Source organism: Ochotona princeps, chromosome 29 (genome assembly GCF_030435755.1).
Source record: "Ochotona princeps isolate mOchPri1 chromosome 29, mOchPri1.hap1, whole genome shotgun sequence".
NCBI lineage: Eukaryota > Metazoa > Chordata > Mammalia > Lagomorpha > Ochotonidae > Ochotona > Ochotona princeps.
In genome coordinates this window covers 16,088,345-16,232,523 of record NC_080860.1, presented here as the reverse complement: position 1 = coordinate 16,232,523, position 144,179 = coordinate 16,088,345, and the positions used below count along the sequence as shown (strand labels likewise).

General features: G+C 45.9%; 1 protein-coding gene and 1 non-coding gene across 7 annotated transcripts; one reads left to right on the top strand and one right to left on the bottom strand.

Annotated features, from left to right (window-relative positions):
• Positions 1-38,255: 38,255 nt before the first annotated feature.
• Positions 38,256-141,930, bottom strand: MTMR3 (myotubularin related protein 3). 6 transcript variants are annotated; one of them, XM_058656841.1, is made up of 21 exons: positions 141,683-141,930; positions 91,732-91,780; positions 86,014-86,095; positions 80,926-81,015; positions 80,135-80,251; positions 73,943-74,025; positions 70,542-70,708; positions 62,228-62,324; positions 59,223-59,336; positions 55,080-55,282; positions 54,108-54,236; positions 53,128-53,239; positions 49,651-49,846; positions 48,842-49,027; positions 46,732-46,902; positions 45,196-45,341; positions 42,897-44,268; positions 41,901-42,011; positions 41,399-41,487; positions 40,776-40,802; positions 38,256-38,904 (listed from the first exon to the last, which is right to left on the bottom strand). In XM_058656841.1, the coding sequence occupies exons 3-21, from the start codon at positions 86,014-86,016 to the stop codon at positions 38,733-38,735; spliced, it is 3,585 nt and encodes a 1,194-aa protein (XP_058512824.1). In that variant the 5' UTR covers positions 86,017-86,095; positions 91,732-91,780; positions 141,683-141,930; the 3' UTR covers positions 38,256-38,732. The 6 variants fall into 6 exon arrangements, with proteins under 6 accessions (XP_058512824.1, XP_058512825.1, XP_058512828.1 ...); XM_058656842.1 differs by lacking the exon at positions 141,683-141,930 and adding an exon at positions 124,800-124,823; XM_058656845.1 differs by lacking the exon at positions 41,901-42,011.
• LOC118759873 (U6 spliceosomal RNA) lies at positions 104,559-104,665 on the top strand. The gene has a single exon (XR_004996439.1). It is a non-coding gene; the product is annotated as a U6 spliceosomal RNA (small nuclear RNA).
• Positions 141,931-144,179: the final 2,249 nt, after the last annotated feature.

Sequence of the window (144,179 nt, the reverse complement as noted above, 5' to 3'; positions counted from 1 at the left end):
GTGCAAGGTGAAAGGGAAGCTATCAGGCCGCAGAGTTGCAAGATATGATTAAGCCCCATGACAATAAGGGTTTATTTCCAGACAGTCCCATTCAACATCAGCACTCCAGGCAGACGGGAACCTTTCAGATTGAGGGGAAATACATCCTGTGGTGCTTAATCATACACATCTTGAGGCTTGCAGATAAACTGCATTATCAAAAGAAGGCTTGAGTCCCGAACAAGTATTGAGTGACTCACTTATTCCTTTCTCTGTACCACTGAATTGGTTTTTCGGTGCAGGGGATAATTCTGTGACACTTCCTATTGTCCTTGTGTGGACTTCTCCCTGAGGAGCGCATGAGGATGCAAAGCATGCTTCCCAGTTTCCACAGGGAGGCAGTTTATGTCGTTCTGTCTTTTATGGGAAGTACCATGTAAAGAAGAATCTGAAGTAGGAAGTCAGGCATTTGGGGAAGGGACGTATGGAAGAGGTAAAATTTGAATGAAACCTTAAAAAAGATCAGAAATATATATTTTTTGGCAAATGTGGATGATAAGAAAGAGCCAGCCATTTTTTATACTGCATCCTGAAGCACAGCTCTGAAATGACAGGGATGAGAAATGTCAGTGCCCACTTGGCTGTGTGAGATAATGGTGCCTAGCACTCAGCAGGTGAGAAAACAGGTCCAGAGGAAGGTCATATTGTCCCCAAAGCCGGCAGTCAATGGCAGGCCAGTGCAGCACCCGGCGCTGATCTTGAGCACCCAGGAACCATTCTCAGCTTAACTCAGTCAGACATTAAGGTGCCAGCGGATGTGTGTTCACTTCTGAAAGCTCTAAGAAAAGTTCCTTTCTGTTGCCTTTTCAAACCTGTAGCATTCACCTGTGCTCCTGGACTTGTCATCCTTCCTCCATTGTCAAAACCACCACTGACCAGTTGAGCCACTTGCATACACAGCACTCTTTGGTCCGTTTCCCCCACAAAATACCCAGGATTATCTCCCATCTCACCATCCTCCCCTTAGTCACAACTGCAAAGTTCCTCTTGCACTATAATATTATATAGCCACCAAATTGTGGAGATTGTGATGTGAACATCTTTGAGGGGCGTTACTCCACCTACCCAGGCACAGTCTGGCTGGTGTCGCCTAGGATTGCAGTGGGGCTTCTTCTGGGACATTGGAACCATGTGTGATCTTCATGGTAAGGAGCTACGCTGAGGGGAGCGTCAAGCCACCCCTTGGCACGTGCTGTCATGAAGCCATTTGGCTAAGGAGAACTGTGGTTTTCTTTCGGTCCCAGTGTCACAAAGTGGCATGTGGAAGGGCAGGTGTGAGGCAGAGAGAAAACTGACAAGCTTATTGAAGATGATGTCTCAGAATAACAAAATTCAAGGAAGTGACAGCTTTCAATAACATATTTGATAAGAGGTTCCTAACTCTAATAAGCACTTAAATAGGTTCATGAAGAAATTATGCAAAACACAGTTGAAATCTATGCATAGTTTTCTTGCATAATAAGCAATTCCAAGGATTTCTAAGACCCCCTTTTCTGCGTGTATTTCAAAATGTTTTTGCAACAAAATAAACTTTGAATTCCATTTCCTATGAGCTTTTTGAAGTACTCTCACGTTTGATGATTTTTCAAAACTAGGGTGAAAAAAGAAAACTCACTGAAATGGGCAAGGATTGGAATTAAAATTTTATAATGATAATAAACATGAGAATGTCCTGACTCTCATTCTCAAGCAGGGAGATGTCTTAGCACCTAGACCCAGAAGAATAAGCCAGTTCTTTTTGTTGGGAAGATATTCCTCAATTTGGTGCATTAAAACACTAGTTGGCACATGAAGAATGAAATCAAGCAGTGATGAGCACCCTCTGGGTATGTGTTAGGATTATCACACAGGCCATGCCAGAGGAGGAGCCTTCTTGGGCCGTGTCTAGGCAGAAAATGAAACTGAGCAGTTCATGAACCCTCTGCTCATTGTAGAACTCTCAATTCAGAAACATTAGCCACTTAATTTTTAAGAGATTTATTTTATGAAAATTACAAAGGAGAGGAGTGACACAGACCTTTTCATCCAAAGATTCACTCTCTTGATAACTGCAGTGGCCAGCACTGGGCTAATCCAGAGCCAGGAGCTTCATCTAGGTCTACCCTTAGTCACAACTTAGTCACTACTTGGGTGACAGAAGCCCAAACACTTGAGCTATCCTCCACTATTTTTCCCACACCATTAGCAGAGAGCTTCATAGAAAGTATAGCAGCCAGGACATGAACTGGTACCTGTATGGGATGATGGCATCACAGGAGGCAGTTTTACCCTCTACAGCACAATACTAGACCCACAGCAGCCACTTCAGAGATTTAGATTGGCCCATTCTTGAAAAACCCAAACCAGTTCTATATACAAATCCAGCTGTAAGAAGAGGAAGTGAGGGCTGGTGTGATGGCTCAGTGAGCTAATCCTCCACCTCCAACTGCTACATCCCATATGGGCAGCAGTTTATGCCTTGTCTGCTCCACTTCCCTTCCAGCTCCCTGCTTGTGGCCTGGGAAAGCAGCGGAGGATGGCCCAAAGCCTTGGGACCCTGAACACACATGGGAGACCCAGAAGAAGCTCCTGGCTCCCGTCTTTGGATCAGTTCAGCTCTGGCCATTGTGGCAACTTGGGGAGTGAGCCAGTGGATGGTAGTCCTTCTGCCTTTTTTTCTGTCTGTAAATCTGCCTTTCCAATAAAAATATTAAATCTCTAAAAAAAAGAGGAAGTGAGTCTGGGATACAGGTGTGGTATTCCAGAGTAAAACTCAGAGAAGCAAGCTACAGAGTCCGTAAGCAATGATGGCTCACACAGATCAGATCATAGATCAGCACTGAACAAGGTCAAGCTACCAGAGAGGTTAGGATGCTTCTAGTACCTAGTTCTGAAGAGAAGGTTTCTTTTTCTGTATTAGTTTCAAACTAGCCTGTCTTTTAACTGCTGACTGTTACAGAATTATTTACTATGGCGGTGAGTGGGTTGACTGTTCTTTTCTAGATAATGGACATAAAATTGAACGTGCTTGAAAAGAAACCTAGATTTTTTAAAAAATGAATACTGAAGAAATTGTTCTTTCATGTCAAAATCCTTTTTTGTTCAGTTGAAAGCTCATTATCCAACATACTTTACAATATAGGTTCAGAGCCCTGCTGCATCTGGAAGGAGCTGTCCGTCACTAGAAAGGAAATAGTCTACCCAGAGCCAATCTCCAACACTTCGAATCTGTGTTGTGCTAAAAATGTTTGATTTTCCCACTCAGTCACTTGTTCACTTGTCTCAAGTCACCCTCAGAAGGTACAAAGGATACGCATGTCTCTCCTTGGCTGTCTTCCCTCCCCCCCCACTATCTGCATCTGCTCCACTGCCCACCTGGTTCCACCCTGGACTTCAGAGCAGTCGTAGCCTCCAGATAGTCCTGCTGTGCACCAGGCCGATGTGAAAGTACATCCCCGCACATATCTCCAGGTCTTGAGTAAGGGACTGTCAGGGAGAAAAGAAAGGGGAAAAAAAAAGTTTGCTATGAAATAGAAAACATTCTTCTTCCACAAAGTTAAACCAGATACTGACCTTTACTGCTGATACAGGTGTATCTGCATAATCTTGGGGCCACCATCAGGTTTACTTGCCTGCTTCAGTGCTGCTGTGTTCCTACACTGATGGATGATAATGCATGTTGGGTTTCAGAAGAGATTGTCATCATGTAAGGAACTACATTTATTTGCTAACAGAACTAGGAAGTTTTACACTGTGCTCAAGGGAGTATTAAAAGAGACAACACAGATGCTTATGAGGATATTTATGTAATTGGATATGTATATGTGCATGGCTAGTATACAGACACACATTTCTTAGGTCTGCCAGGAGTACTAAAGTGACAGTGCTGCAGCGGGAATGAGCAAACCCAGACGGGGTTTCTAATGCTTTCTCAGAAAGAGTAAGAGGTCCTTGGAGAAATTGCAGAACTTGGGGCTGAGACAGGAAATAGCATTGTCATATAATGCTTAGCAACAGAGTAATGTTATGAGGAGTGTCATTTGAAGAATTTGTTGTTGTGTGAATGTGTACTAATATAATTGCAATTCAAGAGATGCCATTCAACAGAAAGTGCCTTGAGACTACTGCTGGCATATCATATTTTACCATAGATTTTGTTTCATAATTAAAAGGAATAAACTCAAATGATGGTGGAGGCTGGCATTGTGCCACCATGGATTAAGCTGCTGCTTAGGATGCCCATGTTTCTTATTGGAATGTCTAGTTCAAAGCTAGGCTATTCCCTCCCTCCCTCCCTTTCTTCCTTACTTTTTTCCTCCCTTCCTCCCTCCCTCGTTCCTTCCCTTCCTTCCTTCCTTCCTTCCTTACTTCCTTCCTTTAAAGATTTCAAAGATTTATTCAGTTATTTATTTGAAAGGCGGAGTTACAGAGAAGGAGAGACAAAGATCTTCCATCTGTTGGTTCACTCCCCCAGGTGACCACAGTGGCCAGACCTGGGCCAGTCCAGAGCCAGTAGTTTCTTCCAGATCTCCTAAGTGGACCACTTGAGCTGTCCTGCACTGCCTGCCCATATCATTAGCAGGGAGCTGGGTGGGAAGTGGAGCAGCCAGGACTCAAACCTGGGTATGTAATTGAATATGTATGTGACTAAATGGGATGTGTATGCACCCTAGCAGAGGCTTTACCTGCACCACAGTGCCAGTCCCAGATACTCTTTCTAATCCAGCTTCCTGCTGATGCCCCTGGGAGGCAGCAGTGATGGCCTGAGCAGTTGAGCTCTTGCCACCCAGATGGAAAGCCCAAATGGAGTTACACCAAGTTGTGCAAAGTATAAAGTAAATATTCATGGGTCTCTACTGATAGTAAAGAGTGATTGTGTTAAAGAGAATAAGGAAATTATGCAGAATAATTCCAATTAATGGGCACATAGTTTACTCTTGGTGAAGTGACACATACTCCCTATTCCTGAAGTGTGGGTTGCACATAATGGCTTCCTTCCGAAGAATACAGTATGGAAAAGGGATTAACTACAGTAGAGAGACTGACACTCCCTTAGCCAGGTAATCAAGGTCAACATCAACAATGCTGTTATGTCAGTATTGTGTGCCTTTGTTAGACCGTGAGAGATGGGCTCTTATCTCTGGAATTGCTCTTAAATATTCATCACTGCCAGCTGATTATTAGGAAAACATGGATCCTACTAGAAGGGAATTTTTTTTTTTTTAGATTGATTTATTTTGGGCCCAGCACGGTAGCCTAATAGTTAAAGTCCTTGCCTTGCGAGCACCGGGATCCCATATGAGTGTTGGTTTGTATCCCAACTGTTCCACTTCCCATCCAGCTCCTTGCTTGTGGCCTAGGAAAGCAGTAGAGGATGGCCTAAAGCCTTGGGACCCTGCAGCCACTTGGGAGACTGGAAAGAATCTCCTGGCTGCTGGCTTTGGATTGGTTCAGCCTAGCCTTTGCAGCCACTTGAAGAGTTACCAGCGGACAGATGGTCTTTCTGTCTCTTTTGTATATCCGACTTTCCAATAAAGATAAATAAACCTTTTTAAAAAGAGAGAATTGAAATGTATGATGTGTGGTTGGTAGAGGAAATTAAAAAAAAAAAAAACATTTTGCCTGTGGGTGCAGCGAGCCAAGCACTTGGCCCATCTTTCGCAGGTACATTGACAGGGAGCTGTGTGGGAAAGCGAGCAGCCAGCACAAGGCTCAGTGCCCTTAGAGAATGCCAGAATCTCAGGCAGTGGTAACCTGCTACACCGTAGTGCCTGTCCCCATTTCAGTCTTTTTCTTTTTAAGATTTATTTATTTTTATTGGAAAGACGGATCACATTTACAAGGAGATACAGAGAGAAAGATCCTCCATTTGTTGGTTTATTCTCCAAGTGGCCATAATGGCTGGAGCTGAGCCAGTCTGAAACCAGGAGCCAGACGCTTCTTCCAGGTCTCACATGCATGCAGGGTCCTAGGACTTGGGCCATCCTTTATTGCTTTCCCAAGCCGTAAATTTGGGACCAGGATGGGAAGTGAGGCAGCTGAGACATGAACCAGTGCCCGTATGGGATCCCTGGACTTGCAAGTTCAGCCTTTGAGCTATCACTGCAGGGCTGCTCATTTCAGACTTGATTCAAGTGATTTAATCTACTGCATCAATACCAAGAAAGTCTATGCACAGTTACTGCATCTCAACAGTATGATGTCAGCAGTATGGTCATGCTTAAGTTTTTCAAAAGCAGAGGGTTTAACAGATGCCAGTTGAAGGAGTTAATGATGTTGACTCTGAGTGTGGTGGTCTTGTTTATCACTGTGTGGTGTGATGGTGGTCTTGGGAATATCCTTATGAGCTTCATGGCTGTCAGAGAACTTCATGACAGCAAGGGGCTGTGTGAGCTAGCAGTGTTGGTGGACATTACCAAGTGTCTATCAGAACATCAGCCTGAAGGGACTCAACCAGCTTCTCAATTCCCTGCCTTCGAATGTGAAATAAAATGAGACTAAATTAAGGCAGTGGAGAGTGCAAGTCATAACGCATCTCCTCACTGTGGAAGGACAAAAACCTTCTGTGACACTTGAGTGCACTGGTGGATATGCAACAGTAAACGGGCATTTAGTAGGAATTCAAGGATGTGAAAAGTAAATAGAATTGAACATCTTCGCTACACCATTCATCATGAAACCAACGGATATGCCTTATAACATACAAAATGAAACCGTTAAGCCGCAAAGCAGCAGTGAGCTAGGTACAGCAATCTCCCACTGCTTGAGTTCCATAAACATTACATAAACCGTAATGAATTCCCCACTTTGAGGAGCCATATATTGTAATACATGTCTGTGAGCAGTTTATTTCTCAAGCAGTCTGTACTCTAAACTGACCAGTGCAGACCTGTAAAAATGGTTGTGAGTAGCAACATCAGTACCAGCTAACATCACACACCTCACCAGAGAAGTAGCTCCGGCCATAATATTAGGAGTGAGATAATTAAATATTTGACCAAATATAGCAAGCTAATTTTTAAATTAACAGCTTGTGTGGTCCATGAATGTCATTATTAGTACGAAATTGGCCCTTGGCAGAATATAAGGTTTCCCACACCTGCTGTAACTGCTGAGAGCAGCCCCGGGCTGACAGCTCTCAAGGAGAGCAAGCATGTCAGTCCCACAGGTAAGGAACTGAATTGTGCCAACCACCTGAAAGGGCCTGGAAGAGGAGTCCAGTCCTCAGGGGGGCAGGCGGCACTGCATAACACCTTAGGTTCAGCTAAGGAGACCCCAAACAGAAAACCCAGTCATCCAGTGCCAGCCTGCCAAGTACCAGGGACTGCGCAGTGACCATTGATGTCATGCAAACTCCCAACTTTGTGGTGATTTGTCCCCAGCCGTAGGTGATTTACACAGATTTATTTAGGTTGGAAGATACTGTACAGCCTTTAAAACTGGTAGGTACATCTGTGTGTGTCCCTCTAGACAGAAAGCCAAGATTTTATTGCCAGTTAGATAAGGGAAGTTGCAACATTTATATAGCATGATTTTGTTTTCACAGAACTGAAGATGTTTATGAGTGGTAATAAACGTGGATAACCCTAGATTGCTGAATGAGAGTGGCAATTGACAGAGGAATCTTTTACTTGTTAATATGTTGGCTTCCTTGGTTTTGATGTGACCTGGAGTTAGGGAAAGGAGCACTGTCCTCTTTTACTATAAGAAGCATACATTTTGGGCCTGGCACAACAGCTTAGTGGCTAAAGTCCTTGTCTTGCATGCACCAGGATCCCATATGGCTGCTGGTTTGTGTCCCAGCTGCTCCACTTCCCATCCAGTTCCCTGCCTGTGGCCTGGGAAAGCAGTCAAGGACGGCCCAAGGTGTTGGGACCCTGCATCCATGTGGGAGATCCGGAAGAGGCTCCGGGCTCCTGGCTTTGGATCAGCTCAACTCTAGCCATTGCGGTCTCTTGCAGAGTGAATCATTGGATGGAAGATCTTCCTTTCTGTCTCACTCTCCTCTCTATATCTGGCTTTTCAACTAAAAAAATAAATAAATCTTAAAAAAAGAAATGGGACAGCCAAGACTTGAAAATAAAAAAACAGTGCATTTTATTCTTGATTTAAAAGACAAACCAAACTGAATAAGCAATTCTCCAGTGGCCTCCACACTTGCTGTATCACCTCTGTTCAACCTGCCTTTCTCCAGAGTTGGTCCTTCTTGACACTTCTTCCCTGTTCTTTAGACACCACATTCTCATGGTTTTCCTTGTCTGTCCTCCTTTGCCAGTTTCTTCCTGCTGGCTTTAGCTTAGTCTTTGGCCTCCTGTTCTCACTTCTGCCTTGCGGGGCAAGCTGCTTTCTTTCTACTGTCTGCCTTGGCTCTCATGAAACCTCCTTTAGTCCTGACCTCTCAATGAAAATCAGCTTTGGAAAGCCTTCTTAAAAATAAGTGCTTCCCGGGCCCGGTGGCGTGGCCTAGCAGCTAAAGTCCTCGCCTTGGAAGCCCCAGGATCCCATATTGGCACCGGTTCTAATCCCGGCAGCTCCACTTCCCATCCAGCTCCCTGCTTGTGGCCTGGGAAAGCAGTTGAGGACGGCCCAATGCATTGGGACCCTGCACCCGCGTGGGAGACCTGGAGGAGGTTCCAGGTTCCCGGCATCGGATCGGCGCACTGGCCCGTTGCGGCTCACTTGGGGAGTGAATCATCGGATGGAAGATCTTCCTCTCTGTCTCTCCTCCTCTGTGTATATCTGGCTGTAATAAAATGAATAAATCTTAAAAAAAAAAAAAATAAGTGCTTCCCACCCCAAGCATCTATTTCTAGGACCCTTTTGCCCTCTGGACTTTGGCCTGTTTGGACTTTCATGTCTTCCTCCAAATGGCCTTGGTTTCTGGCCCCATCCTTGTTGGCCTGTCCAGAAATTTTCCCTTCCCCATTCTGGTTACCGCTTCTGTTTCCTGCTACAAATACTGCAGTCTGCGGTAAAACCTTTGCTGGTGATACCCACACTAGACCTGACCCCTGTTGTGGGCTTTCAAACTCCCTGCTTTCCTCTCCTGCTGGCCCTTGGTGTCCTTCCTATGAGAGGTTGACATTGTTGCTGGGTTTCCTGAAGGCTCCTATGGGTAGAGCTTGGCCTTGTTATCCTCCTTTGCTGTTGCCTTGCCTAAGGAGGATAGGCTCTTAAAGCACGATGTTGTGACATTTGTGAGAGAGGAAACAGGAAAAAGAATAAAGGGAGCGGATCTAGGGGTGAAGAGTTACCCAGGGAGACAGCTGGGAAAGACCAGCTGGTGTCAAAATGGGAAGCCAATACCAGCAAATACCTGACTACAGCATCCAGGTTGTATCTAGTGGATCAAAGAAAATCAGCCAAGTTTTCTGAGCTGGACAACAGATACAAGAACAGCTCAGTGCAGAAGTGAGAGAGATGACCTGGCACGTTCTAAGTAACCTTTGACAGTCAGTTTGTATTGAGATTGACTCTGTCTCTGGAAACCAGGAATATGGAGTGCCTATTTGTCTTTTTTGGGACTGGACCCATTTAGTTGCCAAAGAAAAGAGTTCATTCTTTTTTAAGGCTGAATAGCATTCCATGTTATAATCACTTCTTGGTCTTTTGGCTAAGATCAGGTATAGTGTTCCATAGTGTATATGTGCCAGGTTTTCATTAATTAGTTGTCAGTTAATGAGCATCTGGGTTGATTCCTTATCTTACCTATTGTGAATTGTGCTGCTAGAAACAAGCGTTACAGAGACCTCTAATATGCAGATTTCGTTTAGTTTGGATATACTCCCAGAATGACTGGGTCATATGGTAGATCTGGCTTCAGATATCTGAGGACTCGCCATACTGTTTTAATAATGGCTCCTAGTTTACATTCCCACCAAGAGAGGATGAGGGTACCCTTTTCCCCATATCCTCACCATCATTTGTTATTTTCTAATTTCTGCATCATAGCTATTCTCACAGGGGTGAGGTGGAACCTCATTGTAGTTTTATTTGCATTTCCTGATAGCTAGAGAACCTGAACATTTTTTTTAATCAATTAGCCATTTGAATTTCATCCTCTGAAAAATGAGTGTTCCTGGATTTTGCCCATTTCTTGATTGATTACTTTTGCTGTTGAGTTTCTGGAGTTCTTTATAAATCCTGGATATTAATTCTCTGTCATTTGCATGTTTGCAAATATTTTCTGCTGTTAAGTTGGCTTCCTCTTCGCTTTATTGATGGTTTCCTTTGCAGTACCGAAGCTTCTTAGCTTGATATGATCCCATTTGTTTATTTTTTTTTTTGCTTTAATTGCCTTGCTTTTGGGATCCTTTCCAAGAAATTTTTGTCTGCACCTGTGTCTTACAAAGTGTTCCTGATGCTTTCCTCTGGTAATTTGATGGCATCAGGTTGTGGATTTAGACCCTTGGTTCATTTAGAGTTAAAATTTACATAAACTATGAAGTGGGGAGTCTTATTTCTTAGTCTTGCAGAAGTAGATCCAGTATTCCCAGCATCATTTATTGAAGATTGTCCTTGCTCCCTGCATTGATTTTGGTTTGCTTGCCAAAAATAAGTTGGATATAGATCTGTGAGTTCATTTCTGGGATTTCTATGCTGTTTGATTGATCTTTATACCAGATTGTTTTTTATTACAGCTGCCCTGTGGTACATTTTTGAAGTCTGGGATTGTTCCAGCTTTGTTTTTGTTATTTTATATTGCTTTGGCTATTTGGAGTTACTTGTGTTTCCATGTGAATTTTAACATTTTTGTTGTTTAAAGATCTAAGAGTGTGTCCTGGGTATTTTGATTAGGATCTCAATGAATCTGTAAATTACTTCTGGTAATATGCACATTTTAATTCTGCCATTCCACAAATATGGCAGATGTTTTTCGTATTTTGGTGCTTTCTTGTATTTCTTTTTTAAAGATTTAGTTATTTTTACTGGAAAGGCAGATATACAGAGAGGAGGAGAGACAGAGAGGATGGGAAGTGGGGCTGCTGGGATTAGAACCAGCGCCCATATGGGATCCCAGTGCATTCAAGGCAAGGACTTTAGCTGCTAGGCCATGCCGCCAGGCCCAGGAATCCTAATTCTGTCAATCTCTTATTTAAGTGTACCTCGACATTGTTGGTACAGACAATGTCAGTCCAGCATCCCATTGTCTAAACATGTCCGACAATTTCATTGGGAATCCATCTTTCGTCTGGAAGCAGGGATGCATGTTCCATTATGCCCCAAGTCCGTGTATGATAGAACCCAGTACTCCATCACTATATATTTCCATAAGTGGGAAGCCATGAAACAGGGTCAACAACTGGTATGAGTTAAAACAGCCACAACAACTACCACCACCAATTACAGCACTATGAAAAAAATGCACTCCTGAGTAACCAACACATGGATGACAAAAAGGAGACACAAAAATCTCTTGGGAAAAATGATGCTATCGTATAATCCATGAGTCCGTGATGAATTTGACAAGAGAAGAGAAATTATTTGGAATAAACCAAACTGAAATAACAAAATCAAAACACATGGGACACCAAACTCTTATGAATTCCAATATCACCTGCAGGCAGGAGTAGTTTAACTTCCTCCTCTCAAATCTGTACCATTTTGGTTTCTTTTTCTTTCCTAACGGCTAAAGCTTCTAGGACTGTATTGAATAGCAGTGATAAGAGTAAGCATCCCCATGTGGTTCTGGATCTTAGTGGAAATGCTTCTGACTTTTTCCCATTCTATATGAAGCAGGTATTGGGTTGTTCATATATTTCCTTGATTATGTTAAGGAATGGTCCCGCTACCCAGTTCTGTGGCATGAACAGGGTTGGAGGGAGGGCAATGTCCAATTCACAAAATAAGAAAAGAGCCGACTACAAAAGTGGTCAGCCAGAGGGAAGCCTCCTGCTCTGAGGAAGGAGGTCAACATGGAAGGCTCACTGCCTCAATCTTTTATTGAAATGCTTGGGGAATCAAGTTGGCAGGAATTAGTGTGGCACAAGCATTGATAGCTACCTCCCATATTGATGTTAACCAGCCAGTGACTGATGATCAGGAAGCAACAGTGTGACCCAAGTGCAGAAGTCAGTATGTGACTGTCTCAAGGATTCCTCAAAGCACCACAGTCTTGTGGCCTTGGACCATTGCTCAGCCGTGGACCCTCTCCCACAGGCCTTGACCTTGCCGATTCGCAGATTGTTGCTCACAGAGTTTGACCTCAGTCTCCGGCACCAGCGCACAACCTGTCCTCTTCTTATCAAGTCACATTATTGTTATTATTTTTTTTTTGCAAAGTACCTGTGGCATCCAGTTTACATTTATTGATATATGTATGTTGAACCATCCTTGCATACCAGGGATATATCCCACCTGGTCCAGGTGAATGATCCTTCTGTATTATTTGATTTGATTAGCTAGTACTTTGTTGAGGATTTTTGCATCTGTATTCATCAGAGATATTGGTCTGTGGCTCTCTCATCTTTCTCTGGTTTCAGAATTAAAGTAATGATGGTCTCATGGAAGTAGTTTGGGAGGAATCCCTCCCTTAGAGTTGTTGGAATAGGTTATTTCTTCTGGAAAGGTTTGGTAGAAATTGAGCAGTGAAGTCCTGGGTTTTCTTAGTTGGGAGAGCCTCTGTTACTGATTCCATCTCTGTGTTGTTACTGGTCTGTTTAGGTTTTCAGTGTCCTCATGACTCAGTTTCTGTGGAAAGTGTGTCCAGGAATGTTTGTGTTTCTTGCAGAGTTTCCACTTTACTGGCAGAGAGCTGTTTGTAGTAATTCCTGATGATACTTTGATACAGTCTGTGGTATTTGTTGTTACATTTCACTTTTCAGCTCTGATTTTACTGATTTGTGTTCTCTCCCTCTCCCATCTTTTTTTTTTTTTTTTTTTTTTTTTTTTTTTTTGGTTGGGCCAGTGGTGTATTGATTTTGTTAATTTGTTAAAAAAATGAAAAGCTCTTCAAGTTGCTGATATTATGTATTTTTGTTTAAATTTTGCTGTTCTCTCATTTTAATTGTTTTTGCTAATTTGGGGGTTGGCTTGCTGTTTTGGTAGATCTTTAAGATGTGTTGATACATTGTTTATTTGATGCCTTTCTTATTTCTTGAACTTTTGGTATGAACTTTCTTGTTAGCACTGCTTTTTGCTATAGCCCATAAATTTGACATGTGTGTTGTCATCTTCATTCATTTCCAGGAATTTTTTAACCTCCTTTTGGACTTTCTGTGACTACTATGTATATGGCATATTGTTCAGTGTCCATGTATCCTCATGGTTTCTGAGTTTTCTTGAGTTATTGATTTCCAGCTTTATTCTCTGGTGATCTGAAAAGATACTTTCTACTTTGCTGAGTTTTTATGGCTATCGTGTGGCACATCCTAGAGAAGGTTCCATGAACCGATGGAAAGAATGTGTGTTCGACATCTGTGGGATACAGTGTTCTGTAGATACCAGTTAGGTCCATTTGGCCCATGGTATAGATTCCCTGTGTTGTTACTTTGTTGAGTTTCTTTCCATTGATTATAAGTAGATATTGTGGTGGTGGTCTGTGTCTCCTTTTAGACCCATTACAAGTTGCTTGAAAGAACCAGTGCCCTGACATTGGGTGCATGTACATCTATTATAGTCACTTCTTGCTGAATTGATCCCTTAATCGTGTGATGCCTCTATCTCTTTTTCTGTTTTGGGGTTAAAATCTTTTGTCTGATATTAGAATGGCTACATATGCTGGTTTTTTCTTTCCCTTGGCAAGGAATATCTTTCTCCATCCTGTCACTTTCAGCCTTGTGTATCTTTGTTGGTCAGGTGTGTTTCTTGTAGGCAGCAAATGGGTCATTTTTTAAATCCAGTTCACCAATCTATCTTAATTGGAGAGTTTACACCATTTTCATTCAGGGTTATTATTAAAAGGTAACAATTGAATCCTACACAAATTTTAATTATTCTCATTGCTTGCTTTGGATTTCTTTTTGTAGCTTTATTAGGAAATTGTCTACCAGTGCCTTCTTTGATTATGGTGATTATCATTTCTGTGTGTAGCACTTCATTAAGCATCATTTGTTGGACTGGGCAGGTGGTAACAAATTCTTTCAATTTCACTTTGCTTTGAATGGTCTTTGTTTCACCTTCATGTGTTAAAAAAAGAAAAAAAAGAGCCTTGGCTGTATATAGCATTCTGGGTTGGCAAATTTCTGTTAGGAGTTGGGCTATGTCTCTTCATTCTCTCCTGGCCTCTGTAGGGTTTCTGATGTGAACTCAACTGTCAGCCTGATTGGAGGGCATCTGAAAACAATCTGTCTTTTCTCTCCTGCACACTTTCAGATCTTGTCTTCGTGTTTTACTGCAGAATGCTTGACTATGATGTGTCATGTTGTAGATCTTTTCTGGTGTTTTTGTGTTCCTTTTTGGGGAGTCCTATTGTCTTCTTTGTTCCTGGTGCTCATGGATCTCCTTTTACTCTTCAATGCAGATTTGTGGGTTTTCTCCTCTGATAGTTTTTGTCCTTGAACTATGTGTCAGTGGCAGAATGGAGTGTTTTCTCAGTGGAAATCCGAGGGTGTATGCTGGGAGTGGGCAGTACACTCAGGTGTGGGGTGAGAGTACCGCTGACACGCAGGCTGGGCGGGTGGGTGTCCTCCTTTCTGCCCCGGGAGGCCGGGAACACGACTGTCAGTGTCAGCACACCCTCCCCTCCACTCTGAAGGGCGGTGATGCCCAAGGTCATGCCATGATAACTGCAGCCCAGACCCACAGCAGCACAGGAACCACACAGGAGATCTATGCAGTTCTCTGTGTGCCCTGAGACCCAGCTACCCACTGCACCTGATCGTGCAGTCAGAGAACTCCCACCGTCACAGGGTGACAAGGCTGCGCTGAGCTCCACAAGTCTGCTTCACGCCAGCTGCCTGTGAGTGCTCTGCTCTGGCTGCTCACTCCCAGGTCTGTAAGCAGGTTTCTCAGTCCCTGATGGGTCTTTGTCTTTGAGTCAGTGGGGAGCATAGACGTATTTTCCTGATGGAAGCAGCAAGGTGCATTTGCTGTATAGGTTTAATTGGATGCTTGTGAAGAGGTAGGCACACGAGCACAAACCCAGGTGCCCAGGGTTCACTGCCATTTCTGTGTGTCGATGATACTAGTGTGGATGGCTCTGTCAGTGAATTCTGTCCGTGACCAAGATGTTGCCTTCTGCCCTCTAGTCTGGCAGAAGGGTGGGGCTGTGACCTTGGCTGTGATCCACAGGAGCCTCACTCCTCCATCTGGGCTCCCATCAGAACCCAGGATCAGTTTGGTTCCATGGGTTTCTATACCAGGCAGTGTCACCCAGTGAGGCCACTGCTGTCTGCCCCATCTATTTGCCAGAATACTCCAGTCACTGTCAGTGAACCTACCCTGCTTCCCAGCCATGTCATCCGCACCATGCCTAGCTATCTCCGTGTTTTCTGCAGTATCTACACTGCTGGTTTTGGTGTAACTCACCTGGAAACACACTTTCACCTCGTTTGTCCCTCCCTTGCTAACCTCCCCAACCAAAATCAATGTGTTTTTACCTTTTTTAGCCATCTTGGAACCTTCCTTCAAAAAGATTTCTTTGGATTTATTTATTTTAATTTGATAGAGTTACAGAGACACACACCTAGAGAGGGGAAGGGAAATCTTCCATTATTGGTTCACTCCCCAAATGACCCCGATGACCAGACCAAAGCCAAGAGTCAGGGACTCCATCTGTATCACTTGTGTGGCAGGGACCAAGCACTTGAACCATCTTCCACTGCTTTTCCAGGAATGTTATCAGGGATCTAGATCAGAAATGGAGTAGCAGGCCAGCATGGTGACTCAACAGGTTACTCCTTTGCCTACACTACCAACATACCATATGGACACCAGTTTGTTTCCAGGCTGTTCCATTTCCCTTCCAGCTCCTTGCTTATGGCCTGGGAGGAGAAGTGGAGGATGATCCAAGTCCTTGGGACACTGCACCCACATGGGAAACCTGGAAGAAGCTCCTGGCTCCTGGCTTCAGATCAGCTCAGCTCCGGCCAGTGTGGCCATTTGGGAAGTGAACCAACAAATGGAATATCTCTCTGTGTCCCTTCTTCTCCTTATAAATATGCTTTTGAAATAAAAAATCTTAAAACATTTTTAATATGGCATAGCAGGACTCACTTGGCATGCCAACATTGCAGGTGGCAGCCTAAGCCCTCACACCACAACATTAACTCCTTCAATTTTATGTCTTTGTGACTTGGACAAGGATTTATAGTGATTTGGATCCTAAATGGCAAAGAGCCACAATTTCTTAGATACACATTCAAGTTACACCCCCAAAGTGGGCCAGGAATGTAACTTGGGTTACATCCACATCTTTGGAATGATCTGAGGAGCCTTTCATGGCCCACGCTTGTGAGAGAAGACACTCTAAACCAGAGGTGAGGACTGGTGGAAGCTGGCCTAACTAACTTGCTCCATCTCTTATCTCTCTAGGGGTCCGGGGTTATATTTAAGCAGAGCTACTAACTTGAAGCTGTGAGCACCAGAGCAGCTCCATGCACCAGCATGCTAAGCCATAAAGAAACAATTAGCCACAGTTAACAGCCTTTAATTTGTTATTTCTGTATTTTATTCCCAAGGGTTCTCTCCTAAGTTATTACTCAGGAGGAGACATAAAACTGCACATAAAACTGTGTATTTCATTGAAAGAAAGGGAGTAAGCTCTTCCTGGCTTTATTTCCTCATGATGCAAAGCTGTGGATCTCCCTAGCTGGAGAGGTGGTTCCCTCCCTGGTGGGAGAGACTGCCAGTCACCAGCCTTCTTCAGTATGATGTTGACATATCACAGAATCTGCTGTTAATCATTGTTAAATCTATTAGGAATTTTAAGCTTGTTAGAGCTTGACTATGAGGAATAGAAGCACCAGGGAGTTGGCTCACCTCTAAAGGACACAGACCTACCAACAGGCTGCTGCCTTTACAGAAGCCCCAGAGAAGGAGACATGGAAAAGTTGGGAGAAAGCACAGGTACCCAGAGAGTTCCTTCCACACTTGTTCAAGGAGTGTCCTTGGGATGGTCCTCCCAGTTGTGACTCTGGGGATGAGTATTAGAGAGCCACTTGTTTGAGGACCCTAGGAGGAAGGGATCAGGAAGGGTGGGAGGGAATGCAGATTGAAGGGATGGGTCATGGGGGGCAAGAACTCTAGAAAGGAAATTAACCCCATTTGGCCTGCCTTTAGTCAACCAAAGAAACTATTTTTATGGAATTAGAATTGTCAATTTTGGTTGTGATTATTTTTTTCCCTCTAAACCTGTGCCTCACTTTTCTCTGTCTTTGTAAATGTGGGTTACTATCCCCTTGGCTGATCCAGACAAAAGCTGGGAGTCATGTTTAACTTATCCTTCCCAGCTCCCCTGAATTCTCCTGTCAGTGTCTGTCTCAAGATCCCACATTCACTTCCTTCCCTCTCCACGGACTCCACCGTCATTCCCAGACATGACCATGACAGCAGCCTCCTTACTCACGTGGTTTTGAATCAAGTACACTGGAATTCAAGTTCTCAGTCTGTGACCCTGAGCTGGGCTCTTCACCTCTCTGAGCCTCAATTTCCTCAACTGTAAAATGGGAATATACCCATCCTAAGGGTGGTTGTCAGAGCTAAATTAAATGGCACATGTGGCTTAGCATTTTCCTTCCCTTTCCCTCTTCAACCCTTCAACCCTTAGTTTCTTCCTTAGGGATCCATTTCCTGAACTGCGCAGTGAAGGCTCCTCTAGGCCCCCAGCTTGCTCTGAGGCATTTATTACACATCTGAGTCTTCTCACAATGGCCCTGTCCAGTAGAACAAGGGTCCTGGTTTCTGTGCCCACTGGATGCCTGATGGAGAGCAGGAGCTCACAGTGTGGTGTGACTGGTAGTGTCACGTGTAACCAAAGGCTATGAGAGAGCAGAGGCCCTGATTATAAGAATGACAAATAGCAAGAATATTCTGCTAGATGCTAAGTGAGTCAGACAGCGCTTTTGTGGTTTATCAGTGCAGGTACTTTCTGTAAGACACAGACCTAGGTCAGGTAAGGCCAAGGTCAGCCAGGAAACCAGGTGTTCCCGTTCAACACAGCCAAACACCCAGAGCATGCAGTTGGGCTGGGGCAAGAATGTGATGACACTGAAGGCAGGTGGACACCCCGGGAGAAGGGCAAGGTGGCCCTGAATGGTTGGACCAGCCACTCAGGACCTGGCAGCTCCCACCTGGAATTGGCCACTGATATCACTTCAGTGAGGTCATAGGGGGCCAGTGCCCAAGACCAAGGAAGCCTGGGCTCAGGGGCAACACTTTTCCCTTCTCTTTGAAGTTGTTAAAGGAATGCATGTGTAGTGTTTTGTGCCCCAGCTGCTGCCTTTTGCACCAGGGTGTCCGAGGTGACGAGTTTGTGGGGGCCTGGAAATGCAGGCTTAAGGGGGTGTCTAGGGGATAGCACCAGCGAGGGTGTGCTGGGGTGCTCACATCTAGGTAGACAGAGCGAACCTGGGAATTTTCCCTGTGCTGGGTCCCAGGTGGGGTTGGGGAAGGGAAAGCCCTAGGATAAGGTGCTGGCCTACTGTGCTGGTGGACTGGGCTTGGGGAACTTTGAAAGGGCCTGAAGCTTGGGTTTGTGGAGGAGTGGAGTCCCAGGTCAGCATATGTGCCAGGAGCTTGGGACTCTAGTGGGTGGGCAGAGCTCCAGGCCAGCACACCTCCCCACCAGATGACTGGGCCTTGGGAAGCTGGGAAACCCATGCGCTCCTGGGCACAGGCACTGTGGATTGATCAGGGAAAGGGGTATGGGAATGTGTGGGAGGGAGGACTGCTGAGGAAGTATGTTGCAGGTAAGGAATGACTTCTGGGGGACTTCCACCAACAAGGCCACTGTACTTGCAGGTAAGTGAGGGGGCTGAGACTGAGCAGTTTGGAGGGGGAAAGCTGGAGGACCTTAGTGGGTCAGACACATACACCAATCCACATGGGAGACCAGAGCTGGACTAGTTAGTATCAACTACCACTGACCACCAGTTAATATCGACCACAACTGACTACCACCCACTGAAGCACACTAAAGCTAGGGCTGGAGGCCTCCTGGCAGGGCTAGATCACAATACCCATCAGAGAAAGTTGGAAATGGGAACAGGCAATGCTAGGCTTGGCCATGACACTAACCAGCACATAAAAGAACCAGGTCTGGGGGCAGATTCTGTGGGGTTGTATAGGCTCATCCCTGTGAAACTGTGACTTCTGCTGATTTGCTCAAGGTCTGGGGGTGGTGATGGGCTGAGCTAGGCATGACCATGGAACCTTCTGACACTCATGGGTACTGGGGTTGGGAATAGGCTGGCCTGGTCCAGGCTGCAGCACTCACAGGTACACCAAAGAATGGGATGTGGGGCAGGCTGGGCTGCAACGCGACATCCGCTAGATCATACAAAGGCCGGGACAGAGGTGACAGACTATGCCAGGTAAGGGCCTAGCACCCACCAGCACATGTGAAATCTGAGTTTGGGAATGGGCCTGGTGGACTGTAGCACCCATTGGTGAGCGTGTGATTCAGATTTTGGTGTTGATCAGGCTGGACAAGGTAACTCCACCCATTAGCAAGTACGTGGGTTGGTTCTAGAGGAGGGGTGGACCAGCAGGACCAGACCAAACCCTAGCACACTGGCAGATACAGGAGCCAGGCTGGAATGAAGGTCATGCCTAGCTGGGCTATCACATCTACCAGGTTTTATGAGCCAGCAATGGGAGTAGACTGGACAGGGCTAGACTGCAGCACCCACCAGTGAAAGTTGAGACTGGAAGTGGGCTAGGACATGATAAGCTGCAGCATCCGGTGGCAAAGGCCAAGACAGGGAATGAGCTATGCTGGGCTGGGTCAGAGCAACCACTTGTATGCACAAGATCTATGGCTGGGAACAGGCCTGGTTGGGGAGCTAACGGGCTGGTGCAGCTGGATTGTGGTTACCCCTGGTAAGTGAGAGCCAGAAAGGGAGTGGCAATCTCAGCTTGACATGGTTGCAGTGTCCCTCAGAATAATGGGTATGGACAGGGTTTGGGGTGTATCAAGCTGGGCTAGACTCCAGCACCCTCAGGTGCTTGTAAAAGCCAGGGTGGGTGTAGGATGGGCTGGCCTAGGTCTCATGTGCTGAACCACATGAGAGCTGTGTTCTGATGTTTCTGATGTGGGCGAGGTGTGGCTGGGCTATAACACCCAACAGTGAGAACTGGAATGGGGATGGAACAGTTGGGCAAGGCCACTGTTCTTGCCAGGACAGGAAGTGGATCACATCATTCTGGTCCAAGGACCCACCAGTGTGTGTGAGATCTGCCACTGGGAGGTTAGTTTGGGGAACTCCATTGTCAGTATACGGGTGAGTACAGGAACCAAGACTTGGAGCAGTCCAGACCAGGCCAGGCTATAGTGCATACATGTGGGTCAGGTCTAGGTGCAGGCCAGGCTGGGCCAGTTCATTACAGCCTGGTGAATGTGACAATCGGGACAAGATGCAGAACAGGCTGGGTTGAGCCACACCAACCAGTTCACGTGAGTGCCAGGACTGGTGGCTGGCTAGACTGGACTAGGCTGCAGCACCCACCAGCATGAGCCAGAATAAGTACAGGCTGGTTGGGCTTTGCCACAACATCAGCTGGCAAATGCTGGGACTAGGGACAAATCCTATCAGGCTGAACTGTAAAACCAACTAGAGAGTACAAGATCTGCGATTGGGAGTGATCCCAGTAGGGAAAATGTGGACACCTCTCTGATGGGCTTCAGCTCGCACTGGTGAGCATGGGAACCAGTGCTAGGGGTGGGCCTGTAGACAGGTAGTGGCACCCGCCAGCATGAGTGTGGGCTGGATAGTGGGATCAGTTGGATTGAGCTTCAATGCCCATTGATGTGTAGGAGAGCTGAGTGGGATGTAGGACAGTCCGGCAAGCACAAGAACCAGGGCTGGAGGCGGGCCTAGTATGGGTTATTTGGGGTTACTCTGACTAGGCTGCAGTTCCCACTGGTATACATGAGGGCTGAGTGTGTGGTGGGCAGGGTTGGGCTAGGCTGTGGAATCCATTGGTTTGCATGAGATGGGACTGGAGACAGAACTGACCCAAGAATTGCAGCTACCAGTGTGTGCATAGGCCGATGTTGGTAATGGACTGAGCCAGACCCGGTACTAGCAAGTACACGCAAGAGTCAGGTCTAGGATCACCTCAGATGAGGTTTCTTTGGGGATCCCCCCAACTGAACCACTGGACTTAGAGCTTCAACTATGTTGACAATTGCAGAATCTGTGGTCTGACCATGTAGTGCATGTGTCAGAACTAGGCCTCTTCAGGGGTTTAACAGAGCAGTGGGCAGCATGCCCAGATGCACGTGGAGGATGTTGCAGTCCATTGGGGCCTGCAGAGGACATCGGGTACCACAGCAGAGGAAGGAAGGCAGAACAAATTGGTCAGCTACGCTGAAACTGCTTGAGCAGAACCCTCAATGTGCTCCACATCGGGGACCTTGGAATGACAATGGGTGGCTGTTCCCCATCCCCGGGTCCTGAGGGAGTTGGGAGGCTGGGTGCAGCTTCTCCCCTTCTCTCTCCCACTCCCCCAGATACAGAAAGAAGTAAAAGAAAATTTGGGAACAGTGACATCACCCACTCTCCCCTAATCCTTGATCTTTCTCACCCTAATCAACTATGTAAACATCATCAAAAATAAAAGTAAAAAATATAGGAACTAAAAAAAAAAAATAAGAAAATGCACAAAATGAATGTGGAGGGCTTGGAAAGTTGATGAGCAGCAGTGGCACTTCAGGAGCTGCCCCAGCTCACAGGCTGTTCCCAGCTGCTCGCCCTTCCCCTTCCCAGAGGTAACCCTGACTCCCGTTTTTGCGGTTACCGTGTTTTTCCACCTGCCTTCATTCTGCACCTGAGCCTGTTGGTGTTCTGCTTGGTACTCTGTGAGCTGCATCCACGGGCTTGTAGCAACCAGTACAGTGATCTGCCGGCTAGCTGTCTGTGGAGGAGTGTTCCACAAGTTTCATCATGTGTGTGCTGTGGCAGGACAGCTGTGCTGTCTCTGGTTTGTATGTGTTCAGTGCTTTAGCATAAAGCTGCTCTTCTGGGTGGTTTGCAGAGGCAGGAAGAGTTTGAAGGGAAGAGAAAGCAAAGGAAGAAGTAGAACTAGCTCTGGGCCTGAGGGACAATGTAGGAGGGAGGTCACACAAGGAAAGAACCCTGTTGGGCTCCTTTGAAATTTGCTCCTGAGACTGGAGGGGTGCACTTCCTTCCACCCTTTGGACCTGCTGTCTGACCCCACTTGTCTGTTTCTTGCGGGGTACAAGCCAGCTCTGTGCATAGAGGTTATGCAAGGCGGTTTATTGGAAAATACTGCCTCTGAGGGACACAGAAGATGCAATAATGAACCATGGAGTCACCTTCCAGTCCTTTCTCAGGGTAAGCTAGCTTCTAGAGGTTGTATATGGGAAGTTCAGAAGTCAGCCCGTGTGCTTGCAGACCCCAATTCACCTGGAGGTAAGGCGGCCAAAGACCTGAAGGAAAGGATTCCGCCCTCCTGACCACTTTCCCAGGCCCCTCCTGTGCTGGCCGTGAGGCCGCCCTCATAGCCCATCTGTGGAAGACTCTGAGCAGAACTCCCTACGCTTGTCAGAAAATCTAACTCAGACACTCAGCCTGAGCAGTTCACACTGGGGTTTGCTTTGGCTGCAGGTGGCCAGGAATCTTTCCTAACTCCTAGAAGATCTCCTGTATTTCTGCTCTCTGGTTTGGCAGAGTCAGGCACTTGGAGGACACTGTTGCCTTGGAGCTGGGGCACTGCCTACCCTGGGCACCACACTGGAAAGCTGGTACAGTGTGGGGAATGAGTCATGAGATGTTCGAGGGGGAGCTTTGGCAGGATGCCACCCCTTGTGCTGAAGAACAGCCAGAATTTGCAAAAATCATCTCTTTCCTCGCTGGATCCCCAACATCTCCACTGGTTGGATTGGCAGAGTATCCCCACAGATGGGAGAGGAAAGCAGAGTGAAGTGGCTGAAGCCCTCCTGATAAACAGTGGAGAGGCACACAGGCACCTGCCACGGCCAGCACTGAGCTGTGGCTCAACCCTGATGGAACTGGTGTCTTCCAAAAATTGATCTTAAATGCAAATCTGTCCCTGCTTAGTGTACTGAGGGAAATTCTCCTGAGAGAAAAGGTGAAGTTCGGTAAGTAGCTCATTTCTTCTTGCTGTGCTGGCAGCTTCATGTGTAATTGCACACAGGTCTGAGGTGGCGGAAGAAATGATGCTGTGTAGAGCCAGATTCCGTATTCGGTTGGGATTGCTCTTGTACCCTTCTCCAGCCTGCTTTATCATGCTTATGGCCTCCTGCTCTTCCCAGTCCGTCTTCCTTCATCCTGCAGAAGCTTCCAGGACTTAGGAACGACTACAGGGTAGTGCAGTGGTTGGGAGTGTCAGTGCCAGAGGCCGAGAGCTGCCGTGCACACCACGGCTCTGCTGCTTCATCACTGGGTGACTTTTGCCCTGGACATCACAGGCCTACTGGCTCATGGCGCAGCTTGGCACAGCTGTCTTAATTGCTTATCTATTGAAGTCACCACTGTCCCTCAGAGCAGACCTCCTAGTCAGACTAGTCTGTGAACTCTCTCCTTTCTCTGAGCTGTAACTAACTGTATATGTTCAAGTTGCAGTAGCCACTAGGTTTAGAGGAAGTTATCAGACATAAAATGTACAGTCAGGCATCACTTAGGAATGGGAGTGTGTTCTGAGAAGTGCATTGTTGAGCCTCTCCCTTCTGTGTCATCACCATGCAGTGTGCTTACACAGGTTAACCTTGTCCAATGAGCAGATGCTGCAATCTTTTTAAGATTTTTTTTTTTTTATTGGAAAGGCAGATTTACAGAGAGAAGGAGAGACGGAGAGAAAGCTTTCTGTTGCTATGTCGCTCCCCAAGTGGTCACAACAGCCAGAACTAGGCTGATCTAAAGCCAGGAGCTTCTTCTGGGTCTCCCACGTGGGTACAGGGTGCCAAGGCCCCGGGTGGTCCTCTACTGCTTTCCCAGGCCACAAGCATGGAGCTGGATGGGAAGTAGAGCAGCCGGGATACAAACCAATGTGCACATGGGATCCTGCTCAGGAAGGTGAGGATTTAGCCACTAGATTATGGCGCCAGACGCAAGGTGCTACAATTTTACGGAACCACTGGGGCATATGTGACCATTTATAGAAATGTCATTACTCGACAGTGTGTTCTCCAGGGTCTCTCCCTGCATAACACTCTCCATCCACTGTCGCCCAGCTCTCCTATCCATAGTGTGATGTCAGATTTTATTTTTCTGAAAATACTTTTTCATCACAAAACATCAGCCTTTTAATGTTCATTACAGAGGTGAGGCGATGGGGCTGCAGACGCCTGTGGGCCTCTGGTAGGAATAGAGAAGGTCCGGGAGGGAAGGAGGAGTGAGGGAAATGTGTCTGCAGCAGAGGAGGGGGAGGAGGGTACAAGCTTCTTGCTGTCAGACTCCATCAGGCGCAGGGGTGGGGGAAAGTCCTAGGAGTGTTACTCGAGTGGTCATTGTATACAGGATGCTCACAGGGACTCTGCCTTGTTCTCTGTATTAAGTTCTAAGGCTTCTGCCTGTCCATGCCTACCTCAGTGTCCACGGGCCTAGGTGCTTTCCATAGAGCTTGGCCTGAAGTGTTGAGCCACTTGTTTTTCTTTCCGTCATTTGAAGAAGTGCTTGAGGTCTTGTACTGGTTGTTTTGTCTTTCATGTGCTTTCTCTAGTCAGCAATAGGAGTGGCCCAGGTCACTCTACCTGGCCTGACTCCAGGTCCGGTTCCCATGCTCTTCAGCAGGTACTGCAGCCCAATGTCCCATGTGGGGGTGGGGACCAGAGCCAGGTTGTGGTCTGTGAAGGTTTAGGCATATCCCTGGATGGGCTGATGCACCTGCCAGAGCACACATCTGCCAGATTGAGAATGGGCCGGGCCGTGGCACCCACTGGTGTGCTCCACAGCCATGACTGGGGGCCAGCCTGATGGGAGTCCTGGAGGGTCACCTCATCCAGGCCAGGGTACCTGCTGGCAGGTGCAAGAGTCCCCTCTAGGAGCAGGCTGCGTTGCACCATTTCACCATCTGGGGTGCTGAGGACTGGGTCTGAGGAATGGCCTAGTAAGGGGTTGTGAGGTTGCCCCAACTGGGCCACTGTGCCCATTACACCCAGCCAGGGCGTACCTATCCCTGCAATCTACCCTGAACCCCACCCAAACCAGCCAGGTCCATCTCCAGACCAATCCCCACCAAGCTGGTCCCCTGATTTGGTATTTGCCCTCACCAGTGGAAACTACATCCTGGTCCAGCCCACCCCCACTTCCCAACCCCACATGCATTGGCAGGTACAATAGCCCAACCCAAGAAGTTTCCCCCAAGCACCCTCACCCAGCCCAACCCAGGCCTAGCTACTATGTGCCACCATCTAGCTGTGCACCCATACACAAACACACACCCCACCCCACCCCACCCCATCCTACCCCATGCTGCAGCATTCATTCATTCACTCATTTGAGAAGGTGAGACAGAAAAGAGAGATGTTCCATCTGCTGGTTTGCTCCTCAAATGCTTGCAACAGCCAAGGCCTAAGCTGTGCCACAGCTTCCATGATTTTAGTTTCTGATGCTGAAATACAGCAGAATAGGCACCACAGCACAATTTCAATTTTATGTACAGAATTTTATGAAGTCAGCAAGAGCAGTGCTGGGAAACTGCGTGAAGTGGGTGCAGCCACTGGCAAATGGGGATCTGAAAGAGTTCCTTGAACCCCATTAACACGTGAAGAGGAACTGGCCCAGTAACCAGTGAGGAGCTTTGTTGAGGCATAATTTAAATATCAAAGGGTGAAGGATTAACCTCAGGAAACCCTCAGGACTGCCTTTGTAGAAATGACCCTGTGGACACTTTGAAAAATTAAATATAGTCTGATGTTCTGTTGGACAGTCATATGATTGGAGAAGGAAATGCACCTAAAATCATCTTGTTGTAAGAATTAGCCCATAGCTCAGTGATATCTTGTTACTTATTTTAATACTGGGGAGATGGTGGTCAAAGGATATAAAAGTTTAGTTAAGAGTAAGTTTAAGTAAAAAAAAAAAACAAGTTCATTGGTTCCTTAATATCTCTAGAATAGGGCCCGGCGGCGTGGCCTAGCGGCTAAAGTCCTCACCTTGAACAGCCCGGGATCCCATATGGGCGCCGGTTCTAATCCCGGAAGCTCCACTTCCCATCTAGCTCCCTGCTTGTGGCCTGGGAAAGCAGTTGAGGACGGCTCAATGCATTGGGACACTGCACCCACGTGGGAGACCCAGAAGAGGTTCCAGGTTCCCGGCTTTGGATCGGCGCAGCACCAGCCATTGCGGCAACTTGGGGAGTGAATCATCAGACAGAAGATCTTCCTCTCTGTCTCTCCTCCTCTCTCTGTATATCGGACTTTGTAATAAAAATAAATAAATCTTTAAAAAAATATATCTCTAGAATAAAACCCAATTATCAGTCTCAAAAAAAAAAAGTAAGTTTAAGTGAACCATTGTATAAAATGACTGTAGCAAATAACAATGCATTATATTCCTGAAAGTCATTTAGACTTTATGTGCTGTAAGGCATGTTAACTAGCTCAGTGTAGCCTTTCCATACTGCCCATAGTATCTGAGAACATCATCATTTTTTTTTTTTTAAGATTTATTTATTTTTATTGGAAAGTCAGATAGAGAGGAGGAGAGACAGAGAGGAAGATCATCATCCGTCCGATGATTCACTCCCTAAGTGAGTGCTGCGCCGATCCGAAGCCAGGAACCAGGAACCTCTTCCCAGTCTCCCACATGGGTGCAGGGTCGCAAGGCTTTGGGCTGTCCTCGACTGCTTTCCCAGGCCACAAACAGGAAGCTGGATGGGAAGTGGAACTTCCGGGATTAGAACCGGCGCCCCTATGGGATCCCAGCGCGTTCAAGGCAAGGACCTTAACCATTATGCCATTGCGCTGGGCTCAGTGTGATGGCTCAGTCACTAAATCCTACCCTTGCAGGTGCCCCAGCATCCCGTATGGGCACTGGTTCATGTTGCAGCTGCTCCACTTCCCTTCCAGCGCCCTGCTTGTAGCCTGGGAAAGCAGTAGAGGCACTGGGACCCTATGCCCATGTGGGAGATTCAGAAAAAGCTCCTGGCTTCTGATCAGCTCAATAATAAATAGATAAATTAAAAAAATAGATTTTACCATTTTCATGATGCAGGTTTAGAGGGATGGGGGTTCCTCTCTCGCTGCTTCTTCCTCCTGCCCTATCTTCCCCCTTTTATTTTTCCCCTAAATTATTATAATGGACCTTTCAGTCACTTCACAATCAAAAGCATAGCATTTCAAAATGTTAAAATTTTCTTACATAACAAGTAGAGAAGAAAATTTTAAAAAACAATGGAGATCCTGTTACCTAAGGGTATGGACACAGGCTGCTGACAGCAGTTAAATCCCAGTATGTTAATCTCATTTATAGAGATTACATTTTATCATCACAGATCAGAGAAAACATATATTTGTCTTCTAAGGACTGACTGGCTTGTTTCATAAAGCGGAATAGTGTCCAGCTGGATCAGTTTTATTGCAGAAATGTATTTGTTTTATGGCTGAGTAGTGTAGCGGTATACTGCTTTCTTGATCCTGTCATCAGTTAATGGGCGTCTGGACTAGGCTCGTTTCTTAGCTGTGGTGGATTGTGCTGCTGTGAACGTGTGGGGACAGAGACCGCTCATGTGCAGATTTCGTTTAGTTTAGAACTATTCCCGGGAGTGGGCTGGCTGGGTCCGAGGGTAGGTCTGGTTTCAGGTATCTGAGGAATCTTCAGACTGCCTTCCGTATCAGCTGTCTGGTTTACATTCCTCCCACAGTGGATTTTAGGGTGCCTTTCCCCCCACATGCTCGCCACTGTTCACTGTTCTGCTTTCTATATGACAGCTGTTCTAGCTGTTGTAGTTTGGTTTGCACTTCGAAGGTGGCTAGAGAACCTCAGCACTTTCCATATGTCTATTAGTCATCTGAATTTCATCCTGCGTTCATATCCTTTGCCCATTTCTTGATTGTTTAGCTGGAGTTTTATAAATCCTGCACATGAATCCTCTCTCACTTGCATAGTTTTCAGATATTTTCTCCCATTCTGTTGCCTACCTCTTCACCTTATTTATTCTTTTTTTTTTTTTTTTTATTACAAGGTCAGATATACTGAGAGGAGGAGAGAGAGAGAGGAAGTGGAGCTGCCGGGATTAGAACCAGCGGCCATATGGGATCAAGGCGAGGACCTTAGCCACTAGGCCACGCTGCCAAGCCCCACCTTATTTATTCTTAAAGGTTTATTTATTTTTGTTGGAAAGTCTGATTTAAGAAAATCTGGAAAAAATTTTTTAATTGATAAGGCAGAGTGGAGAGACAGATTTTCCATCTGTTGGTTCACTCCCCAAGCGGCCAGAATGGCCAGAGCTGAGCTGGTCCAAAACCAGGAGCCAGGAGCCTCCTCTGGGTCTCCTACATGGGTACATGGTCCCAAAGACCTGGACCATCCTCCACTGCTTTCCCAGGCCACAAGCAGGGAGCTGGATGGGACATGGAGCTGCCAGGATACGAACCAGTGCCCATATGGGATCCCAGCACTTGCAGGTGGAGGACTAACCTATCAAGCCATAGCGGCTCCCTTGCCTTGTCATTTTAATGATCGCTTTCTTTGTGATGCAGAAGCTTCTTAGCTTGGTGTAATCCCATAGTTTATTTTTGCTTTCATTGCCTTTGCTTCTTGTCAGGAGCCATGCACTATAGCCACACTGAAGCCATTTTGAATATAGACCTATGGGACAGTGGAAACCCCCGGTTGGCTAGGTGCTTGGGAAAGAAGTTATGAAACTAATCACACGCTTAGCTTCAATTGTTCCTAGCAACTGTTTCAGAATGTGATTGATGCTGTACTTACCAACATCTTGTTACTGATTACCTATGCTATTGTCGATATGTTGGTTACTATTGTTGATATGGTGGCTGCTCAAGAACAATCGGTCTTGAGACCATGGCTTGCGTCCCAGTTTCTCTTTCCCTGAGCCTTAGTTACTGAAGAATATAAAAACCCTCAGTTGAAATCAATAAACTGACAGCTTGATCAGACCTACTGTCTTGCTGTCCATTCTTTGTGTCTCTTGTCCCTTCATTCTCTCCTAGGTGGCTGCAACCCCGTTGACTGTCCTGCTGGACAGGACAGCTTCTGGGATCTCTCCCAAGAAGTCTGTCTAGACCTGTATCTTGATCTACTATACCGCAACAATTGTACCAGTGTAACTTATTTCTAAATGTAAAATACTGTTAAAAAAAAATTCTGTAGTAGAACTTTTAATGTAGTGAAACGGCCTCCAAAAAGCCCCCCAAAAGCATTTTCCCCAGTTTTTCCTCTTAGAATTTGATGCTCTCAGGTCATAGGTGTAGGTTCTTGGTCCTTTGTGAGTTGGTTTTCCTACAAGGTGTAAGGCAGAGGTCTTTCATACCTCTGTACACACAGATACTATTTTCCCAGCACTGTGTATTGAGAAGACTGTCCTTATTCCCTGGATTGATTATGATTTGCTACGTTACATGGGTTCTCTGATTTCTGTTCAGTTTCGTTGATCTTTCCTATATCAATCTGGATGACAGCTGTCCTGTAGTGTTTTGGTTTGTTTTTTAAGATTTATTTACTTTTTTATTACAAAGTCAGATATACAGAGAGGAGGAGAGACAGAGAGGAAGATCTTCCACCCAATGGTTCACTCCCCAGGTGAGCGCAACGGCCAGTGCTGTGCTGTCCGAAGCCGGGAACCAGGAACCCCTTCCGGGTCTCCCACACGGATACAGGGTCCCAGTGGTCTGGGCCGTCCTCAACTGCTTTCCCAGGCCACAAGCAGGGAGCTGGATGGGAAGCGGGGCTGCCGGGATTAGAACCAGTGCCCATATGGGATCCCGGGGCGTTCAAGGCAAGGACTTTAGCTGCTAGGCCATGCTGCTGGGCCCTGTCCTGTAGTCTTAAAGTGTGGTACTGTGACACCTCCAGCTTTGTTTTTGTTATTTAAGATTGCCTTAACTATGTGGAGTTACTTGTGTTTCCATATGACTTTTAGCACTATTTTTTCTAGATCTGAGGAGGATGCCATAGCTTTTTTGATTGAAATTTCATTGAATTTTTACGTTTCAGTAATATGGACACTTTGATGATATTTATTCTGCCCAATCACAAACATGGCAAATTTTTTCATATTCTCTTCAATGTTTTGATTTCCATCCTTGGAGTTCCCTCAATTAAATTTATTCCAAAGTATTTAAGTTTTATGGGCTGCCATGAATGGGTTTTATCTTACAAGTTTTTTTCTTTAACCGTAGAATTGTTTGTATATATAAACACCACTGATTTTTTTGTGTGTGTTGATTTTATATCCTGCAACCTAGTCAAACTCTTAGAAGTTTCAGTAGTTTCATAGTAGAATACTTGGCTTCCCATATATAGAGATCATGTCATCTGCTACAGGATAGCTTCTTTGTTTCCAGTTTGTATCCATTTTATTCCTTTTTTTTGCCATATAGTTCATGCTAAAATTTCCAGGATCTTGGTGCATAGGAGTGGTCAGAGTAGACAGCCAGACCTTGGAATTTTCCTCATTCAATCTGATGCTAGCATTGGGCTTCTCATATATTACCTTGATTATGTTGAGGAATGCTCCTGCTTGTACCCACTTTACTTCAGATTTTATCATGAAAGGTTGTTGTATCCTTTCAAATGTTATCCCTGCATCTATTGAGAAAAGTATACAATTTTTATTATTCAGCCTGTTAATGTGGTGTATCACATTTATTGATTTGCACATATTGAGCCATCCCTGAATACCGGGGATAAACCCATCTAGTCCTGGTCTGAGTTTTCTGATGTTGTTTGGTTCAATCAGGTGGTGCTTTGTTGAGGATTTTTGCATCTGTATTCATCAGAGATATTGGTCTGTGGCTCTCTCATCTTTCTCTGGTTTCAGAATTAAAGTAATGATGGTCTCATGGAAGTAGTTTGGGAGGAATCCCTCCCTTAGAGTTGTTGGAATAGGTTATTTCTTCTGGAAAGGTTTGGTAGAAATTGAGCAGTGAAGTCCTGGGTTTTCTTAGTTGGGAGAGCCTCTGTTACTGATTCCATCTCTGTGTTGTTACTGGTCTGTTTAGGTTTTCAGTGTCCTCATGACTCAGTTTCTGTGGAAAGTGTGTCCAGGAATGTTTGTATTTCTTGCAGAGTTTCCACTTTACTGGCAGAGAGCTGTTTGTAGTAATTCCTGATGATACTTTGATACAGTCTGTGGTATTTGTTGTTACATTTCACTTTTCAGCTCTGATTTTACTGATTTGTGTTCTCTCCCCCTCCCATTTTTTTTATCAGTTGAGCCAATAGTGTATTAATTTTGTTAATTTTTTTTTTTAAAAAACCCTGCTCTTTGGGCCTGAAACAGTAGTCTAGTGGCTAAAGTCTTCGCCTTGCACGCCCAGGATCCCATGTTGGCACCAGTTCTAATCCCAGTGCTACGCTTTCCATCCAGCTCCCTGCTTGTGGCCTGGGAAGGCAGTCGAGGACGGCCCAGAGCCTTGGGACCCTGTTCCCACATGGGAGACCTGGAGGAAGCTCCTGGCTTCGGATCGGTGCAGCACTGGCTGTCACTGCCACTTGGGGAGTGAATCTGTAGACGAAAGATCTTCCACTGTCTCTCCTCCTCCTCCCTGTATATCTGACTTTCCAATAAAAATATATAAATCTTTAAAAAAAATTACAATTGAAGTCAATGATCTTTAAGTATTTTTTTGTTTAAATTTTTCTATACTCTTTCTGCTAATTTGGGATTTGGTTTGTTGTTCTTTACAGGCATTGGTAAATCACTTACTTGATGCCTTTCTTATTTCTTGAGCTTTTGCTATAAACTTTGTTCTTACAACTGCTTTTATAGGCCTGGTACAATGGCTCAACAGGTAAATACTCACTTTCCAAGTGCCGGGACCCCATGTGTGTGCTGGTTCACATCCTGACTGCTCCAGTTCCCATCTAGGTCCCGGCTGGTGGCATTGCCCAAAGCCTTTGGACCCTGCACCCACCTGGAAGACCCAGAAAAAGCTTCTGGCTCCTGGCTTCTGGCTCCTCGGTTCTGACCATTGCGGCCCTTTGGAGGTGATCCAGTAGATGGAAGATCTTTCTGTATCTCCTCCTCTCCTCATAAATCTGCCTTTCCAATAAAAATAAATAGATCTTCTTAAAAAAAAACCCACCAACTTGTTTTTACTGTATCCTGTAAGTTTTTCTGTGTTCTGCTGTCATCATTATTTCCAGGAATTTTTTTCAGTTTCCCTTTTGGCTTCTTCTGTGACCCACTGTTCATTCAGTAGCATATTGTTCAGTCTTCATGTATTTGTATATTAATTTTTTACCTAAAAGATTTACGTTTCATTTGAAAGGAAGATAGAGAGGAGAGACAGGGAGACATCTTCCATCTACTGGTTCACTCTCCAAATGATCACAATGACCAGAGCTGGACAGCTGTGGCTCAGTGAAGCCAGGAGCTCCATCCCAGTCTCCCACGTGGAGCCAGTCTGACACTTGGGCCATCCTCTGCTGCTTCTCCAGGTGCGAGTTGGTAGAGCAGCCAGGACTCCAGTCGGAGCTGACAGGGAATACTGGTGCTGCAGGTGACAGCTAACCTGTGCCACAGCACCAGCCCCTCCAGGGTTCCTAGCTGGATGCTCAGGCTGGACCTCTGCACATGGTCCCACCTCCTCTGCTTCTCTGCCTGGGCAGTCTAAATTCAGTCGGGAATTTAAAACTGCTCAGTTCTTCCACGTTAGTGTCTCCAGGATTGCCTTCATGTGGGACTCGTTTCTTAGATGCTGCCTCAGCTTTGACCAGCAGGTCACCAGCCCCCTTCCATGGCCTTCCCAGGGTGACAGCATCCGCACACATGCCTCACTGCATCTGTTAAAATCTTTTTTTTTTTTTTAAGATTTATTTATGTTTATTGCAAAGTCAGATATACAGAAAGGAGGAGAGACAGAGAGGAAGATCTCTGATCCATTGATTCATCCCCCAAGTGGCCGTGACGGCCACAGCTAAGCAAATCTGAAGCCAGGGGCCTCCTCCAGGTCTCCCATGTGGGTGCAGGGTCCCAAGGCTCTGGGCTGTCCTCAACTGCTTTCCCAGGCCACAAGCGGGGAGCTGGATGGGAAGTGGGGCTGCCGGATTAGAACCAGTGCCCATATGAGATCCTGGGTGTGCAAGGCAAGGACTTTAGCTACAGGCCACCACGCTGGGCCCTAAAAACTATTTTTTAGGAACTTGTTTATTTTACTTGAGCCAAAAGGAGGGACATAAGTCTCTCCTCTCTGAGAGCCAGGAGCTTCTTCAGGATTTACCATATGGGGCATTCTGTGCTGCTTTCCCAGACCATTAGCAGGAAGGTGGATCAAAAGTGGAGCAGCCGGGACAAAAACCAGTGCCCACAGGGGATGCCAGCACCACAGTCAGAGGACTAGTGTGCCGCATCCCTGCACTGGCCCCTAAATACCACCCATGATGGGTTGGCACTGTGACATAGTAGAGTAAGCTTCTGCCTGCAGTTCCAGCATTCCCAAATGGGTACCTGTTCAGGCCCTGGCTGCTCTACTTCCCATCCAGCTCCCTGCTTATGCCCTGGGAAAACAGTCGAGGACAGCCCACGTCCTTCAGCTCCTGCACCCGCGTGGGAGACCCAAAGAGGCTCCTGGCATCAGCTTATCTCTGGCTATCTGGGGAGTGAACCACTGGTTGGAGGACCTCTCTGTATTTATCTGCTTTTCAAATAAAAATAAATCTTAAAAATAATGGCCACCCAGGGCCTGCCATAATAGCCTAGTGGCTGAATCTTTGCCTTGCAACCAGTGGGTTCCCATATGTGTGCTGGTTCATGTCTCATTGCTGCACTTCCTATCCAGCTCCCTGCTTGTGGCCTGGGAAAGCAGTCGAGGATGGCCCAAAGACTTGGGACCCAGTACCCTGCAAGGGAGACCTGCCAAGAAGTTCCTGGCTCTTGGCTTCAGGTCAGCTCAGCTCTGGCCTTTGTGGCTGCTTGGGGAAGAGCTTTCTGTCTCTCCTCTCTCTGTAAACCTGTCCTTCAATAAAAATAAATCTTAAAAACAACAAAAAAACATGCCCCTCCCCATCAGGCAAAGCCGCTGAGCCCTCTCGGGTCTCTTCCTGCCTGTGTGGGTCCACAGGGGTCGGTGCCCTGGAGGATGCTGGCCTGGTTGCTGTGCTCACCGAGCCCAGCCACCAGTGAAGTGCCGGTTGGCTCTAACCTCTGAATTGTTCTCAGTGATAGAAGGACTGCAAGCAAGTGTTGGAAATTCTTTTTTTTTTTTTCCCAAGCATCTACTTCAATTTTGCCAACAAGCAGAGCCTGAAAGTAAGCTGTGACCATTTGCAACCACTTAGCTATGTAAAATGAGGAAATCATGTAATCAAAATTCAGAAAACTGTGGGTGCTAAGATGGTCCACAGTGAACTCATTTGTAGTAGTAAGGAATGTTAGTTCTCTCACAGACGTTTGGAATTGAATTTTTTTTTAGTTGGAAAATCTGAGCTCTGGTTGACACACCAGTGGGTATTCACAATGCTTTCCGCCTGGAATCCTCAGGCCGGAGGACCCGTGCTGGCCCCTTCCTCCTCTCCCATCACTGAGGGCCACGCCAGTCCTCCCTCACAGCCGATGCCCTGCCCTGCCCAGCTCTGACACACACTGGGGCAGGGCACCTCCTGCTGGGTGAAAGAACACATTCAGCATCACTGAGGCAGTGGTGGAGTAGGTGGCCACGCACAGCATCTCAGCCTCATGGGGTACGTATCCATTTTTCGTCAGATCTTACAAAGCAACGTGCTATGCATCTGAATCATGTATCACTGCTATGATGGCCACTGTAAAAGTTGACTAAGAACTTGGATGTTATAGAAAAGACCTTAAAATGACAAATACAATAGCAGCATTAAAAACCTCCTAATCCCCACTTCAGAAGATGCACGCCCCTGCCAGAGCAGGATGGCCCCCGCACCGCCAAGCGAAGCAGGCTCCCTCACGGTTGTGCTGGGGGCACTCACGTTCAAGTGTCCGAGGTATAGAAGTGTCACCTACTCCAGCCTGGAATTCTCACACATCCCAGCTCTGCCCTGGAGAAAGCTGTCAGTAACCTCAGTCTGCCCACCCGGAATGTGGGACTGGAAGCTCAAGAACTGGGACTCGGCCCTCAGCGCCCGTTACCACGCGGAGAGTGCGGAGTCCTTGGGCTCCAGCCCCAGGTCTGACTCAGCTGCCTCGGCTGGTGCTGACCTGCGGCTCTCTAACAGGGACCACTCGGAAACCTGCCACAGCACCCCGCGGTCAGCCCTTCTGGGGTCAGCCTGTGGCCACGCTCATTCTAGGGAACACCCCAACTCCCGCTTGCCTATTCTAGTAGCTGAGCATTGATTTACAGCTCCTCTGGCGCCGTTCTGGTCATGCTTTAAACCTGCCAAGTACTGTTTCTTTGGCTAATGTGGAGAGTAACAGAGGAATGTTCTGCTTGCCTTACCAGGAGATCCCAATAACTGAAGGCAACTATGTCTCTTCCTCAGACCAGGGGAGGTCCTCAGGGCAAGTTCAGAGATGCGGAGGACGTCCTGCCAGCTCAAGGTCACGGGTGAGTGCACTGCTTTACTCAGAATTCCTCCATGTAACCAGGGGAAGAAAGCTGGCCTTGCCATAGCAAACCACACTTGTCCATGGAGACTTATCTCCCCAGGGGCACTCCAGGTCATTCATGGGTGGCATGCAAGTCCCCTTTGGCATCCTGACATGCCACTCCATAGCCCAGCCGGCACTGTGGCTGTGCCCGCCCTGAGGCCAGGCTACAAGGCCTCAGGAAAGTGACCGAGTGCAAACACATGGCTGGGACACACTGGTTTCTCCCAGCTGTCTGGGCCCCTCCCCGGCAGACTGCAGGTGGTGGCGGTGGCACTTTCTCCCCCAAGAATACACTCCCTGGACAGCGCTTAGATGGCTGGCCCCTACCCGAGAGCTTGAGCAATTTGTGTATGTTTGGCATAGGTACCTCCAGAAACTGGCTGTGAAGGGGCTGTGCCCAGCCGTGAAGGCAGGTTTGGAATGGGGCTGCCCAGAGCCTGACTCACCCCAGATGGCCGGCTGGCAGTACCAGAACTGGGGCCACTCACATCTGTCACCCATAGCCCTGTGGGATCGGAAGGGACGTAGAGCAAAATCCATCTCTGACAGCAACAACTGATCCAGTAGCGACAAGATGCCTCAGCCCTGAGGACCAGGGGAGTTCACAGTATGTAGGGGCAAGCGGGTGTGAGACCTCTTGTGGACATCTGACCAGTCCAGCTCCCTTTCTGCCTTCAAGTCCATTCTCATCTTAGCAGTCTGGAACCCCAAAGACCAGCAACCCTACCTTCCCAGCCCCCCACCATCTCCCAGGACCCGCCCTCTGCCCCGGTGCAGGCGCGTGCTGCCCTGGAGCCAGGAGGGAGTTGTCAGCCACTGCTGAGCAGCAACGTTCAGCTCCAGGAAGGGGTGACGAGAATGCCTGCCGGCTTTGCCCCCTTGTTTAGCTTGTGAGGTGGCTGGGGTGAAACTCCAGAGCTGGAATCGTGGTGCGGATGCTTGCCAAGGTCCAGAGCTGAAAGTCACCTGTAATTTTCTTTTGCCAGAAGTTCCTAACATCCCCTAAAACCATCGCTTGTCTGGGAGGAAAAAGGGATGCAGAGAGGATAAAATCACAAAGAACAGGTGACCAGTGGCTACCATGCGAAACACTCAACTTTATTCGCTTTATTTATATATTTAACAATTCTAAAGTATTTACTTCTTGCTTTGACCAAAAAAAAAAAAAAAAATGAAAAATATAGGAGCACTGACTCCTCTTTAGGAGAAAAGGGTTATATGTACAACCACGGAGAGTTACAGTTCCTCCGTTACATACAAAGGAAAATATTAAAAAAGTGCTTCATTGATCAAAAAAGGGCTAAGAGCTGCAAGCATTTATTCACACTGTACATCAGACCCAAGAAACCCGTATCATAACCTCTTGGCACCTGTCACTAGGAACTGCACAACCTACAGTTAGACCTGCTTTTCACCTGCGTCACCAGGCCACACGAGCGTGGAGCAAAGCTGCCCCGCTGCGCTCCACTCCGGCACTCAGCTGTCTGTTGCAGTGAGCAGTCACCTGCTCGGGGGCGCTGACAGGCCACACCTTCACCAACCTCAGGCACACAGTGCCCCTCCCTCCGACTTGGCTTTGCCCCTGGCCAGGTAACTACTTCCAAAGGGGAAGTGGAGTCCAGGGCAGGCCGGAGTCGAAGGACTCCCTGTCCTCACTCCCAGCCGCTTGCCACTGTCTACCCTGTCACCTTTTAGCAGCTTACATGGTGCTGTGCCCTCGGGAAGGCAGGCATAGAAACATGCCAACATAAACATGAATCCACTCCTCCTGCCTCTCCCCCACACCCACCTTACCACAAATACTCTTGATTTAAGGCTCTTTTTGGACCATATCAAAGCTCAGTGAGGAAAGGTGCCCTCAAGTTTCCTCCAGGACCACACCACTTCCTGCAGGAACTCTGCCAAGGTGCCAGACACAGGCTCACTGAGGCAGCCAGTGGCAGGACGAGGAGGGCTGATTGTATGGGACCTGCTACTTTCCCCAGAGGCTTCTAACCCCAAAGGTCGATGCTGCCCTTGGAGGGGGAGATCCATGATTGGCTTGGTTGGGAAAGGGGAATTTCTGGAACCCTGAGTCTGGATTTCCCAGTGCTGGCCAAGGAGGAAAGATTGTTTGGGAGACTGCACTCTGGAAGGGGCTGCCAGCTCAGGGGAGGCTTTGGCCTTGATCGTGGCAGCAAGATACTGCCTCTCGGCCAGCCTGCACTCCCGTGCTCGATTAAGGAGGCGCCACACCGCCCAGCCCAGGGGAGCAGCCCTGGGAAGTACAGGGAGCTGGAGATAAGCCAGATTAAAAAGCAGAATCCCACAGGGCACAACACGCAGGTGACCCAGCCTCTCACTTGCCTTCCTTGCACAGAGAGGGTTCCATTTGCTGTGTGCCTCTTCCCCCAAACCAGCAGTCCCTCAGGAGGGAGACGGCAGAGATCCTGGGACAGGTGCTGTGGTGTCACCAGCAGGGATGCGAGGCATTGTTACCAGCATTAGCAATGGCCAGCTGCCCTGCTCCCCATCTCAAGGACTCCACTCCAGGCCCTGGTCAGCTTCCTCCCACCCAGAAAGAACCAAGCCAGACCTCCGCAGCCCTGAAGCAGTGGCTCAGCAATTAGAAAGGGCCTGGGAATTCTGATCTATAGACCACCCCCATAAAGATTAAGACAACCAGAGGACATTTTTCTTGTGTGAAGTCAGAGGATGGCAAAAGGGGTTGGGGGGTGAAGAGGAAAGAATCTACAATCCAGTGGTAACATCCCAGATTTCCGTCTCTCCGTACAGGTGGATGCATGCCCTCATTCCAGAGTGCACGAGCCTCGCAGCTGCCCAGGCTGGGTGGGTCTCCGAGGACAGCAGCTTGGCCTGTGCCCACTCGGAGTTACTGAGCTTCAGTTTGAAGTGGCAGCAATGGGCTTATCCAGTTCAATATCAATGCTGGCACTCGTGGGGTGTAGACTGCTATAGCAAGACTTGCATACTCGACTGGGTTCAAATAACTGCTGGCTGGGGACTGGAACCTTCTGGTTACAACAACTGGAGCAGAATACGTTCCCACAATTCCTTGAGGTGAGAAAAATAAAACAGCATTAGTTTCAGCGGGCAGGTGTGGGAGCAGGAAAAACCAAGTTGAGACAGAACTTTGCTGTGTCGTTTGGATGTGCTAGAGATACTTCTGGAATCATACACTGATTTCTCTAGCCCAGGAACAAGCTGGCAGAGTCAGGTGCCTCTTACTCTACAGCCAGGCACTTGAGACTTGTAAGGCTCAGGGTACCTTAGTGAGGCATGGAGGGTGCACTGGAGGCTACTGCTCAAGACAGATGGGTGAGAACCAACAGGCCCAGTACAAAAGCAGCTGCTAGCTCACCAACAAAGCTGGGACCCAGGCAATGGACTCTAACTTGGGATCAGAGGCCAGAGGAGCTGCCTCTGGGCCCCTCAGGGACCCAGGAAGTGGGGAGCTCTGCCCGGGGCCACTCCCCAGAGGCTGTGGGCAGCACCGAGGACAGACTGCTGCCAGCCTAGGCTACTCTGGGCAGACGTAGCTCGTGACACATGCTGACACGAACATGGCACACACTTAGCCACCAGTCCCTTTGGGCACACTCCCTGCCCCATGCATCTCTGCAGAAACAGGAGCCCTCCGGGAAGGCCTCAGCCCTCTCTCCTCCAGAAGCCTGGCACTGGCAGGGCTGCACAGTACATGTCCAGCCACCAAGACCCTCAGGGCGAATGGCAGAGGGTAAGTTCTGGCTCACCTTACAGGTCTACTTTGGCTGGACTCCAAAGTACCAATCATTCCCTGTGGGACTAAGAATAGAGAACTCCGAAGAGCCTGACAAAAACTAGCGAAAGGGGGGCCCAGCGCGGTAGCCTAGTGGCTAAAGTCTTCACCTTAAACATGCCGGGATCCCATATGGGCACCGGTTCAAGTCCCGGCATCCCCGCTTCCCATCCAGCTCCCTGCTTGTATCCTGGGAAAGCAGTCGAGGACGGCCCAAGGCCTTGGGACCTTGCACCCATGTAGGAGACCCAGGGAAGCTCCTGGCTCCACATCGGCACAGGTCTGGCTGTTGCGGCCACATGGGGAGTGAATCAGCAGATAGATCTTCCTCTGTCTCTTCCTTTTTGTATATCTGACTTTCCAGTAAAAATAAATCTTAAAAAACCTAGGGGAAGGCAACTCCAGGAGATGCCTCCTTTGTAGCTGGTGGCATGGATGCTCCTTAGAATGCTAAGGCCTCCAGGATATACGAGGAGAGAAAGCTAAAGACCACTGATGAACAAAATTACACCCCAAAAAGCAAGGTGAGACCCAGGGCAAGGAAGGGCAGGGCCAAACCACGCCTTCTACCTCCAATTAGGAAGTACTTCAGAATTGTTTCCTAAAAGCACGCGTAAGACACTGGTTACACAGGAACACTTCCTTCATGCCACTTAACACTCCTGGGGGAACTCGTTCCTTAAGCTTGACCTGAATGAGGTGCAGGTAAGCTTTTCTGACTGCCTTCAGGGGACCCCCAAGCCCCAAAGTGGAGCCTGCCTTTCCGATGGTCAGCAGTTCTCTGGAAGAGCTGTAGCTGGTCCTGGTCTGCTGAAATGCACAAGGAGGCCACTTGCCTTGGAAGTTGCTAGCTTCATTCCAGCATTTCCATGAATGCCCAAGAAAGGCTGGCGCACTCAGCTGGCTCTGCCACAGGACCACTCCCTGTCAGGCTGGCTCAGCTGACCGGGGAGGTCAGGAGACGCGCACAGGTGGCTGCAGGCTGACTCACGGCCAGTCTGGACACTCCCCCACTTCGGGCCCACCTGCCTGCCTACGCTCCCCAGCCCCAGGCTTCCTCCCAGTGGGTGCAGAGAGGACCCCAGTGTTAGTGTGGGCGAGTTACTAGAGATGTGCACACGCCAGACAGGTTGTTGCAAATGCTCACCACGTTTGATCAACACAGTCAGCATCCCTGCAAGGAGGCAAGAAAAAGCTCAGAGGAGGGGCCAGCCAAGGACAGTGGAGCTGCAGGTGAAGGGCAAGGGACCTGCGGTCCTAGAAGCACCACTAGCATCACAGTACAAAGGGGTCACTCCAGCAGGCACCATCCACACGTCCCACCCCAAGAACACCCTGCCTGGGGCAGAGCAGCACCGCCTGCCGCCAACTAGCACGGAAGTCAAGAGCTTCACGTGTCCCTGCCACACCCTCAGCTGCAGCTGGCTACCAAAAGCCTGAGGGAGAAGAAGCTGGAGTCAGCAAGAGGGAATGAGAAGGAAAAGTTCTGCCCACAGCAGAACTGTCCACAGAAACCTCAGCAAATGGAAGGTTGTTGCAGGGAGTAACAAATAGTGTTAGGAGTGGTGGCTGCTACTCCACCGATCCAGGAAACAAGGGGGCCGGCGTCTGCCCGTGTCAGTGTTCAATAGCAATCCCTGAATCAGAACAGAGACCAAGTGTGGTTCTGCAAACACCACTCGCAGTTATGTCGGGATCTGCCTCACAACATTCCCAGCCAGAAGCCCACAGCATCCACCCCCTGCCCACCCTGCCACCCGCCCAAGACACCTGCAGTGATGCTTCCTGCTGGCGAGCCAGAAGGCACTGTCGCAGGCATAGCAGTGAGCAGCCAAGTGGTCAGGGAGCCAACGAGTCATCTGCAAGACAGAGGGGTCAGGTTAGTGAGGAGGTGGCCCTCCTCCGAGGGGCAGCCACGAGTCACAAGGACCACATTAGCCCCAGTGGCACCAGCCCAGCAGGTCAACAGTACAAGAAAGGCGTCCAGATCACTTTCCTGGAGGGGACTCCAATCTCCCCTGAGACAAAACAGCAGGCAGCAGCAAACTGGGCAGTGAGCTGGCAGTGAGGCCCAGGGGCCAGCTAGCCACGCCTCCCTAGCTCAGCAATGATGGGCTCCCTGTGGGTTCACAGGAGCTGAGAGGGCACAGGCTCAAGGCCAACTGTGCTCGGAGGTCCCTCCCTGGCCAAGGGCATGGGGCAGGGATGGGGGCGCAGAAGAACCACCCAGGAGTTGCGTGGATGGCACTTAGAGCAGGGGCTGAGCCTGTACCTCCGTGTCCTGTTTATCCACCTGCTCCCAGCTGGCTTCAGAGAAAATCTCTGTGCTGCAGTGAGACAAACAGCTCTGATCCAGATTGCTTTCCGAGTCGGGGATTGAAGTCTGTTGGCAAACAAACAAAGCTGAACAGAATGGACTGGACTCCTCCCGGAGGAAGGGGTGGGAAGGAGGGGTGCCCAGGGCACTGAGGGCAGGACTAAGCGTTAGGGCTGCCGAGTCAGCAGGGTCACCAGCCATCAGGAGCAGGGCTGAAGAGGCGCAGATAGGAGTGGGACTCGCCGAGCTGGCTACACGGGCTGTATGCAGAGCAGGCCCTAGGGTTCTAGGAACTGGAGGACAGGTGACCAGGATGGAGAGGGAACTCCCAGGGCCAGTCAACCTGACCCTGCCACTTAATATTGAGCATTTGGGTCATGCCATCCTTTCTCTGAAGAATTTTGTAAAAGAAACAGAAACCATCATTATGATGAAGGAAAAAAAGTCGGTTTGAATTCGAAGTCACTGGGTTGGATGTGCCGCCTTTACTGTACGATGACTGCCAGGCTCCTGAGCCAGGCTCCCACTGCCCTTGAGGGCACCAAGTCAGAACCACCGCCTCGAGAACCAACCCTCTTGGCACCCCCGGCAGTATCTCCCTCTTCCACACTAGGAAGCGGTTCTTTCCATCTACTGCTGGCACCAGGCAATGCAGTGCGGCTCCCACCAGGGAGAGCTAACAGTTTACCACTGAGGGGCAGTGCCCTGCAGTGTTGCCCTGCTCGGGAGCTCAAGCCCTTGGCAAGCACCCGAGTCTTCTGAAGACACGCAACTTCCCTTTGTGTCCTCCCACCAGAGCAGGACATCTGGGCAAAGTAGGCAGAGGCAGAAGGCTCCTCAATGGCCTCTCCCCAGGCTCCTTGGGACTTTTGCAGTCACCATGCACACAGGGTGCCCAGGCTCACTGTGCCATCTCCTGAGGCAGCTATGCAGGGACCACTGCCTACTCACCACTTCGTCCGCAAAGTCCCCATTGAAGTGTAGGGAGCTGGTCAGGTACTGGCTCTCCAAGCGACTCCTGAGCTCCTGGACTTGTTTCTTCAAGGTCTCCACTTCCTGCTGGTGGCCGGACTCGATCTGACGCAGACGCTGCTGGATTGTGTCCGTGTACACAGGCATGCCGTCGTCGTCCAGGTGGCTGCGGGAAGGCTGCTCGGGGCTGCTGGTTGTGGATGGCCTCCCAGAGTGGCTGTGTAGCCACTTGTGGTGCACATTCCTCGACTGTAAGTGGGCAGAGCTGCAGCTCATAGCCGATACCTGGCGGCTCAGGGAGTCCTTGCTCCTACCAAGCTCCCCGTTGGCGCAGTGCCCGTTGAGCGCAGGGCACTTGTGGAAGGTACTGAGTGCTAGGGGCAGTTCTGAGGCCTTGTTTTCTGCCTCCAGGGCACCATTGCACACAAGCCCCTCTTTACATTTAGCTAAGGGCAAGGCACAGGGGGCACAGGGTGGGTTCCGAGTGCTGCCAGGGGAAGTCCTGAACACCTCAAACTCTGCTTGGAAGCTCTCGGAAGGCCTAGGCCCCGTGTCCTCGCCACTCTTCACCAAGCAAGGTTTGTGATGTCCTTGGGGACCACTTTCTGACTTGACCTTATCTTCTATCATCAGGTCCACCGGGCTGTCCACATTTGGTCCTCTGGTCTCAAATGGGACTTGGGAAGGTGGCAGAGAACTAGACTGTGAGGTACCGTAGCCAACATTTGCACCCCCAGGAATGGGAACGGTGGCTTCCTCCCCTCCCTGTGTGGGGTCTGCTGCTTGCAGCTGTTCAGGGGCCGTCTGGGACTCCTCCCCTGCCGAGGGGACCTGCTGAGAACTGGGGAGAAGACTCTGTTCATCCTGCCACTCAGAAGCACCCTGGGCAAGCAGAGGCAGGCTCGGGCCCAGCTGGCTGCTCAGAGCAGCATCCGGCTGTCCTGGGTCTCGGTGGAGCGCAACAGCCGAGCCTCCCGCACTCTCCCTGCTGCCCTCCTCTCCCGAGGGTGCCTCCTCCTTGACCTCCCGCATCTCACAGCCCCTCCTGTGGGCAGGATCCTCAGCCCCACTCTCTTCTTTAGTGGCCTCTTGCAAAATGTTCTCCATCTGCCCCTCAGCCACCCCAGCTGCCACCGACAGCTCAGCACCCCCCGGTGCTTTGCTGGGCTTCCCCAGGCTGTCCACACCCAGGGGCTCTTCCCCGGAGCCAGCCAGATGGCTAAGTTCCAGCGATCGTCTGTGCTCCTGCCACTTCTCATTCAGGCTGGGGTCGCTGCTGCGCCGGCTGGCCAGAGGCACTGTGTTGTCGCAGGCTGTGGTCAGGTTGTCAAATGATCTCGTCTTTGGCAGCCTAAAAGAGAGGAGTTGAGGAGACTGAGAATCTGCAGCTGTTCAGAGGCAAGAGGGAGAAGCAGGTGTTAAGAAGAGGTTGTTCTATAACCGGATCTGTTTTGGCTACTCCAGGCACTGCGGCAGCTCTGAAGTGAGGCTTGTTCAGACAGCCAGTGGCAAAAGGGGCCATCCTTCCTGTCTACCACCCCACCTGGTGCCCTCGCATACCAATAGGCATTCCTCATGACACTGCTACTTTTCAGCAAAGCAGCACTGTTCATTTGGATATACTTTAAGGTAACCATCAGTTTGAATTTAATAAAGGATGGGCCCAGCAGTGTTGCCTAGCAGCTAAAGTCCTCGCCTTGAAAGCCCCAGGATCCCATATGGGCGCCGGTTCTAATCCCGACAGCTCCACTTCCCATCCAGCTCCCTGCTTGTGGCCTGAGAAAGCAGTTGAGGACGGCCCAATGCATTGGGACCCTGCACCCGTGTGGGAGACCTGGAGGAAGTTCCTGGCTCCTGGCTCTAGATCAGCACAGCACCGGCCATTGCACTCAAGGAGTGAATCAGACAGAAGATCTTCTCTATCTCTCCTCCTTTCTGTATATCTGACTTTGTAATAAAAAATAAATAAATCTTAAAAACAATGCTAAATTCATCATGTGACAGTATCCGATTCTAGTCTCTGAAGACAAATGGCTGGGAGGAAGGGGCCTTGCTCCACTCTGGCAAAGTGCTCTGTGTTCACAGGACGTCAACACAGGCAGAGGTCCCAACTCCCAGAAACCAGAACCCTCATTCCTTTCTTCTGAGAACTCATGAGAGCTAAGGAAGCCGCTGTGCAGCCACACATCATGGTACCAGGCCACACCTGGGCGAGATCTCCCACCCCAGGATACACCCCCATACAGGTGGAGGCCCATGGCATTGCCCTTGGGCTCACCGGCTCAGTGGGGAATCCTCAGGGCTGGTGCCTGGGGCTGGGTACGGCGCACAGCTGTCATCCACAGGGGCGGATGGGGCTGGACACGGCAGGTACACTGCACTCCACAGCATCAGGTTACGTACATGGCACACAGGGTACAGCACCTGGAATGGGGAGGACACAGGTTTGAAGAGCCCAATTCATGCGTTAGAAGTATCTGCAAGCAAGGATTCAGAACCAGGCAGTTCCGGCAGCCACCAGGCCAGGCCAGTGTCTGCAGGGATGCGGCACCGGCAGCTACAGGTCTGACTAGAGGTTTCGCCTGGCAGCATTTTGCAGCCACAAGCCTCTTGAGGTACAAAAATCTAAAGGATTTTTTTTTTTTTTCAAGAAAGACCATCTCAGTCACTTCAAGTACCTTTACTGAGTGACTTCCATTTGCTTCGTTTGTTGCTTTTGCTGCATGGTAAAGTGAATTTTGTTAGGTGATGATTGCTTACTCCCCTTGGAACAAAAGCTTGACTTCAGCAGACATCATTAAACTGTTTACAGGATCATTTAAATTACCATGTGAAGAGGGAATGTTTCCCTGTGTTAACCTTCGTAGCAGGCACAGTAAAGGAAAGTGAGAAGCAGCCAACTTGAGTTTTTATCTGACAAATGCAAACCACAACCATATTAACAAACCAGCAAAGCAGCGGTGACCTCATTAGCCTCCCGACTTCAGAGTTAAGGGGTATTCTGATGACAGGAACACAACCATAACAGAATACGGATGTGTGTACCTCTCACTTTCTGCTTAGCAGAAGGCAGTCCTTCGGGAAACAATGTTGAAGGACCTGCCAGCTCGGCATGTCAACAAGATCACAAACACACGCCAACATCAGACCCAGTTTTCTGCTGATATAGAAGCTGCAATGCCGTCCCCAGTGGGTCCATGCAGAAGGGGTGGGAACTGGGGGCAGCTCCTTGAGTGATCGGGATAGCCAGGACACAACAGCAGTGCCTTCTGTCCTCCACTAGGTGACACCATACAGTCCCACATACTGTGACAGTCAACTGTGCACTACACTACCTGGGCAAAGGGGAGAAGAGCGAGCAGGGCAGAGCTCCCACAGGATACCCGGCTGCTGCAGCTCAGAATGACAGAATGAAACCAGCTGATCCAGGGACAGCAGAGGCCTTTTTGGGGTAGGAGTAAACTGCCACTTGGGATGCCTCATTGCATATTGTAATGCTGATTCAAATCCTGGCTACTGTGCTGCTGATCCTCCTTGTGATTATACCAGAATGCCAAGATGGCCCAGGTACCTGGGTTGCCGATAACCTTGTGAGCGTCCTAGATGGAGCTTCTACCTCTAGCAGTCAGCCTGGCCTAACCTTGGCTATTGCTTTATTTAGGAGATTCTTCCCCTCATTTCCACCACACCCAACCCTCCAACCCTGCCAGTCAAATAATAATAAAAAAAAACCAAAAAACTCAAAAAGGCTCAAGTCTGTCTCCACCCCGGATTCCTTTTGCTGGCCCCAAAGGCTAGGCTGAGGGATACCTACGGCCTCTGATTGCGAGGAGTACAGTAGGTTCTTGAAAGCCTTGTTGCCTGCCCGAAGAAGTGACCACACTGAGCATGTGCGCTCCTGAGTGTGCTTCTCCCCTCGCTCCTTGGCATTGTTGCACAGGAATGTTCCAAAGAGGCAGGAATAGGTGTGCTGCACTAGTTTAACCTGTGGGAGTACAACAAGCAAAATCAAGCAATAGGGTGACACATTCTAGGGCAAAGCCATCTTATCCCAACATCTCATCTGGCCAAAGTTACCTCCACACTGCAACTGCGGGGCCCAACCCCAATCACCATCACTCGTTGGCCAGACACCGTTGGCAGCCACCCACAGACACCGTTGGCAGCCACCCATCCTCCCCACTTCGCTGACCGTGTCCAGGATTCGGAGCCATTCTCCCTGCGGACTGACGTGTCAGGCAGGTGCAGGAGCAGGTGAGTGCAGGACTCAAGTGTGAGCTCACAGCACAGTTACTCACTACTCATTCATTCAACAGCTGCTCACGGAGCTGATGTGCCCCAGCCTTGAGCAAGGTGAGAGATACACAGCAATAAGCAGGGCTGTACTCTCGCCCTGCTGGAATTTGTACTCCTGGAGATGTGGATGAGGCTATGAAGAACGGCAGGGCATGGCAAGGGGCTGGGTGGTGTGGGAGGCCCTGAGCTGAGGAGTGAGAGATCGCATGGACAGCTGCACACACACAATGGCTCTGAGGCCAGTACAAGATTGCCACCACTGAGGGACAGGAGGGAAGCCAGCGTGACTACAGGAGACTGCACGAGGCGAGTAACAATAGGAAGCCGACCTAGAGAGGCACTTCAAGGAGGGCTGTCAGCCGTGAGCACTTGAGACTTGGGCTCTGAGCAGAGGAATGGCATCTGCCTTACGTCTTAGGAGGATCCTCTGGGTTAGGTTGACTCTGGAACTAGGACAAGTCATGATGGTGACTTGGATCAGGGTGGCACCAGCAGAAGTGACTAACTGGATTTTAAATTTTTTTTGAAAGCAAGTCTGTAGTATCGGACAAGGTGGAGCGGATATTTGCCCCCCCAGATGAAAGAACGGAACTGGCTTACTCTGAGATGGGAAACTCACAGTAGATTAAGTTTTAGGGCAAGGAACCATAGAAGCTTGAAATACCATTAACACAACCAAGTGTAGCAAGATACCAAGCCACCAGCTGAACATGTTGAAACGTCTAAGCTGTAAGTGTCTAAATGGGGAGCTGATGCAAATATAGATGGCAGTAAACGCCAGCAGATGGGACTGCAGGCAGAGCAGCAGCTGGCAGGCAAAGTGCTGGGGCCTCCCACAGTTAACAGGAAAGACAAAGAATCGGTAAAGAAGACAAGAAAGACCACCAGGGTAACAAACATCAGGTGACTGCTTAGCAACCAACCAAAGTTTGAGAAGGGAGTGACTACCTGTGCCTCATGGCAAGAGTGGATTTGAGATGAAGCCCGAGTACCGATCACCATCCTGGGAACACTGGGGTCACAGGTCACCTTACAAGAGCAACTGTGATAGTGACGGACGTGGGTGCCTGATACTGGAGTGGGTTTACAGGAATGCGCAGAAGGAATTGGGAGAGCAGGTATGGCAGGACTGAGTTCCAACGTGAAGGAAACCAGAAACAAAGGGATGACAGCTAGTGGAGCCCTGGGCCAAGAGTTGTGAGAAGGGAGACAGCACGCCATGTTTCTATGCCGACACGTGACCCTGCAGGGAAAATGCATCAAGGCAGCAGGGGAGAGGAGGGGAGGGGGAAGACAGACTGAAGGGGCAGAGACCGTGTAGCCTGTGAAATGACAGGCAACAGTCAGTCCCGTGTAAGGCTTGGCTGATGGACTAGGGAGCGCAGGACACTGACTGCGTCTGGTGTTTTGGTTTCCCCACCATTCCTTCTAAAAGCCAAATTTTAAAAAAGGACTTTATGCAAAACGACTGCACCCAGGTTGACCGAGCAAATGCCTATTTGCTGTTGCTTTTAGCTAAAAACAGGAGAATATGGCTGGCTTTCTATCCATTTCTAAAAATTCCAGTTTCATGTGAAAATACAACCCCCAAAAGGACCCAAAATGCACAATCTCAAACCCAAACTCACAAGGAATGCTTCGTTGAACTCAAAAGAGCAAGGGAATTGCCTCTGAAGCTGATGAACGCAGTCCAGCCACTGCAGAAACACCGGGCAGCGCTCATTCAGGTCATCCGAGTTCTCCCCGTGACCACACCGGTCAGCAAACTTATGGCCAAAATCCAGCCACTCCATCTCCACGAGGACCTGGAATCCCTGCAGGGAAGCATCTAGACTGTGACAGTCCCAAGCCTGGCACCCTGACAGCAGTGCCATCAGCAGCCTCCCCTCAAGTCTAGCTTTGGGCAGGCTGCGCTTGCGTTGCTCACTGAAAGCTCCTCACCTGTGCACGTCTAAGCCTCAGCAGTCTGTTCACATTTTCAGCTTCATTCACTAAAACACTCCTATAAATCACGTTTTTAGGATTTCTGTATTTGGCAGTACATTTACAGTGTCTGTAAAATTCTCCCGCGTCCCAGATTTTACAGATTGTGTGAAGAGCACTTCACGGTTGTTTTTAACCGAACAGGTGGCTCTGTTAGATTGTCAGAACACTGATAATGGGTTTCTGTATTATCATTACAAGCAAGTAATGGTCTGTGTTCCCGGGCTAAAACTTTCCCAAATCAATGGGCCTCAAAGGAAAATATATTCTCGGTATTTTGTTATTCACAATCTGCCTCATTTTAAGAGGTAAAAGGACTAGAACAGGCACCACTAAAATTTAAGTAAAACAACTAGGTAAAAACATTCTCTTCAGAGCTAATCACAAATCCCAAAACTGCTTGTGCAAAACCTTCCGAGGCTGCCGCCTCCATGCCCTCCCTGGATGCACCCACCTCTACTGTCCGGTAGTAAGGGTCCAGCAGGAGCTTGGCCAGCGCCACGATCTGGGGCGTGCGGTCCCAGCCGTCGGAGCAGTGCACGAGCACTGGCCGCTGATCCCGATCCACAGCGTGCACCACCAGCAGGGCCGATTTCAGCAGCATGGACAAGTGATGGAGCCATTTTGTGCTTTCAAGAGCTGACAGCCAGCTGTAAATAGGAGCAGAAAACGAAATGCTGGTTTTCATGATACGCTGCACTGGGCCCAATACCTGTCAAATTAAAAAAACTCCCAAGATTTTTCCCTGAAAATAGATCACACTAAGACGAAAAGAAATCTGTTTATATAGCATGTACAAGAAAGAGACCCCAAGCACTATTATGCAGTAGAGGAGTGCTTTAAGAATGAGGACAGGGCCCGGCGGCGTGGCCTAGCAGCTAAAGTCCTCGCCTTGAAAGCCCTGGGATCCCATATGGGCACCAGTTCTAATCCCGGCAGCTCCACTTCCCATCCAGCTCCCTGCTTGTGGCCTGGGAAGGCAGTTGAGGACGGCCCAGTGCATTGGGACCCTGCACCTGCGTGGGAGACCTGGAAGAGGTTTCAGGTTCCCGGCATTGGATCGGGCGCGCACCGGCCCGTTGCGGCTCACTTGGGGAGTGAATCATCGGATGGAAGATCTTCCTCTCTGTCTCTCCTCCTCTGTGTATATCTGGCTGTAATAAAATGAATAAATCTTTAAAAAAAAAAAAAAGAATGAGGACAAACTTGGGTTCCAAAGTCTTTTTGAATAACCTACGAGAAGATATAAAATATTTTGTCCATGATGGGAAAATACTGAGTATAAAGTAATTCTGGAATCTAGAACATAGCACCCCTCCTGACTTCTAAAACAGATTATATTCAGTGATGATCAATTTTACCTAACAAATTCAGGAGAAAAAGTAAATGCATAAAAATAGGTCCACGATGGGAAGTAAGCTGGACGCTACCTGCAAGAACACCTACCACAGAGGATGAGAGGTGTGAAACAGGATGGTACCTAGTAACCACACAGTACTGCCTGTGCAGGCTGGATTCAGCAAGATTCTAGAAGCACCTTTTCCCCCAAGACCCTCAGAAGTATCAGCAAGCTGATCACAATTATCAGAAGTAAGTTGACATTTTGTTTCTTTTGCTTCCCCTGCCTTCAATTCCCCCCAAAGCACTCAGATTGGCCGCTAACAGAGGAGAGCTCCAAAGAGGCTTTCCCAAGACCAGGCTTACTTTAAAGGCCTACCAAACAGTCTGAGGGAGTCCTTCCAAGCAAGAAGCAACAGCAGCAAGTGCTTTATGCTGGCTTCAGGCGGGTTAGTTCTGCAGCCTGGGATGCTCAGAAGGCTGACCCTGTCAGCTCCAAGGAGGAGCCTGTCTAACCAGTCATGGCTTGAAACCTCATCACAAGACTCCACTGGGCTCTGGAGAACTGCTCATTCTCATTCCTCAGAGTCTTGAGACAAAGATGGGCTCAGGAAAGCCAGCACCGAGTTATCTCCTTGTCCCTAGAGAAACGGTCAACAAGGGGACCTGTAGGGTAAAGTTCTTCTCAGCCAAATTAAAGGTGCGCTGGACACGGGTGTCAACCCAACATGCCCGCCGAGGAGCTGCCGCGAGCTTCACATCCCTTCAGCCTCCAGAGCCCCAACCAAGTGCCGATGGCTTACTGAGAGCTGGTGCCGTCACTCCCCACGGGGCTGCACGAGTGTGTCGTCATTTGCTGCCAATGCAAACCAAGCAGCACCACCTTTAGAAAACCTTCATTGTGGACCCGGTGAGGACTAACTGGACAGTTCTCAGTAAATGCCAGTAGATGAGAAAGTGAAGTGTGTAAAAGCAACTGAATGACAGTTTTACTTTCGTTGAGTCTAAAAAAATAGCTTCTTGAAGAATTTAGTAGGTGGAAGGTGGCAGAGATCATGTAGTATTCATTTTTTCATTTTAAGAACAAGAAGCCTGAGACCCACAGCAATTACGCCATTGGTCAAGGTCACACAGCCGTGGCTGGTTTCCTAAGTCCTTGGCCAAGGTATTTCCATGCCCCACTTTAGAGGGGAGAGTGCTGGCAGCTGAGTTGTGGAGCTGCAGCACAGGGGCAAATGGCTCGCCCCAAAAGGGAAGCAGCAAGCTCAATTCTTCAGTCAGGCTTCTACAAAGGACACTGCTTCACCCCCTGGGCTGCTCATCATTTGCTCTGAGGTGCAAGTGCAAGTTCAAGCAGCATGTGATTTAGTAAATCAAGTGAAGAAGGCAGCAAAACCTATTATGATCTTGGTGTCTGAACAGGATCCACACTAACAACTATGGGCTCCAGCACAAAGACCAGAAAACAAACTACTTCAGTCCCACCCCTAGCTTCCTAAGATAGTAACATGGGCCTTTAGATGTTGATCTGATTATTCTACAGAGCATTCCTAATTTATATTCCAACAGAATCCTAGGACAGGGCAGTACTTCACCTTCCTTGCTGCAAATGCCAGTCATTCATTTTTAATAAGCAATAAAAATCATGCTGATGTCCTCAGTAAATGAGAGAACAGTTTAGAAGCTAAGCAGGTATAAAAGGAAACGACCTAACAAATGTAATCCTTTCAGAACACGAGGAATTTTGACTGGTAAGCGCCACAGGACACCAGAAACCAAAAAATTCATTAGCTGTTAGCTGAAAACCACATGGGAGCACCTGCAGGAACAAGATGGGAACACTTCTGTCATAACAGCCAAGATCTGTCCTGTGCTTAATTTGAAACTTTGAGAATGACATTACTGGAAAGGCAGATTCAGAGGAGAGACAAAAAGCTTCCATCCGCTAGTTCACTCCCCAAATGACCACAACAGCTGGAGCCAAGCTGAGCCCATGTGAAGCCAGCAGCTTCTTCCAGGTCTCCCATGTGGGTGCAGGGTCCCAAAGCTTTGGGCCGTCCTCATTACTTTCCTAGGCCACAAGCAGGGAGCTGGATGGGAAGTGGAGCAGCGAGGACACCAACTGGTGCCCACATGGGATCCTGGCACTTAAAAGCACAGGACAAGCCAATTGAGTCACTGCACTGAGCCCTTGTTTTGAGACTTGTAAAGGGCTGGATTTTTCCCTAGTTCCTCCTCTGTGCCGCCATGCTCCTGAAAGAACAGTACCCATAAAGTGCAATAGTGGGGCCAGGGCCACATGGCTTAGGAGGTTAAGTGGCCCTGGCATCCCACATGGGTGTCAGTTCAACTCCCAGCTGTTCCACCTCCGATCCAGCTCCCTGCGTATGGCCCAAATGCTTGTGCCCTGGCTTTGGATTGGCTCAGCTCCAACTGTTAGCGCCATGTCATGAGTGAACCAGCGTGATGGAATATCTGACTCTACCTTTCAAATAATCTTGAAGAAAAAAGTAAAACAAATTCACAAAAAGTAGAAGCAAAAACTCTCCCAGTGAAAACACAGAGAGCGACAAAGTCATGGCCAAGGTCTTACTTTCCTGGATCCGGCATCTGTGTGCACAGCAATCGTAGAGACTGGAAACTTCTCCGAATAGAATGAATGTTTGCCATCCCCATAAACACCACTTCACAGTTTGGGTAATACTCTGAGAACAGAAAGAACACAAATGTTGAATTTAAAGCCCACATGGCCAAATTTAGAAGTTGGCTATCAGACAAACCCACCATGGCCGCCAATGCAACTGTGATGCGTTGACACTCAACTGAGTTCATTGCTTTAAGAGGAAAAACAGTGCTGAAATCCTGCTTGTTTCATTTTTGAGAAAAGGGTGGAAAAGGTTTGTGAAAAGATACCGACATGGAAGTTGCTACTTTTTGAAAGACAGGGCTATAAGCTGCCATCATACCATGATTTACTTCTTGGGCCTTATCTAACGTGGAGCTCTGTGATCTGGTTGAAAACCTTTGCACAAGAATGCATCTTGCCTTGGTACAGAGTTCTGTCTCCAGTTTAGCTTGCACCTAAATATGGAGCTTGGAGCCGCTTTCTGTGCTACCAGCATCCACTTGGTGCCGAGGTGGTCACCCAATGAGGACAGCCAGCATCTAAATAGTAGGGCAGCTGCAGGCCAGCCATACCTCACGAAGTATCTTGATAACTCGCACTTCCCCACCAGGTTTTCTGAAGGGAAGCCCTCAGAGGAGCTGGCTGCGAGGCCAGGATGAGTCTACCTGCTGCCAAGGCAACGGGCGGCTTTCCCCTGGTGCAGCCTCAGAACCTCCACAGAGCAGCAGCCTGCCAGGAGCTGCTCCCTCCGCTACAGGTGGCAAAAGGTGCAGATCTGGCCACCCCGCCCCCCTTTCCTGCTTCACCTCAAGAATGCAGATTTATGAACCAAAGAAGCCTGGGCTCTCTCAAGGCAAGCACAAATGGAGAGCTTAGTTTAGGATGGGCGTGGGCTGGACTGCTAAGGGCAGAGATGGGGTGGGGGCACAAAGCACCACACACCTCACCTGGGCATTCACAGCCTCCTCCTTTGGCTCGGTTGGCCACAGCCGCTGCATAGGAGCGTGCATCCAAGATCAGAAGCTTCCGTGGCTGGATGGCTAGACTCTCTGCTCCCGTGGTATTTGATGAAGAATCTAGGGACATGGGGAGGAAGGGGAAAAACATGAGCCCACCGCTCCCAGAACTACACAAACTTATGAACCACAGGCATGTGTTACATACAAGAAAATGAAACTCCCAGTGACAACCCTTCATACATATGACCTCTCCAATTTTCACTTTGCCTTCTTATGAAGATGGGATAAGGACTGACTCCAAAACCAACTCCTAGAACACCCATGAAAACCCAGGGTCCAATTTTCCCATACCATTCTTTAAGCCTATAATCCTCTTGAAGTCTGGGATTCCCAACCCTCACCCCACAATGGGGTAGCACCCCCACAGAGCAGACATTCCATTCTTACCACAGTGGCAAAAGAGGTGACAAATGCTCTAAACTGTTAAGCCAAGTTTGAAATAATGCATTTCTGATTATGGTCAAGATCCTATGATTCCTCAAACAATTCCATCAAGTGAGTTTCATTCACACCTCTACAAAACTGTCTTAATGGAAAGACCACGTCAAGAAACAGTGCTCAGATGCTGTAGAAATTGCTACCCAGGGCAGCACTGTGGCCCAACAAGTTAAGCTGATACCTGTGATGACAGCATCCCAAATAGGCGTTGGGTCCAAGTCCCAGCTGCTCCAAATCCCATGCAGCTCCCTACTAATGTGCCTCAAAGCAATGGAGGATGGCCCCAATACATGGGGCCCTACACACTCATGGAGAACCGGATGAAGACCCTGGCTTTGGCCTGGCCCAGTCTTGGCAATGGCAGCCATCTGCAGAGTGAGCCAGCAGGTGGAAGCTTGCTCTAATTCTGCCTTTCAAACAACAGCAAAGTCGGTGGTGCTACAGGTGCAGGGAGCAGCTTACCGAACTCCACATCCGAGAGGCCAGCCCCGCTGGCAAAGTCTCGAGCACTCCTGGCCGACAGCTTGCAGCCGCTGGATCGGGAGTCCGAGGCACAGGCTTTGGCCACCGACTGCACCAGGTGCTCGTCGTCTGCGTTTCGCCAGCCCCACCAGCTGACCTCCGGCTGACCACAGCGGGCAATGACCGCGCCATTGCTCTGGTGCCTGTGTTGGGAAGACAACACCGTACTGTTACAGAGGGCTCTGCAGATACACAAAATCTGAGGGTACAGCCCAACTGCAGGCAACAGGAGCCTGAGCAGGATGGCCAGGCCTCCAGGTATGAAGAGGGCAGGAGTGTAATGCATCAATGAACGGAAGTCTGACCGTGTCTTCCACCATCATACTACCAGAAAAAATTGCGGTCACCAACAACATGACAATATTCTGAAGCGTTTGAATATAAGTTCTTTTAGAAAATGTCGTACTTCTCAGGGGCCATCACAGTGACTAGCCGTGGCTGCCTTGGGGAGTCTTTTCAAACCAATATCCCCCCGCTTTGGGGTTGAACCTGCGTAACTGGCCCATAGTGGACTGCTCAATTTTCCTCAGGCTTTCAGAAGGAAAGCAGCAGCATTAATTCAATAAGCCATACTCCGATAGCTCCGTTTTCCAAAAGCAGAACACGTACTGCTTATATACTTTAAAATGCTATAAAAGCTCAAGCATTCAAAATAAATGAACTGAATAAAGAGACCAGTGTTGTAGCACAGCACGATGGGACACCTGCATCCATGTTAGTGCCGCTCCAAGTCCTGGCTGCTCCACTTCTCCAGCTTTCTACTCACACACCCAGGAAAACAGCCGAGGATGGCTCAGCTGCTTGCCTCCCTGCCACCCAAGGGGAGACCCAGCAGGATTTCCAGGCTCCTAGCTTGAACCTAGCCCAGCCTATTGCCAGGGATGAAGACCTGAAGGCCTTGTCCTTCAAATAAATGTCAAACACACCAAACATTACCACAAAAACCAAGTGATTACAATTTTTGGCATGTTAAAAATACTCAGAAAAATAAAGTTCTGATATAAACACTGATGAATCTTGAATAAATGAAAACAGCCGCTCACAAAAGGCTGCATGTTGTATGACTCCATTTATATACGGTGTCCAGAGGAGGCAAATCCATGGAGACAAAGCAGAGGACTGGTCACTCGGGGATGGGTGCAAGGGAGCTGGGGAAGGAAGCGAGTCCTGACTGCTAATGGGCATGAGATCTGTTGTTGAATGATGAATGAGTCCTAGAATCAATTGTGGTAGTGGCCACAGACCGAATACAGTGGACTTAAAGTTCACTGAATTGTTTACTTTGAGAGGAATAACTTGCGGTGGCACATTTCATTGAAGCTGCTTTTGCTTTTTTAAGTTAGAGGTAATCACAGGTGCACTGTGGTTGAGCGGGTTAAGCCACTGCTTGGGACGCCCATATCCCCCATCACAATGCTGGTTCAAGCCCCAGTGATTCCACTTGACCCAGCTTGCAGCACAGGAGACCCAGAGTTCCAGCCACCTGGCTTCACTCAGTGTGGCCCTCCTTCAAAGTGGATTTTAAAAAACCATTCTACAAAGAAACCAGTCCACTGTAAAAGTGAGAATTAAAGCTGTTGAGCAAAAATCATTCAAATGTCCTCAAATTCTGTATCCCAGAAGAGACAGATCATATTCACTTCTCTAAACCCGTTTTCTAAATACATGTATACACATACAAACATGTATGGCAGATGAATTTTAACAAATTGTACCCCAAGTCTGTCTGCTTTGGATACCAATAGGAGAACTACTTCCATTTTAGCCCTAAAGTAGTAGATATGGCGAGATCAGGTCACTGTAGTTGTTAAATCCTCCCTCACTTGGAGAGAAAAGCAACTGAAAATACTTGTATAATGCCAACACATTCAACTGGATCACGGGCTGAATGGCACAGAACTGGAAATAAATCGCATTGGTTCTTCAAATGTCTTCCAGCGAGTAACAGCCACCGAGCAAACACTGAGCCCAAGGACTCCAAGCCTTGGCAGGGGAAGTCTGCCCCGAGCTCTCGGGCTCTGCATGTGCCAGCAGTGCCAGCAACAAACAATAGATGGCACTCTCTGGCCTGGGTCTTCACTTTAAAGGCCACAGATAGAACAGCCAGATGTCAGCCCGGCTACTGCAACAAGCAATTTTGTGTTCTTCAGATTGCATGAAAGGTAATTAAGACACTACAGTTAAAAATCATGCAATCAAAGCATTTGTATCGCTGTGACTGGAGAAGTATGAAAACTGACACGTCTAACGGGAAAGCCCCTTTACTGTCTAAAGCACTGAGTGTATCAATTTGACAGAAACAGAGAAACTGTTTTAACAACCCTTAGTTAGGCAAGTTCGCTGCGTGACTAGGAGGTTCTAATCCCTGCCACATGCACAAAGGGGGAGCCGTGAATTACACTACAGATGGGCGCCCTTCACACCATCTTGCTGTGTTCGAGCACTCTCTGCCTTCAATAATAAATCCAATTAAGTGCTCTCATCACAGCAGGCGCAGGCTCCAGTCACGTGCTAGTTGGGTGTGGGGCTGTCAAGTAACTGCTGCTAGCAGCCTTGGGAGTCAGGTCTGCAATCTGCAGACAGCTAAATTCAGTGCATGAACAGAGGCTCCGGGGGCATCCTGCCATCCCGCTGGCAGTGCTGAGCGGTGAAGGGGCCCAAATGTTCAACATGCCCCTCCCTCACAGAGCTCCCAATATAGCAACCCAGTGTGCACCCGAGAGACGGGCCAGGTTCTGAGAGCAGTTCAGAGTGTCAGACTTTACTCAACTACATCATGAACTTAGTAACTCCTTTTGAAAGCAGATTTTCTTGGGGGGAAAAATGTCCTTTGTATATTCCTTAAGATCTCCCAAAATAGGGAAAAAGGAGAAGTATAGGGCTCATGCCTTGTAGAAAAAGGTGTTTTCCCATTTTATTACATAAAAATCCTAAGTTTTTCTCTACTAAGGAGGCCCGACTCGTGGCTCTCGGGTTTCTCAGCTGGAAGAGTGAATTCACCATCTCTGAGGGAGTGCTTCTCCCGCAGGCCAGAGCTGCCGCTGCCGACAGGGCCCTGGGCCAGAACGGCAGTGGGGACCTGCTTTCCCAGCCGACTCCGAAATCCCTTTAGCTTTCACTGCCTGATTCCTGTTGTCAGCCTCACCACTTGGATGACAGATACATTTAGTGGCCTATTTTTCTAGGAGAGTCTAAAACTTAATGGGCTCCACTGGGGCAGAGTAAATCTCTCTCCATTCATCTCTATTCAAGGCAGGCATCAGAATTAGCCTTCAGGAGACTAAATGAAAAAGATGGCTACACCGTCAGTTCAGTGGGATGCTTCCTCTTAGAAAACATTTCCCAGCCACTGATCCAGCCCAACTCAGGAAAAAGTCTGAACTGGGAAAATGAAAACAGAAGAGACAGCTGGAAACACTGCACAATAGAGATGCCGTCCTAAAAACTGAATGCTCTTCTGTGAAAACAGACATTTACTGAATTAAATTAGTATTCAGAGTCAACCTACTGAAAATGTGGCTGAGGGCAGCCCAGTGTTAAGTCTGAGACGTGAGCACAGCAGAAGGCATCTGCCAAGTCCAAACTCCCATTTTACTCAGCAAGAACAGACTGAAGGCAGAGAACTTGCTCGAAGCGTCACCATCAGTTATAAAAACAGACTCCAACTCGGGTCTGTAACTCGGAGTTCTGCTCACCATATTACCATCCCCTTCCAGAACCAGTATCCCTCTTCAATCAAGCTCCAACCTTCTCAAAACGCTTTCCTTCAAAACACACATTGCACTTTCAGACACAAAGAAAACCAGAGGATTCCACAGTCTACAAGGATTCACCAACGCCTGAGGCTCAATGGGATCGGCAGATCGTCTTCCCAAAGGAGGAAAACTATCCTGAAACAGCAGGTCCAACCACTTTTTGCTGAACATTTTCTTGGATCAGTAGAACCATGAGCCAAAGCTTTAGGTGTACCAAGTACTGATGTGGTACAGCACAGGAACAGTTTTGGCAATGTGGAAGCACAAGCCTTGTTGGAAGTTGAGCCTTCCCCTCCTCTGGGTGGGCAGAGCCACAGGCAGGGCTTACCTGTAGACCACGGCAGGGATGCGCTTCCAGGACCTGAAGCTCGCTACACTTTCTAGCTCTTTATCAGTGATCCAGGCAGGCACGATGAGCTCCTGTGGATAACTACCGCACAACCTGACAAGACAAAGCAGAAAACAGGGATGGGGAAGAGACAGGAACACTAGGTGAGCTCATATGTATGTTGACTCTCACGATCCAGAGTCGGCAAAGAGGCAGCAAGTAAGGTTACTTGAGTTCTGGTCTCCTCCAGGGCGGTGCCTTTTTTGGTTTTCATCTGACACTGCTCCACTGGATGCTGCTGTAACCTCAGCTGTCAATGAAGAGGGCAGTCTCTCTTCTCATCCAAACTATTGTCACAAGTCTATTTTCACTCCACAAGCATTCAGTCCAACAGTCCTGAGTCTGTGCTACCTCTTCCCCAGAAGTTTGTTCTGTCAAATGCATACCAGCTTCTGCTCACACAGCCTGTCTGGAATGTGAGTAAGCTAGTAATCCTAACATCCATGCAACACCTCAGAACAAACTAGACCCAGAGGAAAAGGTCACATTTCACTAGGTAAGATGCTAGATCCTTGCTAGCCAAGCTATGGGAAGGCTTTCCCTTACAGGGCAGTGTCCTTTTATGGGTAACCCAATCTTCCCGCTCTATCCATTGGCTCATTTCCCCAGAACCAAAGTCTTCTGGAAGGATGGGAGAAACTCAATTACTTGCTCCCCTCAGGAGAGCTTCAGCAGAAGTTCGAGCCAGGTACTCCCAGGTAGACTACAGGTATCTTAATTGCCAGGTGAAATGCCCACTCTTCCAATTATTTGTAAAGTGAAGGTAATGGGCTGGCATGATGGTTTCCTGCCTAAATCCACCTTACATGCACCAGGTATCAGTTCATGTCCTGGCTGCTCCACTTCCCTTCCAGTTCCCCGTTTATGGCCTGGGAAGGCAGTCAAAGACAGCCCAAGGCCTTGGGACCCTATACCCAACTGTGAGACCCAAAAGCTCCTGGCTCTAGATCGGGCTCAGCTCTGGCCATTGCAGACACTTGGGAAGTGAACCAAATCTTTGTCTCCTCTTTGTGCAACTACTTTTCCAGTAATAAATAAATGTTTAACAAATAAAGTGAAGGTAACAAGGGCTTTAATCTAGATTCTGAAAGTACACAAACTCCATCATCCCACCACCATCCTGCTCTGGCCTACCTCATGCATCTGGGAAAGAGTCAGAAAAACCAACAGGTCTAGAACAGTGGTGTTGATCATTCTGCATTGTGTGTGTCACCTGCTTCTGAATTTCCAGCCATTAAGACTTTTCAAAGGTTTATTTTTATTGAACCAAGAGGATGGCTATGACCAGTAGTTACACAAATTTCGTAATCCCAACCTCTTCTCACAAATTCCTAAAAATATCCAGGGACACAGTGATCAGTTAATCCTCTATCGGTCTTGTCCTTTGTTTTAAGTTCACGGCAAGATTAGATTCTTGTTCCTCCTTAGTAAGAACTTGTTCCCACCCACCCCCAGTCTGAAAGGCAGAATTCCAGAGAAAGGGAGAGAAATCCTTATCTTCCACCGGCTGGTTCACTCCAGATGCCCAACTCGGCTGAGGATGCACTGAGCTGAAGCCAACCAGGACTTAACTGGCACCCATACGGGATGCGGGCATCGCAGACAATGGTTTAACATGCAGTGCCACCATGCCTGTCCCAGAAGAAGCTTTTCAATCTCTTGAAGATTAGTTTTGAAGTACAACTAACAAACTCAGAAAGTTAAGCTCTAACCAATGCAAATTTTAAACATTCTTCATTTAACTCACTTTGACTGCAGCCAATTTTCTGAGCATTATGAATGCACCGTCCTATGATTATCTTACCCAGTGGTGAGCTCTTCAACAAAATGAACTGCTTGTTCATCTGCTGATAAACTGGTCCCAAGAGAGACAGGTTACATTTCGCAAAGCCTGTGGCAGCCGCAGGCTCTGAGAACCATCTCACCCTCCCGATGCTTTGCCTTGTTGCCGAGGACAGATAAAGGTTGGCAGATCCACATCAGTAAGTCTGGACTCCTTAGTCAATGCCCCTGGTAAGAGCTCTGTACAGTAATTTACTACAGCTTTAAGAAAACAAGTGTGCAGATAACCAGGAGAATGCCGGTCATAATTTGAGGCAACATTTGAAAGGCTCAAAAATCGCTAGTGCTCAAAGGAACTTCGGAGACACTTTAAGGAAACATGTGATTACAAAAGACTTCACAGTTCTCACGTTAACAGCCCCATGGGAGCCAGCATCGTGGCACAGTGCTGCCTTTGAAAACAGCATCCGATTTGGGTGCCAGTTTAAGTCCTGGCTACTCCAGATCCAGCTCCCTGCTCGCGTGCCTAGATAAACAGTAGAAAACGGCCCAAGTGCTTGAGCCCCTGCACCCATGTGCGAAGAAGTTGCAGGCTCCTGGTTTCAGCCTGGCCCAGCCCTAGCCACTGAAGCCACCTGGAGTGAACCAACAGTTGCGTCTCCCTCTGCCTTTCTGTACCTCTTCCAAATAAACACTTACTAGAAATGAGTTAAATGACTGTTGCTCTGAATTTAGGTTTAGACCACCACTTTCAAGAATAAAACTATCTGTTCCATAGCAGCTGGAGTAATTTGTCACAAAAACTAGCTCCCAAGTATTTACTCCCTGCTAATGGTGTCACCGATACCATCACCAAGTTGGCTGCACATGACGGTAACAATGGAAACTGCCTACCCCCAGGTAGAATCAGTGTCACCTCACAAGTGCATGCGAGGAAGAGGTTTGGAGGGGGTGGCATGAAGATGCAAAGATCCAGGTAAGGAAGGATCACTTTCCACTCCAGTGAGAAAAACAGAAGGTTCAAGAACTCTCAAGATCATGCTATAGACTTAACGGAACTATTTTTAAAAAGTTTCAGTTCAAGTGTTTTGCCATGAGATAAGTGGGGTTTCTGTTAAAACACTGGCTGTGAACCACAGCCCACAGGGACCTATGTAACTCACTTGTACTTCTCATTGATGTTGGAAATCCTCCAGGCATTGTTCATATCAAAACCCATCCGCTCCACTTCATTTTTAAACCTTGACGTTACATGTTCCCCTAGGGGCCAAAGACAGACAGCAGAAAGGAAGAAATGAATACCATTTCATTAAGTAGGTGGAATAAAACCATAGTTATTTTGTTACAACTGTAAATAACATTTTTAGCTTAAAATAACATTCCTGTCAGGTTAAGAATTAAGAAGGAAGAATTACAACCAAATTATGCCACCTCGTTTAATCTCTATCAGCTCTGAGGATCATGGGAGTCTTTAAAAAACACTTATCAAAAAAGCATAGAGATTGAGTTTCCACCTGCAGAATGACCACCCAAATGGCTGCAACAGCCAGAGCTGGACTAGGCAGAAGCCTCCACTCAAGCCAGGTCTCCCGCACAGCTGGTAGGGCTGAATGCACGAGCCACCGACTCTGCCTCCCAGCAGCAGTAGCAGGCAGCTGCACTGGAAACAGGCTAGCCAGGCCTGCGCAGGCACTCCACCATGGGATGCTGACACCAAGCTTCACCTACTCTACAACACCCGTCTCATGAACTCATTTGAGAGGGAAATGGAAACAGATCAGGTAAGTGTTTGGCTCCAAAATCTACACTTGTTAATACCACTAGCAACCTTCCCCCTTCCACATTCAGTGATGGAAAGAAAATGACTAAGAATACACAAATGAAATCAGTAACAATCACTTGGGTTAGTGTTGTAGCACAGTTGGTTATCCCATCTTATACCAAAATATGGAAGCTGATTTGACCCAGCTCCTGCTATGCACCCAAGAAAACATCAGAAGATGTCTGGGGGCCCTGTCTAACATGGGAAACCTAGATGGAGTTTCAGGCGGGCATCTGGCCTCCACCTGGCCCCACCTGGGCCATCCTCTGCTGCTTTCCCAGGCAGATTAGCGTGGAGCTGGATTGGAAGTGGAGCAGCTGGGACTTGGACCAACACCCATGAGATGCCAGTAGCACAGGTAGACGCTTAAACTGTGCTTTAGCACCTGCCTCTAAGACATCTGAAAAAATTCACAGTGATGACAACAAAACCAAGATCACCACAAGATAATACAGATGTACAATCCATTCCAAACCCTGCAGGGTAGACCTCAGGAAGGTAAGATGGTGCCTAACAGGCTCACACAGTCAGGGCCTACTTTAGCATTATTTCTTGAAGTGAAATGTTCGGATAATTTACACCAACCAAGATAAAGAAAGCAGGAAACAATTTCACATTAGCTCAAACAGGTTATGTCATCAAATGGGCTGGAAAAGTCCTTCTGGTTTCAAAGTCCTTTTCGATTTCAGAGCTAAAGGTGAGCAATCCTGGCATCCTACCTGAACACCACACCAGCATCACATATGGACACCAGCTGAGACTCAACTGCTCCCGTTCCAATCCAGCTCCCTAAAAATGGCCTGGGAAAGCAGCCGAGAATGGCCCAAGGAGTTAAGGCTCCTGAACCCACGTGGGAGACCCGGAGGCAACTCCTGGCTTTGAACTGGCCTGATTCTGGCCATTGTAGCCATTGGAGAGTGAACCAATGGATGGAAGGTCTTCAGCTCTAACTCTGTCTTTCAAACAAATCTTTAGAAAGTCTACCCAGAGATAAACTGACTACGATCATTCCTCCTAAACAAAATAGGTTCTTTTTGATAGCAAAGGTGAAGAACTCAACATTAATATCAGTGAATATGAACTCTCTTCCTTGCAAATACATATAGTCCTAGGGCAATAATTTTCAAAACCATTAAGCAGAACCTCTAATATACAGGCTAGCAGGGGGCTGGTGGGAACCACACACCGAAGCACAGACTACTTTAATGAGTAAAGTCCCTAGGAGAGGAGCTACAAAACAGGAATAGCAATTACATGAATGAAGGACAATTCTGTAAGAGTACTTCCCATTTAAACTTTTCCCCTTGCACTTAAGCTAGGTATTACACATTTCCCAAAGGAGAGCTATAAAAAGATTCAAGGGAGGCAAGGAGAAATAATAGTTAAATCTATTCCATTTTGGTAATGTTGTAGAAACAATACAGCAGGCCTCCAAGTAAGAGAAACGCTATCGGAACCGGGATGCCATCTGTGAGCAAATCACAAGGAAATACTGACCAACAAGCATCCCAGTGGGGGAGTGGCAGGAGGCCCTGTGTGTAATCCTCATCCCACATCAAACTGCTTCCAGTCCAGTTTCCTGCACCTGGGAGACAGTAGATGGTTCAAAGACTTAAGATTCCTGCCCCCATGTGGAGATCGGGAAGGAGAGTTCCAGGCTCCTGGCCTTGCCTGGCCTCGCCCGGGCTGTGGCGGCTGGTTAGGAACTAGAACAGTGGACAGACCTATCTTTCATCTCCTGTCACTCAATTTTTCATATATCTTGATCAGCAAACACTAGTCAGGGAGGACTTAGAGCTGCCCACTTCCACATCGGAGTGCCCAGGCTGTAGGCCTGCCTAGTCCTGCTCCCAATTCCAGCGCCTTTCAGCAAGAACCGAGAGGGAACAGACACTGAGGTGGCCAGGTCGATGCCACCCATGTGCGAGATCTGGATGGAGTTCAGGCTCCTGGCAGCTGCAGCCATTTGCAGAAAGCCAATGGTTAAGGAGCGGTATCCTTCTCCATTAAAAGAAAAAAATCCTAACAGAAGCCAACTAGTCAGGAGTCTCACCTATAGTCTGATTAAAAAGCTGTAAATCTCTGGCAAATTCCAAGCTCATTAAATATTTTTTCTACACCCTAAACGTTTTTGCCAAAGGTAAGAGCACTTTTATTAATGGTCTTTTACATTAATACCCACTAAGATACACATAAATATCCTAAAAGGATTTTGCAAACAGTAACAGCCACCAACAACTTACCACACAGAACCAAAACTCTAAAGGAGCAGAAACACCATTTAGAACATCAAATTTTAAGCTACACATCAACATTCAGACAAGCAGTTCACAGAAAAATCTGTTGCAAGTTCCTGAAGAACAAGGAGTAAATTTTAATTGCCACTGTATCTCTAAAGCAGTAATTTCATGAACTCTGAAACTTCACATCAAAACCCAGTCAGAAAGTTTTGTATCACAATACAGCATGTGTTCATTTTTTTTAAGACTTACTTATTTTTACTGGAAAGGCAGATACACAGAGAGGAGGAGAGAGAGAGAAGATCTTCTGTCTGATGGCTCACTCCCCAAGCGGCCACAACAGCTGGAGCTGAGCCGATCTAAAGCCAGGAGCCAGGAGCTCTTCCAGGTCTTCCACATAGGTGCAGGGTCCCAAGGCTTTGGGCCGTCCTCGACTGCCTTCCCAGACCACAAGCAGGGAGCTGGATGGGAAGCAGGGCTGCCAGGATTAGAACCGGCAACTATATGGGATCCTAGCGCGTGCAAGGCGAGGACTTTAACCACTACGCTATCTTGCTGGGCCCTCATTTTTAACAAAAGGATTCTGAGACCAGCATTGTTGCACAGTCACACTGCAGACTGACACCAGCATCCCATTATGGACACCAGTTCAACTCTCAGCTGCTCTACTTCTGATCTAGCTCCCTGCTAATGCACCCAAGAAAGCAGTGGAAGATGGCCCAAGTGCTTGGGTCCCTGTCACCCATACGAGAGACAGGGATGGAGTTCCAGGCTCCTAGTTCCAACCTGGACCAGCTGTGGCTGTTGTAGCCACCAGCCACTTGAGAAGGAACCAGCAAGTATAACATCTCTAATTAATCTTAATAAAACGAGGGATTAAAAAAACACACCCAATCTTACTATGAGTGATATACTTTGATACTTTGTTCTTATTTTACTACTTTAAATTTCATTTCACAGTGTTGCGGCACAACAGGTGAAGCCTCTGCTTGCTATCCCAGCATCCCATATGGGCACCAGTCCATGTCCTGGCTGCTCCCTGCTCATGGCATGGAAAAGTAGTACAAGCTGGTTCAAGTCTTTGGGCCCCTGCACCCACGTGGGAGATCCAGAAGAAGCTCCTGGCTCCAGGCTCTTGGCTTGGGACCAGGCCAGTAACGCCCATTTTGATTATTTGGAGGTGAACCAGCGGATGGACAATCTCTTCCCTGCTCTTGCCCGTTCTCTATAAATGGGCCTTCCAAATAAAATATTTTTAAAACTTCATTTCACGATTCACTGGAACATGGTCTGCAGTTTTGAAAATTATTGCTTGAAAGAAAAAAAATCTAGCTGTAGATCTTATGTAAAATCATTAATACAGTTTGGTTATACAAATTGTGTCAGACATTCACTTCTATTTAGCCAGAAACCGTACACACCCACTGCTGAGTTTGTTAGGAATTTCTGTCGATCTTAAGCATTCAGTATAGTATCTCATTTAAATTCCATTCCTAAAAAACTGTCCCTCTTCAGCATTTGGCATTACTGCTACCACAATTACAAGTCCACAGAGCTCATTTTACAGAGGAAAAAAAAAGCCAACTTTTTAATGAGCTTCCTCCATCATAACCACAGTGCCAACTTGCAGTCTAAAACCTCCTGCCCCCAAGCCTAGCTCCCTGGCCAATTCTGAGCATTACAGGCCCAATCACAAAGTCCAGTGGCCTAGCGTCGAAGGGACACACCAAGATGCAAACCAGTACCAAAATCAGAGGTTAAAAAGAGCCCCTGTACTCAAAGTCGAGGCCCTTTTCAGAGTTTCAAATGCAGAGGAAGAATCTTGCTTTTGCACGTCCTGAGATGCCAGTGAATCCTCCACACGCATGCTTGACTGCATTCCAATCAGGAGACAGATCCCCAGGCAGCTCAGTGCAGCCTCAGCGCCCGGGCCCTGTGCTGTTCAGACGGCTCAGAAGCAAACCAGTGCTGCTAGTACAGCTCAGCTGCCCAGTCATCTCAGGACTCCAGAGTTGCTGTCAAGAATCCAGCAGATATTGAAGGCCACTCCTTTAGACTGAGGTGCGGCTGGGAGCACAGTGAGGAGCTGGCCAACTGCTTTGTCATATTTTCACGTGCACTCCAACAGCAATGCTGAGACTGCATCTAAACTGAAGGCATAAAGCTGGGGCTGCAGTGGGCCAGCTTATAACTGATGGGTTCAATAGTTAGGAACTAGGACTTACATGAATACCAAGGGAATCAGTTTCCCCATTTCTTCTCTGGAACATTCAAATAGTTGAGGTGGAGAACAATCCAGAAGAGGTTTTATCAACCGCTGAAAGATGAGGCTAACTCCACCTCAGTCTATCCTTGTGACCTCATGTCCCGAGGCAGATCACACAAAGGGATCACTGTGAACGAAGGGTTAGTCCACCTGACGACCTGTATGAATGTGGTTGTCTGGTATGCTCCTTCATATAGCTATCAATACCCAACTCTGAGAAAGAACAAGGTTGGATAGCCTTTAAAATGCCAATACAGAGCCCGGCACAATGGCTCAGCGGCTAAATCCTTGCCCTGCATGTGCTGGGATCACATTTGGTGCAGGTTTGTGTTCCAACTGCTCCACTTCCCTTCCAGCTCCCTGTTTGTACTCTGGGAAGCCAACAGACAATGGCGTAAGTCCTGGGCCCCTGCCCCCACGTGGAGACCTAGAAGACACTCCTGTGACCAGCTGGGGAGTGAACCAGATGAAAGATCTTTGTCTCTCCTCTGTAGACTTGCCTTGCCAAGAAAAACAAATCTTTAGGAAAAAAAATGCCAATACAGTGCTCTTAAGTTTTTCCTCTGTACTTCACATTAAAATTACTTGAGAAAAGCCATGGATATACATTCAAACAAAGTCACTGAAGTACAGCAACACTCCATGTAGACCCTGTACCTTGGAAAGGCTGACAGCGCTGCTGCCTTTATCACAGAGCAACTTCCCACCCATCGGCCATGCTGGCACTACCTCAGAATCACACCATTTCCAAACTGCCTGCAGAAGCATGGCTGGAGGCAATCAAACTTCTGAACTGAAGAGCAGATGAAAAGTTGTTCCATAGGATACCTACATCAGCACGGGTGGGAAACCCACAGCAGCCCAGTTGAAGAACAGAGGAAACTCAGGTAAAGAGGATAAACGGCTTGCCCAAGGTTACTTTTTGAACTAAGTAGTAAAATATGGATTCAACTTCAGATTTCAGCTCGAGTACTTCATTTCCCCCAAGACTCCACATAGGAACCTGAGAGAAAACCTTAATGGCCACAGAACACCAGCAGTCAGGAAGGGAAGGAGTACAGACCAGTCTTCCCACATACAGTGCCTTATAAGTCAGCAGTAGCAGGAAATTCTGACATGGTTCATCTCTGGAACCCCCTGGAAGTTGGCTCAAATCTTTAACAATTAAAATTATTACAGAAATAAAGTTCTCTTTAAAAGATGAGAAGTTTCACTATTTTGAGAGAACAGAATGGGGAAAGCAAGTGTAGATGACTAAATGCTAGCCAATCAGGGAATACCACATGGAGCTAGGCATCTTAAAAATTTTAATCTACCATAAAGCAGCAAGATAAACTCAGTTCATTATCCTAACAGAGGGTGGAAACTAAAATTTTAATATGTAAGATACACTCAGCAAATCTATAGCTAAGATATGTGCATTTTATTGTCTATAAACTTTACCTTTCTAAAGAAGCTTGCTTTATTTGAAACTAAGTAAAACAGCGAAACAAAGAATTCAACTGCTGATTCATTCTTCAAATGCCCACCACAACCAAGTCTAGGCCCTGGTCAAAGTTAGGTGTCCACGACTCCATGTGCATCCCTGGGGAGGGGTGGGACCCAGGCAGCTGCAAAATCACCTGCTGCCTCCAAGGGAGTCCCTTAGCAGGAAGCTGGACTGGAAGCCAAGCAGCCAGCCAGGATTTGAACCCAGGCACCATGATAACCGATTCAAGTGTCTCAAAAGTTACATTACCACTATGCCAAGGGTCCACTTCTAGAAATTTTACCTTTAATAAAGAGCCATAAACAACCCAAAAGATATTTAGAGTTGTGACAGTACCTCAAAGATGAATAAAGAAAAAGCAAAGTAACAGAATGAAAGCAGATGCAATACAGTCTCAGATTCCCTTGCTCATATGGCCTCTGGTGGTTGACTTTGGGCTCTGCTGGCCTGCAGGGGATCGAGAGAATTGTGGATTCCGAGGCCTTTCCAGAGGTTCCAGAGGCAGGTATGCGTTTTTCCAGTTCTGTATCCACCACAGCCTGCAGTTAGCACTCGCAAACAGAACTGGTTTTAAGTCCCAGTTCTGTCACTGACCAGCAGTAGAACTCAGAAGTAGGCTTTATCTCTGATTTCTGCTTTCCTGCCTGTTTTGATGAGGTCATTAGGATCAACCAGAAGTGCCTATCAAAGAATCTTTGAAAGTAAGATAAAGCTCATGTTTTCTACCCTTTAATTAAGCAGAACAAGTAGACCAAAACAGCTTCCATCAGTGTTGGTCCATGGGACAAACTGACAAACACAGCTCAACTAACCACGTATGTTAAAAATGACTCAGAGCAAACTTACAAGATTGAAGACTCAGAATTAAAATCTCAGGATTACAGAAAAAGCCCCAAGAGTAAACCTTACTTCATCACTCAGAAATTCAACACTGCTTACAAGCCTGACCCACTGAGGCGGCCAGGCTAGCCAGATTTATTTTTAGGGCAGCAGTATGAAGTTTACAGAAAACTACATGCCGAGCAACAGGATGACCCTGTCACAGCCAGTTCTGAGACAGGGCAATGGAGAACGGGCAAAGGCTACTGAAGTTGTCACAAAGTACAGGCTCCCAATAAAGACTCAGTGTCTATCTGTCCCTGAGGAAGTTGGCTAGCTTCTCTGGATCTCTTTGTTCCTAGAAGAGACAAGTAAGCCATGACTTCAAAATTCTAAGATGGCAGAGGGTCATTTTACAGTCCAGTATTTGACAGCCTATCCTCATACTTTTCCCATACTATTTGCTTTCCCCTTTTTCTAATCAATGAACAATTACTCAGCCTTCAAAGCTATCTTTGAAGAGGTATACACGGCTCCCTTCCACTAGCTTGCGTAACATCCCTGTACATTACAGCTGTTCTGCAATCCAGTGTACTATAATGCAGTTACAGCTGTTCTGCAATTCAGTGTACTATAATGCAGTTACAGCTGTTCTGCAATCCAGTGTACTATAATGCAGTTTACTAGCCTGTCCTTGAAGGCAGAAAACATGACTCGTGAGCTTAGAACAAAGTTCTCCACAAATGTACACTGACGGAGCACAGGACTGCTTGCGCATCCCCGTTCTCCCGCAGTAGCCTGCTGAAGCCTCTAGCCACCTGCAGAGGTCGGAAAGGCCTACCTGGTCTGCACAGGTCTCCATGCTGCTCTTTTTCACTGGCATAAACCTCCATGCACCAAGCGTGGTATGCAAATGAGAAGAGATCTTCTATTTTAGCAGGTGGTCGGATTGCATTGTTTAGTCTCTTCAGCCACTCTTGACACTGCTCAAAGGTTGAAAACTGACACCTTCGGGAAGTCAAGCAAGTACAAATGTTACTAGAAGACAGTTGACAATGAAGCCTTCAAAAGCCAGCATTTCAGGAGTGCTTACTCATAGTCAAGTGGAGCTGCACCCGAGAAGACACCGCAGGCAGTCATTAACAGATTTACCATCATGTACAAGAACAGGTCAAGAAGGCAGGCGTGTGGCCCAGCACTTAAGATGCTGGTTAGAAGGCCCACATCCCAGATGAAAGCGCCTGGGTCCAACACCTAACTCCACCCCTGCCTCCAGCTTCCTTCTAGAGGCCACACCCTGGGAGGCAGTGTTGAAGGTTCCCACAACGGGTTTTTGCCACCCTCTGAGATAAGGACAGAGTTCCCAGCTGGTTCAGCCCTTGCTATCGTGGGCAACTGGGGAGTGAACTGTGGATACAATGAAGTTTTAAAAGCACAAAGAGTAATAAATTTCAACCAATAATGCAAAATGTGAAGGAGAAAAAAAGCTAAACATGTGGAACACTGATTTTTCTAACTGAATGAAATGTCTGAGATTGGTGGCTTTTTAAAAAGATCGATTTATTGAAAAGCAGAATGGCAGAGTGAAAGGAACCAACAGAGACCATCCATCCACCGATTCACTTTCCAAATGGCGACATGCAGACAGAGCTGGGCCCAACAGGAGCGAGCATCTCCATCCTGGTCTCCCACATCATGCTAGGTACCCACGTACTGGGGCCATCTCCTGCTACCTTCACAGGCACATCAGCAGGAAGGAGAATCAGAAATGGAGCATTTGGGGCTCAAACTAGCACTCCAAGGTGAGACTGCAAGCCGAGGCTTAACTTGCTGTGCAAAACTCTGGCCCCAATGAATCACTTAAGTGGCAGCTATTCTTTTTTAATAATGGGAATTCTGTTCTTCCATCAAGAGCCTCATGTTTTAGAAAAGCCTTGTTTGGAGGCCAGTTCAGTATGTTAATCTGCCACCCTACAGTTGGAAGCTGGCATTCCATATGAGCATGAGTCCTGGTGGCTCCATGTCTGATCCAGCTCCCTGGTGAAGGCTTAAGGAAGCAGTAGAGGATGATGAAAATCCTTGGGACCCTGCACCCACGCGGGAGACCAAGAAGCAGCTTCTGGATCCTGGCTTTATACTGGTTCAGCACCAGCCATTGAGGCCATTTGGGGAGTGAACCAGCGGATGAAGATCCTTCTCTCCCCTCTCTGTAAATCTGCCTTTCAAATAGATCTGGGGGGCGGGGCAGAGGGGCCTCATTTTACATTGACCAAATTAAAGAAAGCATACTTTATGCTAGAGTGATTTAAAAGTTTATTAAGTGATTAAATCACCGCCTTCAGATCCCAAGGGGATCACACTGAAACTGATGGAGTCATGTGAAGAACAAAGCAATTTCACCAACAATCGAAGTTTCCAGTATATACAACCCTAGGGTCAAAATATCAAGTGCAAACTAATTGGGTATTTGTATAATCTGCATTTTGGAAAGCAGCACATTTAAAAACCAAGTAACTGTCCAGTGCAGTCATTCTCAAAAGCCAGCCAAATCTCACCAGCTGAAAATGAACTTAAACAATCAAAACCAAGACAGGGGTCCGTAGGCCTCTCCCTCATCCCAGTGAACGTGATTCCGTTGTCAGCACACAGGTCTTATCTGCACTCTAGAATGGGCCACAAGAATTAAGCCAAAACTTACAGAATGTAGAACTCCTAGAGCTACTCAATTCGACACTAGACTGGCATTATTTTCCAAGCATAAGAGCTTAGAGCAGGCCAAATGGGCCAAACTGGAAATCATAATGCTAAGGGAAATGAGCCAATCCCAACAGGTTAAATACCACATGTTTGCCTTAATTTAAGATGACACGATGTTATGTATAACATGTTATGTTAGGTTTGTTATATGTTGTGTATAAACTAAAATTGAAATGTCAATGAGATGGTCACAGAAGGTGGATAAGAACTCGCATTTACTTTTAACATATTGATTACTCATTACTATGTCAATTAATTCCATAATGATGTAAATTTGTGCCGAAGGTATGTTGGAGTTTTTAATTGATCGGGATGATACTCTGCTGGCTCTGTCTTCAGACCAGAGAGGGTATACCTAAGAAGCCGTTGAACTTGACTGGACAGTAAGATGATGGACTCTATATTTGGTATATGCTTGCAATGGGGGAATCTCAACTGAACTTGAACTGTGGTTATGCAACAAGGTGGAGGAATCCACCATGGTGGGAGGGTTTGGGGAGGGGTGGGGAGAATCCAAGTACCTATGAAACTGTGTCACATAATGCAATGTAATTAATGAATTAAAAATAATAAATAAATAAATTTCAAAAAAAAGAGCTTAGAGCAGATAAGTATCACCAGCAGGCACTAAACCTACAGGGATATTATGATAAAGCAGCAAGATGTCTTACACCACCTCAACCTGCCCCGATAGACTTATTTATCTGCGAGGAAAATTATATGAAAATTAGGTCACATCCAACATCACCACTGATGAAAAGGTAGACCATATGCTTGCAGATGTAAGAAAACCCTACAAAGGACAACACACTACATATGCAACATTCCAGCTGAGACTGCGTAACCCAAACCTTGAGAAAGAACTGGACAAACAAGATACAGGAAATATTCTATTAAAATAAAACATTGTATTCAACATATGAAGCTTATAAAATATCAAGTCAGGCTGTGGAATGCAGTCCACATTAAAGGCGCTACAGCTTCCGGGAGGTGAAGCAGTATCTAGGCCCAGCCCTGAGGTGCAGGAGGTGGGATCGGGAGAATCCTGTAAAGGACATCATCAGGTCAAGAGGCAAAACTGGAGCTTGCGCAGCGGCTAATGGAAGGATCAGAGTAAAATTGTGATAGTGACAATGTGGGAATGTGATAGTATCCCTAGAAAGTCTTTGGGGAAAACAAATACCTTCTGCATGGCATAAAGCAGTAAGAATTAACAGATGAGTCTAGGTCAAGGGTATACTGGTGTCCTTTGCCCCGTTTTTGTATCCTTTAAACCTCAAATTACTTCTAATTTTTAAAAAATTTTTAGATCTTGAAACACAGCAAGATATTCTAAAGAAAAATATTTCATGCAATAATTGCTCAGAAAATACTCCCTAACAAGACTGATGCCCAAAAATGCTTTCAGAAGTTACTAAACTATGGATCTATTTGTTAAAAAAATGTATTTTCCCCACACTAACCCACAGTATGAACACCACGTACCTGATAACTTTGCAGTCTTTGCAAGTCAAATGTAGTTGAAATATGTCTCGGCATTCAACACTTTCGATAAGCTGCAATGGAACCTGCAATTAGAAAAAACAGAACTGAAGTCTCTTCATCAAGAAGGCATTAACCCTGCAGTTCTTCAGTGTACAGGGCAAAGATGCAAATAGAATTGCAAATTCATCTGGACACACTGTACCCAAACCATTAACACTGAGTTAGGGCTTTTCATTTTCCGACTCCAGATTAAGGTTCAAGTTATACCACAGCATAAAGACAACAAGAGGCTCTACCTGTAGAAGAGCAAAGATAGCAAGCAATAAATTCTAAACTCATCCATCTTCTCACTCGTCTCCAAGCACTACTTGGAGATGCAACAGCTGTCACTGACTTGCAATGACACAGAACAGGAAGCCTGTCTATAGGAAAACTACAAATCAGAGTGCATGTGGGACTAGATCAGTTGTTGGAGTCCAACTGACATAATGGGATTACAGCTTTGTTAACATGAACAGAGAAGCCTTCTGTAAACTTGAGGTCTGAAGTGCCCACAGGGCACAGGGAAAAGGTGACATTCTACATGAGCGCTGGTTCATGTCCTGGCTGCTGCACTTCCCATCTGGCTCCCTGCCTGGGGCCTGGGAAAACAGCAGAGGATGGCCCAAGTCCTTGGGGACCCTGCACCCATATGGAAGCCCCAGAAGTAGCTCCTGGCTCCCAACTTCAGATCAACTCAGCTCAAGCCTTTTTGGCCATTTGGGGAATTAACCAGTGGATGGAAGATCTTTGTCTCTCCCCTGTAAATCTGCATCAATAAGAATAAATGAATCTTAAAGGAAATCTGGATAAACAGTTGCATCAATTGACATTCCTATTCCCTGCAAAGGGGTTGGATCACATGTCTTACACTGCATCAAGTCCAACAGAAGTGGCTCTGGACAGTTCAGGTAGCATTCCAACAATCGTATTTCACAGAAGAGGGAGGCAGTCTCCAACATGCAAACAAGAAAATGCTGCCTGCACAGGGTGGCACTCCTATTAGCAAAGCCAGTTTCAGGAACATCCTCCCTGCAAACTGCCACACTGTGCAACTGCCAGAGTCACTCTCAGAACAGTCAGGGGTTCAAACAGATGTGCAGCACTAGAAATCTGGAACACACACAACCTGGGGAAAGGATTACAGAACACAGCACACACACACACAAATTACTCAGAGAAATGGCTGACTTTCTATCTCAAGACTAGAGTCCTTGTACTTCCAGGTCTCTAAAAATTCCCTTACACTTTCAAAAGGACTAGGAGTGAGAGACTTTAATTTTGCCTGTGTTCTGAGAAAAAGCAACTTTTGGCCCTATGTTTTTGTTTAAGTCCTTAACCCCAAGATGCTGTGACCAACTGCAGTTAATGAGGCTAAAATGCTTCAAGACCTGCACTCCGTCTTTGTAGATGTGTCAGTAGAAACCAGTTACAAATGAGGAATGTGGAGATAAAGATTAGAGGACAGACACTGATTGTTCCCAGGCCAGTCTTCCCAGTGTAATGAAGTCTCCCATCACCTTCTTCCCTCCCACTAACAACCACCTTACTTGGCCAACTCCAGGAAAAAACTAGCTGCTAGACAATTAAGGGATCTCAATTCATCTCAATTTTATAGAATCTTACCCATTAAAAATCGATCTCCTGGCTTCCTGTCCAAGCCTCCAGGCCTATGTTATGCTAGCAATCTCTGGTTTTGTTTTTTTGAACCTCAGGCATAACCCAGGAACTCTGAGGCACAGGGCTAGGGGTGGATAGAGTCAGAGCGAGTTTACAAATCCACATTGCCAGGCTCTCCCTAGTCCCAAGTCCTTTTCAACTGTCTTTCCTTCTAGTTAGAAGACATGAGAAGCAGCTCACATCATTAGCACCTCCTAGGGGCAAATGGGCCACCCTGGGCTCCTCTGCCACCGATACATCCCTGCTGCTAGGCCAGAACAGAACATCTGAAGACCTATCTGCTTTCTAAAATGATTCCAATGCTACTTTCATGTGTTTTAACTGAAAATCTAAGGAAGAAAGAAAACATGGGTTGTTTATGCGTTCAAATTAAATGGTAAGTACTAGCAAATGACCCAGAACCACCACGCACTCAACTCACATATGCAGATCTGAACACAAAATTTAAAAAAAAAAATAACATATGCAGATCTGAATACTCATGCAGCTGTCACATGCAGGAAAGGTTAATGTGCAGTAAGAATGGTGTCATAAAATACCTCATCTCCATCACAAGAGCTTCCTTTCTGGCTTCTTCCTATTCCAGTGTGCTCCCTGCAAGTTCCCTCCAAACGGTCTCATTTAAAAAGGCACAACAGCCTCCTTTCTTCATTTATCCAAGGAAAACATGCTAAGTTTTTAAATCCCATCACATTTTTCTAGGTTTCTTAATGTACATATGAAAAGGAGCTTTTCTGTCTAACTCTGCCTTTGAAAAAAATTCAAAAGCAAAAGCAGAACAAACTAGACATCTCCAATACTTGGCCTCAGAAGCCCAGACTAAGATTCTACAGCCAGCTTACTTCGCAGCAGGAGAAGTTCAGCTACTGCATGGTAAGCTAGTAGCAAAGCCAGGGACAACTCAGGCAGCTGCTTCACCTACATGGTGTGCCACCTTTTTACCAACTGTCCTTACCCGAGTTTTTGCCATCACAAATGAATCAGTCTTTCAGATCTTCAAGGGGAACACAGAATTTCAACTTAAGATTCCTGGCAGGCAATTCCACATATAGCAGATTGGTAGGAAATCCTAATCACCGTCAGTGTCTCGAGCTCAATGATTTAACATCCTAATAACAATTCATTTTTTGTCCCTTTTTCTTCCCTCTTCACACCTGCCAGGTAGTTTTACCCTTGTAATGTTTTTCCTCTTATAATTTCTACCAAACATATGTAAAGAAATTTATTGATGCTGTTATTCAAAAAGCAGAACGTTCTATCACAGCCACCAGAATCAAAGAAAAATCAAGCCCAAAATTAAAAACAGTGCCTCAAATTTTTAACAAACATGCACATGTATTAAAGATTCAAAATGAGGCACACATTGTGGCACAGCAAGTTAAGCCACCATATGGACACCCACATCCCATCTCATTGTCAATTTCACAGATTATTTCTGGTGGAAACTTTTTTTTTCGAAGGTCATAATCCATTCTGCTCACATAAACTGAGGCTTCATCTTTGCCCACAAATTGTCCTCTTTAAGGCATCCCACTAGAGCTTTGGTAAGAAATTCATGCAAAGGGGACATATGTTGCTGACTTGCAAGATGAGCATCTGACACTAAAAAACAATCTGCTCCAAGCGCAGGCACAGCCACCACCACCTAGGAATCTCATGCTACTCACTGGGATTTCAGAAGCAGTAGGTTGGGAAGCAGTCTACTGAATTATACAACAAACATTATGCTTTAATTTCTATGAAATCTACTTGAATACTTATTTATAAGTTGTCTTAATATTAATATACGTAGATACATGTAAACACAGAATCGAAGCAATCCACTGTTTCAGATGCAACAGATGGGCTCCACTACAGACATGCTCTATCCTGCCACAGGAAGCTTGGCATGCAGGGGACGTGTGTGGACTAGAGTCATGATGCTTGTACCTACAACTACACACATTTTACCCAATGTGCTGGGCAATTAGAGAACATGGTATCAGGGAACTGTTTAAAACCCGGTGTGAGACATTACATGAAGCACTAAATGTGTTGGCTGAAGGACACAAGGGGATGCAAACTGGGGCACAACACTACACAGGCCAGCAGTTTTGGGATCTGCCAGTTTAAACGCTTAATTTAGATGTAACGACCTTTAACAGGGGCTTACTTGGCCCACACATTTCACTGAAATACGCATCTGTAGAATGAAGGAAAGCAACAAGGGCAACATTGCCAACTCCGTCTACCCAGGACCGCGTGCAGGAGCGGTTACAGTAAAGCCAGGTTTCTGAATTCCTGGTTTGCTAGCTTAGCATCAGCTGGGTTAAAATTCAGATGGAAAACTTCCAGTCTCTCAATCCAAACTTTCCTTCACTGCAATGTCAAAATACTTAGACATTTTCTGTGCAAACTCATTTTCTTGGGCTTTTTAAGTGGCATGCAGGCTTTACACACATAAGCTGGTAACAGCATGGTAACAAAAATGAGAACAGTAGGAAAGACAGCACTGAATTCCTGTAAACACTGTATCTCAACCAAAATTATGGACCAACAATAGCAATAAATAACCAACTTATACACTAACTGTACAGATGATGGCCCAGGCCTATTCATGTAATATTTCACTTAATATTTGCCGAGTATCAAGCTAATAGACAATGTGAATCCTGAAATTACAACACACCTAGAAAATATCATAAAGGTATATTCAAGATAAAGATGGGGCTGAGAGGTCCAGTGCAATAGCCTAGCAGCTAAAACCCTCACATGCCAGGATCCCATGCGGGCACCAGTTTGTATCCCGGCTCCTCCACCTCCCATCCAGCTCCCTGCTCGTGGCTTGGGAAAGCAGTCGAGGATGGCTCAAAGCCTTGGGACCCTGCACCCATGAGGGAAACCTGAAAGAGGCTCCTGGCTTCAGATCAGCTCAGTTTCAGCCGTTGTGACCACCTGGGGGGTGAGCCAGGGGATGGAAGATCTTTGTCCTGTCTTTCCAATAAAAATAAATAAAATTTTTTTAAAAAGGTGGGACTTGGAACTGTTATTAACAGTCAAAGAACTGGTATTGAGGAAGGCTTCAGTAAATTAACACCTAAATCAAAACTTTGGCCAAAGAAGAGGAGTTCCCTGGGCTGGACATGAAAGAGAATTCAGATCTATGAAGTATGCCTTAATGGTCCAGAAAGGCTGACTGCACTGTCGGGTAGGAGCACTGCAAACAAAAAGTGTCAGGGACCCAAGATCACCAACAGCCTCACATCATGCTGTTTTTTGACCTTCAGCTTAGAAGCATGACAGGAACACTGAAGCGCTTTAAACTGCTGAATGACTGCATTCTTTTCACAAAACCCCGTCCAAGCAGATCCAATAGTTACTGAAATATCTAGCCACAAACCAATACGCTAACACAGAGACTAAGATGATATGAAACTATGTAATTCCCATATCCACTTTAATGCCAGGATACCATCAATGAACTTGTACGATTTTTTACATGGATACTAAGCTGGGCTCTTCTGTCAAGCATTACTACTTCCCTAGTAGCTGATAGGGAACATCTGGCTACTGGGATTTTGTTTCCAGCCAAACCCTACCATCACGTCACCCAAATGGAAAGGAAACCTTCAGAACAGTGCCGGAAGACAGGTAAGAACACCAGGACATTTTCCCTGGATGAACTGATGTGTCTTTTTAGCTAATGGACAGAAAACTGGCTTAACAGCTATCATGGTAGCCCAAAGCTCGAAGGCAGGAGGAAGTCAGGTCAAACTGGCAATGGCAGCCTGATAAAAAATGCTTAACAAAAAATACTGATTGATGAGTATCAAGTGCCGAAGCAGCCATAGGCAGAAAGCCACAGTAATGGCAAAAGATGAAGACGGCATTCATTTGGTGGAGGGACAAGCCACTCTGGGCCTTTGGGGTTTCACTAAAGCGACTACCAGGAGTAACGCACTGGGAAGAACCAGCTCAAAGGCCACTCATAACCGAGAAGGCCAAATGCACTCTTGATAGTTCAGTCTCTTCAATATTGTGTAGCCCATTATGCAAATACACATTATACTTAACATCTCTTCTGAAATGATTAAGGAGCCATTAGAGTAACTGCATCCTATAATGACAGTCTGCAGTGAGCTCGAAAAACATCTCATCATTTGACATTAAGGTCCAGGAAATTAACTCAGCTGAAACAGCTGGTATCTGAAGACTGAGAAATCAAAAGCCACTGTTGAGCCCTTCCATCTGTACAGAGGTTAACTAGGCAGCATGACCCAGTGCCAACCATTCCAGGTTAACACACCTCCACTGACAAGCACATGCAACATGTCAAACACGAGCACTGCTTGCTAACCCGGCACTTCCCCCCCCCCCCCCCCCCCCCGCGCACCAGTGAGAAGACAGCAGAGCACACCTCTTTCCTCTGCTTGGGAACTGAGCAAGTTTAGCTTTCTCCCATCTATCCCCAGGGGAGATACAGTGCTCACTTACATTAACGAGAGACTCCTTGAACTTGATGTGAAGTCTGTAATTAGAAAGGGCAATAATGGCGTCCTCAGCACGGCCCACGTACTCTGTGCTCTCTCCATGGAGCTCAAAAAACGGAACCTTCAAAAGCAAAAAAATCTGTCAGCCTTCTGAAGCACGGAAGCGGTCTTCAAACACAGGTGAGGAAACTGGACCATTCTGACGTTAAAATTCCAGTCCCAGTACGTAGCTATAAAACTATGCTGTAGGTTCTTTATCTGCCATCTACTCACACATGCTAGCTATTTTAATTCTAACCTAAAGGATGAACACAGGGAAGGTAAGAACTGAGAAGTGAGCACAGTGGCCTAACAGCCTAATCCTCTTCCTCCGGTGCCAGCAATCCCACAGGGGCACCGGCTTGTGTCCTGGCTGCTCTACTTCTGATCCAGATCCCTGCTTACAGCCTGCGAGAGCAGCAGAGGCGGCTCAAGCACTTGTGCCCCTGTACCCACGTGGGAGACCAGGAAGAAGAGCCCGACTCCTGGTTTCAGACCAGCCCAGCTTCAGCTGTTAACTGCCATTTGGGAAGTGAACCAGCAGATGGAAGAGCTCTTTCCCTCTGCACATCTACCTTAGAAATAAAAATCTCAAAGAAGTAAAACTGCAATTCACCAAGAAATAGAAGCAAAAACCCAGTTTACATGTATAGATGTAGGATTTAGTTACAATACATACAGTTTCTGCGGTATCACCTCAATCCATTAGTTCTGCTATTCTGCAGAATTGATACATGAAAGCTCGCCAGTAGTTACCTGAAGATTCTCATCCTCCCGGATCAGCTGCTTCCTGGGAAAGATCTGATTGGCCTGGATGCACTCAAGCCTGTGCCGAGTCTCTTCATCCTACAGAAAGCAAGCTTTTACTTCATTTCAAAGCTTCTAGGCATCCATATATATTTTTGTCACGTCTAGTAGTATAAATACAGTAAGAATAAACAAGATGATCAAAAATTTTGAGGAAAAGTATATTCCAAGTAGTGTTACACCTCTAGTCTGACAGCATACTGATGTCAAAAAATGAAGAGGTTAGAACATTTCTATTAGGCAGTGATTTATTTTTTATATAAGTAATGTGCTAACAACGATGGTGCTTGTGTCTTTAAGCTAGAATTCAATTCTTATTTGTGAAAGATACCTTGAACTATTGAAGAATGAGATGCGATGTTTGGAGTTTACCTCGACAAAGTGAGGGAGATAGAAGAATGGGGTGTAAAATGACAGCAAGGTTGCCCACACGTTGACAACTGGCAAAACCTAGGGCACTAAGTGACAGCTCACTGTAGTAGCTTTATTTCCCTCGGTTACACGTGAAATTTCCATAGCTAAAAACTTGGAAAAGGTGTTTAACAATAAGCTTAAGAACTGAATTTTCTTAGTTGAAAATACACATGAATCACTATCCCTAATTTTCTCTGCCCATTATTAAAGTAGATGTATTTCTATTAACACCACATCAAAACAGAAAGCTCTCATCTAATGGCATTTGAATGGCACTAATAACCTGTATTAAAAATTGTGCAATTATAAATTATCATAGCAATACAAAGAAATGTTTGAGAGCTTGATTATAAATTACGAAGAAATCTGTTTACAAAGTAATTTCTTATACAGCAAAAGCCATATCATGCTCAACTGATAGAACTAAAACTTCTAACCACTAGTTACCAAATGCATCTAGACATCACTTTGAAAAGTTACAGAATTGTTAGGATTGTAAGAGAAATCCAACTTATAAATACTTATATCGCCATAGTTTAACTCAGCCATACCCTATCAGGGCGATTCTCCAAACTAAATCTGTAGACTCTAGACCCCTAAATAGACCCTTTGAGGCCAAAGCCACCTTCGGAACAGTAGTAAGCCAAGGCTGCTGTGACACACCAGGTTAAGGTGGCTCTTGGGGTGCCCGCATCCCACACTGCAGTGCCCAGGGCTGAACCTTGCCTTTGATCCCTACCTAGCTTCACTGCACGTGAGCATGGGAGGCCACAGCTGAAGCACACTCCTGCCGCCCAGGTGGAAAACCAGGCCAAGTCCCAGCCCAGCAGCTTCAGTCTGGCTCAGCCCCGTTGAGGGCTGTTGGGGAAAGAAATCTATCCTTGAAACAACAAGTCTGAAGATACTATTCGCCTATTCTTCACTACTTGTACAATGTGAGTTCAGTGAAGAACCGGTGAGTAAAACTGCCAATACCTTACGTACCAGTCAGGACAATATCATTAATTTCACTAGGAATGACTTAGTGAAAGATCGAACTCTGCCTTTCAAATAAATCTTTAGAAAAAAATCCAAGTATTTTCATTCTCAATAGGCAAGGTTTGACTTAAAGACACAGAGTATTTACACTTAGAGAACTAAAAAACATGGCCAATTCTCACAAACAGAAATAAACAGGAAATACTATGAAATGTGAGGAAGGGATGGACTTTAAGAATTCTTACATAGAACTACATTTTCAGCATAACTTCTTAAAAATGACTTACTCTTATTTGAACTATATAGATGTAGAAGACCTGAATCTTCACTATCTCCAAGATCCTTTTACTGAGTTACCCATCATCTCTTCAAATCATTCCCTGACCTGGCTTTCTGCTGGCTTTCTAACAGCACAGCATTGAAACACAGCCGACTTGTTAAAAATTACAGGAGCCAAGACCAGCACCATAGCATAGCAAGTTTAGCCAACTCCTACACTGGCATCCCATATACGTGCTGTTTCACGTCCTGGTGCTTTACTTCAATCCAGCTTCCTGTTAGTGGCCGGGGAAAGGCAGCTGAAGATGTCCCAAGTGTTTGGGCCCCTGAAATCTATGTTGGAGACTCTCAAACTCCTGGTTCTTGGGCCCAGCGCGATAGCGTAATGGTTAAGGTCCTCGCCTTGAATACGCCGGGATCCTATACAGGTGCCAGTTCTAATCCCGCAGCTCCACTTCCCATCCAGCCCCCTGCTTATGGCCTGGGAAATCAGTCAAGGACGGCCCAAGGCATTGGGACCCTGCACCCACGTGGGAGACCCGGAAAGAAGTTCCTGGCTCCTGGCTTCGGATCAGTGCAGCACCGGCCATTGCGGTCACTTGGGGAGTGAATCAGGCAGAAGAGCTTCCTCTCTGTCTCTCCTCCTCTCTGTATATCTGCCTTTGCAATAAAATAAGTAAATCTTAAACTCCTGGTTCTTGCCTGGCACAGCTCTGACTGTCGCCAACTTAGGGAGTAAAGCAGCAGATAGAAGACCTCCATCTCTCTCTCCCTGACTTTCAAATAGATATTAAAAAAAAAAACAAACTATTTACTTGTTCTTTCTGGCACTATCCCAAAGAACTTAACGTAAGTACCACCTAAGCACTGACTTTCTAGAACAAGGATAAAAAAGTTACTCTGCCAAGGAGCTGTCGTTGGCAGCCGAGTTAACTGCCTAAATTTATTCATGTTTCTGAGGTTCACAGGCTATTTAAAAAACAGATCGACCAAACTTGAGATGGTTGATGAAGTGGGGAGTTGGAAATGGGTAACCTGATTAGAGTTTTGGAAATCATTTTCTCCTACGCTGTAAACAGTAATTATTAGTATTAGAGAATACAGTCCTCCACATGGCTGGCTTCCTGGAATTACTGAGGAATGCCAGGCATTGTGAACCTAACATTTCTTAGTCTCCACCCAGTTCTGTAAGGTCAGTAGGGTCACGTACAAAATCCTACAGAAGCCATCACTTTACAATTCCAAACTCATTTCTACTGCAATCTCAATTATGTAGATTACGTTTTTTTAAGTAATTAATTTTCCTTGAAATTATGTCTGGAATTTGTTTGAAAATACCAAGTGATGGACAGAGTTAGAGAAATCAGATAAGAGGAGCAATAAACTGATTACCACATCTGAATGATGCCCCTGGAGACTTTGTGCAGGCTCAATACTTCCTATAATACATGAAAAAACATTTCCTACTGTTTAGCCTGTCCAACATGGACTCCAAAGTCAGGTAAGAACTTCGAAGAGTAGAAACAAGAGGATGCTACTGTCAAGTCAGTACAGAGGAATAAATTAAAAATAAAGTTCAGGGCCCGGCACAGTGGCCTAGTGGCTGAAGTCCTCGCCTTGCACGCGCCAGTATCCCATATGTGCGCCGGTTCTAATCCCAGCAGCTCCACTTCCCATCCAGCTCCCTGCTTGTGGCCTGGGAAAGAATCAAGGATGGACCAAAGCCTTGGGACCCTGCACCCGTGTGGGAGACCTGGAGGAAATTTCTGGCTCCGGATTGGCACAGCACGGCCATTGTGCTCACTTGGGGAGTGAATCAGATGGAAGATCTTCCTCTCTGTCTCTCCTCCTCTCTGTATATCCGACTTTGTAATAAAAATAAATCTTAAAAAGTTCAATGCCCCTGAATTCACTACACAAAAACTTAGAATGGATGCACAGAGTCTAACAGCTAAGAATACGCAGCATAGTTAATACAGCAACTTGCAAAACATTATACTACTAGTGAAGTTATTAGTAGGCATCCAATGAATCAGTATAGGACAATGTTTCGTGAGACAAAACGAACAAATTATGTTCTGATTACATGAAATGCATACAGTATGCACACAGCAGGGGTTCTAGTGTAGAATTATAAATGAAAACTCAAGCATTATAAAGCTGCTCTTTAAGAAAAAAAAGATACATGGCCATGCTGTTCTTAACTATCGCACACAACAGCAGCAGAGCATGTCTGCAGTACACAGAACAAACCAAGCAGGGCTGTCTGCAGGGAACCAGGAAGCAGAACATGCTGCTGCTATTAGGCACACAAAGGTACAGAACAGAGCTGTTTTCAGAAGCCCTTCGTTCCCTGTTCATTAGCACTGGTACAATCAAGTATACTATGCAAATATTTCAATTCACTGAAGATTCTATGGAAAACCCAATAAAACATTGCTTACGGAAATAGCAAGAGTCCATCAATATTTGTATATGAATAAATGAAAAAACAATTAGTCCTTTCAAAGGCAGCAGTATTCCTCCCTTTTATGCAATATTTCTGTACTAGTTTGGATTTGTTTTTAATTTTGAAAATGCATTTTCCATACATATCCCTAATGAAGCTTGAAATTAATATGGTCTTATCAATTCCTTCTTTATGCCTTAGCATCAATCAAACAGTTTGGATACAGGAAACATCACCAGGCAGAAGCAGAACATTATACACAGTCTCTCAAGCCCTGAAGCACTGTTCCCAGGTCCTCCAACTGATGAAAATGGACCTGGCTCATTGTTGCACCCCCTTGGCCTGGATGGCTCAGGAAGACCAGCAGGTCATTGAGCTGTCCATTACAGGCTCTATTTGGCCAGAGGCAGGCAAGTGTGCGAAGCTGCAGGTCAAAGTATTTTAGAAAGTGAAGTCCTGCTCCAATCCACAAAGTTAAATTCATTAAAGATTTGTGCCATGAGGGGCAGTGCTCAGGTTAACAGCTCAGTTGGCCACTCTACAGTATTCACACATTTTCAACATCGCACTGTATACACACTTTGTCAACTTACAAAATCCCTTTATTAGAACATGCATTGAATCTCAGTTCTACACAAAGGCATACAGATTATCACATCACATTTCCTAGGAAATGAGTGAATAAAAAAACTATGGAGTCCAAGAGCCACATGTTACTTTTGACCAGCTGACTTAAAGGGAAAGTTAACAGAAATGAAACCACTCTGTAGTTATTACTACTAGGTAAACAAAAGAGATGAGCATAGAGTTCTGGGGAAAGGAAAAATTGTTTAATCAAACCAGAAATGAGTAACTGAATTTATTAGTGTTTACTTAAGATACAGGTCCACTCCAATTTTCTGATTTCCTGTGCTTACCATGACAGGATGCCCAGGTCAAGAGAGATCCCCGGTCTGTCTTCTGTGTCTAACAAGGCTCTTCTGTCCGTTAGGCTGAAATCTTCACTAAACAGAGGGACAGAGCAATCGGTAAGAACACTGCATATGCATGACCCTAAAATCCTGACCACAGGCAGGAGGAGCTCAATTGCCATCCACCCAACTCCCGCTAGGAATATTCCCAACTCAGTAACACCTTCATACCAATCCTCCCAGTCTAAACCTAGCTCTGCCAAAAATCGTAAGAACTCAGTCCTCTATTGATAAAACAAGAAATGCTGCCAAGTTTGGATGAAAAGTTATTTTTCAGGATGTTCCTGTGATTATCTGTAAATTCAAAGTCAATCTTCCCCTCTGTGGGAACTGAACTGACTCAGACATTCAAAAACTCTTAACACCAACAATCCAGAGCCACCTGAGAATTTGTTAACTGCACTAATATCTTTAGCTGTTATTTGAAAGGCAGGAAGAGGGAGATTTTTCTACTGGTTCACATCCTCTATGCTGTCATGGGAAGTATCCAAACACACAAGTATCTTTTCAATATCACTTAAACGATTTTTTAATTCAAAGCTAGCACTGTATCTTGTCAAAGTAGCTCTTACAACCATGACATCCCATATTAGAGAGCCAGTTCAAGCCCTATCTGTTCTGCTTCCCATCCAGCTCCCTGCTAACATGCCGGGGAGGGCAGTGGAAGATTGAGTTCTTGAGGTTCCTGTCACCCACATGTGAGATGCAGATGAAGCTCCAGATGCCTGATGCCTGGCTGTTGGATGTGGCAAGGAGTGCTGGGGGTGGGGTTTGTATTGGGCAAGAAGTCTGTTTCCACAGGACTTCGTAAGCTTGAGTTCCAACTTCAGCTTCCTGCTAACACAGACCCTGGGAGGCAGTATGGCTCTACAAGTTGGGTCCCTGCCATCCAAGGGACACTGGGACTGAGTCCCAAACTCCAGCTGTGGCCGCATTCTAGCCCTGAGAAGCATTTAGGGTGCGAGCTAATCTGCCAACAGGAATTCAAGATTTTTAAAGTTCATGGAAAATGAAAAGCAATTTTGAAAGCCATGCACATATGGCTTCTTGAAAATTAGTGAGAAAAGTTTATTATAAAAACCATACAGCGGGCCCGGCAGCGTGGCCTAGCGGCTAAAGTCCTCGCCTTGAAAGCCCCGGGATCCCATGTGGGTGCCGGTTCTAATCCCGACAGCTCCACTTCCCATCCAGCTCCCTGCTTGTGGCCTGGGAAGGCAGTCGAGGACAGCCCAATGCATTGGGACCCTGCACCCACGTGGGAGACCCGGAAGAGGTTCCTGATTCCAGGCTTCGGATCGGTGTAGCACCGGCCATTGCGGCTCATTTGGGGAGTGACTCATCGGATGGAAGATCTTCCTCTCTGTCTCTCCTCCTCTCTGTATATCTGACTTTGTAATAAAAATAAATCTTTAAAAAAACCATACGGCTTTCCATTTTCACACTAAAACTTTTTATTTCATGTTCCATGATTTAACTAATATATCTAAGTTAGCTACCCAGTAATATGACAAAGATTTGTTACTTCATATCGAGTAACAGTATCAATAAATTCAGTTCTCACTCAGAAATGATCCCTTCCATATCTGTAACACATTCTAACAGGGTGCACGGCACTTCAGTCCAGAATCACCCAAGGAGCTGCTGCTGTGGCTCCATGCTAGGCTAAGCAGAAATCAAAAGATGTATTATATGATTCCATGGATAAACATCCTGACCATGGGGCCAGGACTGTGGTGCAGTGCTTGAGTTACGACCTCAGATGCTGGCCTCCCGCAAAGGTGCTGGCACGAGTCCCCCAGCTGCTCCACTTCTGATCCAGCTCCCAGCTGATGTACCTGGGAAAGCAGCGGGAGACAGCCCAAGTGCATGGGCCTCTATGTTCCTAGTCTCCCAGGTGAAATCTCCTGGCTCAGCCCCAGCCATTGTGGTCATTTTGGTGAGTGAACCAGATGAACCAACAGATGAAAGATCTCACGAGCATATTCTTATTCTCATCCTCCTTCCTTTCCTCCTTTTATGACTTTCAAATAAATGCATAGATCTTAAGAAGTAAGAACCAGGGCCCAATGCGGCAGCCTAGTAGCTAAAGTCCTTGCCTTGAACATGCCAGGATCCTATACAGGTGCCGGTTCTAATCCCAGCAGCCCCACTTCCTTTCCATTTCCATTTGTGGCCTGGGAAAGCAGTCAAGGATGGACCAAAGCCTTGGGACCCTGCACCCGTGTGGGAGACCTGGAGGAAATTCCTGGCTCCTGGCTTCAGATTGGCTCAGCTCCAGTCATTTCAGTCACTTGGGGAGTGAATCAGCTGACAGAAAATCTTCCTCTGTGTATCTGACTTCAATAAAAAATTTTAAAACAACCAGATAGCAAGACCTTACAGAGAGATAAAGTCAACAGTTGCTTAGGGCTGGGGCAGATACAGGCTAATGAGCAGACAGGTAAGGGATATGGAATTCCTTTTTGAAGTAAAAATAAAGAAGTCCTAAAACTTGTTATGGTGATGGCTGCAAAACTGAACACACGAAATTACTGAATTAGACATTTTAAATGGGTAAACTGTACATTATGTAAGTTGTATCTCAGTAGCTTTAAACTTCATATGCAGAAGTAATCTTTTCATTGTTTCCCTTCAATCTATCTAAATTTGACTGCAAGTAATGTTAACTACTTTTTGCCCAAATACTTCTCCATCCATATACAAACATAACTTCCAAGAATGTAGAATTATATTTAATGTCCTATAACTTCGTTTTCTTCAACTAATACATAAAGTCCCTCCTACCTCAGCACATGTTTTTAGAGAGTTCAAAATTTTTCTGCATTCCAATATACTGTGACAATCATTTACCAACTGATGGAATACTCAGGCTGCTTCGGCTTTCCATCACTCCCATTCTTCTGTTATCTGCACAAGTCACAACTTCTGTACTCGATTCTTGCAGATTAACGTATCAGATGAAAAGATACCAGCATTGGCAGGAAATGCTGGGATACTAATGGCAAAGATTGCACGAACAAGGATAGTCACAAGGTCTGTAGAAAAAGGGAAGTGAGGAGCCACAGTAGGTCAAGCTATCACCTACAATCCAGTATCCCATAGGATCACTTCTGCAAGTCCTGGCTTAATATACCTCCCCATAAATGTGCCTGGGAAGGCAAACAATGATGGCCCACACGTTTGGGCCTCTGCCACCCACAATAAAGACCTACAAGGAATTCCAGGCTCCTGGCTTCAGCTTTGACCAGCCCTGGCCGTAATGCGCATTCGGGGAGTAAACCAGCAGATGGAAAAACTCATATAAATGAACATAATTATTTTTAAAAAGGAAGGAGGGCCTAGGGTGTGGGAAATGCCCTGCTACCTGGTGGAGTGGCCCAAAGCTTACTTCCCTATTCCCAAGGCACAGCTCCCAGGCCTTCTCATGGAGCATGACCTCCGACAATGATAGATCAAGGGGAATACATGTGGAACATGACCTTTGACATGATCAGAAGATCAAGGGAAATAGACGAGTCATATAGCCAATTACAGTGTCTTTGGTGGGCAGGGGAGTGGGGGTCTGCCTGAAGACACCCTCCTGCCCTCTCCTTCCTGACCCTTTAACAGCTGTAACCTGTGAATAAAGCAGGCATTCCTCACCAGCTCGTCTCCAGTGCTTATGACCAAAGAGCACCCTCATCTCACCCTCGGACCTCGGGGCCCGCTGACGGGCCTAAACCGAGAACGAGGCCCATTTAAACTATCTTCCCTTCCCTCAAAATGAATACTTCCACATCTTATTCTCTGAATCTATTTTCTTTCTCTAAATTTAGATCATACTTCATGTGTAAACCTGACATTTTTTCCATCCTCTTTTTCAGGAAAGTCTTCCATAGTTTTCCTATAGATTCTAAAGTTAAAGGTAAACACATTATTATGGTGATATAAATATTAAACACTGCAAAGTCAAGCGGGATTGTCAGGGCTCTATTTCACCTCCAGAGGCAAATGAAAGGTGAAAACATTCCTACATCAGGGTCAAGTTTCTACTTTTGTAACAAATACATGGACAGCAGGAACCTTCAGGCTCTCATTTCCACGATGGCAACACTCAGCCCATCTACATAAGCAAAGCATCATTTACCTTTCCTAATGGACATGGTATCTCATCGTTCTGGAACCTGTTAACCCTTACTCAAAAAGGAAACTTTACCCAGCTAAGATTCTGAGCAACTTGGGCTACAAACACAGGATCCTTCACTTGACAGAAAGAAGCACAGTTAGCCAACTTGAAAGGAAAGATTCTGCTCCCCCCAATCTTACCAAAGCCCAAACCAACCAAGAAATTTATACTGAGCAAGCAGGGACGCGCTCAGACTCGGGAGTTTTTGTGGACACTGACCACTCAAGCATCGGCATCTGAATGCCTTTAGGGTATAAACAATTAAGTAGGGGTGAAAACTGAAGTGTTGAGGCGGACTGACAAGATGTAGAAATAGGATTCCACAGCAATGTAAAGGACAGAAAACAGAAGCAAGCTTTGGAAGGCTTTGTGGCAGACTGGACCTGTTAGTTTGGAACCAGCCAGACTCTGAGCTCCTGAGACAAGCGCACAGGAGATCAGGTAGAGCCAGTCAAGAAGCTCCCCTAGTGGACACACAGCAGGTCAGTGCGGCTGCTTGAGGCATGCCACGAGCATGGGGAGACACGTGTCCAGCAGTGGATGCATCTAAGGCCACTTGTGAAGAACATGTGCTCAGGAGCTTAAGCCTTGTTTCAGAAGCAATGGCAACAAAGGAAGCAATGTGGATTTAAAAACATACCAACTCTTTCCAGCAACACTGTATACTAAATCCCTAGGTCAAGCCAATGGCAGAAGCAAGGGTTAGTAATGGAGATACAGTAGGAGACAAGCCTATGAAAGCCACACATTGCCAGACAGGACAGGAATTAACATCCACAAAAGAACAGCCATTTTTGCAGAACTTTTCCTCATGTACCAAATGGGAATCCCTAGTCCAAAATACATGTAGCCCAATCTGAAACTCTTAAGACCCCAAGTAGAAATTGGCACATCTATTCTCATGAAGAACTGCCATCAAAATGTAAGGATACTGCATTTTCTTACAGGTACACATTGACTTAAAGTAAACATCAATTTAAAGGACCTCCAGTTTGATACACACTATTTCAGATAAAACATTCCAACTATCATGCAAGTTTTCTGACATCAGAATATCATATTACAGTACAATCTACATATGGAAGGAGTAACTTGATCAGTATTCCGGTTTAAAAAACACTAAAGACATTCAATTGAACACAATCTGTCTACATATATACATGCGATCACAATGTCAAAAGTCTAAGTTGCTTTTGTCTTACCTCAAAATAGAGTGCATACAAGGAGGGGAAATGAGTTCACTAGGGCCAGCACCGTGGCATAGCAGGTAAGGGCACCACCTGCAATGCCAGCCTGTTTGTCCTGGCTACTTCACTTCTGATCCAGCTCCCTGCTAACCATCTGAGAAAAGCCTCAGAGGATGGCCCAAGTATATGGGTCCTGCCACCCACATGAGCCCAGGATAAAGCTACTGCCTTCAGCCCGACAGTGCTGCCTGCTGGGGACATCTGGGGAGTGAACCAACAGAAACGCTGAAGTATTTTTTAAAAAAAGCTTACCAAATGAAGTTGGGCCGAAGAACTTCACTGGAAGGTTTCACAAGGAAATCTGCAACAACAAAAAAGCCAGCTGTTTTATAATGACAGATACCCTAAAAATCAAGTTAAGTCACTTAGATCCTCCAAGGTGTCTCTACACACATTAGAATGCCAGGACAACGGATTTTTAAAGTGTTTAAAATGGGGCCTAGCCTATTGGCTGAAGTCCGTACTTTGCATGCACTGGGGATCCTACACAGGCGCCAGTTCATATCCCGGCTACTCCACTTCCCTTCCAGTTCCCTGCTTGTGGCCTGGGAAAGCAGTTGAGGACGGCCCAAAAGCCATGGTGTTGGCCCGGATTTTGAAGTCCCCAGAAAGTCATTAAGTCTGAAGTCAGTGCTAAGGCATAAAGGTGGTTTATTCAGGTTAGCCTAGGTCTCCCAGCCACCCCCACCCCCGACCCAGCCCAGCATGGCTGGGCGGGGGAGGGGCAGCCACAGCCAAGGCTGCTGCAGGATCTGAAGGCAGAGCAAAAACAAGGAAGCCCAAGCCAGAGAGCGCGTGCCCCCCCCGTTCTTATACATTTCAGGTTATTAATTATATAGTCATTATTTAGCAGGCTTCTATTGGTGGGTTTGAAGCAAGCAACTTTCAAAAAGTACAAATCGATGAGCTATATGGCGGTGAATCTTATCAAACACCAGGTACTTCCTTCTGAGGAGTGGTCTGCCTATGTGAACTGCCAGGTGTCCTGCCGGGTGGGGTGTCACAGAGAGTATCAGGCCTGGAGTTCACACAGCCCCCAGCCAAGCCATTAAGGCAGAATCACAAAACGCAGAAAACATCCAGGTTCTTCAATGGGACCCTGCACCCGCATGCGAGACCTGGAAGAGCTCCTGACTCCTGGCTTTGGATCATTGCAGTCACTTGGGCAGTGAACCAGCAGATGGAAGATCTTTGTCACTCTTCTCTGCAAATCCAACTTTCCAATACAAATAAATCTTTGAAGTGTTTAATAAGTATACTATCTAGTCAACCAGATTGCCCAGAATGGGTCCAGTCAGGTCTTAGCACATCTTTAGAAACTGCACATCTGTACAAAACAGCTTTCCAAGGAACCTTGAGTGTTCCACTTTTACATGTCTGAGTCAAGCATTGTTCGTGATAAGTTTGTTGGAGAAAACTTGGCCATTATAGGAACAGGCGTATTTTAAAACCAACATCATAGTCCCTCGCCAAGTGATCTTGCAGTTAAGACAGAAGCAAGGGGGATATAATTAAACACACTGTCACAATTAGGCAGTATGACTTCCAAAGAGATACAAGATTTCACACCAGACTCACTTATGATTTCCATAAATACTTACACATTATCTGTCCTTTGGACTGATTGTAAAAATGACAAAGTCACAAGAATGAATTATTGCAAATATATTTAAATTCTAAAATTAAGGTGTCAGTAAAATACGGTAATTCTTACAACCTCCAGAAACACTGACAATCAAAACGAAAGCTAAATATGCAAGAAGAAATGTTTTAGTCATTTTAAAAGTCACACTTTTGTCTCCAACAACTTGTGATTTGAATTTAACTCAGGCCATATTACTTAGCATGTAAGAATTAAAAACCATACTTTGCAACTTCACATACAAATCGTACTTCATTGACACACAGCGAGACTAAGAAAAAGAAATAGGAATAATACAAGTAAGGGCTCCTACTCATGGAAAAAACATTGAGAAACAGAAGAGGGGAGGATGTCGAGAGCCCATCTAACGTTCCAACAGTAGAAGCATAGGTCACAACCACGGGCAGGTGATGGCAGGGAGAAGTAGGTTTATGAACAGAGAAGTAACACAGTGTGGTGCTAGGTAACAGGAAGCAGCAGGAAGGTTGGTGTAGCTGGGACAAGCCTCGCAGGGTGCTCCAGGAGTAGCAGTTCAGACATGCTGCTCCAGCTACCTCAAAACCCAGAGGAAGGGACTGAAGCGAGTTAGAGCACTGCTGGGCTTGGAAACGTGGAGGAAGGCAAGGAGACGGGGCAAGTTATTGAGGACTGAAAAAATCTTAAGGTCTGTTCTGACTAGAAAAGGGATAATGTGAAAAATAGGCAAAAGACTTAAGGAAATCTTGATGCAATAAGATAGGCCAGTGAATTCCCAAGCACATGTATACCTGGCAAGTATTTTGCAGGTGATTGAATTAAATTCAAGCAATAGATCAAATCTAGAAGTAAATTTATAGTGCTAGATTTAATTCAAGGAAATTGTACCTATTTTAAGAATCACCTGACATGTTTTAATCACTAAATAATTCACCCATGTCAAATATGAGCTGTCCATGAACATGGAAGTATTGATACAGATACTTATAAAGTTCTAAGAGATGGACCAAACAGCAAGGCTGACTTCAACACAAGGTTATAAGGCAGACTGGTTTTAATGTCGGCTATTACTCATCTTCCCAATTACTACAATCAAGCATTTGCCTGGCTGGAAAGAAGAGTTGTCATTGCTAAACGTTGCTGGCGAAGCCCAGGACTGCCCACACCCCTTAGGACTACCTGCTAGATCACAGGCGTGTAGAGGGGAGTCTGAACCTGTAGGCACCTTCCCAAGCTACTGGTCAGGATACCTGCACAAGTCAGGTGTAGTCACACTTGAGAGCCCTGTAACACTCACTTGTTCATATGCGTAGCGTAATGTGGCTATGGTCAGTCTAACCCGAGAGGTCTAACTGCAGAGTGTTGAACAAGCAGCCAGGAAGTGGGGAGGGGACAGGGCAAAGCTAAAGTTACTAAGTTCAATCTCCAAGAAGAATTTAAAATTCATTTTAAAACAAATAACATCTTTCCATCTGAAATTACCTGAAATAGACAAAACTTAACATACTGCAAATAGGATTTTATTTACTATGCCAAAACCCTGACGGGAGTAAAAATACACTGGAATATTAATTATTTTAATACTAGATTATAACAAGCAAGCTTCACTAGAGGGGCAAATCTAACCCAATATGCACAAATTCTGAAAGACAAGGAGTGAGTGACTAAGGAAGGGCAGGATCCTAGGTCGTTGTCAAATGTCTAGCTTAGCAGTTTAGGTATCATCCTCCAATATCAGCTTTAAAACCCAGCTCCAGCTTCTTGCCAACGCAGACCTTGGTGCAAAGGGCTTACCAGTAACTCAGGCCTGGATATAGTTCCTAGCTCCTGCTTTTGGCGCAGCTCAGTCCCAGCATTTGCATAGTGAACCCAAGGATGGGAGACTGCCATTTCTTTAAAATTGGGGATGTGGAGGGGGGGCTGTTAAGGAGGACAAGAAAGATTGGATATTCAGCACCTAAGTTCATGTGATCAACTACATGCCACACAGCACATCAGCTGCAACAAGGCACACGGATGGACATCATTTCTATTAATCTCGGCTACAGAAACTATTCAGATTTCCAATGATGTGGAAAAACTAAGAACACAGGACAAGCTCTCTAAAGTGGTGAGGGCAAGGGACCTAGAGTGGCACTTCTCTGGCTCGGCTCCATTTTAAGTTCAATAACAGAGTTCAAAGTTTTTAAAGAATACTGGGAGGGTCAGCAGAGTGGTGCAGCAAGTTAAGCCACAGCCTGGGACGCAGGAATCCTGTATGAGAACTGGTTGGAGTCCCAGCTCCAACCCAGCAATGGGTTATACACATTAATGGAGCATCCTGGAGTAAGGATACGTAAGTCCCAAGGTACTTCACATCATCTATGAACCTTTCAGATACCCGACACCTACATTCTGTGTCATTCTGGGCAGAGAAATGACAATCACCATTAACCAAATACCCTTCTCTTCCAAGCAGTTTACCTTGGATTATTAAGAGGCAGAACCAGAAATATCTTGACCTGAACACCTTCTTCTACTCAACAAGTCCCAGGAAAAGCCCCACCCTTTTAAATTAGCAGTATTTATCTCATGCAAACAGAGGGATACATGTGACTGCCATCCAAATACACTGAGAGTTAAGCTGAACTTTCAGCTACAGAATTCCTTACATAAAGACAAGGAGAGTGTTGGGCCCAGGGCGATGGCTCAATTAACTAAACCCTGGCCTTTTATGTGCTGGGATTTTATGGATGCCAGCTCATGTCCTGGCTGCTCTGGTTCCAACCCAGTTCCCTGCTTGTGAAAAGCAGTAGAGGATGGTCCCAAAGCCTTGGGACCCTGCGCCCATGTACATAGAGAAAGATCCCACACAAAACTAAAGTTCCTGGTTCCAGGTTCCTGGCTTCAGCCTGGCTCAGCCTCAACTGTTGCAGGCATTTAAAGTGCAAACCAGCCAATGAAATTTGTGTTTTGTCTTAAAGTTGAAAATACTGACAAACACACACACACACACACACACACACACGAACTACCAAAAGCAGGAAAACCTTAGAACTTGATACTTCTCTAGAGATTTATATCTTCAACAGCTCCCTAAATCTAAGCTGTACCACCCAGTATTATGCAGTACATAGCTCTTTCGCAAAAGGGATACTCAATTATCAGCATTTCCATGTGTTGCACACACCAGTGGTGATATCCGAGATGACATACACAGAACACGATGGGCCCGGCCTGATGGCCTAGTGGCTAAATCCTGGCCTTGCATGCACCAGGATCCCACATGGGTGCCAGCCCATGTCCCAGATGCTCTATTTCCCATTCAACTCCCTGTTTGCCGCCTGGGAATGCAGTGGAGGATGGCCCTGCAACAACAAGGGAAAACTGGAACAATCTCCTGGCTCCTGACTTCAGATCAGCATAGCTCTGGCTGTCGCAGCCTCTTGTGGAGTGAGCCAGTGGATGAAGATCTTTCTCTTTGTATATCTGTCTTTCCAATAAAATAAATCTCTAGAAATGAAACTACATGTTTGGCCTAATGAACGCTGAAAAGCTTCTACATTTTACTAAAACTGAGATGCCTTTGAATTCAAAGCACATTAAATTTATGCAGGATGGAATATTGTAGTACAGCACATACAGCCACTGCTTGGGACACATACAGCAATATAAAGTGGTACGAGTTCCAACTACTACTCACTTCAAATCCAGCTTCCTGCTAGTGCTACTGAGACAACAGATGACGACGCAAGTATCTGGGTCACCACCATCCACCCAAGAAATCCCAATAGTGTTTCTGGTTAATTTTTAGTGTTTTGTGGACATGTGGGAAGCAGATGGAACACCTCTTTCTCACTCTCCAGCCCTGTTACGCTGCCTTTCAAAACACCCTTTTTAAAAGATACACACAGTACTGGGAGGCCTTGCCAAATACATTGTAACAGAAGACTTTAAAACATTCCCATTTGGTATACCAACACTGCAATAAACTCACATAGGTAAAACATCAGCTGGTTTGATACTGCCCCCATGTGCTATAATAAATTAATCATAAACCGTTTACCACCATTTTCTTAGGCTGTGTCTCCCTCCTCCTTCCCCACCACAGCCCCTTTCCTGACATTCCACTGGAAGTTATCATTTTATATCTTCCAGGTTACAACCATTTGACCATTTCCAAGAAAAACTGACACTAGTTTCCACTGTTTTCTTTGAAGCACCCCATTTCCATATTCCCATTTCTTGTGGCACTTGGTTTACTGAACTGATTCTCAAAACATTTGAATTCAGTTTAATTCGATCTGAACTACCTAAGGAAGATAACCAGATTAACCTCAGAATTATGATCGACTGTGACTCAATGGCCAATCTTCCGCACTGCAGCACCAGTATCCCACGTGAGCACTGGTTTGTGCCCCAGCTGCTCCACTTTCGACGCAGCTCTACTTATGGCCTGGGAAAGCAGTGGAAGTTGGCCCCTGAACCCACCCAGGAGACTTGGAAGAAGCTCGGGGATCTCCATTTCAGACCAGGCCAGCTCTGGCCACTGTAGCCACTTGGGAAATGAACAAGCAGAGAGAAGGTCCTGTCTCTCCTCTCTGTGAAGTGTCTTATTTGTAAGGCAGATTAAACTACCTGATGATCCTTTCATAGAAGTTTCAGAATGTCTGTTCAAAAATATGACATCCGACATCCTGATTGAACTTTCAGCTACTTCCTAATGTGCTTTTGTCACAGCCTTTCCCTTTGCCTAATTACTCAGACTAGATACACTTCGAACTGGGCTTGAAAGCATTACTTTCATCATGAAAGCTTCCCTGAGGAGTTCACTGTGCAATTTCAAACTTTCAATTTAACACTTAACTATGGGAAATTATAACCACTCACATTTACATCTGTCCAAGATAGATTATCATTTCCTACATAGGTCATTTCCTTATTCAACATCTGAACCGAAGCCCTAGCATCTGTAAATGAGAAGCATCACAACGTAATTCAGTTCAGACTTTCAGAGGAAACAGTTTTCGACATCAATTTTTGTTCTAAAACCTATTTGATTATTTTAGGAACTGCAGTTTCTGTATCTATAAAATTGGGAACATTAGAACATAGGGTCATTGTATTGCCGATTTCAAATCAGTGAAGTAATTCCAAAAAAGAGGTACAAGTTCTAGATCATCTTTTGAATAAAACTGTAGTGAGCAAAAGAAACTAACCATGGCCTATCAACTATCTTATTCAGTTAATTTTTCTAGAGCAATTCTATTAAGATCTGTACTATAGTTCTTGATTCAACATTTCTGCCTTTATATAGAGTACACCATCCGTAAAGATTTCTAAGTTTCCATTACTCATTATAAACTCTGAAAGCCCAAAATAATTCATGTGCTCCAACAACAAGAAAATTCAGTCATAGATATTTCAGCACAAGTAGGAAGAAACTCCTTCCATGAATAAGCCATTCTTCTCTACACACTGTTAGTTACCTCCTGGGCTACTATGGGACTGCTGTGATACTTGCCAAGATGAACAGCTCGTTTCCAAAACAGACCTTTACACTCCACAAAGTTTCACGAAAATGAAAATCTCACCCTTTCCTTCTAGGGCATTCTATGCTCATTCCAAATTCCTTTGCCATTGTTTATGCGGTTTGCCATACCCAGATTGCCTTGTCCCTACCAACCTGATCACCAGAACTTATTCAGTATACCAGGTCACTAAACATTTACTGCTATTTCTGCAAGTGAACACGATTTAGCTTGTATTTGGAGCAAGAACTATCCATCCCTCTCCACTCTCAAGTTCCCTAAAGACTTACTGACTCTGTCTGATACATAAATTAGCATTTCTTTAATAATTTGGTATAGAAAACATTAAGAAACTCAGAATATTGTATGCAATAATTCTTTCTGTTGGTAAGAAAACTGAATGACACCCTACTTTCATGTTCCAGATTTTCCAACTGATGTGATAATTAACAGAAAGCTGTCACTTTACCAAACTGAAAGTGAAGCACTGAAGTAACATCAGCTTATACAAAAGCTGCTCTAATTACTGAACTGGTGCTACACAGAAAGCCTCCTTTGCATAAAGGTGGCCTTTGTAAAGCTACAACAACTATGAGGCAGATAGGCAAAGCTACAGCAACACAAAGGCGGACTTCAGCTTCTTTGAGGTCTTTTACATAAAGTTAAGAGACCATGCAGTGTTGCTCTCAGTAAGCTGCTCCTGAGGCGTCCTTTTTACGTTCCATTGCGTTTTGTTCAAAATCCCAGAACTGGCTTCTTCTCTGGCCCTTTCCTCAACCGCTCTTGAACGGAACAAAAAGCGAACAGGTTCATGAACAGGTAGGTCTTAGGAAGTGGCTTCTTCCTACATTAAGCCAACATTAATTTTCATTTATATGAAAGTGTTACATAGAAAGGTGCTTCATACACTGGTTCACACCCAGCTGGGTACACTGGCCAGCACGGAGCCAGGCCAAAGCCAGAAGCATGGGTCTTAGGGGCCGAAACAATTGGACCATCTTCTGCTTTTCCCGGGCAATTAGCAGAGCTAGACCAGCGATTACCCAGAGCACGCATAGGTACTCACGAGATGCCCGCATCACAGGCAATGATTTTACCTACTATGCCATAATGCTGGCCCCTAGACGAAAATTTTAAATCCTATTTAGTGCTTTCTGGCAAGAAATTGGCACTACATCCACATGAAAAAAATGAGTCACAGGCACCCAAAAGTAACCCAGCAGCATGCACTATGCTATGCAGGAACAGCAGTTGAAAGTCTGCTGAGCTAAGTTTTCTTAAAACAGATACATTAATGACAAGAGTAAGTAAACACTCCCTAGCAAGCAACAAATAAGCTAGCCTCATATTAATATAAACTGGCTGCCATCAGCCATTAGGCTTGTGTTCCAGGATGCAGATCTGAGTCCCGGCTACTCCACTTCCAACCCTGCACCCTGAGTGCTTGGGTCCTTGCCATCCTCACCCAGTGGGAGACCTGGAGAAACCTCCTGGCTTTGGCATGGTCCAGCCCTGGCCCTTCAAGTCATTTGGGGGATGGGATAATGGGTAAAAAACCTCTCCCTCTTTCTCTGTAACCCTGCCTCTCAAATGTTTAAAAAGTTATCACTAGTTGCATTTTGTTAAGACTTTTCCTAACACCAGTAACTATTTTGAAAGCATAAATGTTCGACTTGCAATGAAATTCTGAGTAAATCCACTGTAATCTAAAAATAACCTAAGCTGAAATGTGCTTAATATACTCAATCTACCAGACATCATAATTTATCAACACAGTACACCATGCAAGAGTGGATCATCTTTTATTCTGCCAAGGGCCATTTGGATACTTACATAATTCACAAGCCATATACACAATTACCAACCTGTTACATATTTATTCAATTTCAAGTCCTGCCTGTGGCTGCCTTGACAGGGTCAGACCAAACGATTTCACAGGCCTCACGCTGCCTGCAGGACAACTTTCATCCCCACTGGTTTCTGCCAAGTCCCTTCCTCGACAGGTTAGGGAGGCTAGGCCCACCGCTCAGCACGGCTAAGCAGAAAAAACTAGCATTCAAACTCAGGCATTTGACACCAAAGCTTACACTATAAACCTCTACTCCATATTATCACTATGTTGGATAGTTTCACTTCCATGAAATCCAAAATTTCACATTCAGTATTAAGATGAAACGAAATAAGGAGCAATTGTTCATAGGCAAAATAAAACCAAGAAAAATGTTCATCTGAAAGGCAGACGTCCTTTGGCTCACTCCCCAAATGCCCACCACCAGCCAGGAATGAACCCTGCCACCGTCAGGAAGCGGAGCACAATCCAGCTGTCCCACCAGGGTAGCAGGGACCCAGCTCTCTGACCTGCTGCTTCTGAGTGCACACCACTCAAATCCAGGCTCTTGACACAGGATGCAAGCATTTAACCATTGTAACACCAACAACGTAATGATTATACACATTTCCTGCATGCTTCAAAGAATGCTATTGCATAGTTGTTTCATACATTCCTGTATTATTCGCATCTAGTCTTAAAAGAAAAAGAGGGTCCAGCGGGGTATCCTAGTACCTGAAGTCCTTGCCTTGCACGTGCCGGGATCCCATATGGGCGCCGATTCTAATCCCGACGGCCCTGCTTTCCATCCAGCTCCCTGCTTGTGGCCTGGAAAGACAGTCAAGGACAACCCAAAGCCTTGGGACTCCGCACCCGCGTGGGAGACCCAGAAGCAGCTCGGGGCTCCTGGCTTTTGATCAGCTCAGTTCCAGCAGTTGTGATCACTTGGGGAGCGAATCAATGGATAGAAGATCTTCTGTCTCTCCTCTCTGTATATCTGACTTTGCAATTTTAAAAAGTTTATTAATCTTTATCTTGACAAGAGGTTGTAAAGAGTTATCTGGAACTCTCATTCTATCCTTCAAGGAACTAAAGTCATTGGTGAATTTAATGAGCCACTTCCCATTTCATCATCTACACCTTACTGAAAGCCAATTCTAACCTATGAAAAACAATTCTTTCTCCTCTAACAGCAAGCTAGCAGTAGCAATTTAACCCTCCAATTTGCTTTGCACCATTTAGCAATAAAATATTTTCATCCAATGCTAGATGAAGGTGGTACCAGCAATAGTTTCAGGTTCCTGAGAGTCAACATACATCCTTTCCTTGCACGTTTTACAGTGTGCTCACACTCTGCCCCTTCAAACGGGCAAAAAAGTCCTATAGAAAAAAATATATGAGAATGACAAATTCACAACTATGCAATATTTGAAGCAAGGGTACAATATCTGAGAGACTTGAATTCCGTAAGAAGGAACAGGCCCTTACTGCCTGGGAGTGAGAAGAAAAATACTTAAGGCAAGAAAAAGCAACTGTGCCCAGCATGTGGGCTCAGTGGCTAAATCCTCACCTTGCACACGCCAGGATCCCATATGGGTGCTGGTTCATGTCCCAATTGCTCCACCTCCCATCCAGCTCCCTGCTTGTGGCCTGGGAAAGCAGTCGAGGACGGCCCAAAGCCTTGAAACTCTGCACCCGTGTGGGAAGCCTAGAAGTTCCTGACTCCTGGTTTCGGATCAGTGCAGCACCTGCTGTAGCGACCACTTGGGGAGTGAATCATCAGACAGAAGATCTTCCTCTGTCTCTCCTCCTCTCTCTGTATCTCTAACTTTGCAATAAAAATAAATCTTAAAAAGTGTCTGTTGTCTTGGTTATACTATCATCTTCACATGCAAAGCACATATCATTGACAGACTGAAGTCTGATTACTACCTCTCAGCTCCAGAAGTTATGTAAAAGATACCGGAAGACAGCATTCCTGGCAACAATGTTCCCAGTGAAATGCAAGTCAGCAAAACGTATTTCAAATCAAGTTTCAAAATGTCCTATTAGCGATAAACAAGCTGCATTTCCATTTAGTTAAGAAGATTAGAAACATTAAATTGTGATGGGATAGGCATCTGAGGTAAAATGTGAAATATTCTGCCAAGTGGGGAGTATACCCAAGACCTTTGATATAAGATTATCTTGCAAATTAAACTATAAAAGCCCACAAAGGCCATCGTGGTTATGTAAGAAAGTGTCATTAGGAAATAAAACATCAAGTATTTAGAGGCAAAGGGTCACAATAATTCCAATTTACTCTCAAATGATTCAGAAAGGAAGGAAAGAAGAAACACTGCAATGAGACGGGAACCAGGGAACAGCACTGAATTTTCTGAGCTCTAACTCGTGATAATTTAAATTTTATCACAACAAAGGTTTGAAAGTCTGAAACAAGACAAATACTTGTTAGATTGGAGTTTCATGCACGTTCACATTTTTTCCCCTTACGATAAAATCCAAACGAGAAGGATGACGTACCCTAGTTTCATGTAAATCATTTGTCTTAGATTGGTGTTATTAATCATCTCAATCATAATTTGCCTGGGTCATTTCCATGCCTTCCAAGCAACCTTTAATTATAACCTTACTAACAGGTTAGGTATGCTAGTTCAATGCTGTCAAATACACAACCAAACAGAAAAAGCATCTAAAAGAGTATCTTAGCAAGCACTTTTACTGTGACAAGAGAAACAAAAGCCAAGGCACTACGATGGTACAAAGTCATGATTACCCCCTGGAACTCTATGTGGATTGGAAGAAGAGCTGGAGGGAACCTTAGGGGGAAATGTATTATACATCTTAATCTAAGTGTACTTACATGGATCTATGCATGTAAAAAGTCATTAAGCCTTCAAGTTACTATACTTAGAAGCTACTCTATAAATTTACGTGTATATATATTTAAGCCTGCCAAATTAAAACAAGGCTTCTCTAAGAATACATTACAGAGAGTTAACTGCTGATAGAAAATTTTAGTTCAGCTCCAACATCTACGATGCAATCAACCGACCTAGATTACACTGAGGACTGCAGAAGATCCTCAGACTCCGGGTGACCAGAGTCTACCCCTGAGGTGGCTGCTTTGTAAAGAATGAGTTACAGAACTCCGAAAAGGTAAGGTCAAGAAACATGTAAGCAACAACAAAGAGCTGGTAATCCAAAGTCTCAAAACCTTGCCAAATCCGTAACAGGAGCTGACCAAGGTCTGAAAGTATTCATGGAAATGAAATGAATGGAAATAAGATGTGACTTGCACGAATAGCATTAGTCAGCCATAAAAAACGTCTTGTCATGTGTGTCAGATGGATGAACTTGAGAATACTGGACTAAAAGAAACATCACATGATCTCTCATGTGAAAACAAAGTTGACCTCAGAAGTAGTGAAGAGAACTGTGGTTACAAGAAGGTTGGGTGCCTTGGGGAGAGATGCAGAGTTGCTGGATAAAAGATACACAAACAGAAGCAGCTTTTTAACACCCAAAGTAAGTTTTAATATAAGAAAAAATCCAGAAGCGATGGTCAGGCCAGAAGTTAGGTGTGAAATGGGATGACAACTACTAACGACTCTGGACTATCTTCTGGGCAACCAAAGTGTCTTAAAACATGGTAACAGCTGCACAACTCCGAAAAACACTAAATATTGATCGTTTCAGATGGATGACATTTGAAATTTAATTCACTTGGGCCCAGCAGCGTGGCCTAGCAGCTAAAGTCCTCACCTTGAAAGCCCCGGGATCCCATATGGGCGCCGGTTCTAATCCCGACAGCTCCACTTCCCATCCAGCTCCCTGCTTGTGGCCTGGGAAAGCAGTCGAGGACGGCTCAAGGCTTTGGGATCCTGCACCCACGTGGGAGACCTGGAAGAGGTTCCTGGTTCCCGGCATCAGATTGGCACAGCACCGGCCATTGTGGCTCACTTGGGGAGTGAATCATCGGATGGAAGATCTTCCTCTGTCTCGCCTCCTCTCTGTATATCTGACTTTGTAATAAAAATAAATCTTTTAAAAAAATAGCCTGTCATTTAAAAAAAAATTTAATTCACTTCCCACTATAGTTACTTTACAAAGTGTTACTGAGGTGCTCGCTTCGGCAGCACATATACTAAAATTGGAATGATACAGAGAAGATTAGCATGGCCCCTGCGCAAGGATGACATGCAAATTCGTGAAGCGTTCCATATTTTTTGGTCATGTAACAAAGTGGAGCAATCCACCATGGGGGGAGGGTGTGGGGAGGGGTGGGGGAAATCCCAGTACCTATGAAACTAATACAATGTTATTAGTGAAAAAAATACAATGTAAAAAATAAAATAAAATAATAAAAAAAAAACAAAGTGTTCCTGAGGGCCCAGCACAGTAGCCTAGCGGCTAAAGTCCTCACCTTGCTCCAGGATCCCATATGGGCACAGGTTCTAAGCCTGGCAGCTCCACTTCCCATCCAGCTCCCTACTTGTGGCCTGGGAAAGCAGTCAAGGACGGCCCAAAGCCTTGGGACCCTGCACCTGCATGGGAGACACGTGGAAGAGGCTCCCGGCTCCTGGCTTTGGATCAGCTCAGCTCCAGCCACTGCAGCCGCTTGGGGAGTGAATCAGATCTTCCTCTCTCTCCTCATCTCAATATCTGACTCTCCAGTAATAAAGTCAATCTTAAAGAAAATGATACTACGCAGGCATTTGGTGCAGCAGCTATGTCACTGCCTGCAACACCAACATCTTAGTCTCCTATCAATGCACAGCCTGGGAGGCAACACGTGATGCTTCAAGTAACTGGCCTACCCTGACAAAGGAGACCAGAACTGAGTTCCAGGTTCCTGTCTTAGGTTTGCTTCATGCAAGTATCGCAGGCATTTGGAGCGTAAGATCAGTGAATCGAAGAAGTCTCATATCTCTAGGTTTTCAGCTAATTAAAGTTCCGAAAATACTGAACATATTGAGCCAGAAACCAGGTTAAACAGTGCGCGCACACACACACACGCCCCAGAGCATGTTTTAGTCTTAAAAGTTCTCCCTTAGAAAGGATTACAATACTGTTGTTATAGTTTCAGCAAAAGCTAAACATGTTACTTTAATCTGTCTTCTGTTCAAAGCAGTGTGCAGAACACAAACCCAAGTCAGTACACATAACGGTTAACAGCTCCTGAAGCTAACGGTTAACAAGCATGGAAACAGATGGGGTAAATCAGCTCCTTCTATCTTCCTTCCAGTGGGCTGTATCTCATTTCAGAGACACAAGTACTGCTAAACCTTGTTGTGTCAGTATTTCCACAACACAAAATATTTGTCCAACAGGAAAAGCTACCAAGTCACCACTCAAAAAGGAACCCTCAACTCTACAGGAATTCAGAATTTTTAAAAACAATGCTGTGGTTATGCATTTTAATTTCAGTTTTTAAGCAACTATTTAAAAGGCAGAGACACAGGGTCTAGGGCGGTGGCCTAGCAGCTAAAGTCCAAGATCCCATATGTGCCAAGATCCCATACGGGCGCTGGTGCTAATCCTGGCGGCCCCACTTTTCATCCAGCTCCCTGCTTGTGGCCTGGGAGAGCAGTCAAGGACGGCCAAAAGCCTTAAGGCCCTGGCACCTGCGTGGGGGACCCGGAAGAAGCTCCTGGCTTCTGATCTGCACAGCCCCAGTCATTTGCAGCTGCTTGGGGAGTGAACTAGCAGAAAAATCTATCTCTCCTCTGTTTATCTGACTTTCCAATAAAAAGTAAATCTTTTTAAAAGGCAGAGACAGAAACAGCCCATTTAGAAGTCAGCCCTGTGGCACAGTGGGTTAAAGCCATCAGCATCTCACAAGCATACATCTAAGTCCCAGCTTCTAATCCATTTCTCTGGCCGAAGAAAGCTGCAGGAGATGGCGCAGTGCTTGGGCCCCTGCTGCCCACATGGGAGACTGGATGGAGTTTACAGGTCATGGCTTCAGCCTGGCCCAGTTCTCATCATTGAGGCAATCTGGGGGAGTGAACCAGCAGAGACATCTGTCTCTGTCCCTTTCTCTGCAACCCTGCCTTTCAAATAAACGAACCTAAGAAAAAATTCTCATTTACTAATCACTCCTGAAATGTCTGACAGCAGGGCTAGGCCAGGCTGAACCCTGAAGGTGTCCCACGTGCACAGCTGGGACCCAGCTCCGTGAGCCATCACCTGCAGCTCCCCAGGGCGCACACTAGTAGAAAGCTGGACTCGGAAGCACAGATTAGGTTGAGGAACCTCAGAATCAGGATCCCAACCATTTGCCCTTTGCTCCTTGTTAACTGCAGTGTTTTCTGTTTTGCTTGCTTGACTGGGTGGCTCTGTGAGCTCACAGGCCTGACAGCCTACGTGACGTATGGGCAGGTCACGTAGACAGAGCACTCCTCAGGAAGGAGGCCACGGGTGTGCTTTTTAGATAAGACTTGCTCACTACCCCACAGCCTACCAGTTTGTGGTGTTTGAAAGTTGCTCAAACCCACCAACCTGCCAACTTGCTCTTTTTTAAAAGTTAAGAGTTAAACTGACCAATCATGACTAAGTATGTGGAACCGGCCTGAAGTGTATAAAAACCCTGTGCTGTCCAACCTTGGTCCAGCGCAGTCCCAACTCACTGTGCAGAGGATGGCTGGGAGCCCAGGCAAGCCTGAATAAACTGCCCTTCTGCGTTTGCATCAACTTCAGCCTCCTGATGATTTCTGGGGATCTCAAACTCTGGGTACAACAGGGTCTCAAACCCAGTCAAGTCTGATACAGGTTACAGGCATCCCAAGCAGCATACTAAGCCAAAAACCAATCCCCAAATCCACATTCTTAAAACAAGCTAAACATAATTTTAAATCCAGAAGTTCACATAAAGGCCTAACAAAAGCCATTTGTATTAAATTCTGTGAGACAAGACTAACCTACAATGACAAAGTAAATGATTCACTGGGGCAACAAAGACGAGAATAGTAAAGGATTTCTGGAACACTTGTTGCAGTAATAGAAATACATCTTGTTTGGGTAACTGCCCCTCACTGGCTCATTTACCAGATGCTCAAAATGACCAACCTATTATCCAGTCCATGGCCAAGAACTCAATCCAGGTTTCCTATATGGACACCAGGAATCCAGAGACTTGAGCCATCACCGCTGTCACCTAAAACCACTGACAGGAAACAGGTCTCCCAAACACCAGACACTCTCCACTGGGTTGTAATTTCACTTGTGTATGTAAGAGTGTTTAAGTATACACACTGGTTATCTTTGATGTACATAAATTTCCCTTTAAAAAATTTAGTTCAGGGCCTGGCGGCGTGGCCTAGCAGCTAAAGTCCTCACCTTGAACGCACCGGGATCCCATATGGGCGCCGGTTCTAATCCCGGCAGCTCCACTTCCCATCCAACTCCCTGCTTGTGCCTGGGAAAGCAGTCGAGGATGGCCCAATGCCTTGGGATCCTGCACCCGTGTGGGAGACCCGGAAAGAAGTTCCTGGCTCCTGGCTTCGGATCAGCACAGCGCCGGCCATTGCGGCTCACTTGGGGAGTGAATCATCGGACGGAAGATCTTCCTCTCTCTCTCTCCTCCTCTCTGTATATCTAACTTTGTAATAAAAAATAAATCTTTTAAAAAAATTTAGTTCAAAAAAGTCCAAGTGCATGCATATATACAACTCAATCTTAAAACTTACTGAAAATCAGGGTCCAGTGTAATGGCTCAGTGGCTAAATTCTCACCTTGTATGCTCCAGGATTCCATATGGATGCTGGTTCTAATCCCAACTGCTCCACTTCCCATCCAGCTCCCTGCTTGTGGCCTGGGAAAGCAGGACAGCCCAAAGCCTTGGGACCCTGCACCTGAGTGGGGGGCCCAGAAGAAGCTCCTGGCTTCTGAGCAACTCAGCTCCAGCCATGGTGGCCACTTGGGGAATGAACCAGTGGATAGAAATTCCTTCTCACTACTCTGTAAGCCTACCTTTCCAGCAACCAGGGTGCACACCTGCCAGCCCACCGATGCTACAACTTGAGACTTTGGGGAGCCCTTCACTTCAGGCCACACTGCCAGACCACACCAATTCCAAGTGCTCTTTGTGGTCTCTGGAGGAACCCCGCCCCCCATCATCCAGGCCCAGGGGTTGTGTGGGCTGGTGGCCTTCACAGAGGAAGCAGCCGACAAGGGCAGTGAGGGATTCTGGCAACCTGGGTTCCCTGGCCTCCCAGGCTCAAGCTGGCCACTGCTGTTTCAAATACTGTGCTAAGTTGTTTCAATAAAGGAGCCTCAAGGTCTGCGGAGGAGGAGAAAGGAGGGGGGAACCTGCCTTTCCAGTAAAAATAAATCTTTCAAAAAAACAATAGTGTACAGAGTATCAAGCCTCTAGGTCATACACCATTTGACCAAGCAACTGTTGATAAATCTCAAAGTGGTTGCACACATGCATTAAAGATTTAAAAAGGGGGGGGGGGGACATAGTGGCACAGCAGATAACAACTAACACTAGCTAGGCTGCAGTTCAGGTCCTGGTTGCTCCTTTCAATCCAGCTCACTACTACCGAGAAAAGCACCAAGAGATGGCCGAGTGCTTGGGCCCCTGCTACACACACTGGACACTTAGATTAAGTCCCTGGCTTCATTCTGGCCTACCACTGGCCACTGCAGCAACCTGGGGAGTGACCCAGCCGATGTAAGATCTGTTTTTCCCCCTCTAACTCTTGTTTTCAAAAGAAATCTTAAAAAACAAGACAAGAAAACCTGCATTGCAACAGGTTTAAAGAACGCTGGAAATATCCTAAATATCCACCAACGGGGGAAAAGAACATACAGTAATCTTTAAGGAGAAAATGAAATGCTATGTGTGTGCTTTGGAGGCACACATACCGAAAGAACGGAGGGAAAAATCTGCAAGAAATAAAATTGATTATTGTAATTACCTATAGACAGGATGAAAATGAGACTGAAAGTGATCCTTAAAAGGATTTTCACCTGCTGTTTCATTATGTTACAAGCACCATTTGACAAAAATCTTGGAAGGTGCCAACAAAAACCTAAAGTTATTTTTTCTGTTCAGAAACATTTCACACAAATTGACAATCATTTTGCAGGAATAATGCTGAGCTTATTGCACGCACTGTATGGTACACTGTTACAAAGCTCATCTATATTGCCATTTTATGATGAATTACCATTCAGGAAGAATAAAAATATGGGGCCTGGTGCGATAGCTCGATGGCAAAATCCTTGCCTTGCACATGCTGGGATCCCATATGGGTGCTGGTTCGTGTCCTGGCTGCCCAACTTCCAATTCAACTCATGGTGGAGGATGGCCCAAGACCTTGGGACCCTGCACCCACGTGGGAGACCCGGGAGAAAGTTCCTAACTTCTAACCAGCTCAGCTCTAACCATTGCTGCCACTAGGAGTAAAGCAGAAGTTCTTTCTCTGCTCTGTAGATCGACCTTTTTAATAACAGCCTTCAGAAAATTTTAAATACATACACAAGAAGGAACAAGCTAACTCTCTTCTATGGTGCCAGTTCATGTCCTGGCCATCCCAGGTGCTACCCACTCAGCTCCTGCCAATGGCCTGGGAAAGCAAAAGACGGCTTGATCCTATGTAGGGTACCCCAATTTCAGTTCCAAATTCCTGGCTACTGCCTGGCTCATCCCTTAAAGTTGCGGACATTTTATGAATGAACCAGCAACTGGAATAGCTGTTTTTAATCCAGCAGACAACTGCATAACATTTTTGAAATGTTATCTCGGTGCCCGGCGCCATAGCCTAGCAGCTAAAGTCCTTGCCTTTAACACGCCGGGATCCCATATGGGCGACGGTTCTAATCCTGCCGGCCCCGCTTCCCATCCAGCTCCCTGCTTGTGGCCTAGGAAAGCAGTCGAGGATGGCCCAAAGCCTTGGGATCCTGCACCTGCGTGGGAGGCCTGGAGGAAGTTCCTGGCCCCTGGCTTCGGATCGGCGCAGCACTGGCCGTTGTGGCTCACTTGGGGATTGAATCATCGGATGGAAGATCCTTCCGTCTCTCCTCCTCTCTGTATCTGACTTCGCAATAAAAGTAAATAAATTTTTTAAAAAGTGTTATCTAGGGCGTAGAATAACTCAAATACTCGCTTTCAAATAAACACTTGCCTTTCAAATAACTGAAATAAGTGAAAGCTCTGAGGATAGTGACAATCGCATGATACGAATGTACCTATATACCACAAATTGAATACCTGAAATACATAGTAAAGGGACCAATTTCAGAAAATAGATGAACCACCTAAAATCCTAAGTTCTCCCCAGCGAAACTCAGAGTTAACATAATGTTGACTGAAGCACTATAGCATCTTCACAGAAAACCCCCAAGAAGTATCCCCCCCACACACACAAAAAAAAAAACCTGGAGCAAAGTACTTAAAGTTTACGTTTTATTTTATCATTATCAATGATTAGGCCAACTGAAATTTATACCCAGGTTTTATATAAAAACGTAAGCAAGTTCCATTTTAGAGAATTATTTGTAAGAATTAACAAACTTAGCACAGCACAGCAGCCTGGAGTCCTCGCCTCCCATGCACTGGGATCCCATAAGGACATAGGTTCATGTCCTGGCTGCTCCACTTCCCTTCTAGCTCCCTGCCTGTGACCTGAGACAGCAGTACAGGACTGCTCAAAACCTTGGGAACCTGTACCCATGTAGGAGACCTCAAAGAAGCTCCTGGCTTGGGATCAGCTCAGCTTTGGCTGTTGCAGCCACTTGAGGAGTGAACCAGCACATGAAGATCTTTCTCCATCTCTCCTCTCTGCAAATCTGACTTTACAATAAAAGCTTTAATTTTTAAGATTTGTGATCTCTAATAGGTCTGCAACACTAGCCTCGATACCATCTCCTTTGCCAAGATTTTTTACTATTCCGAGTTTAAGTCTTGTCATACAAAAGCAAAATACAAGTATCCAAATGAATATAAAGCAGCAAGCATATTCTAAATATCAATATGTCTTCGAGGTACCAAGCAAACACACATGCAGGTTTAGCAAGCTACTACGTACTCCAGCTCCACAGTCAGCCCTCAGTTTAGGCACTTTGTATTCCGAGTCCTGACAGGCTTAGCTTTACATAGTACCACACTCCAGCAAAATGTCTCCTCTGGTCTATTATGCAGATGACTAAATTAACAGAAATGAGTCATTTTAGCTTATACAATGACCTAATAATTGTTTTCATTAATAATAGTTAATTGGTTCATGAGTCATCTGATTAATTTCGAAAGCATACTGCCTAATTTTAATAAAAGCACAGGCAAAATAAAACAGTCATCTACAAATAGACAGAACTAGATACTGCCAACAGTTACATTGGGTTCATTTTAATCTAGAAAAATACTTTCTAAAGATTTAAACCAGGAGCCGCCATTACGGACCAACAGGCTCAACTGTCACTAATACCAGCAATACGTATGACCACCAATTCATGTCCTAGCTGTACCCATTTCAATCCAGTTCCCAGCTAATGCCTCTGGGGAAGCAGCCAAAGATAAAGTTCTCGGGCCCTCCCTACCCACATGGGAGATACAGATGCAGTTCCAGGGTCCTGGCTGCAGCCTGGCAAGTCTAGCCGCAGCAGTCATTCGGGGAGTGAGCCAGCAAATCAAAGATCTGTCTCACTCTAACTCTGCCTTTCAAATAAAACTTTAAAAGAGATAAAGATTAAAACCAAAGCTGGTAGCATGGTTCAAGGTGGATTTAAATTAATATTCAGAAATATTAAACTTCGATGTCAAGTGTCTTATTGAGCATGCATCACTGTTTTAGGTCAATAATTTTACTTCCTTTAATTAGGAAAGCTTATGATTTTTCAATAGCATTTGCCTTCAATATACATATAATTACACAAGTTTAAACTATTTCTCCAGATACATCAATCAGAACTCCATGGCAGGCAAACTGCCCTTTTAGTTTGAATAGTTACAATATTCAGAATGAACAAGTGCCCTACTAATTAAGAAGTTGGAAGGACAGACTTTGTATGCTTTGCTCAAGTGTTTGTGGCGATGCTGATAACCCTAGTGTGTATACTTACAATAAACATTAATACATGCATGAGTGGTTTTTATGTTTACTATACTATATTACTATTTTAACAGGGGTGGAGCAGGCTGGGGAGCAGGGGGTGCGAGCTAGGGGTGGGAGTGTCCAGCCTGCAGACTTTGCGGCCCAGGAAATCACACTGGTCTGGCCTTACCAAGGCCAGAGGTACAAAGAACTAAAAATTGACTACCTCTACAACAGGCTGATTTTTTAAACTGATAGTTTGGCATGACCTGCAAATGTTCAAAACATCTAAATGATCCTTGGCAAAATAGATTCCCATCCCTATTTTAGAATGTATTTGACAGAAAAATTACTGTAAAACCAAACAGAACCTAGAGAAAATTCTGATCACTTTGACAAACGAATGAAATGAGGTCACTTAATGACCCAATCACTACTAGCAAAACTTGTTCCTATGGCATCTCCTCAAAAACAAACAGCGGTAACACTTGTCTTATGCGCAACGGTCCTTTGTTGAGAAAATCAGAGTTCACCTAACAAAAATATTTTCTTGTATTCTTAAGAGCAGGTAATACTTGGTAGTTCTATATTCAGGAATCAGCACTAGCATGACATTTTGTAAATTAGAATTCTCGGGGGCTGCTGTGTGGCACAATGGGCTAAAGGGTTAGCCTGCTGCTTGCAATGCCCGAGTCTCATACGGGCACTGGCTACAGACCCAGCTGCTCCACTTGATTCAGCTCTCTAGAACGTGCCTAGCAAACAAGCAGAGAATGAGCCCAGAGTTCGGCCCCTGCCATGACATGGAGTTCCAGATGCCTGGCTTTGGCATAACCCAGTGCCAGTAACTGTGGCCATTTTGGAAGTCAACCAGCACATGGAGTCTGTCTTTACCTAACTACCTTTCAAATAAGTAAATCCTTTATAATTCTTTAAGTTATCACTCAGGTCTGGCATTGATAGCCATGTGGCTAAAGCCCTTGCCTTGCACGTGCCAGTATACCACATGGGTGCCAGTTTTTGTCCCACTGTGCCACTTCCAGCCCCCTGCTTGTGGCCTGGGATAGCAGTAGAGGACAAGTCAAAACCTTGGAATCCTGCATCCACGTGGGAGACCCAGAAACTCCTGACACCTGGCTTCAGATTGGCTCAGCTCCAGCCATCGTGGCCATTTGGGGAGTGAACCAGTGGATCAGAGAGCTTTCTCTCTGCCTCTCCTTCTCTGTAAATCTGACTTTAAAAGGAAAATCTTAGGAAGTAAAATTCTTACTTTAAAAGGTACAGCAACAGACTGTCCACCACAGAGGGAGAAACAGATCATCCATGCACTGGTTCACTTTCTCAAATGCAACTGACCAGGATTGAGCCATGCCGAAGTCTGGAACCAAGAAATCCACTTAGGTCTCCCATATGGGTGGCAGGAGCTCAGGACTTTGCACCAGCATCTACTGACTTCCCAGAAGCTAGACCAGAAACAAACAGCCAGGACTCAAACCAGCAATCGACAAAGCATGACAACACCAATTTCCTTTAACCTTAACATACAACATTGAGCCAGATTCTGGATGGGGGGGTGGGCGGGAGGGGCAACTCTATTGTACCAAAAGGAGTATCAGCTTAACCACTCAGAAAGCATTACTAATTTAACGCAAAATTCACCTGAGTAACTCTCCAACTCATATTCCTTTTCTTTCATAGGCTACCAACTGAATGAGACCAAAAAACCGTACATTTTAGTCACCATTACATTCACACAGAGCCTACAGTGCAACACTGCCTCTTAAGTAGGTAGCACTCCACAAGCTACTTTAAAATATTTGCAGCCCATGCTGTTGTGTAGCACGTTCATCTGTTGCCTGCAACACCACCATCCACAAGCATGCCAGTTTCAATCCCAGATGCTCTTACTTCCAATCTAGCTCCCGCTACTGTGCCTAGGGCAGCAGTGAAGCACACACGAAGTACCTGGATCCCTGCACCCATGTGGGAGACCTCAAAGAACTCCCTTGCTCCAAATCTGCCGAGCTCCACCTGTTGTAACCATCTGGATAGTGAGTCAGCAAATTCAAGGTCAATTGGCCTTTCAGAATAAAGTTACTGGGGACTGGTGCTGTAGTGTAACAGGTTACACCTACACCTGCAGTGCCAGCAACCCATTTGTGCTGGTTCAAGACCCAGCTGCTCCACCTCTGATCCAACTCTAATGACCCCCAAAAGTAGCAGATGGCCCAAATGTTTGGACCCCTGCACCCGTTTGGGAAACATGGAACAAGCTCCAGGCTCCTGGCTTTAGAACCACTCTGTTCCAGATACTGCAGCCAGCAGACAGAAAATCACCCTCCCCCATCAAGGTCCCTGGGATGAAGTCAGGAGACCATCTGTATGTCCTGACGCTGATACAACCTGGGAGCACGGAGCGGTGTAATCATGACCCCTCCAGAAGGTCACAGGAAGAAGGGCAGGATCTCATTCACTTCCCCCACATCCCTTCCCGTTCTAGCCACACACCTGCGGGTATCCGTCATCCCCCACCTACGTAACAAACATTTAAAAATGAAAAAAAAAATAAAGTTCAACAGCCCAAATACAGATCACAAGTCCCAGCACTTCAGGCTCATTTCGTGCCAGGTAATACCAGCTGTTATTCATCTTCTTTAAACACTTAAATCAATTTATTAGCAAGTAGGGCATTCAATGATTGCGAAGAAAATTTCAGTTTCAAAAAAAAAACCTCCCTGTATCAAACGATTCCTTTCCTTGATAGCTACTCAAATCCATTTATTTGTTAGCAAATGTTATTTACTCAAAATCTTCAAGCTACACAGGCTCTCACTTAACCACACATCATGCACACAGGTCATTCACCTATGACTTTCACTCAAGACCTTAAAGCTTATAAAAGCCCACAGAATCAGGTAGAACGTAAAGGCAAAACACTTATAATTATCTACTGATTTCCCAATAGTAAAATGAGGAAAACTTATTTTTTGTTTATATGGAAATGCTTAATGTGGCAGGATTCAGTCCAGTTAAACAGATGTTCTGATTAAAAAAAAAATCCAATTTAGTAGGACCACTAAACTTAGGCTCTGATTTAAAATGTACTAGCTGAGTATCTCAACTTCTACTGCAATTCTTAAAATTCCTGAGGGGTCTTTGTCATGGGGAATGAGTGAAAGATGAAGGGAGTAGAGAGGTACTAATAATAAGAAAACGAAAATAAGACCTGGCGCGGTAGCCAAGCAGCTAAAGTCCTCGCCTTGAATGCACCGGGATCCTATATGGGCACTGGTTCTAATCCTGGCAGCCCCATTTCCCATCCAGCTCCCTGCTTGTGGACTGGGAAAGCAGCAGAGGACAGCCCTGGGCCTTGGGACCCTGCACCCATGTGGGAGACCCGGAAGAGGGTACGGGTCATGGCTTCAGAGCAGCTCAGCTCCAGTCATTTCGGCCACTTGAGGAGTGAATCATCGGACAGAACATCTTCCTCTCTGTCTCTTCTCTCTATATATATCTGACTTTCTAATAAAAATAACTCTTTTAAAAAAAAAAGAAAATGAAAATAAAGTTTGCAGTCCTAAACAATGGCCCAAGTGTAAGAGAAACCTTTAGCAATATTACTTTTCTTTGAGAAACAAAAACTTAAACGCCTCCTTCATGGGATAAACAGTCCTTCACGAAAGTCACTTTCCTCCCTCTAATGTTAAAACAGATTTTTAGTGTCTAGCTCTCTTACTTGAATTACTTACACCATCTAATGAATACCAGCTGATACGCGCCACTACACTAACAGTGTTGGAATATTATAGAACAAAAGCAGCATAATCCATTATTAATGACATTGTATCTTCAAACTCAAACTACTCAGGGCCAGCACAGTACCCTAGAGGCTAAGGTCCTCACTTTGCACGTGCTGGGACCCCATATGGACACCGGCTCTAATCCCAGTGGCCCCACTTCCCATCCAGGGCCCTGCTTGTGGCCTGGGAAAGCAGTCGAGGATGGCCCAGGGCCTTGGGACCCTGCACCCGCATGGGAGACTTGGAATAATCTCCTGGCCCCCAGCTTGGATTGGGTCAGCTCTGGCCGCTGCGGCCACTTGGGGAGTAAGACAGCAGATGGAACATCTTCCTCTCTGCCTCTCCTCTCTGTACAACTGACATTGCAATAAAGATGAATAAATCTTTTAAGAATGTTTTTTAAAGATTAAATTAGTTACTCATTCTAGAACTAAAACAGCCAGACAAAATATCCGAAGTACCATTCCCAGATGTCAGACAACACAGATAGGCAATACCGAGCATGGTGGAGTAAGGGACGGGAGGGTGTTGAGAACCGAAACAGAAGTACCTGAGTCCGTGACTGTCCCAGCTTTGCGCACCGAGGCACCTCGTCGAACCAAACCAGAGCAGAAGACCCAATCCGAAACTCGAACTTCAAGACTGAAGGAGCTGCGGCCAGTTGGGCATCTTTTATATCTACCAAACTAGCTGCACATGCATCGTGAGGGGCAAAGAACAGCCATTGGATAACAAGCAACGGCTTGAGCGCTATAAACCTAACAAGCCGACTTTACACAGATGTTCCGGTTTTAATCAAAGTGAAGAGCTGTGACTGACCTCACAGCCTTCAGCTGGAACCAGTGAGCAGGATGCTACCAGCCCCAGGTCGAAGGCTCCCCTCTAAACCCGAACAGCACATTTAAAAACAAAAAAACATGCTTTCAAATTTCAGATAAAAGTATCTTTTCCCCTTTAAAAAGCTAGCTGGCTATTTATAGAGCAGATATAATAACCAAAAAAGGTTTTCTTTAACATATCTGCTAATAACATGTAGGAAAAAGAGGTAGGAAGTGAAGAGTTCACCTACTGTGAGGTCTACGAAAACAAAAAGAAAAAAAAATATTATAGCCATAATACTAAAAAGAGGAGGTAAAATCAATTTACAAATTACTCAGCCCCTCAAAGATGATCAAAAAATGGAATGAGCAGAAAATAAATAAATAGCAAGACAGAAGATGTGCCCATAGGGATACTTGCATTCAACATAAATGGATCTTTCAAAGACAACTACTAACACGTGAAGACTATCAGCCTACATCCAAAAGCCAGACTGAGGCTGGCAGGTGGCCCAGGTGAGCCACGGAGAAGCCAATCAGTCAGATGCAAGCCCAAGTCCCCTGTGAGCCACGCGCCTGGAATCGCTCAAGTACGAATCCCTAACACCCACACAGGAGACCCAAATGAAGGCTCAATACTGTGGCATCAGCCTAGTTCAGACCCAGCCTTTTAGGGATCTGGGAAGTGAACCAATTTCTCTTTTTGCCTTTTATTTACATTTTTAAACTTATTTTTATTTAAAGGGCAGTTTTACAGAGAGGAGAGACAGAGAGGTTTTCCATCTGCTAGCTCACTCCTCAAATGGCTGCCACCAGCCAGAGCTGAGCTGATCTGAAGCTGGGAGCCAGGCGCTTCTTCTGGGTCTCCCATGTGAAGGCAAGATCCCAAGGCCATGACTGGAGACCTGAATCAGAAGTTGAGCAGCCTGGGCACGAACCAGCGCCCATATGGGATGCTGGTGTCATGAAATTAAACATTTTTCAAAAAGCAAGACCTAATTACATGTTAATTATACAAGCATATTACAAATTTGGCTAGGTGGGGCCCGACGCAGTAGCCTAGTAGCTAAAATCCTTAGGATCTATAGGTGTCAGTTCTTGTCCCGGCCGCTCAACTTCCCTTCCAGCTCCCTGTTTGTTGCCTGAGAAAGCAAAGGAGAATGGCCTGAAGCTTTGCAACCCTGCATCTGAGAAGGAGACCCAGAGGAAGCTCCTGGCTCCTGGCTTTGGATCAACTCAGCTCCAGCAATTGCAGCCACTTGGGGAGTGAACCAGCGGATGAGATCTTTCTCTATGCCTCTCCTCTGTAGATATGACTACAGACAGATAGAGATAGATAAATAGATAGAAGATAAATACCTAGATGGATGGATGGACAGGTGGCAGGTCAACACAATATCTCAATTAGCTAATCCTCCACTTGCAAGTGCCAGCATTCCACACAAAAATCCCACACCAGCTGCTCCACTTTCTAGCCAGCTCCCTTCTTATGGCCTAGGAAAACAGCAGAGAATGGCCCAATCCTAGGAACCCTGAACCTGTGTAGGGGGCTGGTAGACGCTCCTGGCTTTGGATCTGCTCAGCCATTTGGGGAGAGGGGCAGGGGACAAAAGATCTTTCTGTCTCTCCTCTCTGTAAATCTGCTTTTCTCATATACACACGTATGAATGAATAAATATGAATTCATAAATATATATATATATATATGGATTAATAAAGTGCTGGCAACCGCAACCCATACAAGCACCAATTCAAGCGCTGGCTGCTCTACTTCCACACCAGCTCCCTGCTAATGGCCCAGGAAAGAAGAGGATTGCTTCTGGCTTTGGGCCTCCACACCATAGAGGAGAACATGGAGGGGATGTGAAGCAAGCTCCTGGGTCTGGGCCTCAGACCAGCCCAGCTCCACCCATCCATTATGACCATCTGAGGCATGAATCAGCAGACAGAATCAATCAAGGTCTCTCTCTCTTCTCCTAGCACTGTTCAGATTTTCAAGTCTTTCTCTCTTGAAGGTATCTGCCTTAATAAATATCATTTTGCACATTGAAAAAGAGAGAGAGATAAAAGTAAATGACTACAAATTAGTAAAAACTGATAATATTAAGTGTTGACACAGAGTAGCTGGGATTTTCTTGCATTGCTAATGGGAATATAAACAACCAACTTCTTATCACCATAAATACACCATACAATCCAGGGATGTCCACATCTGGATATTTATTCGAGAGACAACACGCAAATGCATACCTGTGAGAAAACACAGTGTATACAAACGCTTATAGAAGAGTTATTCATAACAGTCAAAAGTTGAAAACAACCAGTAAATAAACTGTAATAACCATACAATGTACTGTTATTTAACAATTAAATGGAATAAACTGTTACTACTTTTTCAAAAACACTGATGAATCCCAAAGCATTATGTTAAGTTAAACAGGATGCAAAATAATATACCATGCTTATTTCATTTACATGACATTCTGAAGGTAAAAGGCAAAATTTATGCAAATTATACCTCTATACAAATTGATTTTTATTTTCCTATTTAGCAGAAAGAAAAGGGTAAATTTATGAATTTTAGTGGGAGTAAAACAAGTTTTTTTTCCAGAGCCTTAGTCACAGTAGCGCCCTGAGAAGTTAATGACTTGCCCCAGATTACACCGTTAGTAATTAATGGATGCATGTTCTAGACACAGACCATTTCAGAGTAAATTAAACTTGGAACGTCTGCTCGCGGGATGATCAAGCAGACCTTGAGCAGGTCAGTACTGCACTGCCTGGGAAGGAGGCAGACGATGGCCCAAGTCCTTGTGTCCCTGCCACCCACAAAACAGACCAGGATGACCAGGGTGGACTTCCAGATACTAACATGGCTGAGACCTCCAGACCTGTCTGATGCAGCCATGTGTGGAGTAAAGGCAGAGTGAAAGGGCTGGCATTGCGGCAGGGCGGGTAGAGCCCACTTGGGCACCAGTTTGTGCCCTGGCTGCTCACTTCCAAGCCAGCTCTCTGCTATGGCATGGGAAAAACAGCAGACAATAGATGATAGCCCACGTGTTTGGGTACCTGCTACCCACATGGGAGACCTGGATAAAGCTCCTGGCTTCAGACTAGTCTGGCTCTGAGAGTTGTAATAATCTGGGGAATAAACCAGTAGAGATGGAAGTTATCTCCATCCGTGTGTGTGTATGTGTCCTTTTGTCTGTTACTGTGATTTTCACATAAACAAACAAATCTCTTAAAAAAAAGCAGACTGTGACCAAGGCACTCCAAGATGGGATGCAGGCAGCCCCAGTGGCATCTTAATGCTTACTCTTTCTCAAAGTTTTGCAGTTTCATTTGCCATGATTTCAGTTATCCACAGCACACCAGTCTCAAACATTATTATAATGCAATGATGAACTAGGATATTATCAGAGAAAACAAAATTTCATTCATACAACTTTTCTCACAGCATAGTTACACCTGGTGTATTGCTGTTGTTAAATTTCTTACAATACCTAAATTAAAATGTAAGTGTATCTAAAGGATTCAGAACTATCTGGAATTTTAGATGTCCACTGGGGATTTCAGAATTTAGAATACTATTATCCTTCAATTCTCACCTACGTATGTTACCCTAAAGAATTAGGGTAAATTAATAGAGGAACCAGATTTTGCAAAGCAACATATATCAAAAGCTTATTAAAAAGCAAGGCAAGAAAGCTGCACTTACAACTTGAATAACTGCATCAATTTTAATCTCAACCTGAAAAAACAAACTGGGACCAGCACTGTACTGCAGTGCATACAGGCAACCATCTGTAAAGCTGGCATCCACGTGGGCACCAGCTCGTGTCCCAACTGCTCTCTGCTGGAGGCCTGGAAAGTAGCAGACTGCCCAAGCGCTGCGTGCCCCTACCTTCCACGTGGGAGAGATGGGGGAACTGCTGGCTCCTGGCTTTGACCTGGCCCAGTCCCAGACACTGCAGCCATTTGGGGAGCGACCCAGAAAACAGAAGTTCTGCCTTTATCTCTCCTTCTCTCTCTCTAAATCAAATAAATAAACCGATTCTTTAAAAAGAAAAGAAAAACTTAGAAAACCCGCTGTAGGAACAGCATACTGAGATGCTGCTCAGAGAAAAAGAATGCACTTTAGGCACATGGCCTTCCCGTCGTTGAGGTGGGATCATCTCTTTCGCCTCTTTCCTTCTCGACCCTCCCTGCTGCAGACAGAACTTCTGATTCCAGAACAGGAGTGGGGAGGAGGCTGATCCGACGCCTGGAAATAAACCGACAGCCTGCTCCGGTCCTCTGTACACCAATACAAGTGAAAAAAAATGTGTATGATCCTTTGTGTAAAATGCTAATTCCTGTGCCAATCAGCACTACAACAGGGACAGCTACAATTAGCCAGGCATGGTACACTTTTTTAACCCCTAAACAACCAGAACATATGGATGAGACTCCTTGTTAAATAAACTAAAAGTAATGATTTGCCACTATCTGTAAGCTAACGATAGATCTCACTTAATCCTAGGTCCTAAAAAAAACAGATTTTTTAAAATCCAGTCAATGTCCTATTCCTTTTACTCCTATAATCAAGTGTTGGAAGTCCCTAAGTGTCCAATCAATCCTGCTTAAGAACACAATTTGAGAATCAGCATTACTGCTACTAAATGTAAAACAATGAGAAAATCTAACCCCCAGCAGCGAACCACTGACCTCCGATTACAAAAAAAGTTCTGCTACAGAAGAGGTGTATATGTCAGTGTGATAAAGTAGTACATAAGCTTATCAAGAAACTGGGCAATCTCATTTTAAAAATTTATTCAATTCCATCACAAACCTGAAACTAAAGTATGGCATGAGACTGCTACTGCTGGTGCTCATACAGTCACCATGGTAACGGTTAAAATTTATACACTACCCTGCAGCTAAACCTCCCGGGGAATGCTTCCTTTTTCAAGATGTTTTCTTCAGTGGGAAGGAATGCAATACCTCCTAGCATATCTAAGTTTTAAATTACTTGTTTCATGGCTAATCATTTCAAAACAACAGAGTATTACATAAAAACAGAAACCTCAAACTTGTCGCTGATTCATCATTCCGTTTAACCATGCACTCTGCTATAATTCTAGTTTTTACCTTTCCAGTACTATGAGTCCCCTGAAAATTGTCCCACATGTAACTATACTAAATTCGAGAGTTTCATTTTGTTGTTGTTGTTGTTAAAGATTTATTTATTTCTGTTGGAAATTCAGATATATACAGAGAAGAGGAGAGACAGAGAGGAAGACATTCCATTCGATGATTCACTCCCCAAGTGGCAATGGCCAGAGCAAAGCTGAGCCGATTGGAAGCCAGGAGCCAGGAACTTCTTCCAGGTCTCCCACGTGGGTGCAGGGTCCCAAGGCCCTGGGTCATTCTCCAATGTTTTCCCAGACCACAAGCAGGGAGCTGGAAGAGAAGTGGAGCAGCTGGGACATGAACTGGCACCCATATGGGATCCCAGCGCATACCAGATGAGGACTTTAGCCACTAGGCTATTGCACTGGGACCCAATCATACTCTATTTTTTTAAAGATTCATTTGCTTTTATTGAAAACTAACATTATATAAATAGGGAGGAGAGACAGAGAGGAAGACCCTCCACCTGATGATTCACTCCACAAGCGGCACAATAGCCAGAGCTGAGCCAATCCAAAGCCAGTAGCCTCTTCGGGTCTCCTACATGGGTCCAGGGTCCCAAGTTCTTGGGCCTTGCTCGAGACTGTCTTCCCAGGCCACAAGCAGGGAGCTAGACGGGAAGTGGGACCACTGGGATCAAAACAGCGTCATATGGCATCTCAGCATGCCCAAAGCAAAGACCCCAGCTGCCAGGCCACCATGCTGGGCCTGATATTCTATTTTTAACAAATAGCAAGTGTTGGGCCCGGCACAATAGCGTAGTGGTTAAACTCCTCGCCTTGAACTCGCCGGGATCCCATATGGGCACAGGTTCTAATCCCGGCGGCCCCGCTTCCCATCCTCCTCCCTGCTTGTGCCTGGGAAAGTATTCAAAGACAGCCCAAAGCCTGGGGACTCTGCACCTGCGTGGGAGACACGGAAGAGCTCCTGGCTCCTGGCTTTGGATTGCCTCAGCTCCAGCCATTGCTGTCACTTGGGGAATGAATCATCGGATGGAAGATCTTCCTCTCTGTTTCTCCTCCTCTCTGTATAGCCGCCTTTCCAATAAAAATAAATAAATCTTTAAAAAAAAAAATAAAAATAAAAAGCAAGTGTATAGTACTTATAAGAATTAAATACAAAATGGTATTTATTATGCCTTAACACAAAGTTCTATTAAATTTAAGAGTATTGCTGTTTACAAAAAAAAAAAAAATGAAGAGCTATAAATGATGTAAAAGAGAAGTCAAGGTCCTTGCTTATAACAATTATAATAGCAAACACATTTACTGTTTAATGCTATAAAGGTAGGCGATATTATTACCCTCATTTTACAAAGAAGGAAACTAAGGCATAGAATGATAAGATCATTTGTCCAAGTTATAAATTTTCCAATAAATAATTCACAGATACAAGTTGAAACCACATAAGAAACTAAGTAGGGGCTGGTGCTGTGGCCGAGTAAGCTAACCCCCCATCTTGCGCCAGCAGCCCATGTGGACACCAGTTCAAGTCCCAGCTGCTGCACTTCCGATTGCGCTACCTGCCTGTGGCCAGGTAAAGCAACGGAAGATGATTCAAGTGCTCGGGTCCCAGACATAGAAGACACTCCTGGCTCCTGGCTTCAGACTGGCCTAGTCCCAGCCATTGTAGCCACTTGGGAAATGAACCACTGGATGGAAGCTGTGTTTCTCTGTCTCTCCTTCTCTCTCCGCAACTGCTTCACAAACTACATAATTTTTTTAAAATATTAAGTAGAAACAGCACATACAATGACAATTCAAAATCAAAAGAGTGAATGCCAAGGCACTCTACCCCAAAAAAAGCAGAAAAGCAGCAGCATGAATTAAGAGAAATTAAGGGCCCGGCAGCGTGGCCTAGTGGCTAAAGTCCTTGCCTTGAACGCGCCAGGATCCCATATGGGCGCCGGTTCTAATCCCAGCAGCTCCACTTCCCATCCAGCTCCCTGCTTGTGGCCTGGGAAAGCAGTCGAGGACGGCCCGATGCGTTGGGACACTGCACCCATGTGGGAGACCCGGAAGAGGTTCCAGGTTCCCGGCATCGGATCGGCACGCACCGGCCGGTTGCAGTTCACTTGGGGAGTGAATCATCGGATGGAAGATCTTCCTCTCTGTCTCTCCTCCTCTGTGTATATCCGGCTTTCCAATAACAATAAATCTTAAAAAAAAAAAAAAGAAAAAGAGAAATTAAGATTTTTCTTTATCTTAGTGCAGTAAAACTAGGTCTAAATCTTTAGGGGTTAAAGAAAAAAAGTACATATTCTCAAACTATCCAAAAATATAAAAAACTAATATATCTTAAAGTAGAAACTTCCAATACTTGAGAATCACATTCTGGATAAAACCCGTTAAATGTCAGCACTTTGGGGTCAGTGCCATGGCTTAGTAAGTTACACCTCAGCCTCCGGTGCCAGCATCCCATATAGATTCCAGTTCCTATCTCAGCTGCTCCACTTCTGATCCAGCTCTCTAATGTGTATAGGAAAGCAATACAAGATGCTCAAACGACTGTACCCAGTACTCATGTAGGAGACTTGGAAGAAACTCCAGGTTCATGGCTTCACCAGCCCAGCTCCGGTGACTGCGAGCATTTGGGGGGTGATCTAGTGGATGAATGACCTTCTCTGTGTCTCCTTCTCTGTAACTCTGTCTTTCAAAGAAAAATAAAATCTGTTTTATTTTTTTTAATTTTTTTTATTGGAAAGGCAGATATACAGAGAGGAGGAGAGACAGAGAGGAAGATCTTCCATCCGAGGATTCACTCCCCAGGCGCCTGCAACTGCTGGAGCTGAGCCAATCTGAAGCTAGAAGCCAGGAGCTTCTTCTAGGTCTCCCACGCGGGTGCAGGGTACCAAGGCCCTGGTTCGTCCTCTGCTGCTTTTCCAGGCCACAAGCAGGGAGCTGGATGGGAAGCAGAGCTGCCAGGATTAGAACTGGCGGCCATATGGGATCCCAGCACGTTCAAGGCAAGGACTTTAGCCGCTAAGTTATCGAGCAGGGTCGAAAAAATAAAATCTTCAAAAAAAAATTTTTTTTCAGCATGTGAAAATTAACTTTTCTTTCTTAAATATTATGCTTGGGAGTATATATAACAAACAGCCAAAAGGAATTCTCCAGAATATTCTACAATGAAGCACTACTATGCTTAACATTTTGTTGAGAAATAGAAAGTACTATATTAAAATATGTCAGTCTATCACGGTGGAATATTCACCCTGGCCTTATCTCTAAAACATATTTTCCAACAGTTTAGGTGTGTTCTTATCTCTGGAATAATTTTCAACAACACGAAAAAGGTATGCTATTTCCACACAAGGCCAACAGTTAAGTGAACTTGGCTAATGATTATGGAAGATGAATTTGCCATGGAGAAAAACTTACAGATACAAAACCCAATTTGGAAATGGAGCAGCCAAACTCTAATCCATAAAAAGCCATCAGAATTAGGATCTACTTCACAGTACTGAAGCAAGTCGCCTCTCACACTATTTTTCTCCTAAAATGTGCACTCCCAGTAAGGCAAAGTATCTGAACCCCAGAACTAAACTGACTGTGGTCATGCACTGGTTTCTCCCGGTCTGTTCAAGTCTGAAACAGTAGCTACAGTGTCTGACATGAACATGATACTTGTGCTTACTACTGAGTTAAGTATATTCCCTTAGCTCTAGAAAACTGATAGGGCATTGCGCTTCCTGAACTAACCCTTGGTCACTATAAAGCTATTCTCATCCAGGCCCAGAGGAGAAAAGTGCCCCTGCAGTTCCCCAACAGTCTATCATTCTGAACCCTCAAATCTCTAAATATATAAGATGACTGAGGGGGATAATCTTACCTGCACTTGCTGTGGAAGTTCCTTCCAACTATGTACCATTACTCCCGAGAAGTACAAGTAAGATCTCATCTTGATTTCTTGGCTGCCTTTCACTGATGTAATCATAGCATGAACCTTTGAAATATGATCCCAGGCTAGGTCATTCTCTTCAAAGTGTCTGTCATTACTCCTTGGTGAGTCAGCTTTGGGATTGCAGCCAATGTGTTTTTTGTTGAGTTTATTACAAAACCATATTTCTGCCAAGTTGAACAGTGGTCAAAACACTGCATTTACAAAAAAACTCCCTTGGGCCCAGCTCAGTAGCCTGGTGGCTAAATTCTCACCTTGCATTCCCTGGGATCCCATATGGGCACCAGTTTGTGTTCCATTGTTCCAGTTCCCTTTAAGCTTTCTGCTTGTGTCCTGGGAGAGCAGTGGAAGATGGCCCAGAGCTTTGGGACCCTGCAGCCACGTGGGAGACCTAGAAGAGGCTCCAGCCGCCAGGTTTGGATAGGCTCAGCTCTGGCCGTTGTGGCCACCCGGAGAATTTCTGTCTCTCCTCTCTCAGGAAAATCTGACTTTCCAATCAAACTAAATAAATCTTGAAAATAAAATTTCAGAAAAGATTTTTTAAAAACTCTCAAAGTATCAGAGAAAGGAAACACAAACACACAAACAAGTCACATGTTGGATTAAGAGAAGGGATACTCATACAAGGAAGTTGTGTAGCATTATGTCAAAAAGTTCTCTCAAAGAGGTCCCACAAAATATCTTAATAATTTTGAGTAGATTTTATACGTATAGGTATATTTTAAAATCATTGGGGTTGGCACCGTGAAGAAGTAAGCAAAATCTCTGCTTGGAAATTGTAGCATCAGCAACTCAAATGGGTGCTGGTTCCTGTCCCTGCTCCACTTCCCATCCAGCTCCCTGCCTGTGGCCTGGGAAAGCAGCAGAGGACGGCCCAACGCCTTGAGATCCTGTACCCATGTGAGAGACCTGGAAGAAGTTCCTGGCTCCTGGCTTCAGGTCACCTCAGCTCTGGACATTGCGGCCATTTGGAAAGTGAACCAGCAGATGGAAGATCTTTTTGTCTCTCCTTCCTCTGTAACTTCAGCTTTCAAATGAGAATAAGTAAATCTTGGAAAGAAAAAAAAAATACTGAGAAAACTAAAGCACAGGAAAATTAAGGAACATGCCAAGATCAAAAGCATGTAAGTAGCAGAACCACTGCGGAGCTCTTCACCACACACCAGTGTGCAACATCCAACCAGACCACCAGCTCAGCTGCCCACAAGCAGCCTCAAACACCTCCTGACACACGCGAAGTGGGAGCGAGAATAGGGCCTGGTCTGCCTATGCAACTGCTACAGCTAACTAAAATTCTGTTTCTATTGCTGAATTCACTCATAGTTGCTACTTCCACAGTCCATGGTTTTAACTTTGGTAACCCTATCCTGGGATTCTACACTGCAGGAAAGAAAACAGCAAAATCTTGTCCCCAACAACTGCTAATATATAATCCCTACTACTGGAAAGAAGGGACGTCTCCACATACCTGTGGTTGACAAGGAAACACCCAGAAACAGTGGTACTTTACAAAGGAGATCCCTTTACCAAGTGACAGTGTTAAAATGTAAATTTCTCCTGGTTCCAAACACAATATCCAGCTTTCTGAATATTTAACTATGAAGAAATATATACTGATAAGACAAATTCAGTAGCTTTGTACACGTAGTACTTCAATCATAAAAAGCTTAAACTGAGACTCTGGACTACACAAAAGAAACAAACCCTAAATGCCAAACCACAGTCTCTGCAGTCAGAATGGAAATCTCAAAATGTGCATTTTAAAAATCTATCCACAATCTTTCTTCCAAGGCAAACGGAATGGTCCATCTATTTCTTGTGGCCTGGTACTGCTGCAAAACAAAAATTTACTACATAAGGACAAAGAATACAACGCATTCAATCAACATGTGTTTCATCTGGTTTACACGAAACTTGATTACCAATAATAACTGCCTCCAGCATCTTGGGGGAATCAAGCAAAAAGGAACTCTGTAGTGTTCAAGTATTTCCCAAACATGTTTATTTACACACTTTCCACTTGGCTATTCATACTTTCGTAACTACCTACATAACCATATCTTTTTTTTTATGATTTACTTATTTTTCTTTGAAAGCCAGAGTTACAAGAGAAGGGGAGACAGAGATCTTCCATCTGCTGGCTCGCTCCCCAAACCATTGGAATGCAACTAGGCCAGAATAAAGCCAGGAGCCAGGAGCTTCCTCCAGGCCTCCCATGTAGATGCAGGGTCCCAAGACTTTGGGCCATCCGCTGATACTATACCACAATGTCAGTCCCTACAACTATTCTAATACTTAGTGGAACAAAAAAAAAAAAAAATACATAAATGAAAATAAAAACTTGGCTGGTCCTCCCTTTGCAAGTGCTGGGATCCCATATAGGTGCCAGTTCATGACCCAGCTGCTCCACTTCCCATCCAGCTGTCTATTTATGGCCTGGGATAACAATGGGGGATGGGCCAAAGCCATGGGACCCAGTAACCAAGTGGAAGACCCACAGAAAGCTTCTGGCTACTGTTTTTGGATCAGCTCAGCTCCGAACATTGTGGCCATTTGGGAAGTTAACCAGCAGACAGGAGATCTTTCTCTCTGTCTCTCCTTCTCTCTGTAAACCTACATTTCCAATAAAAATAAATCAATCTTAAACAACAACATCAACAACAACAAAAAAAAACCTAGTCACTTGAAAATTTAGGAACTACTAAAAATGTACAACATGGGCATGGCGCGGTGGCCTAGCAGCTAAAGTCCTCACTTTCAACATGCTGAGATCCCATATGGACGCCAGCTCTAATCCTGGCAACTCCACTTCCCATCCAGCTCCCTGCTTGTGGCCTGGAAAAGCAATCGAGGACAGCCCAAAGCCTTGGGACCCTGCACCTGCATGGGAAACCTGGAGGAGGTTCCTGGCTCCTGGCTTCAGATCAACACAGGACCATCCGCTGTAGTCACTTGGGAAGTGAATCATTGGACAGAAGATCTTCCTCTCTGTATATCTGACTTTGTAATAAAATAAATAAATCTTTAAAAAAAAAAAAAAAAGAAAGAAAGAAGAAAGGAGAAAGCTTAAAAATCATGCTACCTCAGGTAGGAACACCTGGTGTCTTACTCAAAGCACCATCTACAGCAACACAGTAATCGCCTTCCAAATCACTTCACTTTGGCTGGCAAAATACAGTCAGTCAAACTGCTTACCCAGTCACCATCTCTAACATTTTGATATTCTCTTTCTCTGACAACAACCTGCATGAAGTAACTGAAATTAAGTTCCTACAGTGGGAAGAAAAAGAGCCGCATCTGTTCTAACACGGAGAACACTGGTTCCTGATTTCTTGTCTTACTGGGGGAAGGAGGACGCACACGTCAGAAGTGACTTACTCAAATGTAAGAAAAAAAAATTGCCATTACATCCAAGAGTCATCGTGGACAGTTTCAAAGAAAGCATTTTTTATACATTATAGGCTTAGGCTCTTCCAAATGGAGTTAAGCATGACAGGTTAATTGTGGTACTCTGCAAGCAAAGAAAAGCAAGTAGCAATTATTCATTCCCTCCCTCGGTCTCTGAGATCCAAGCTCTTAAAAAAAAAGTATTTAACCAAACTAATTTCCATAAATCTTAGATTTATAAAAATATTTTTTTTCAGGGAAATCCCAGAGCCTATGGAACTGTATCATAAAATAAAAAATAAAAATATATGTATATTTTACACAGTATCATTTCTCCATATCTAAAAGAAGTAGATGAATCATTTAGACTCTCACCTCTCCTGGTTTGCCTTTTTCAAATTCAGACCGACAATGACAAATTATCAAACTGCTGCTTCTATGTTTACATTTGTACTGATTGAGATATGACTCTCAGGAGCAAGAAAACTTTAAATGGTCATAATCCAACTGAACTCGACCATCTGAAAAACTGGTAAAATACCAAAAAACAATCATCCGAGCAGCTCAATATTAAATCTTAAAGAAAAAAAATAAAATGAAAAATAGGGCCCAGCACAGTAGCCTAGTAGCTAGAGTCATTGCCTTGAACGCACAAGATTCCATGGGGGCATTGGTTCTAATCTCGGCAGCCCCACTCTTCCAACGAGCTCGCTGCTTGTGGCCTTGTAAAGCAGTCGAGGATGGTCCCACAGCCTTGGGACCTTGCACCCTGCACCGTGTGAGACCAGGAACAGGCTCCTGGCTCCTGACTTCAGATCGGCTCAGCTCTGGCCATTGTACCTACTTGGGCAGTGAATCATTGGACAGAAGATCTTCCTCTCTGTCTCTCCTCCTCTCTGTATATCCGGCTTTCCAATAATAATAAAATCTTAAAAATATATATATTAATAAATATTAAATAAATCGTAGTTTAAAAAAAGATTTATTTGTTTTCATTGAAAGTCAGATATACAGAGAGGAGGAGAGACAGAGAGGAAGATCTTCCATCCGATGATTCACTCCCCAAGTGAGCCACAACGGCCGGTACTGCGCGATCCGAAGCCAGGAGCCAGGAACCTCTTCCGGGTCTCCCACATGGGTGCAGGGTCCCAAAGCTTTGGGCTGTCCTCGACCGCTTTCCCAGGCCACAAGCAGGGAGCTGGATGGGAAGTGGAGCTGCTGGGATTAGAACCGGCGCCCATATGGGATCCCGGGGCGTTCAAGGCGAGGACCTTAGCCGCTAGGCCATGCCGCCGGGCCCTATTTATTAATATTTATTTAAAAGGCAGAATTACAGAGCAAGAAAGAGATCCTCCATTCATTGGCTTACCCTTCAAACAGCCAAAAGGCTGGGGTTGGAGCACGCTGAAGCCAAAACCTGGAACTCCATTTAGGTTTCCCACATGAGTGGCAGTGGACCAAACAGTTGGGCCATCTTCTGCTGCTTTCCCAGGAGCACTAGCCAGGGAGCTGGATGGGAACTGAAGCAGCCGGACTCACACTGCTGCCCATATGGGAGGCCCATATGAGAGCCACAGCCAGGAGCCCAACTGGTTATACCACAATCCTGGCCTCCTGCTCTAAACTTTTAAATTCTGAAAAGCTGAAGATACTAAGTCACTAGCAACAACATATGAAATCAGACACAACTATGCTAGTGAAAGGAGATTAATACATCTACAGGGTATCTTAAGTGTATCAAACTTTAAAATACACATATCCCAAAGCCCACTTTTAAGAATTTATCCCGCTAACCCTGACCCTGACCCTAACTGTAACCCTAATCCCAACCCTATCCCTTACCCTGACCCAATAAAAAAATAAAGAATAAATAAAATAAAAAGAATTTATCCTGGGCACGGTGCAGTAAGCTAGCAGCTGAAGTCCTCGCCTTACACGCCAGGATCCCATAGGGGTGACAGTTCTAATTGTGGCAGCCCTGCTTCCCATCCAGTTCCCTGCTAGTAGCCTGGGAAAGCAGTCAAGGAAGCCCTAAGGCGTTGGGACCCTGCACCTGCATGGGAGACTCAGAAGAGGTTCCTGACTTCAGATTGGCTAAGCTCTGACTGTTGCAGCTACTTGGGGAGTGAATCAACGGATGGAAGATCTTCCTCTCTGTCTCCTCCTCCTCTCTATATATATCTCAATTTCCAACAAAATAAATAAATCTTTTTTAAAAAAAGAATTTATTTTAATGTTAGCATTAATTACGTTAACTCCATGACAACACTGTTTTTTTTTTTTTTTTTTTAAGATATATTTTTATCGCAAAGTCAGATATACAGAGAGGAGAGACAGAGAGGAAGATCTTTCATCCGATGATTCACTCCCCAAGTGACCGCAACGGCCAGTGCTGCGCCGATCCAAAGCCAGGAGCCAGGAACTTCTTCCGGTTCTCCCACACGGGTACAGGATCCCAAGACTTTGGGCCATCCTCAATTGATTTCCCAGGCCACAAGCAGGGAGCTGGATGGGAAGTGAGGCTGCCGGGATTAGAACCAGTGCCCATATGGGATCCTGATGTGAGCAAGGAGAGGACTTTAGCCACTAGGCCACGGCTAGGCCCAACAACACTGTTTTAACATAAAAATTTGCAATTACCATTTATTACCAGAAATTATTGTAAATTATGATTCATCCCTATTACAGAACATAAACACCTGTTAAGGGAATACAACTACATATGGAAAGTGTTTCAATAAATACTATATACGAAAAAAAAAAGACTGGGTCTAGCATAGTGGCCTAGCGGCTAAAGTACTTGCCTTACATGTGCCAGGATCCCATATGAGCGCTCGTTCGTATCCCAACCATTCCACTTCCCATCCAGCTCCCTTCTTACAGCCTGGGAAAGTAGCTGAGGACAGTCCAAAGCCTTGGGACCCTGAACCCACGTGGGAGACAGAAGGAATCTCCTGGCTTTGGATCAGTTCAGCGCAGGCCATTGCAGCTACTTGAGGAGTGAACCAGTGAACAGAAAAATCTCTTCTCTCTGTAAATCTGACTTATCAATAAAAACAAATAAATCTTCAAAAAAAACATAAAATACTACAGGCAGGTAAGATTATAAATTATGTCTACTCAGACTTATTATCGGTATCTTGTGGGTATTTTTTGCATTGAATTCATAGTAAGTTTTCATAATCAGATAATTTCATCCTGAGATTGAAATTCATCATTTCCAAAACTTTTTTTTAATACTTACTTATTTATTTGGAAAACAGGGTGAAAGAGAGGATCTTTCATCCCTAGTTACTCCCCAAATGCCCACAACAGCTAAGAATGGTCCATGCCAGAGCCAACAGCCAGGACCTCCATCTCAGTCTCCCATCAGAGCACAGGATCCCAAGTTTTTAAAACATCATTTTCTGCCTCCCAGGCATATTAGCAGGAGGCTGAACTAGAAGCACACAACAGTCCGGACTCAAACCAAGCCCTCCAACAAGCCATGCTGACATCACACCAGGCGGCTTAATCCACGGGCCACAATACCAACTCTCCAGAACAAAGCAATGCTTCCCCAGGTGGCTTATAAAACCACTCTAAAGACTTAACAAATATGTGTTTAGCTAATCTTATAGAAAAATGGTATCCATGGAAGAAATAAAAACAACCTATTTCAAGCCAACTGTCGTTATTCCAATTCTTCCAAGTTAAATTCAGATTGGCCATTGTACTTAAAGCTTTCTTAACATTTTGCCAGATTTTCAATACATGAATACTTCAAAGAACTAAATGAATTGCCACTCCTCTTCTGTAATACGTTACAAAAAGCATGAGGCTACTACAGAAATAAGACTCAGATCCACAAAGTGAAATCAGAGAAGTTTGGTGTCGGGTTAAGAAGTACCAATTCAGGGCCGGTGGCTTGGCCTAGCGGCTGGGGTCCTCACCTTGAATGCGCCAGGATCCCATGTGGGCGCCGGTTCTGGTCCCCGCAGCTCCACTTCCCATCCAGCTCCCTGCTTGTGGCCTGAGGCTCTGGAACCCTGCACCCGCGTCTGAGACCCAGAGAAGGTTTCTGGTTCCCGGCTTCGGAGCAGCGCAGCACTGGCCCGTTGTGGCTCACTTGGGGAGTGAATCATCGGATGGAAGATCTTCCTCTCTGTCTCTCCTCCTCTCTGTATATTTGACTTTGTAATAAAAAATGAATGAATCGGGCCCACGGCGTGGCCTAGCGGCTAAAGTCCTCACCTTGAACGCGCCGGGATCCCATATGGGCGCCGGTTCTAATCCCAGCAGCTCCACTTCCCATCCAGCTCCCTGCTTGTGGCCTGGGAAAACAGTGGAGGACGGCCCAAAGCTTTGGGACCCTGCACCCACGTGGGAGACCTGGAAGAGGTTCCTGGCTCCCGGCATCGGATCAGCGCGCACCGGCCCGTTGTGGCTCACTTGGGGAGTGAATCATCGGATGGAAGATCTTCTTCTCTGTCTCTCCTCCTCTCTCTGTATATCTGACTTTGTAATAAAAATAAATAAATCTTTAAAAAAAATGAATGAATCTTAAAAAAAAAAAAAAATTACCAATTCAAGTCCAAGCTACTCTACTTCCAATCCAGTTCCATGGGAAGGCAGCAGAAAATGGTCCAAGTGCCTGTCACCCACCTGGGAGACCAAGCACTTCCTGAATCCTGGCTCCACACTGGCCCAGACCCGGCTAGTGTGGCTTTTTGGAGAGTAAACCAGTAGACTGAAGACACATCTCTGGTTTGCTCTACCTTTGAGAAAAATAAATAAACATGCTGATTTCACTATTCTAACACTGTCACTTGTCATTTAGAAAACACAACCCTAAAACTTTACACTAAAAACCCTACAAATACCAGTGCTCTAACTTAAGATAATCAGTAAAATTTTAGCAAAGTCTATGGACCTGGTACGGTGGCCTGGTGGCTAAAGTCCTCGTCTTGCACACACAGCGATCCCAGACGGGCACCGTTTCATGTCCCAGCTGCTCCGCTTCCCCTCCAGCTCCCTACTTGTAGCCTGGGAAAGCAGTAGAGGATGGCCCAAAGCCTTGGGGCCCTGCACCCACGTGGAAGACCACATGAAGCCAGGAGACTCCTGGTTCCAGATCGGCTCAGCTCCAGACATTGTGATCAATTGGGGAGTGAACCAGCAAATAGAAGATCTTTCTGTCTCTTTTCTCTCTGTGAATCTGCCTTTCCAATAAAAATAAATAAACCTCAAGAAAAGTTAAGTTTAATAAGTCCACTCCAAACATAGACCTTGGCCCAAAAAAGAATGCCAAGTCCCTCTGCAGCCCCTACAACACCACGACCAGTCCTACTGACAGGATACGGGTGGAGAAAGGTTTCTCCAACAGGAGCACACAGGCAGGAACCTTCCACCTTCCCTGCTGCCTGTCATTACATTACCACATTCTGCACTCACAGGGACCAAGCTTAGCGCTATCCCCAAGCCCCCAATGTAATAGGATTTTTTTTTTAGAGATTTATTCATTTTATTACAGCCAGATACACACAGAGGAGGAGAGACAGAGAAGAAGATCTTCCGTCCGATGATTCACTCCCCAAGTGAGCCGCAACCGGCTGATGCGCGCCGATCCGAAGCCGGGAACCTGGAACCTCTTCCGGGTCTCCCACGCGGGTGCAGTATCCCAATGCATTGGGCCGTCCTCAACTGCCTTCCCAGGCCACAAGCAGGGAGCTGAATGGGAAGTGGAGCTGCCGGGATTAGAACCGGCGCCCATATAGGATCCCGGTGCGTTCAAGGCCAGGACTTTAGCCGCTAGGCCACGCCGCCAGGCCCCAATGTAATAGGATTTTAAACCATTCTATTATCTTTCTAGATTGATTTTTCATAGACATCATTCCATCTGATCCTCTCCGATAGCCTAAGGAATAAGAAGAAAGACTGCTCCTTCTTTTACCAATGAAGTCATTTACCAATCCCCTAGCAGGGATGTGGAGGTCACTGGGGTTACGCACTCGTCAGAACCAACAGGGCGCTCGGTTTGAACCTAAGACTTACTGCTCTATCTGCTCTCATGCTGTAATCATTTTCATTTTGAACAGCTAACACAAACATGAACTTAAATGATATATTAAGTTTCTAGGTACAAAAATGAAGATGCAAGCATGTCAGTACTAGCATCATAAAATTAAGACTAAAAATTGCAATAACAAATGAAAATTACTAATAGTAGTAGTTCAAAACAATATAAACTGCCTTAAATCATACTGACTTAAATCAATGCTTCACTGAGTCTAAGATTACATATTAATTCCCCAGAAAAAGTTACATAACTGGGGGTCTGTAAGAACAACTAGCCACATAAACTGCCCAAACTTCTCCTAAACCTTTCTAAGTTTTGTGACTTCACACTAAATTATTAAATTCTCTATGTGAAACTCAATCTGATTTCAACACCAAGTCATTACAACAGTACCAGCAAACTGTTTCTGCATAATACTTACAACATCCCCTCTATTTCAGAACCCTTCTGGATGATGACTAAAAAAAAATTTTTTTTTTAATCAAAATGACCAGCCCTCATCATCTCACCTAATTCATCTCACCTAATGAGATGAATAACAAATAACATTAGCAATTATTAAAGTCTCAGAATCAGGCTATAGAAATTACCAAAGATCAAGTATAGGCTCATTAGAAATTATTAAACATTACAAATTATTAAACATTAGAAATTATTAAAGTCTCAGAATCAGGCTATAGAAATTACCAAAGATCAAGTACAGGCCCAATGGTATACATAAAGACACTGAAGCCTGGAAAAGTTAGGTGGAATTAGGATCTAGGTCTGTCTGCCAATCCAGAGCTTCCCATTGCTCTGTGCTAGCTCTGCAGTTAGTAAAATGTGCTCTTTCTTTAAATAAACATTAAGACTCAAAAACTAGGAGACAGGATAGTGTTCGCTGACAGTCTTTAGAAAACAATTTCTTGGAGGAGTATTAATTATCAACAATGACTGAAAACTGGTTTTGTAATCCAATGCAAATATCAAGTAGCTTTTAATAACTAACTCTGCCATCAGTCATCATTACTGTGCTTTTGCTATTTTACATTAATATTCACTTGCTCAGAATTACTCTGAGCAGTTGGCATGGATCAGCCGGTTAAGCTAACAGCTTTCAATGGCAGCATCCCATACTGAAGTACCAGTTCAATCTTGGCTGCTCTGCTTCTGATCCAGCTTCCTGCTAACCTGCCTGGTGAAGCAGCAGAGGATGGTCCAAATACTGAGCTGACGACGCTCACTGCAGCCTTCTGGTGCATGAACCAACAGGCAAAGATTCATTCTCTGTTCTCCCCCTCTGCTTCTCTCTTCTATGTATTTGAAAGGCAGGAACAAATCAAAATAGAGGATGGAATATGTTGAGAACTGTGCTACTAAGCACTGGGGACATCAGGGAGCACAAACAGGGCCTCCAGTTCCTGCAGTGAACAGCTGGATGCATCTCTCTAAAAATATTACTCCAGGATTTGACAGGATATTGACCAAACCACTTCACCTTACACAACTATACCACCTTCCTCCACCTCTTCTAAACCTGCACCAACTACCACGCCCTTCTGAAACAAGAATACTTCCTGAGGTTAACTCAGCATTCCACTTCACCACAGAAAGTGCTAAGCATGACTTCAGAGGATTTTTTTTTTAACTGACCGAACACTCCTCCCAGTCTGGGGCAAATTTTCAGAACTTTTCACAAGCCACAATAACCCTTCCCAATTCACAATGTTGGGCACAAGTGACTGCTAACACACCCACCCTACACTCCAGTTCACTAGAATCCTGAGTCGGATAGTGTAGTAGCAGCAGCTATGACTGCCAACTGTGAACAACTCTAACATTGGGATATTGGGAAGACTCACACTCTTCAATCCAACACGAGACATTAAGAAGCTTTTACCAACACAAATAACAAGCTTTGTCACTATTCCTTTTCCCATGTCAATAATATTCATTTCTTCAAAAAAAAAAATCTGAGCACATGGACTATGTTGTTTGGCACTGGGGACATCAGGGCACCAACACAAACTGAGTCTGGCTACTGCAGAAGAGCCAAGAGCATGCTGCCTCCCTAACTCAGCGTCTTTCCTCCAGGTTCTTTCAAGTATCTGTGGATACAACGCTGGTTAAGCAGCATCTGATTTTTTTTTTTAATTTAGGCAATCTTTACATTGATGATTAGGGTAAAAGTTACAAGGGCTAAAGGGAATATTGAGGAGAAGCCCCACCCATTCTCCCACCCACACCCCAGGTCCCGGACGTAGGGCACGCTCTGAGATCCTTGCTCGGTAGTTCACCAGTTATGCATTGCTGTCCATTGCCACTCCAGGCACGATGAGGCTGCTGAAGAATCTACTGATTGACATAGTCCATCACAGAGTCTCCCTTTGTCCAGTGTTTCACTGCCAACATATAGCTGTGATGGTTGACTGACCTGTTCTATTTTCCGTCTTTTCTTGGTTAGGGTTCTGAGTCCGGCATTTCAATTAAGGGGATCCCCAAAGAAACTTTGAGGTGTTCCCAGACCAGATTCCTATATTTACTAGCAAGTACAGAACCTGGCACAGTCCATCTGCCCAGTCAGCTGGTGGTTGCAATTGCTGGGTTGGTTCCGTCTTCCGCCCCGACTTCCACTGGAACCAACGGCTGTTGCAGTCCATCCTGGTTCTGCCCATCACATACTCAGCCATCACACAAACCAGTGGGAGCCGCAACCCAGTCAGAGCAACCCCCAATAACCCCCGCCAGGCCCGCCCCTACCCTGGTTTGCCAGAATGTATAGCAGACCAGTTCAGTCGGCCCCATATCCCACTTGGCTCTCATAAATGTCGAAGGGTATTGGAGCTTAGTTCCATCCAACCAGCTCAACTATCCAGCCCTCACAGATGTTGTTGAATGTCTCTCTGTCTGGCCACCCCAGCCCCTGTCCTAGTTATTTTGTGCCCTCCCATGGGAGTGATGACCCAAGAGGGAGGAGCCCACGATTTTCCTCCCAAGTCTCTCTCACTCCGGGATTATGCTCTCTCCAGGTGGCCCTGTGGTTGAGCTTGACTGTATTAGCCCCTAGTGTCAGCTTCTGCTATGGTTAAGCCCCAACAGCTCTCCCTCCCTCTAGTTTTGTTAGCACCAGTAGAAATAGTCTGCCTATTCTGGCTCTTCCCTGATCTGGTCCACATAAGGCGCATAGGTGAGCAGCATCTGATTTTATCAAATGTGTTCCTAACAACTTGTGCATAAGTAACATTTGCCAACACTTTTTCCTGACAAATTCACTGTATTTTAAAAGATGTTCAATTAGCAGTTTTCAGTTTCTCGGCTTCTGCCCCACTACCACTCAAGCTCTTAAAGCTCCATACACCATTAAAAACACTCTCTGACATCATTTTGTGAATGGAAATTCTTTGGAATATTCACCCTAAGACAGAAATCCACATTCCCAGTGGACCACAATCATTCACAGAACTTTTAAAGGGTGGATCACCAGGCACTTTTTCTTTTCTTTCTTTCTTTCTTTTTTTTTTTTTTTTTTTTTTTGGAAAGGCAGCATTTCACAGAGACAAAAGGAGAAAGAAATCTTCCAACCACTGGTTTACTCCCCAAACAGCTGCCATGGCAGGCGCTTGGCCAGAGAGAAGTCAGAAGGTAGAGCTTCTTCCGGTCTCCCATGTGACTGCGTCAGGGCCCAAGCACCTGGGCCATCTTCCACAGCTTTCCCAGGCATTTTAGCCAGGAGAGGGATAGGAAGTGGAGGAGCCACAACTTCTGGCACCCACATGCTGCACTGCAGGTGGCGACTTAGACCAAGTCAGAGAGTATGGGAATACTTCAGAATATTCAACCTGAAGCAGACCTGTGTGGAGCTTGGTAAGGATGGAACACCAGGTGCCACCACATCCTGCATGAGGCCCAGTAATCAGCATTTCAGGCAGTTCATACTCTTTCTAAAGACTTATTAATTTTCATTACAAAGATGTACATAGAGGAGGAGAGACAGAGTGGAAGATCTTCCATCCGATGATTCACTCCCCAAGTGAGCGCAACGGCCAGTGCTGCGCCGATCCAAAGCCGGGAACCAGGAGCCTCTTCCGGGTCTCCCACATGGATGCAGGGTCCCAAAGCTTTGGGCCGTCCTGGACTGCTTTCCTAGGCCACAAGCAGGGAGCTGGATGGGAAGTGGAGCTGCTGGGATTAGAAGAGAGGACTTTAGCCGCTAGGCCACGTCGCCGGGCCCTCATACTCTTTCTAAAGAGAAGCCTTTCGGGCCCAGCACCATGGCCTAGCAGCTAAAGTCCTCGCCTTGAACGCCCCAGGATCCCATGTGGGTGCCGGTTCTAATCCCGGCAGCTCCACTTCCCATCCAGCTCCCTGCTTGTGGCCTGGGAAAGCAATCGAGGATGGCCCAAAGCCTTGGGATCCTGCACCTGCATGAGAGACCTGGAAGAGATTCCTGGCTCCTGGCTTCAGATCGGCACAGCACCAGCCATTGCGATCACTTGGGGAATGAATTATCAGATGGAAGATCTTCCTCTCTGTCTCTCCTCCTCTCTGTATATCTGACTTTGTAATTTAAAAAAAATAAATCTTAAAAAAAAGAGAGAGAGAGAAGCCTTTCAGGTAACCACTGAAGAACCTGGTATAAAGCCAAGAAACTTGGGTCCTTCTTTGGCTTGCCAGTAACTACAAGGCGGGCTGTCCCCAAGGTGCTGGCCACTCTGGGTCACTTCAAAGTGAGGGAAGTAATCAGAGCTGAAAGAGGACTTCGCGTGTCTACAATTCTAGAACCCTCCAAAGCAGTTTAACATCATACACTGTACTGGGTTTACTAAAAAAAAAAAAAATCCTTCTGTATGCTCTTCTATCAACCCAAGCCGCAGGCCCGAGAAGGGAACACCTTCCGTGTGCCACCAACACACCTTAGTTGGTGTCCTGCAAAGCAGTGGGATCACTAACGCAACAGGGATCGTGTCTCCGGCCCAACAGCCCTGACTATGAAACACGGGGAGATCCCCATGACTTCTTTCCGAATAAATCACAAACATTTCACACAAAAATAAGATCTTCTGCAATGCAACCCAGGCCTCCACCGGCAGCATCATTCACATGGAAGAAACTAAACTGAACTCCAAGTATATGCACTTTTGAAAGTGATACTGATAATAAACAATAATGATAATCAACACGGATGTCTGATAACAAAGCCAATGTCCAGAAACTACAATAATCAAGAACGTAGGCCTCGATCCGAACACATCGATATTTCACAGAAGTGAAAAAAATCAGTCCATGATGAATTCCACCATACAGTCCTAATTCGGCAGGAGGATTATCAGACACACGAGAGGAGCCTATTCCAGTGACCATCAAAATCTACCCCCCCCACCCTCGTTTTGACATTAAGTTTCCCAGCCCAATGTCCAGCCAATAATAATATCCATTTCTGGGCCGTGAGGTGCACAATGCCTAACCCAAGAAATAACACTGTAATCTTTACACCGCGGAACTGTTGGGACAGACCCGTGTCCCCAAAGCTCCTTCAACCGCCCCCCCCCGAAAGCCAGCAGCCTTCCCACCCAACAACGACTGTGCCAGGTCGGGAGGATGCCCGGGCTGCCCAGTCAGGCGGCCACTCCTCCTTCCCACAAGTCCTGGCCGGGCCCGCACGGCTCGCCCGCGGAGCTCCAATGGCCCCCGACCTCCACCAGCCTTCTCGTCCCGGTGGACATCCCACAGAGCCAGCCCCGGTCCGAGGGGACACACACACACACCCCGATATTTCCCCAGTCAAAGGGGGACAGAACTTCACCCCTGGGGGGCTGATCTGCACCAGGTCTACGAAGGCCATCCGAGCCCCGGACCCCGCCTCCTCCGTGCTGGGGTCGGGGCCCCTTGCCGTTCCCACACCCCCGTGCCCATTCCGGGAGCTCCCGGGGGACGGTGGTGCTGCTGGCCTCCCCGGCCGTCCCTCCCCGGGCCCAGCACGGCCGCCGCCGCCTCCTCCGAGGGGGTGACAGGCGTCGCGTCGGGGCCGACGACACGGGCCCCTCCTCCAGTTCCTCCTCATACGGCGGGCAGACCAAGGGTGGGCTTCTTACCGGACGGCAGATCATGGCGAGGCCCGCCTCTGCCACCAGCACCCCCACGAGGCTCCCAGCCTTGGGGCCACGGAGGGCAGCGCCTGGGCCGCAGGAGCGTCTAGTCCGGCCGCTCCTCCGCCGCCGCCTTCTCACAACCACAACAACATGGCGGCAGCGGCCACACAGAGCGCGCTCCCGACACCGAGCCCGGCTGCGAGCGGGAGCGCGCGAGCGCGCGCGCAGGCTCGGGCATTCAGCCGGAGGAAAAAGTGGGGGGCGCAGGGGGCGGGGCCAGTGACATAGGCCACGCCCCTGGTCGTGGGCGGGGCTGCAGGCTGGCGGAAATCTCTCGGAGGGAGAGGCTCAACTGAGTAATACAGACTGGGTGCACAGAGTGGGAATAGGCCACGAACGAATCAGGAGAAAGAAAACCAAAGATGGTCCTACAGATTTCTGAAGAAGGCATCTTTGCCTAACTCTGGGCTGGAGCCCTATAGGCTAGAGACATCATCAGCTCAGTCTACTTACCGGTAAAAAAAAAAAAAAAAAGAACCATTGTGGTATATTTCATCTGCAGTTGTGATCAGAATAAAACTCATTCACTACGATGACTGTGAGTCCGATGTACTGCAGTTATAACTATCACACAGTCTCAATCTCAGCGCCAAATCAAAAGCTCGGGAGGGGGTGGGGGCAAGAGAGTTCTCCAACAAAAAAGAATTCTAAACCACCCAGGCTAACCTGTACAAGAATTCTACATTCCATGGCTGCCTTACCTTTGGCCTTTACAGAGCCATCTGTGAATTGCACTGCCACAATATACTGTGGACTCTATTCTCCATTCAACAAACCCAAGAAAATCCATCCCCATATTTGCTGTACTGTTTTGATTATTTTTTAAAGATTTTCTTTTATTTTTATTGCAAAGCCAGATATACAGAGGAGAGTCACAGAGGAAGATCTTCCGTCAGCTGATTCACTCCCCAAGTGAGCACAACAGCCGGCGCTGTGCTGATCCAAAGCCAGAAGCCAGGAACTTCCTCCAGGTCTCCCACACAGGTGCAGGATCCCAAGGCTTTGGGCCAGCCTCGACTGCTTTCCCAGGCCACAAGCAGGGAGCTGGATGGGAAGCAGAGCCGCAGGGATTAAAACTAGCGACCATATGGGATCCTGGTGCGTGCAAGGCAAGGACTTTAACCACTACACTATCATGCCAGACCCATAAATCTTTTTATATTAAAAAAAAAATAAGGATCTTGTTGGTTTCATCAGTCACCACACCTTAGGGCACCCAGACTATGCAAAACCAGTAGCAGGTAGTCAGATTATTTTCTGTAATTATTTTAGAATTTATTTATTTATTGGAGAGGCTCAATGACAGAAAGCAGGAGACATGGGGACAAAGACCAAGATACAGAGAGAGCTCTTCCATTTTCTGGTTCACTCCACAACGATCTACAACAATCTGAAGCCAGGAGCCAGGAACTCCATCCAGGTCTCGCGCGTAGCTGACAGGGGCCCAAGCGCTTGGACCATCATATGCCTCCCAGGTGCATCCACAGGGAGCTGGATCAGATTTGGAACAGCCAAAACTTCCACTTGCCACTCTGATATGAGCTGCAGTGGCTTAACCCCACAGTATCACAATGCCAGCCCTCAACTGCCGTGATTAATAAATACATCTAATTCAATCTTCTCCATGATCACAGACAGATGCTATGCAGATGGAGAAAGGAAAGCCCCAAATAAACAGCAGCTACTAAAGTGAAATTCCAACCCGAACGCAGCTGACAACAACCCAGTCATCTGAAATATAAAGTCTCAAGTAAGAACTCACGTTAGGCATTCAAAGTTAGGCAGGTCTTCACACCCAGAGAAATGAGAGAGTCCTCCTGACTCACTCATTAACCAGCTTCACCTCGACTTCCGAGAAGGTCATGGCTAAATTTGAAGCTCAGTGGTGACCTCTTAACAGCCGTTTCTGGTCTACTTTCACCTCAACTTTGCACCTTTTATGTCACAGTCCTGTCTCCACCATTATACGACCAAAGCCTTGATGGAGGAGACAGCACTGCGGTGCAGGCTGGTTAAGCCACTGCTTGCAACTCCCACATCCCGCGTATCAGCTGGAGCCCCCACTCACCCAATGGGAGGCCCCAAAAGAGTTCCTGACTCCTGGATTCAGCTTGGCTCAGCTCCAGCTGTTGTAGCCCTTTGGGGCATAAACCAACAGATGGAAAGTATCTCTGTGTCTGTCTTTCAAATAAATAAAGCTGAGAGAGAAACAGAGAGAAGCCTACAGCCCCTACCATCTTTATGGAAAGGCAGATGGAATTCCAGACGCCTGGCTTCAACCTGGCCCAACCATGGCCATTGCAACAATTTGAGGAATGAACCAGAACATAGATCTCTATTCCTCTCTCTCTCTCACTCTGCCTTCAAATAAAATTAAGCTTTTTTAAATTTTTCATTTGACAGGAAGAGTGACAGAGAGAGACAGAGATGGCTACAATAG

What these genes read in the sequence shown, in the direction of transcription:
- MTMR3 (XM_058656841.1), bottom strand. An exon ending in AGGAGGCTGTGAATGCCCAG is followed by an intron (nt 53,240 to 54,107) that starts GTGAGGTGTGTG and finishes TTCTGTTCTCAG; the next exon opens with AGTATTACCCAAACTGTGAA. An exon ending in ACTCCTCGCAATCAGAGGCC is followed by an intron (nt 45,342 to 46,731) that starts GTAGGTATCCCT and finishes TCCCCATTCCAG; the next exon opens with GTGCTGTACCCTGTGTGCCA.